The sequence below is a fragment of the Camarhynchus parvulus genome, chromosome 14 (assembly GCF_901933205.1).
Source record: "Camarhynchus parvulus chromosome 14, STF_HiC, whole genome shotgun sequence".
Lineage (NCBI taxonomy): Eukaryota > Metazoa > Chordata > Aves > Passeriformes > Thraupidae > Camarhynchus > Camarhynchus parvulus.
The window spans coordinates 3,550,520-3,680,000 of record NC_044584.1 but is presented as its reverse complement, the minus strand read 5'-3'; the positions used below and the strand labels follow the sequence as shown (position 1 = coordinate 3,680,000).

The window sequence follows — 129,481 nt, the reverse complement described above, 5'->3', positions numbered from 1 at the left end:
AGTGCCTCCACTACTGTCCTCCCCAGTAAAACAAAAGACAACCCAGCATGCATAACCAAGAACAGCCACTCACTTGTGAGAGAGCACAGAATCTCAAGATACTCATTCTTTCACAGCCCACATGGGCACTGCAGGTATGAGGGTCTTTATTTCACAGTTAGCACCGGCTAAAGCTATGAGTTACACGTTGTAGCATCCATAGGCAGCAAATCATAGTAGCAACATGGTACTCACTTTGCATTTAATGACAAGATGAAAGACTGCACAAAGTACACCAGGGCAACTCCAAAGGCTGGTAGTGAAAACAAGATACTAAACCTGGAAAAGACCAATTGGCCCAACTAGGGCTTAGGAAAAAAAATAATTATCACATTGATGCTGGATGAGGGGGGAAAGAATTCAAACAGCAGCAAGTAAGAGCATCCCCAAAGGGGAATCAGTAACATGGGGATGGGCAGAACAGACAGGGGAAGGATTCACTCAGGGTTAGTTATAAGCACAGCTGGACCAGATAAGAGAAACATATTTCACTACAGGGAGCCACATGCCCTACCTTTTAAGAGGTGTGTTAAGTTAGTCTGTTTTCCCCCCTTCCCAGCCACTTCACAGTCAAGGAGTTAATTACAGCACAATGCACAGATCTAGTTAGTGAGGGTGGTCCAAAGCACCTATCCCTTTTAACAGACCTGTGTAACTTATCAGGGGCTTGGGAAGTGTCAGCCACACAATGCACAAGAGGGACCGATGGAAGCTCCTGGCAACCACACAGCACTACTTGGTGCCCTGCTTAGACAGCAATCCCAGACAAGGCTACTAAAGCTGTGTCTCCGGATACACTGACCCAGCCCTGTGCAGGGCATATGGCAGTGAACCCCAGCACTCCTCAGGCTGACCTGGACTCAGCTGGCATGAGAGAACAGAGAGAGACACTCGAAGTACTGTAAAGGCTTAGACCATTCCACAGAGAATTAATATGGTTTGTAGTTCCAGTAACTGGAGAAAACGGAGATCTGGAAAGCAAGAACAAAAGCAGGTAAGTTCCTATACCCACTGGACCACAAAAAAAGGAGCATATAATGTGTGAGGGAGGTCTCTTGGCTTCACGGCATTACACACTTCAGCACCGCACTACTGAAGAGCAGGTTTGCTGCTGCTGTCACTCAAGGAGCACAAAGTTACTTGCTCAAGGTGACAGTTGCAGAGTTGGAACTGAGCATTGATCTACTGAAATCTAGGTTGCTTGTTTTGTCTCATCCACCTCATGACTGAGAACACAGAAGTGTCTGCTTGCTCCTTTCCACCTAGTCACCAGCTCAGCAGACATCTGCTACACCACTATACTTATCCTATGGCTGCTTGCTAGGCAGCGCCAGCCAGCTCCCTGGCTCCAGAACACTCACTCATCCCTTATTTTCAACAAGCTGAACAGAATAACATCACATCAGATCTGAGGTCCTCTCAAAACCCAGAGTTAAAAACAAAGCCCCCTTTTCAAGGCCATTACCTTATCCTTCAGCTGCTGGCAAAGCTGCAGTGAAACTGTGAAGAAGACAAGGGCATCATTTAACCATGGGACAACACATTCCACTTTATGGACATGGCTGACTTCATATCGCTGGCTGCCAAACTCACTGGAGAGGGGGGGAAAGAGCACAGCTTCACACACAACAGCATAGAACTCAACTGTCCCACATTACCATAGAAGAGATTATGATGATTTCTATCACATTTAAATCAGCGCCTGGCAAAGTTACAGAATGCAAACACTCAAGTCCACCTCTGACCAGATTTACAGTTAAGCAAAAGGGTGAAGTTAGGAACTTCCCTTCATTCCAGACAGGCACAGAGGCAGGGAATGCAGATGGCAATGCCAATAACCAAACACTCATTTTTGTTGTAAACTCTCATCTCTAGATAAACTCGTGGTACTGTCTAGATGGGCTGAATCCTGGAAATTCACATATTGTGGCCTTTAGGACCAAGTCATTCAAAAGACACAACAGAGCATTCACAGGTACAGCAAGTGACTCAGTTGAGGTTTTCCACTTCAGAGATGCTATAATAGAAACTGCATGTAGCTGTTCGGATTTCACCCTCAAGACACACCAACACCCATTATCAGGTACACTACCCCATGTACTTACAACATGGCCCCAGGGTTGTGCAAAACAGACCCTCCAGCAGGCTTGAAGTTCTAGAGAAGGAAAAGGTCATTAGGATTTTAATGTAGTAAACAAACCACTTAGAAGAAAGACAATTAAGGCTTACACTTTCAGTAGCCTGACATCAAGAAACACCCATTGCTCTATTAGCCTGGACCCTCCAACAATATGAAATCCCTTTTGTTAGAACCCCTTCTGCTCCTTCATGAAAGGAGTTCATTCCTTCATTGGCTGAGTTCAATGTAGCTACAAATGTTATCACTACAGAAATAAGATGAGAAGATCCAGAAGAAAAACAAAATATAGATTTTTAGGAAAATCTTCCTTATGGAAGGACTGCATTTCATAAAGCTGAAGAGTTTAAGGCTGTTTTTACAGGACATCAAGTTGACCGATGCAACAGGTGAAGCAGAAAGCTATCTATCAAAATTCCATTAGGAAACCCAAGATGCTACTCAGATGTAAACTGGATTAATATAACTATGCCACAAAATTATCAAACTATATTTGAAGTATTTGCTAAAAAATGGCTTACTCCAGAGCACTGGTATGTTCTTCTGGGCTAAGCAGCCATGCCCCGAACTAGATTTAGAGCCAGTGTTCTGTGTGCAGCAGACTTAAACACACTTAGTACCAGCTGAACTTATTTCTGCATTATCTTATGAATATAACATTGCACCAGGTAGCAGTGTGATCTCCTCCTCACAGTGGAACGTCAGGAGAGGAAACTAAACAAGGCTCATGAGATAGCAGGCATCACCTTGGTTGTGCTGGGCTGCATCATGTGGAGCTGGTAGACAGTGAGGCACAGCTTGTTCAGGTTAATATAGAAATTCACAAGGATGTCTGGAGGCAGCACAGGAGTGAACATTTTCTGGCAAGAAAATTAGTTTGTCAGTGAAAAGATCATAATTTCTAATGCTGGGAAATCATCCCCTTTTCCCAAGCCACACTACAATTATTCCATGACAAAAGAAAAACATTAGAAGAGAAAAAAAGACTGAGCAGCTGCAGACAATGACTGTTGCTCTCACTGCTCTTGATCAAATGATATATGCATGAGAGTGACAAGAAAGGATGGAGCAGTGTTCACAAGGGCAAATCATCCCTGGACAAGACTCTTGGGCAGAGAACAGAACTTACTCCCAAGAGAACCAGAGTCCTCATGCCCAAGTCATCTGCATTCCCACAGGAAGATAAAGAGCAGTCAAAACCAATCAGGATTTGCACTTGCTTCAGTTCTGCCTCAGGAGACACTTCAGAAACCCACTTCCACCAAGATGCAGCCCAGTATCCAAACTGTTGCAATGCTGCCAGACCTGTATAGAGATCTAGACCATCACATACTTACTGTGAGACCACTGGAGGCAATTTCTGGTAGTGTCAGAGTGGCAGGAGTGGTCAGTCGATTTCGGGCTCTGGAGAGCTGCAACATCACAGCATCCATAAGCTACAAGGTAATGTACAGAACCACTGCTGAGTGTGATTCCTGGATAGCTCTGGACAGAGTGCTGCAGAATCCTACAGCCTTCTGCAAGTGTTAAAACAACAACCACCACTACCCCCCATCCTTCCAGGAATTCAGGAACTTATTGGGAAGGGCTGGCTCCCACATAAATGCAGTTTAACTTTCACCACCATCAGACACTTATGAGACAGGTCAGGAGTGTTCAATACCAGCGACTGATGAAAGAACAGCTATTCATGACAAGAATACCAAGCCAACATGCGATCAATTACTGATGCTACAAAGGCATCAACAAACTCATCATCAGCTCTTCAGAAGAACAGGCATTAAGGAAAAAACGAGCTGTATTCTCGGTCTCCCCACTCCCACATCACAGGTCCAACTGCTGCATGGGCTCCCTCTGTTCATAACCAGCTATGAGCGAGGCAGTAAATGAAAAGAACCAGCTCATTGTGAGGCCAATCCTGCCAGAAACCACAGTTCAAAGGCTCTTCAGGCAGACTTCCTCTTCCAGAAAAAAAGGGGAAGCAACATGTTATAGACCTCATGACTGCTAAGATGAAAGCATTTTGTATAATGACTAATATCTCCCCTCACTTCCACTAGAGTTTTCTCTTTTTTGACATTGTGATGAATTCAAATGAGCAAGCCGAAATTCTGTTGCCTTCAGAGAGCATTTTCAAGCAGAAGGTTGGGCTTCACTGCCATGCAGCAGCTGCTCTGTATTAGACCCCAGAAAATACTACTGGCAAGAGAGAAGTCACTTTCAGATTTTCAGTAAATCACAAGTACTGTCATCTTCTGTTTACTGATGGCTGCCTCACTGCTGCTCTTGCCTGCAGCACTGATCAACAGAGAGTAAGTTACGTAACAACATCATCCACAGAAGATCAAGGAATATCCTCCTACATTATCACTGGTGTGTAATGGTGCACTGACTGCTCAGATTACTGTTCATCAGGATGTACAGTCCTGTTACTAAGGCTAAACTAGTACAGATTCATATAAAATATGAGGTCATGTGGAAACTTCTTGACATGGGTATGCATGGGTACAACTATTAAGTCTGTTTCCACTAAGAGACTCAGACAGTAATCTGCATTAATTGTGTTTAAAACAACAAATGGAGGGAAGAAAAATGCATGCTCCTACCCAAGCATCAGGAGCTTTCTCCTCACCTTGAGCACCTCCAAGCCTGTTTTGAACTGGTAGTTCGCATCTCTGTTCATAAGCAGGTAAATGGCTTGGTTCACATGGTTTCTGGCATCCTGGATCTGCAAAGGTACAAATACAGTCCTATGAATGACACACTCTGTAATAACATGTACTCGGAAGTAAAGGTTTCCCCAGTTATCTCACTGACCTTTAGAATGGTGTCTTCTCAAATGTAATGCCATGTCTAAATGTCAGATACTGTCTAACACAAACCTACCACTGGTTCCCAGAAGCATTACTGGGTTCTCTACTCATGGACTGGAGATACAGAACGGTCTGACAGCTACAACCTGGATTGTCAGTACAAATATTGCTCCTGTTCTGAAGTGACATCAGGCATTCTCATCCTGGGAGTGCTCTGACCATGACTGCTTGGTAGGAATTCTCACTGGTAATGGCATACAGCAGTCAGCTCCAGCACCATGAACAATGATTTCATCCTATCAGAGCTAAAACAAATGACACCAATGAACAACAAGCACTGATTTCTAATACAGTGTCTCTGTCAATACCCCAGAGTACTTCTAAAGTGAAATTGTTGGGATTGAGAGTCATCTCCAGCATCAAGAAGCTGTGCCATTGTGTGGGACCGGACCAGACTCAGGACACAGCTGGCTCAAGTTCCTCTCAAGCAAGAGGAACACAGTCACAAAAGCAAGGTTGACAGGTGTATTGTTGCTTTCATGAGAGCAAGGACAAACCAGAGGAAGACAATAGCCCTGGAAGAAGCTGACTGCATTCAATTTTAGGCAGCAGCATGAAAATGGAAAAACAAACCCAAGGAGTAAATCAGAGGGTGCAAATGGAACAGCTAAACAGAGAAGCTTGTACAAGAAGTGTCTGCTGGGAGACAGGCTACACAGCTTGGGGTATTTGTAGTTTGATATATTTACAATGCCCTCCAGCAGTCACAGCTCCCGCAGCTCTACATCCTTGTAGAAGCCTCCCTGGCATAGACCTGGCTCTGGTTCCTTCTAATGCACAGCTCAGGGAATACAGAACAGCCCTGCTCTTAGAAAGCTCTTGCACTGGAGTCCACAGACAGAAGAGTGAGAATGGTAAGTCCGCTGTTGGACTGCAGAGAGACTGCAGCTACTTGGGCATCTCCAAATATCATCATCTCCAGCCTTGACATCTCCTAGAGGCTTCTGAGCAAGCTAAACTGCTCCTGGCAGCACTACCCAACCAAGCAATGCCAACCCTGCTGTTATGATGCTCCACTCATATTCCCCCTTGACTTTGCTTTGTTTTCTAATCAACTTCCTCAAAATTTATGTGCCTGCACTTGTGTTCCTCAAAAATGTGCCTGCACTACAACTTCTTACTGATGACTTCACTTTGTACAGAGAAATAAAACTCCAACTACCAGTCAGTAAGGGAAGACACTCCTTTGAGATACTATTTTTTAATTCAGACAGGCGAAAGATCACCATATAACCACTTTAAATGCTTTTGCGCTCAGTCCTTTAGGCACTCACACTCCATATCTGAACAACATTAGAACACAAAATGCAAGTAAATAAAGGAAGTCGTTTTCCATAAAAGCTGATAGAAGTCTTCCAACCAGGCAGCAGTACAAAATAGCCACAAAAGAGGAGGCACTGCTGAGTGTTGTCACAAAAACTTTCTTGCTTTGCTGCAAGGCATAAACAAACACAGTCAAGTTTGGTATTAACATCCCAAGTACACAATTTTCTAGATTTCTACCAATTTGCTAGGTAGAGCTTTCACTGCTAAAGCAGATGTTGGGAACTGCACTCAATGCCAAATGCACTCATCACCCAGAAAAACCTGAGCTATGGCACAAGGAAATACATTGACTCCATCTTCCTCCAACCTACTCAGCTGTGACAAATTCAGGCAAACCATGTCTTCAGACACTAAGTCAGGTCCTGAAATCAGGTATGTCCCAGCAAAATTATGGGAAAGAGATTCTGGTTCTGGATAGCTGCATTATTTTAACTCCTTATCTGAGGGAACTCAGACATGCTAGTGAACACAGTAATTTGTTCTCAGTGTAAACAAATGCATCTGTAAGAGAATGAGAACACGCTACTCAAAGCCCCTGAAGCTGCTCTTTGCCGTTCTAGCTTGTGGTGACATGGGACAGCCCTGCACAGGCACCTCAGGCACTCCTTTACAGGATCATGACTGCTATGCAGACAGCCTTCAGATCAACTGGTGTGTTGGGAATGAGCCCACCCAGGCACCCCAACTCAATTTAACTGATTTAATTGCACCTGCTTCCTCCCTTAGCTTTTACCACTGTAGCTCATGTGGAATGGACATAACAATCTCTCTCAAAAGACTAAAGTTACTGCTCAGAGAGCACTGAGGCTGTGGATGGGTGGGCATCTAGAGCCAACAGGTACCTGCTGCAATTTCCACTGCTTGTCTTCCCGGAATGCAAAATGCAGGAGCTGATTGTTTCTGGGCATTTTCAGATTAACATCCTTAAAAAAAGAAACAAACACATGAGAGCAAGAAATGCCTGTATGCAAAAGATGGGGGCTGGCAGTCACATTCCCTTCTTCCAGACCATCCTAGCAAACTGCCTTCTGCAGTCCTGGCAGAGCCAGAACCTCAGTGCTTCCACAGGATGATATTAATACAAAGAATAGCTTGAAATGCACTGAGTGAATCAGGATCCTGGCAGGACACATGACCTCAGCCCAGAAGGTCCCCAGGGCAACTTGTTATTACACAACAAAGGTGGTGAAGGCAAGGAATCCCAATGGAAGCTGACTACAGCACCCACCACCACATGGTGGTGGTAGAAGGGGATATCAGATGCTGCATCTTGATAAATTTCAATGGTTGCTGAAACATCTAGGCCAATTAGGGAGAACTGACAAAGAGCACTGATCACTGGTAACACAAAACCAGGGTGACCTCCCTCCCTGAGGTGATCAAAGGTTGGTAAGGGTGACACCCACCCACTGCCATACAAAGCAAGAAGTGTTGCAGGTACTCACAGCTTGACACAGTGCATCTCCCTGCAGCGTCATCACACCTTTCACCTGGTCTGTGCTGGAATGAGAGGAAACATCTGGGCTACACATGTCACAAGAGGCACCTATCAATTGCCAGCCTAAAACCTCCCCTCCTCGCCCTGTGTAGCCAGCACAGCTCCTCCTGCCCAGGGTCTGAACACTGCTCCTGCCCAGTAGCTGAACACCACACACACTTTCAAGTCCCCAGTTCTTGGCCTGTGGTGAACTCCAGCCATATTCTTTATGGGCCACCTCACCCTAACTGCTGTGCCTAAAACATTACCTTCATTTCTGATCCCATTCTTATTCCATTTATCACCTGTCAACAATTTGGCTGCTGTTACAAACAGCTCCAGTAGGCACAAGCACAAGACAATAAATTAATTACTGACATTGAAGAGATAGATGATTCCTACAGGAGTTGAAAGCTACAACCCACACCCCATTCCAAGAAAAAAGACCCTAAATAAGTAAAACCCTACAACCTTAAAAAAATAAAAACCCCACACCCCAAACTCTTTGAAAGGTCCTGCAAGATGACTCACATGTATAACGGTCTGAGAAGACTGAAGCATCTAGTTGGGCCATACCTTACATTTTACTATATAAGAGACTCTTTTGACCAACACTACAAGATCCACCTTACAAATGACAACTAAATTAACTAAGATCTGAAGAAGACAATGTTCAAACTTAGTACAGAATTACTGCATGATTCCTTGCAATGATGTGACAGTCCTAATGACTAAAGTTAATTGCTTTGTGAAAAGCTTGTGAACTCCACCAATATTGAGACCACTGAGGATCAAAAAATGGATATCAGTTTCAGAAGAACTGCACACCAATAGTACCTTCTGCACAAGCCTCAGTTTGCTTTGTGTGAAGGAGATTTACTATTGCTATTTTACGGAGATTAGGAGAAAGGTTAAGATTTCTCCATAGTCAGGGTCAGAAACTGAGCCAAGAGCAGAATTCAGGTCTTGTAACTGCAACTCCCTGTGTCATAATCAGAAAAATGCCCTTTGGCAAACTGCCCACAGCACTGAGGCAACACACAGGCATGTGGTCAGGAATCAGTGACTACATTATAGGTGTCAGCACAAAATGGCACATGGCTGGCTCAGGCAGCCCTGGAGCACAGCTACAGACTGCTACCTTCACCTGCCATGAAAGCTAGTTTGTTTTCCTTAAGGCAAAATCTCCTATTAAAGAAAACCCAGGCCTTCTGCAAAGCCCTACACCACAGATCCTCCAGGATCTGCACCCTTTGCTGCAGAAGGAAGTGACCTGCTGACCATCACCACTTACCCTGATGTGCTTAGTACAAAGTTCTCTTGCTTGACAGCTCCTCCTGAGCCACTGGTGGGCAAGGCAAAGCGGTGGGAGGCCTCCTGCCCAAGAGAGGACACAGTGAATGCTGGAGCATCTGCCTGGGTCCAGCACACCACGAGCCAGGAACAAAGATAATGCGGACACCATCAAGTGGCTAAATATGTAGCCGTCACCTCTGCCAGCCTCCTGAAGTTGACCAAGCAGAGCACTTGGATTTCCTCGTACTGCAGGACTGGTGAAGCCCAGGAGGAGGCTCAGCGCATGCAACCCATAGCAAAAGGCATTTTCAAATCCCACACCCTGAAGCCGGGCAGTGCCAGCAGGATCCCCAAGTTGACCACAGAAGGAGCAGCACCTGACAGCTCAGCTCTGCATACCTTCAGGCACCATAGTGCTGCCCCTTATCACAGCTGGTCTTTACACATGAAGGAAGTGTAGAGAGAACACCAGCCCTCCCCAGCCCTTCATCTGGTTATACTGGCTGGTGACTACCTTTACACATTTCACCCTCAAAACTATAATAAATTCTTCAAAACAGGTACTATATATAAAGGTATTGCAGTCTATTGTCACCTGCCATTGACTCCAGTCCTGGGGTTTTGAGTCAGCACTATGGCACTCGCACCTGCTCTGGCACTTGCCCCTCACCTCCACATTTTCGGCCCAGCTCTTCCATCACTCCATGACCTCTAAAAGCCAGAGAGTGTTAAGGGGCTGGGTCTGTTGAACACTGATCCAGCAGACACACAGTGCATTCACTGTATACAGAAGTCCCTTTGGCCAATTTCCCACTGGCTGCTTGGAAAGAGTCAGCCCCGCAGCACACGCTCAGGCTGGAGAAAGGTGAGAAAAGGGCTGCACATCTGCTTTAGCTGAACACACCAGGCCTCTGAAAGGGGCAGGTACCAGCAGAGGAGTGGGCAGGTTGAGGAAAGGATGATTTTGAACAAGGAGAGTGCATGCCAGTAATTACTGCACAAGTAGCAGCTGTCACCTAAAGGCCATGTTGCTTGCTTCCACCAGCACACATAAGAGCTACAGCAGATTCAGATTCTCCATTCCAGAAAATATTTGTATCTCAGTCAAATGCCTGGCAGATAGGTCTGGCTGGCTCCATGTACCTTTTCGAAGCAGCTCTCAGCAGAGGATAAAGAACAGAGAAATCTTGGGGAAATCACATTTACTGTGAGTCCTCAAGAGCAGAGGGCAAGCAAGCACCAGGGAAAGAACTGGACATGCATAAATGACCTTTCTGTGCAGCCTCTACCAAGAACTTTTTCCTGCAGGGGAAACCTATCACCATTCCTTACACAGAAGGTCAAACAAAACTCAGACAAAATTAACCTCACCTTCAAAATATCCTGCAGCTGTCTCAAAACAGCATGGACCTCTTCTTGTAAAAGCCATTTAAATTCTTCTTCCTATGTAATGGAAAAGTAGCAGTGGAATCATTAGACATCAAACACTGCAAGCAAATCCCTCAGACATATGCCAAAATTATTTAACTTTTAAGTGTACGGCTGTTTCTGTGCTGTTTAAATAAAGGAGAACAAAAGTTTTCTTCCTGATCTGTTGAAACTCCTCAGTCTCCACATCTCCACCCCAGTCCAGTGAACTGTCCTCATTTTTGCCCTTTAAGAAAGCAATTTGGTACACAAATCAGTGTACCAAAAAACCTAGAATTGAATGCAACTTTCAGAGCAAAGTAAAAATACTACTGTGTCAAAAACTGGGGCATCTTTTTATGCTGTTGAGATGGACTCACCTGGCTGCCAGACACGTACCCAGCCTCCCTCACTGCCCCTTCCTCAGAAGGAAATAAGATAATAGGCCAAGGTAAAGCTAGAGAAATCCATTACCAACTCCTGGCACAGACAAAACAGACAAATTCGTTGCTAATTAAGTGGTAGGAAACAAAGATAAGAACTAAAATGAGCATCCCCACCCACATCCCCAGCATTTCCCCAAGCAACAGCAGTCTGAAACCAAAACAATTAGACTGAAAAGGGGGTAGGGGGGCGACACAGGCTAGGGACTCCCAATCATTGGGGCAAATTCAGTAATGAACAAGTTCGGATCTGATGACTCACTGCCTTGAGCCTCCATTGGCTGCTGCCACAGAGAAGCCTGTATAAAGCAGACCCTCAAAGCACATCTAGTGCTCCTGTTAAACCATGAGTCCCCATGCAGGTCATCAAAGAAGTGCGGAACAGAAGCAAGCATGGGGCAAAGAAAAGATTGCCACTTGACATCCTGTAAGAAAAGAGAAATTTTCCATGGGGAGAGTTCTGAGCAGGTTGCCCACAGAAAAACAGGCAAGCTATGGTCAACTCAGATTTTTAAGCTTGCAGTTTCTGTGCTAGATGGTTCCAGTTCACCATGAGGAACACAACCCCCCACTGATGTGTCATCACCTTACGCAAGAGTTAGCCCAACAACCAGTAGGACAAAATCAGGTTTGTTTCAGCAAACATTTATCCAAGGCAGGCACACACAACAAAGCCAGGCGGGATTCTCTGTTATCCTTCAAAGCAGTTTGAGTGCAGGACCACTGACTTTGACGCTTTAATCCTCTTTTGGGTTTCTGGGAATTATACTGTTCATAGAATATTCTTAACTGGAAGGGAGCCACAAGGATCACGAAGTCCATGTGTGGGCTCTACATAGGACAGCCCCAAGAATTCCACCATGTCCCTGAGAGTGTTGTCAAAACTCTCCCTGACATCTGTCAGTCAGGGTGCTATGACCACTGCGCCGCGGAGCCTCTTCCAGTGTCTGACCACCCTCTGGATGAAGAAACTTTTCCAAATATCCAGCCTAAACTTCCCCTGACAGAGCTCCATGCTGTTCCCTCAGATCCTGTCACTAATCACCAGAGAGAAGATGGATGTGTAACTCTCATTCTGTAATGTTTGGCGTCCTCCAGGTTCCCAAAGGAACAGTGATCCCATGGGTGCAGCAGATACTTTTAGTACCTCCAACACCCACCACTATCATGTAGGTGTTTCTACTCAAAATGCCCATTGGTATCTTTCTTCCCTTTAGTCACAGCAAGAAATCGCCTTTCCCCTGCCCATTAATTTTGGACTAAGTCAAGTTGGTGCACATCTGTGTGCTGCACAGCTGTGTTTTTGGGGAATGCTGGTCATACGCTTCTAAACCATATGACATTAGAAAAACCTGTTTTCCTATGTGGATTTCCATCCAGACCGACGTATCTCTGAACCCTATCTCCATACCGGAGATGTCATTCCTCCTCGGAGATCCTGTCCCGGCGAGGCCGCAGTGACGCCTGCTCTGCGCCGCCCTTCACTAGGGTGGTTCGGACACCCGCCATGAGAGGGGCGCTTCAGCGAGACACCAAGGTCAAAGGGCACATTCACGGTGTGCCGGGAGCAGGGCGACCCCGGCCTTGCCACCCCACCCAACCCCACCCGGCCCATCGGAGGAGCAGCGTCGGTGGCAGAGAAACCCGGGCGCCGCTGCTGGGAGAGGCGGGAGGAGGCCGCGGCCTCCGAGCCACACGGCGACGGCGCTCGGGCACCGGCCCGAAAGCCTGACCCGACAGCATACCGGAACTTCGGCAGCGCCTCCAGGTAAGGCAGCTGCACTAGAGCTAGGCCCGGGCAGCCCCTGCACAGCGCTCGGCCCAGACCCAGGCGCAAGGGACGGCCTTGCCGCCATCCCGCGGCTCCCCGCCCGAGCCCGGCCAGACAGAACGAATCTGCGGGGGTCTAGCAGCGCTGTCATGCGCAGGGAGAAGCCGCTTTCGCTCGCCCTGGCCCCGCCGAGCGCCCGCCCGACTCACCAGCACCGCCCGCTCCCCCTGACTCGCCATCGCCGCCGCCATCCCGACACCGCCGGCCCCGCCCCCAGCACCGCACGCGCCCGGCCCAGCAACGCTTGATTGGGCAGCGCCGCTCCCCTCCGCCGTCCGCGAGGGCGGGGCCACGTGCGCGACGACAGCAGGGCGGGACTTCGCCCGCACACCCCCTGGGCCTGTCCCCGCCGCCAGATAGGTCAGACCTGCCCGTTCCCAGCCCAGTGCACGTCGGCGACGATCAAAACGAGCTGCGTGTAAGAACACTCAAATGAGTGGAAGTTTCATCACTTCTTAAAATAAATACACTTATCCTGTCAGTGAGGTCTTTGTATAGAAGTCGGTGAGTTCCCTTTCACAACGGTTGTACTGCGAGCGAGATGAGAGGTGAGGGCATAGCATCTTCACCACACCAGCCCCTGGGGAGGGGTAGGAGATGGGAATGATCCTTCAGGGTAGGGAAAGCTTCCAACAGCCCCAGTTCCTGCTGCAAGCATAGCTCTCGACTTCCTATCTGTTGCTTTTAATGACAGTGCTCAAAAAGAGTGCTTCCTCGGGCACCTATAACTCACTGCACCTGAAGCCCACTATTAACTACACTTCATTTCATCCTCATGCCTCAGGGCAGGAACAGCTACTGCTGTCCAAGTGTCTGATATCCACAAGCAGTATTCAGAGCTTGTAAACATTTCAGTTAAGGATCATATCTTAGAATACCAAATTAACTGCTGAGTTACTGTTCACAGAATCATGGGATTGCTGGGGTTGACAGGATCCTTAACGCTCATCTCATTCCACCCTCCTGTGATGGACAAGAATCTTCCACTGGACTCAAAAAAACCCAAATGCCAGAAGGATGAATATCTCAGCCCAAAACTTTACAGAAGTTGTCATCAACACCGGAACATTAAAACCAAGGACCCTCCTCTCATCCCAGATGCATGTAGCCCTCTGCACACAGAGCATGGAATTTATCTAAACTTATCCTCTGTAATACCTCACTGACAGTTTCAAGCTTGAGCAATGACTGAAGTGTTCTCAGGATTACTCAGTTTTCAGATGACTTGGTTTTCAGCAGCTCTGAATTTCTAGTGTTCTGAGGAACACATACTTCCTTAATGCCCCAAGACAGCTCTGACAGGCTTTAGAAAATGCCACAAGAACATTCAGTTACCAAGAAAAGTTTTATTCTTTTTGCCAGTAGCTTTGTTAATTGCACAAAAAAAATCTTTGCCATTTAAACATTTTCACACATCCTATTCTGAATGACAAATGTTAATTAAAAACAAGGCAGGAAAATAAAAATTCACAACCTTAATGAACTATGTGATCTATCATTGAGGAAAAAGGAAACTGCTTTTCTTACAAGCTTTCACAAGTGTCACATATTCTCTTTAAAAAGGAGGGAGTTAAAAAAAACAAACTTCTAAAACAAATCTTCATAAAAAGAAACTTTACAGAATTGTCAACAATATTAGGACAACATTTAACTAGCCAGTTTTATTAGAGCATCTCTCAATCCATTGCTTCCCCCACTTCCCTCCCTCAAATCCCAGGCCTACGAACAGACTCAAATCCACATTCAGAGGCTACAGACATAAATACAAGAATCTGAGTGAGACTGACAGCAATCTCAGCTGGCATCTGGAACAGTCTGGATTCCCTCATTTCCATCCCTCCTTTTCAGAGCCACATCAGAGCTCTTTGGTCTCCTCCTGCTTCTCCTGGGCACACCTGTGACTGTACAGCTGTCCAGGCAGCACTGCAGCCACCCTACAGCCACCCACAATGGCTGAAAGCTGCAGTCAGACCCTTCCAGGATAAATTACAGTGTTCAACTAGTCCACATCTGCCACTCCCACAGAAATAACCATCTCAATTCTGGGAACTACAGTATTTCTAGAAACAAACTCTGCAGCAGTGAGCTGCCTTGGGACTGGCCCTTTGAATTCATTATGAAATACCTGTCACAGGACTTGAGAGCTCCTTGGCATTCTCTCTGTATCCAGAGGCAGCACAAACTAACAAAGATACTCCATTACCATTGCTCACACCATTCACGGTCACTCTGGCCCAAGACAGCAGGGACAGGGGTGGGGGGATGCCACTGAACTGGCTCTGCACATGGGACATTACCTCCTTCTTCCTCCCAAAAGATTTTCTCCTCCAGTCTCATTTCCTGCCTCCAAACCCACAACTTCCCTCAGATGCCCACAATGCACAATTCATATGAGAGATTTTTTTTACTGCAGTATGTTTAACAAAGGACTTCAGATGCTAACTGTGGAGTCCTGAGTGGAGAAGAACAGTGTGCCAAAGCAGGTCAATGGTTAGCTATGCTGGCAATTTTACATGCCTTTAGCGTGAATACCTACATACAGAACGGCAGTGGCATTGCCAAAGGAACACAGGTGTAGAACTACCATCGCCCACACACAGTGGCCAACAGGCAGTGAGGTTTGACAGCCCTGTTGCCAGGTGTTCACTACAGGATATAAGTAATGCAGAATACAGCATTAGCCCACAAGGAACAGTCATCACAGGAGGTAAAATACGCAAAGTAACATTTACAGCATAAGGCATTAGATGTTGTGATTCAATGAGTATGTGACAAAATAAGTATGTGACACTTTCTTTCTTTCTTAACAAGGTGTCTCTGAACCATACACACATGCTGCACAAAGCAGGACTGGTAAGAAATCCTAACCCAGGGAAAATTTCCTTACACAGCCATTAAGTTCCTAGGAAAAAAATACGGTGGCAGGGGCAGATGTCAGGAACACAACCTAATTTGAATCTGTCTTCTTTCCTTTCAGAATCCCAGCCCAAGGGAGGAAGGAGATTGTACCACTTGAGAAGTGATTTTGGCCAAAGTTTCTCACTGGCATTTTTCTAACACTCAAATTTAAAATGCAAGAACACTCCCAAAAGGCTAATACTGAGAACTGGAAAAAAAAAAACCCAAACAAACCAAAAACCAAGCCACACTCCGTGCATTTTTTGTGACAGGCATCCTCTGGACTCTGGGTTGCTCTGCTATCTACACTGAGACCATCTCTGATCTCTAGCCTTGGCATCTGCAGTTCATGTCACCCATCTCTAGACTAAAGCTCAGCAGCCGTCTTAGCCTCCCCAATCTCAGTTACTGGTCTTTCTAGAAGTTGGTATCTGGCCACAAGCAGAGTTCACAGATACAGGGAGAAGGCTCATGCTGTGCTATCTTGTACCCAAAGTAGTAACACTAAGAACATGTATGGAAAATCTGACATGTATAAAGATCACTAGGCAGTACACAAAAGTATCCCTGTGAGGTAGGTAACCATCACCCACCTTTATAGATGGGCAAACAGGCTGAGAGATGTGACAACCATGCAAAGGCCAGAGAGTGTGGAAAGGAGCTCAGGAATCTCAATCTCTTGGATCATTCTTCTCTCCCTTTTCAGACTCACCACTCTGCTTGTGACACTGCTGCAATCCAAGACACCTTTGTAATTATTGACTACAAGGGCTAAAAAAACCAAACAAGTAGTAACATAACATAAGCTAAGGCCAGGAACAAGTAAAATCTCTAGCCCAGTTTTATAGGCACTATGTTTGTCTTGCAGTTTTCTATGCAAAGGTGTTACTTTCCAATGATGTTTTGGATGAGCTATGATAAACCTTTCAGGAGCCTCATTGACATAAGCATTCTCCTATTTTCAGTACAGTTTGTGTTCCCTAAGCTGTAGTTGTCTGTACAAGGGGAAGACATGGATGCAATGTGTTATCTTTAACAGTACAGGAATTCCTCCATCAAGGTGGGGAAGTGGAAGTCTAAAAAGAAACTGAATCAAGACAGTGTTGCACTCAACTCCCCTTACCCTCTGGAACTGCCCTTCTCCTCCATGGGAGGTGCCTTGTTCTCTAACAGTGGCTAATTAGCAGGCATGCTCCTCACCTTACTTGGGACCAAGGACTCGAATGATATTCACAGGTAGATGGGATTTATGTCACCCTGTCCCCTTGATGCAGAGAGTCCAACACTTGCATTATTTCACAGCAAAGAAGAAAAGGGATTGTTAGAAACAGCATCTTGGACTAGCAAACAGAGAAAAATTAAAGCAGCCAAGCAGCAGATTTCTGGCAGAGTTGCCTCAGAGCTTCTGAACAATTGCCGCCGTTTCATCTCATGACTGTCAGTGCATGGCATGGATTTTTCTAATTAGACTGCAATCTGAGCCCCCTCCTCCCCCCTCCTGCCACAGTGGAAGGCTCACCACAGCAGGTCTCAAAGTTTGTGTATAAAAGGAAATGGAAAGACAGAGATGAACTGGTCCAGAGTTAAAACCCAGTATCATAATAATATTAATCAATCATCATCGTATGAACAGTAAGAAGGGTGCAGCCTAATGGATGTAGGCCCTGTACACTGCGGACATGTCGTTGTCAGATTGGTCCAATGCTTTTGCTCGTTTATAGACCTAAAGAGAAATCAGAAAAGGATCAGAGCCTGCTCTTGTGTGAAGCCTCTTCCCAGCAGAAAAACTCCTTTGCTGACCACTGCAACCAGAGAATCGCACAGGATGTCAAATATCCAAGTGCAGATCAGAAAATGCCAGGTCTTTGTGTTTCCTGATGTAACATTCTAAGGGTCTCTACAATCAAAACAAATCCAATGCCACCCTAGTCAAAAAATATTTCAATCACTGTTCCCTTGTCTTAGAGATGACATCATTCTTTGATCTGTGTCTCTGATTGACAAATGGCACTGTTGAACAAATGCTGAAGAACACATCTGAACACTGAACAACTCTTACCTCGTTGGCAGCAGCTGCCATGGGAGTTGGGTGGTTGACAGAATCGCCCAGTGCAATAGCTAATCTAAGATCCTTCTGGATGTACTTCAGGTAGAAATCAGGTTTAAAGTTTCCTTGCAAGATATCTGCGGAGAGGAACCCATGCAAAATTAAGCATGACAAAAGTAAGCCAAGCCCGTGCTGCAGGGGGCTGTAATTCAACACCAATCTCTCTTTCCATTGCTGATCACTACTTTTAGCTCTCCTGTTTTTGTACTCTCTATCTTCATCTGCCCACTGACAAAGTGAGCTCAGATTTCTAAGCAGCTTGTTACCCTGCTGCAATGAAATCCTGACTTAAGCCCTAAGCAGTCCTAACTCAGATTCTCAGAAGTCCCAGATAAGAAGGGGAAGGAATGGGAACTCAGCTCTTCATTTACAGAATGCTCAAAATAACCATTATCCCAGGTTGATGAAGATGAGATTGTTATGTTCTACCTTCTGCCACTATCTGAAAAGCTGTATTTTAAGCATTCATTTCCAGAATGCTTAAAATAACCACTATCCCAGGCTGATGAAGATGGGATTGTTATTTTCTACCTTCTGCCACTATCTGAAAAGCTGTATTTTAAGCATTCATTTCCAGAATGCTTAAGATAACCACTATCCCAGGCTGATGAAGATGGGATTGTTATTTTCTACCTTCTGCCACTATCTGAAAAGCTGCTAGATTGTAAAAATGACCTGCAAGAAAACAATGTAAGAGAACTTTACTTTGGCACTTCTGGTCCAGGAAGATGCTGGCAAGTTGTCCCTGATTGAGGATATCCAGAAGGGTCTGCTGGGACTGGCCAGTCACTTGAGCCAAAGTCAGTCCTTCTGCTATTGTTGCCATGAAGCTGCCTTGGACCATGTTCACAATCAGCATCATCTTGGCAGCATTGCCTACTTCACCTGGGAGCGAGACACACCATTGGGATTCCTCCAGAAGAGAAGTAGCAGCCCTGCCTCCCTAGCCCACACAGCAGTAACACTGTTAGATTTCTGTCATCAAGCACTTGGCATCTCTCCCTGGCCCTGAAAGACTTCAGAAAATATTTCCATTTTCCAAGCACTCAAAGGAATGGAGAAATAGTAGGAAAATATGATTTAAAACCAAAAGTATCACAGATCCTCCAAAATAAGCTGGCATTCAAAAAAGAAACCTTAGCCTGCAGGCTCTGAAACTGGCCAAGTTCCAGAGCAGCAAGCCAATTTCCCACACTGCCCACAGAGAAAAGGTGACATATACATCTCAGACTCCTTGCTGAAATTCCCAGTCCTTGCACTAAGAAACTGCTATCAGGCCCTCCACGTTTCAATTACCTAGGAAAAAAGAGGTCTTCCCCATGGCTTGGAAACAGCTGCTGCAGTCCTCGTATAAACCCCTGTCACCGGCGGCCAGGATCACAAGCATTCCATCATTAGAGAGCTGCTGGTTTCCTGAGACTGGTGCTTCCAGAAAGCGACCACCTCGGGACACTATCACCTGGGAGAAGAACATCTCTAGTTAGCTGTGCATGAACAGCAGCAGGAACAGAATTTAGGGTATACCTGCCGCTAAGGACAGAAATTTAAAGCAGAACAAATAGCTCCAACAGGAGAGGAAAGCACTATTGTGATGTATCCTGCAAAGTGTGATTAAGACCAAAAGGGTCCAGGCAAGACCCTCCAGCACCCATCACTACTGTGCATATTTTAAGCAGTTGAACTGACACGCTTTAGTCATGGCACCCTATACTGGCCAAGGGACCAATGTTGAAGGTGTATATGTCGCATAAGAATCCCAGAAGATTGATCATTGTATTTTCCCCTCTTTCCCATAGAGGAAAGGCCTTTGACAGATCTCTTCAGCCAGATGCTTACTAATATGGGTGATCTGCATTCTCCAAATTAATGTTACACACTAGCGCATCAACAACATGTCTACTTAAAACTTGACAAAACCAGTTCCCCTTCCTTGTAAAACCACACATGCTGCCTTAGGGCAGTGGGGAACAAGCAAGATGCCAAAAAAGAAATCACAGATACCACAGCAGAAGTAATCAGAACTCTTCTACAGAAATCCTATAATAATATTTCTATAGAATGAAATGTGAAGGCATTCATTTTCCCCAACCAGAGCACTTAAACTAGCCAGATTTTGCATTTCATCAGTCATTAATCCAGACAGGGTTTTACTCACCAGTTTGCTACCGAATACCAACCTGTCTACAAATATTTCTTAGGGGATCAAAATTTGAGTATCTGTTTGCAATGGTGTCAGGTAACAGCTCTGCCAAATCTACAACTTTGCTGGTATCACCAGGGAACATCTCATCCAACACTGTTTGCTGGTTAAGACTTGACAAAGAAGACTTGTCTTGTTTGCCTGGAACTTGAGACTCTCCCAAGGACCTCTAAAAGTTTTATTACCAAAAGAAACTGAAGAACTTCTGCTGAATGAACATCTGCTGCTGTTAAGAGGCTCAGTTCAGTGATTACCTGGGCCAGCTCTGTGACTGTATCTGCATCCACTGTGGACATATCCACATAACACTTCCCTGGGCGAATCCCCTGCAACACTCCACTTGGACCAAGCACCAGCTGTGGAGAACAGAAGAGCGGTAAAGCAATAGGGTGTCTGCAGAGAAACCCCACTTCTGCAGGAGTCCAGCTGAGCCTGGCACTACAGTGGCAGACCCCCAGAGGGTTATCAGAACCGGTCCTCAAAGACTTCATTTCTAAAATGCTTAATTTTTGTTAGGACATTTATTTTTACAAAGCTGCACTGCTCAGGATGTACAATGACCCAGGCTACTGTGGTTAGCAGGAATCAGAACCGGCATTCAGTGACTGCCATCTCATAGTCTAACCAGCGGGGGTAAAATAAGAGCTAATCCTTACATCCTTTGCTGCTTTTGGATCTGATACACAGGCAAACGTGATGTCACAGGTGGAGACTACTTCAGCAGGGGTTCTTCCCAGCCGTGCACCCTCCTGGATGAACAAATCACACTGCAAAAGGCACAAGTCCAAAGGTAAGACAAATTAAATACAAAGCAAATGGATTCTTTGCATTTTGCTGTAAAAATTCTACTGCTGGACACAACTCCAAAGGAGACAGGCATGTTAATTACACAACTTTGTCATCTTCTGTTGCTTTGTCTACACACACACATATGTGTGTGTGCAGGGCTCTTCTGCAGCTTTTCTGAACAGGTGAAGAACTTTGAAAGAAAGACACAAAGAAATAAAACTCTAAGGTGTAACAGTAAGAATGTTGTGGGTTTGACAAGAAATTATTAGGGGAAAAAAGGAAGATTTAGGGAAAAAATTGGTTAAAGGACATAGCAACATGTGTTACTGGATAGTAACAGGAATATGTACATCTGAGATGAGTGTGTTTTAGAGGGCTGCTGCTTCAAAATCTTAGCTCCTTCTTACCCTATCCCCTCATATCAGCCATGTTTTGCTCTTGAAAAAAATAAATCTTTTAGTCCCCTTTTAACCAAGTAACCACAGTGCCCTTCCTGCTTTGCTATTCCACAGCACCTTGTAACTACCACATCTCCCCCAGCTACCTATATTCCTCCTCCACTACAAAGAGTAACACTGTCTAGTATATAAGTCCAATGCAATATAAGCTCCATTTTCAGTTTGAATACTCCTATAAAGCCCTTCTCCATCCTGGTCTCATGACACAGCAGGTCTTTAACAGAACACTTGTTACCAAATGACCAGCACAACAGATGTAGACTAACCTGCAGCTGAGCAGTGCATCTTACCATACTCTCAATCTCCTGGGATAACTCCCTGCACCTGGCCTTTTTGGCACAATACATTGCATGGTAATTGACATCACCAGTATTTTCATGGCTATTCACAGATGCACAATACACTGACCATGGCTATTCACATCAGCAGTTATTTTCAAAGGCATGTTACATCTCATTCTTCAACACATATAAGGGTGTAATATACAAGAGTGTAATTTTTCTGACAACTCTCTCCTCTCACACAAAAAGGCCGTGGGGTGAGACTGCTGACATAAGAGTGACCACACTAGAACAGACCACAGCTGCACTTAGTCATGCCCACCAACAAGCACATAGGAAACAGGACAAAACAAGGTGGCAAGCATATCCTTGTATTTCTTTGGCATCCCCTCCCAGACACCATTGACAGATGATTCCATGAGATAGAGGGGGTAACTGAATGTTTAGCAGAGGCTTAAGCACATGCCTACCTTCTCAGCAGTCCGGTTCCAGACAGTGACAGTGTGACCCATCTTTAGCAAGTTGGAGACAATCCCACTTCCCATCAGACCAAGGCCGAGAAATCCTATCCTGAGAGTATAGATAAACAGTAATGCAAGAGAAAGCAATCAAGTGTTAGTTTCTCATGGTGCTGGAAATGATGAAGAGCAAACTGGAGCATCACCAGCACAAAAAAATACCCAAACAAACATGTTCTACTGCAACCACAGCTACAATGGACAAATACTGAGCTTTAAAAGCAAGCTGGAATTTATTCTGCTTACCAAGCATCCCTAACAATTTCCTGAAGAAAGTCTTCAGACTGTTTCAGAAGATCACCTAAATATTAAAGGTTTGGATGGTCTGGATTCTTTTTGTTTGTTTGGGGTGGATTGTGTGTGGCTTTTTGCTTACTAAAAATTGCTGTTTGTGTGCTTTCTGTTGACAGTCATTGCTTTACTGAAGTTAAAGGGAACATTTAGAAATGAGCAGGTGCTTCTCTAATTATTAATCTTCTGACTTTAAAACTAAGTCACACATACAATGTTTGCTTGAATAATTGAACGATACATTAGCATCCTAGTTTTGATAAAGTCTAGCTAAGACTACTGTGCTAAGCATCATGCCAGACCAAAGACCTAGTCCCTGTTCTACAGCTGCCATTTCAGACAAAGGAAGAAAGGAAGTATTAGGCCAGTACAGGTCACCATCAGTCCCAGAAAACAGCCTTCCCTTCCTCCCACAAGCTGGAAAGAATTTTGCTCCCTCCATTCAAAAAAGAGAGACTATGCCACCAAGTCCCTACAATCACCTGCAACAAAAATTCCTCTTGCAGATATTGCTGCAAGAACCATTTTACCCATCATGCAGTTTCCCATTAAAACCTAGAGTTTTCAAAGAGATTCTGAAGCATTCAGTTATATCCAAGGTAACATCACAACAAAAGCTACCTGGCAAATCCAGTAGTTAATTCTGCAGAAATAGCCACACTACAGCAGCACCTGTCCTCTCCCAGCTAGCCATGCTGCCTTTTCTCTTTCTGCCCTTAGGGCAGAGCAAATCACTACAGGCTCCTTACATGGCCCAAATAAGATCTACATATTTTCAAGTCTTGAAACCAGCAGAGGTATTCCTTCCTTCACAACCCACCTCTGAGATACACTTTCCTGAGAGACTGTTTTCCCTGAACAGCTTGTTATTTTTGTTCCCCTGCAGTACAAGTGAGAACTGGCATCCCATATGAACTGCCCCAACAGCAAACAGCAAGAGTGGCCTGAACTCAATTTGAACAGAGCAGAAATTACAGGAAGCTCAGGTTAGCCTTCTCTCACTCTATAAAAGAGAATGGGTGTGTTAGGAGAAACCAGAAAGCTCACATGCTACACAGCAAAGTTTTTGTCATGGGAGAACACATCTCCCTCTTTCTTTTGTCTTCTGCATACTCAGGAGAGCGATTAAATGACCCCAGTCAACTAATGGAGAGAGATCCCCTTTTATCTCCCTATCTCATGCAACACTTAGGAATACTGCTGCTAACATCCTGCAGTGGGACCTACTGAAAAAGGCAACTGCAGAAACACTCCGAATTGCAGATGTATCCAGGACAGAATTTACTCTGAATATTGTATTGCACAGCCCCCTTTGAATTTAGCTGCCTCTCTCCCACCTTGTCCCCCAAACAGTTTCACACAAGGAAAGAAGGAATGTGCAGTTAAAGGGAAATTTTAGGTTTATTCATTCTCAGTGACAGGCTGGAGAATGGCTGCATGTGTGAGCTGGGAAGGAAATGGCTGAAGTGTATTGGAGATCTTACTTTTTGTCTGTAGGTGTGATGCTGCCATTGACTGCTGTGCTGTCTGCTGCCTGGATGGAGGTGGATCCTGTCTCCTGAGGGAGTGGGGTGCGGGGACAAGGGCAGGAGGGTGGGGAAGAGAGAGGGGAAAAATAATAATAAAAACAATTTAATGCACAACTCTTGAAGAACTGCAACGCCTCATAACAATAAACATCCATCAAAATGAAGATTTGCTTTACCTCTTCACAAACCTTCAGCTTCTTTGTGATGGCTTGATAGCAGACAGCTGGCTGTATGGAGAAGACAAAGCATTCAGGGGAAGGACAGTGCTGAGTTACTCTGCCGAGCAAACAGACCATATCCTTATTCCACAGAAGCAGGCAGCTCACCCACCCACCACCATCTTCAAACCAGGAAAACTCTGGGGCTTCCCTCAAGCGGAAAAAATAAAACCTAAAATATATTGCAAGATATTAAGATCGTTCTTTCCCACCCTGCCCCAGCAATTCAGCCTGTCTTCTGACAAAGGCACTGCAAATTCCCTTCTGTAGTTCCTATAACAGGCTCCTCTGGAGGCACCAGAACCTAGGCCATCCCTACTCCTAACATTTAGCTCTCTGAAGCCTGCCATGAAGCCTCACATCTACACTCACTATGTCTCTGCAAGTTGTGGAACCAAAACCTTCTGGTTAATATGAGAAGGCATGTAGAAGGCTTTCTACAAATGCTAAGGCAAAGGCTGCTTCTCCCCATGCCGCTTACTGCGAGCTTGTACAGATAAAACTGTTAGCAGCTCTTAATCCTTCTGGCTCTGCCCAGATCCTCAGCGAGATATAAATCCTTTTATGCTTAATTTGATCTTTCCTTTTCCTCCTGATGTTCACTGCTGAATATAAAATCCTGCAAGACTTCTGACTCTCAGGAGATAAACAGGCTGTATTTTACACGGCGCTTTTCTGGTCTTGGAAGTTCTCTTGCAACATTCAGCGAACTGGCAAGCCTATCCAGACAGAGAAACTGACAGGACAACCATCAAAAACAATCATAACAGGATTTTTGAACACAAAAAAAGCTTTTCCTGTCCATCCTGTTCATTCTACACAATTTATTACATCACATCTGTCAAAAACAAGTGGTAGATAATCTTGAATTACTTAAAACTATTCACTGTACTTAATGCTAAATCGCTCTAAATCTTAAGGCTTGGAAGTACTTCAACTAATCTAACTGCAATCCCCTAAAGAAGAGAATTCTGGAGCTCTTTATGCATACTCCCTGTACTCTGTTCCAGCAAAGGGCAGGACTCCAAGCTACCCAGCAACATGATCCTGTCTGCCAAATCCTTACCTTCTCTGTCTGGCTCAGCAGGAAGTGATGAAAGTGTGGATCACTGTCCTTCACAGGCTACAAAGAGAGAAAATATAGCCTCAGAAATAAATCCAGAGAGTCACTGAGTTAGCACAGCACAATTCCCTTGCTCTCCTAAGCTGCATGAGAGCAACAGCATAAGGCGGAAAACATAAAATATATCAGCTGTCACAAGGAACCCGTTTCAATTAAGTAGTTTACATTTTGTTTCATTCTCAAAACCAAAGCCATTCAAACCAAATTCCTCATTTTTGGACATCTGTAGGAAAGAAGCATACAAGCAATATTAACATGGGAGGAAGAAAATTCATCTTCCACTTCTTCCTCTCCCAAGCAAATGAAAACACTTATTTTCCAGGTTCTAAGTAATTCCATAAGACAGCATTCTGGGAATTGACTGGAGATTGTCACATGCCAAGCAAACCCATCCTAACAGCAACAAGGACTGAAGGCCCAGATCCCTCATCTCACCAGTGAGCATCATACATACTAGCCTGGAATCACACTGCTCTTACTCTGCTTTACTGATCACTCATTCATTCAACAAAATCAAAAGGCTTTCAAAAGCTGCTTTGTGAAGGAAATCAAATGTAAGCACCCCATGCGATAGCATTCAGACAGGGAGAGACTATCCAGATCACCTCCACTCCTGGGAAGTCAGTCACAGAAATGCTTTTGAAACAAGAAGTGTAAACATTAGTACAGCAAGTTTAGTGTGAATCTGCAAGTAGTTCCACAGAGACAGAAATCTCATTTCCCAGCATACTTCTGAACTATCTGGGTTCAACTTTGTTATACTGCAGTATGTTCATACACAAGAAGGTAAGATCAGGCTGTCTTACAGCCAGACAAAAAGCTCTAGATTTGCTGCCACAAACTCAGAACTTAGACGTTGTAAAGCTTCTCACCTCACTCACACTCGGTGGCCATTTAAATCCAGCCACTGTTCCAGTCATCACTCTCTTCACTGTACTTGACTCTGGAATTGTGAGGTCCTGAAGAGACAGAAGAAGGATCAGAAAGAGCTTAAAACCTGGCTCAGGAGCGGGTCACAGCATGATGATCATTCGAACACACATAGAGAGCTCCGAAAGCACTACAAAAGCCTTCAATTTCACAGGCCTTTCCATGAGCATTCATATTCAAACACGGAGTATTAGCAATACAGGTGAGGTGAGAAAAGCATCAACTGCCAGTTAAAGATTTCAATCAGATTTATGGCTTCTGGAGAGTCCATTCTTCATACCTAAGAGGAATCACTGCATTTGTGCACTTATGCAATGAGCAGAAAACAAACATGCTTGATCATGTACTTTCCTCTGGTGGATGCAAAATGCTTAACAAATGAGTGAAGAACATCATTACAAGCAGAGGTCTGAAAACTTTTAATCCTACCCTGTCACCACAGAATAGCCTACCTGTTATCAGAACCTTCAAAGCATAAGATTGACAGCCACATCTGCTCAAGTTTGCAGAATCCATGAGACAAACTGGTATGTGGGCTGCCCCATCTGCTCCACAGGCCCCAGTCTGTAGTGTCATGATAGTACTTAACATACTGGGGCTTTTACTGTTGAGCAGATTAAACTTTATCTTTTATTTCCCCAAAACATATAGGTTAAAATAAGCGTCTATGCTATAGGTCATCGATATATGCTATAAACATCTAGGTTTTTATGCTACATGAAGAGAATGCACAGGACTTCTACATAATACGTGCTGTCTTCCTCTGACGTGAGGGTTCAGACATGGAGTCACATTACCTCCCCTCTGAAATTACTTCCTGAAAATACACAATATACCTTAGCATCCACACAGAAGCACAAGAGAAGAACACTGTTTGCAAAAACAGAGTAAGACTCCTGGAGGAGTAACCCAGAACGATGCAACTGTCCAAGGGTTAGCAGGACAATGCAGACATCAGTCTCCAGCCTTGTAGTGTCTAGGGAGAGTCCTGCAGACTTCAGCTGCTGAAGTGTGGATAAAACCTGCTTTGATACCTATGAAGTTCTGCTGCTCCTTCAAATATATTCATATAAGCTTAAACATAAGAGTATGTAAATGATCATGTAGGGCCATAGAGCCTTTCTAGACAGAGCACACCTCAGCAAAAACCGGATTCTTGATTTTTATGCATTCTTATTACTTGGAATGCCAGAATTTGGACTGGGACAGAGGAAAAAAACCACAAATCCTAGGATCATATTAATTCAGGACAACAACATAAATGTTTTCTACTCTAGGGCTAAGAACTTGAGGAATTTATGAGAACCAGGCAAGAAGACAAGATTTTAAAATTATTTCATAGGCTGAAAACCAGTATTAAGGCAGTACTGTTATATTTTCATAGCAATTATTTTATTTGTTACTTGCAAGAAGCTAAAAGGCTTACTTTCCTACCTTATCCTGCTTAATTTCCTGGTTTGTGGCCAGGAAGTCATCACACAGCTGGCCACCACTGTGTGGCAACTTTAAAACCAGTCTGCTTGTCATGTGCCAGTAAAATAATGTCAACTACCACAATTAGCTCACTCAAAGCACTCTGATGTCCTGAGGTAAATAACACAGTAAAACCTTAGAACCTATGCATGCAATGTGTCAGCACAAACAGAATTCTCCCAGCCATTAGTTTTGATTAATTTTGGAATTAATCTAGCTCAAAGACGCAGAATCATTTTGTAAGTGAAAAAAAGGTCTTGTGGCTTATTTAAACAGAAATATGTGGAGACACAACATGCTTATAGGAAGACACTTAGAAAAGTGAAAACTATGTTGCCAATGAAGCATTTTCCTGCATCAGCCAAGACAAGTTCTGTAATTGTTAGTTTTAATTCATAAATATGCATACATTTCTCCCCTCCTCCAAACTCCCTCAATAGAAGAAACTGATGGGATCTGTTACGCAGCCTAATTTCACAGACATTGGTGCTAAAAAAGAACCAATATTTTCTTTAACTGCTTAGGAATTGGACTTGATGATCCTTGTGTGTCCCTTCCAAATCAGGATATACTATGACTCTACTCTATGATGCCTTCACAGCTAATATATGAGATGACCAGCTTCATTTTGCTACATCAAGATAGAGTCTGCTGTTCAGCCAGTGAAGGCCAATCCATTCACAATTCCGGAGAGCAAGGACCACCATCTTGACTTGCATCCTGACTGAAAGAAAAGACTGTGAAGCACATCGTGATCTCCTTGAAGCACAGATGAGCAAGCACGTTGCCATACGGGGTTTCAGTTGAGGTCTCCCAGTTGTCTTCAGGTTTAGTCACTGATGAAGGATATGACTTGTAATAATCCACCAAAATAAATATCCATTTGGAATAGGAAGATCTAGACCACAACAGTGACTTCCATAATAAAAAGGCTGGAACTCTATATGAGGGTAGACAAAGTGCTGCCACAACATAGAGAAATATCAGGAAAGTAGTAGGAATAAAATATTAAGGCTCCTTCAGAATGGATGATGGGAACATATCCTAAAGCACAGAAGCTGAAATGAAGACAATTCTTCTGGTGGATTCCCCAAGGCCACGAACTTCTTCTTTAAGCCCTAGCCCTCAAAGATATCTCACTCTTTTTGAGTACTGAGGTTGAAGTTGAGCAACTACTTATCACCTGATCATACGAAGTAGATGAGATGGGAGAAGTCAGGAGCCAGATGAAGACCCACATCTCTTTGCTAATCCTTCCCACACAAACTGAACTCGAGGGATGACAAGACGAAAGAATGGAGTCTCCTGATACAGCTTTCAAAGCCCTCTCAAAGATACAAACAGAGCCACTCACAGCAACTAACTGCTAAAAATCACAAGAAGAATCAACAATATGCTTGCCAATTGGTATCAGGCAGCCAAATGGTCTAGATGTAGCAACACGGAAAAGCTTAAAAAAAAGGGATACTGAACTGATTCTTCCTGCTGGCCTGTTAGTCAAGGTGCCAGTCAGACCTCAAGTCCAGCTGCCAAGTCCACGGGCACTGGCGGACATGCACAACACAAACCTTCTCATCCTTGGGTGGACGCCCCCGTTTTCGGGGGCTCTGATCCTGGGCTCTTTTCAAGGGTGATTTTGATCCTCTCTCTGATGAGACAGAAGAAACCCTCTTTTTTCCTTCCCCCGTGCCCTTCTTCACCTTTCCTTCAGACAAAATGGCTTTGCGTTTCTCTTCACCAGCAGATTGCTTGCCTCTTTCTTCACTGGAATTACGCCGATTCTTCTCTTCAGTGGAGTTATGGGAAGACGCCTGAGAGATTATAGAATAGAAGATGGTAAGGAAAGAAGAGAAGAGATGGAATGATTTTCATGCAAAACCAAGGATGTGAAGGACCCCGTGCTGATTACTACCAAGTAAAACAACAGCACAGTAACTTGAAAACTACGTATCTGTTAGACCTTGGGAGTTGGTGAGTGAAGTTCCTGGTTAGTTCTCCTGCAAAAACACATCAGTTTAAGTAAGCATGTAACAGAACAGGCCACCTGAAGACTTGCCAGGACCGTGTGCACTTCCAATATACTAAAGACAAGATTAGTTGATACCAAATACTTAAGACACAAGTAGATCAATTAGCCCCTTCAGTTTCTCCATAATTTAATAATCAAATAATCACTTTTCCCCACCAAACAAGATTTAATGGGGAAGAATAGAGGATCAGAAATAAACCCCAAAAACCAAAGGAAGAAAAACCCAATCCTCCTCAACTTGTAAGAGGCAACTAACTCCTTTCACATAACAAGGCATCTAATCATCATTCATGCCAAAACCTGTTTTAATGCATACAGTGAAAAAGAACCCACTCACCTGGTCCTTGCCTTTGGTTTTTCTAAGAAACTCCTCTACAGCATCCACAGCTTGCTGGAAGCGCTTACCCTTGTTAATCTTTATCATTTCCTCTTTGTGAGGGTGATAAGGCTTCAGCTGCTCCACTTTGATCCAAGCACTTGAAACAAAAAAAGAAGCTAGTTATATTTTCCAAACCGCAGCCTTCTAAATCCTCCTGCTTTGAGAAACACACAGCTACACTTTCTCCCCCAGCTCTACTGATGACAACAGCCCAAACTCACTTCCTGTCTAGAAACTGAAGGGCTGCTATTACTGAATTCACTGAGAATTTTCTTCTGGCACTTTCGTTACTTCTTAAGTTTTATGTCCTCTCATCCTAGCACTGTCCCCCTCTAAGCATTATTCTCTACTGACAAAACAGCTTTTGGATGTGATCACAAGACGCATTTAAAACAATGGCAGCCCAATGACTGCACTCATTTCACCATGAGGAACACCCACAGACCCACACTTCCAGGTAAAGTAGGCAATATCACCAATCTACTCGAGAGCAAAGTTCACCTAACAATTCTCAGCTATCAATCCCTGGTTCAAATATATTGAGCAGACAGGTGTCTAAAACACTGTAGGAAAAAAACTCCAAAATTATGTATTCTCACTATAGAGATGAGACACAGATTTAATACAAAAGCAACAGCTCATTGCTGAACTGATTTCTGATGTACCCAGGTATTCTGCATGAAAACAACAATTTTGGTTTTGAGAAAAAATAACTATTTCCTTTGCCTCTGACTGGGGCAATCAGACTTTCTCTTGTCCCCTGGTACTTCTATGTTACATAGACTATCCACGAATATAGGTTTTAAATATTCCCCAGTGCAGTCTAGCTTCTGCAAGCAGATGAAGTGATTTAAAGGCTGCATTTTCAGACACTGTATAGTTAAACTGAACATGAAGATTGAAACAACAAAAAATAATTGTAATGTTTTGTTGAATATTGATTGTTTCTCCTCTCTTCACAAAATAAACTCTAAAACTAAAAAATATTAAGACCTTTCTCCTCACTGGCAATAGCAATTGTTTGTAAATTGCTTGTAATCAGGAATCAACTTTATTAAAGTAGAATGAAACATTTTGGGCCTCACTTGCAGAGACAAGACCTGCTAGAACCTACTGGAAAATGCCAGCATCCTTTCCAAAGAACCCAGTGCTCCGGCATGCAAAGCTGAATCCTTTCACTTTGTTTACGTTGTTTTTTTAAGAACTGACTTTATATAACAAGTCAAATCATTGCATTCAGACTAGAATCTGAGTCCAGCAGCTATTCAGGGAATCTCTCACAGCTGCCCAGGCATTACTGTGAAACACACCTTAAAGTTATCATACACTGTAAAGCCTGCCTATATGACAAACAGTGACAAACATCCCTGTGTACCACAGAGCACTAGCTCATGAGAAGCCTTTCATTACATGTATAAAGGAAACAAAATTTTGGACCACAATATCAAAAAACATGTTAAATGTTGTTGCAGGACTGAATTTCTAAATAAAAATAAGTTATTTTCCCTCAAGGCATTCTCTTAGGTTTCTGCACATCCTATCACTCCTCACTGCACAGGTTCATTAGTTTCCTTTCTCATTCCTTTTCCTTTGGAATGGAGAAAGCCCAAAGTACAAAGCTTTTTCTGGTTCCTAGCTTCAAAGGTGTATCTTGGCACTTGTGATACACCAGGACAAAGAACTAGAGATCTCAGAGACAAACTAATAAGTGAAAAACAATATTAAATGCTGCCTCAGTTAAAAATAAACTTAAAAACAAAAAAACAGAGAAAAAATTAAATTGGTCTTTTCCTGTCCAATTTTTTTTATGCATCACCTACTCAGACAACCTTCTATAAGAGATGAGTATCTTTTGACACCAATGTCCACAAACCAATTACATGCAGTGTTTCAAGCACTGAAATCAAAAGAACTTTTCACCAAACAAAATTATTCATGTTTATACACAAGATCTCAATACTCCCAAGGCCAATGAAGCCCAGTATTTAGATCAGCCTCAAGTATACAACACATAAAATTAATTACTGTTTCTCTCCTGATTCAGCAATGAATCAATGCATGAAAAGAACATTAGCGATGACACTGAAGATGTCATATTTAAGATGACATTGCATTCATACTGCTGCACAGTCACCCGGCAACTCTAAAGAATGGGCTACGTGGAAAGTGAAAACATGTAATAAAAATACCTATTAGCAATGGCTTTCTCTTTTCATTTCTCCACACTGTTCCTCATCGTCTCCAAAATACCACTCTTAGAAAACCACTGCTCATGTCAAATTCACATTATGAACATGAACAATAAGCAAAACTTAGAATAAGCAGAGACAAGTACGAAAGTGACCTGCAGTTACACAGAAACAGTGGCACAGATAGACGCAGAGACACCAGATTGAAATCCATGGCACAGGCATGGCAAAGGCAAGGAGATCTTCAAACCTTCACCATCCCAGCCATTCTCTTCCTGTCTACAGATACCAACTCTTATGATAGGCTGCAGAAATGAGGTGGAAGAATATCCACCAATCTTCGTTTTTTGCAAACCATATAGCTAGGGATGGAAAACAGTAGCACTGTATCTCCAAATTTCTGTTTACCACAGTCTGGGAAAAATTTTATCACTTTAGACTGTAGCACTTTAGATGCCCACACTCAAATGCTAACATAACCAGTTCGAAAAGTCAAAAGAAAATTTCTTAGTTATTTACAAGACCAGTGTGTGTGAGCATACAACAAATCAAGATGGATTTCCTTTGTTAAAAGGGAACATCCCAACCCTCATAAATTAAGTAACTCAACTAAACTCTGCAACTTAGTACATAAACTCCTAGGAAAAAAATACAAAAATGACTATATCATACTAGAATAAAAGAAGGTATATTTAGAAGAAATCCAGAAGCAGGGCAATACTGAAGGAAATTTAAGTATTAGGTTTTTCAAATTTGTGCAATAAAATACCTCCTCAGTACGAGACGGAAGAGTTTTGTCTGTAGTGATTTTCAGCTATGGTACTGTGCCTGCAGGGATGTTGAACAGCATTCCAGCTGGTTCTGCTACAGCCACACAGAGCTCTGCATGGGATAATCAGCCTCACTGAGAAGTACCAGGAACACAAGTTCACCCACTCCATCAGTTCAGCCCATCCATCCAGACCCTCAGACTACTAAGGTGTATTTCCAACAGTTGGCAAATTTAAAGCAAGTGTTTTCTCATGTCAGGACCTGAAAGAACATTTCAGAAAGACTACCTCCTGAATCTACTCTCTCCTTGAAAACCAGGGAAAACAGTGGCAAAAGAAAAAGGTAGGTGCTTTCATCCCAACAGGACATGGAGGATGAAAAGGTAATGAGCGCTGTGTTAAAATTACTGTGCCTGATGGAAACAGGCTGCAAATTATTACATTTATCTTCGATTGCAAGCTTCCTCTATTTTTTCCCTTAATATATAAAATCAGGAAGTGCCCCTTGACCCCACCATATTTAGTTTCACACAGATGCTACAAAAGGTTGTAAGGAAGAATGGGCTGTCACAGCTTCCTGTTAAGACTGTGATATACATGACTTGCAAGTCCATTTGGCTATCAGGGAATACCAAAGGGGGAAGAAAGGTGAATGGCTGTGTTTGTACACACATCTCTGAAGGCTGCAGGACCATCACTAGTATTTCTATAGAATCACAGTAGAAAGATACTTTCAAAGCAATTATATCTTAAGTTTTAACAAATATCATAATGAATTCCTAAGCAGGCTAAAAAATGTAAAACTATTTTTAACTGCATGACACACATCAAGAAAGACTTGCGGGCCAGCTAGTCTATTAGTTTTAACTACTAAAAGCAATAAATGCACATACATAGCAAAATAAAAGTTCTTACTTGACTACTGAAATATCTACAAAGATTTCCTACAACAAAACTGTAGCATGGAAATAAAAATAAACGGGGATTTTAAATACTATCTGAGAAGCACAGTTAGAAACACAGATAAGAGGTCTAAGTTCCACTTCTAAACTAAATCAAAATTGTTGTTTAGATTCCTGTAATGATGTTGTTATATGCTTGTCAGGTCTAGAGGCAGGAAACATCAACTGTTCTTGATTTTAGATACAGAATCCTTTTAATGTGACTTACTTTAAGAAGAGACACTCAGAAAAACGACTCCTAGGCAGACTAGAAAAACCACCTTATCAATTTGGAGAACAAGGTAATAAAGAGACATTACATGATTGTCTTAATTGCACACAATCACTTAGAACAGAACATGGGTATTACATCACTACTATGAACATCAGGTGGCTTTCACTGTGGGAAAGCATATATGTACTTCACAGTTTAAACATAAGCAAAATCTGCTTCCATGGGTAGAGAATTCTTACCTTCCAGAAAACCCATTCCTTCAAAAGTAACAGAAGAAACTAACACCACCAACACAGCACATGGAGTACAGTGCTCTGTAGAAAATTTATCAAAAGCCAGGATTTAGAGCACAGTCAGAATGCACTCATGTCTCACCTCTGTATGTTGGGCCAAAAGTACTCACAGCTTTCCAGTTAATCTATTTCCTTAGTCACTGCATCATTCCAAAGGCCCAGTACACGGTAATACTCAATTTGCAGAAAAAGGAAAACGCATTTCCCCTGTGCTGTAGCCTGAGCTAGCCATAATTTCACAAAAACCAAAACTTATACACTACACCAAAACCACTGCCAAACTCATCAGTATGCTTTTATTTACCCTTCTGCTTTGCTCATGTACATCAATTTTTACCTCTAAACATCTTTCTCCTTAAACTTTAGTATGACAAACCAAAGCCACATGAGTCAGTGGGGAACAATTTGCACGAAGCCTGGAACAGGAGCATTTCTGGCCACAGAAGGCACCTAAGAATCCTCAGAAGGAAGTAAGCCTAAAATAGGGTCTGACACTGCCTACCTCTTGACAAGCTGGCTGGCAAGAACCCTCAGAAGTTCATGGGAGGGACTGTACCCAGCAATCAGCATCGCCTTTGCCTTATATGCACTGGACAAGAGGTGAACAGCCGATGACCAGATCCTCTCCTGTTCAACCTCAAAGGGTAAGGCAGTAATACAAGAGCTGCAGCAATGGATCCATGGTACAGAAATGCCACCATACAGTGTGAACATGGCAGAAGAAGTGAGGTGCTAAAAAAGAAGCTATATGCACTAGACCATCAGTATTGGTAAGTGCACTCCTCATCTCCCCTTGAACAGTGACAGCTCTGCACTCTGCTGTTCCTCAGGCTGTTCATAAGGTGGTGACATTCTCTCAGTTACCTTCCAAGTCCTGTTTATACACATACCTGAAAAATGTATTTGCCAAACCCACTAGTTTACTTGTACAAAAGATTTCCTCTTCATCTTCACATTTGAAGTGAAATGATTTCTATTTTTCCTGATTATGCTCAAACACAATCAAACATACGAGAACTTTCTCAGGCAACACACTGGTTAGAACAGCACAGCTCCAACCAGTACATCCTTCTGACATTCCAAGTCAGGACAGAAGAAGCACACAAGCTTCTGTCTCTTGTCTCTATCAACATTATTTGAAAGAAAAGTGATAGTCTTTATTTCTATTCAATTTTCAGGTACAGTGTGCCAATCAAAGCAAGCAAATTTCTAATTCTTGATTATTTAGCATGACACAATTAAATTTCACAAGCTGGAGATGCGGGGAAGGGGCTACACTACAACAACCATACTATTTCACTGTGCCAGATGACCAAATTTGCCCTGGGCAGAGCTCTAGAATCTTGTAATAAATCCCAATTATTTTGCAGCAATCATGTTATTAATCTCAGCTACAGTATCCAAGATATTTGACCATTTGTCTTAATACCAAAAAAATCTGTACTTGAGTCAATGTGAAATACAAGAATTGAAAACAAATAATTAGGACAGAAATAATCCACTTCAACTCAGAATTTATTAGCTCAAATAATCATATTTAATAACACCACCAAAAAACGTTCTCTGGCCTCAAATCAACCTTCATCTACCTCAAATTACTAGAGATTCAAACATTCCCATTACTATGTGGCATTCACTACTCCTCCATCAAATTTAGACCTCATTTCTTAATGGAAAAATATTTTAGTATTATGCAAAAAAAATTTAGCAGTGAAAAATAGTTTCCTTAAGAGACATTCACCAAATGGCCCCAGTTCTTGTCATCTTTCTTCCTAAAAGTAATGGGGTTTTTAGTCTTCCACAGAGATTTCCAATTTTCTTCTTTATTCCATGACTTAATAGGAGAAAATAAAGAGGAAAACTGAAAAGTTATCAAAATAATTTTCAGTTTCATGAAATATCCAAGTTCTCAGGGGCCTTTTTCATTGGGTGTTTTTACCTAGTTTGTAATCATTTAAATGTAAGACAACTATAATTTTGTTCACATTTGAAATCATTAAATTCTGCTTTGCAAAAAGGAAGTCTAAAAGTTTTGGCTCTCTTATACTGTGAAGTCTTACAAAAGCACAGCAAGAATGTTTTCAATCAGCATGTAGGACAGTACATTCTTTCACAAATGACAATTATATAGTTAATTTTATTCCTCTGGCAGCAAAAACAAAAATACTCTGAGCTGTACCTTTCTCATTACATGCTAAAATCTGACACAGACATGTCACACCTCAAAGTGGTGAGCTATCATCACAGCAACTCAAATCCTAAAGCTAAGTTTTTATACACTTCATACACCTCAGTGAGCAGCTATAGCGTGCAATAATAGTTGAATTTCTTTTGTTGTGTGGTTCAAAGGGAATCCTTTACAATGTTACATTGCACTGTAACATTAGTAAATATTTCTTCCACAAAAGATCCACATTATGTGGTACAATATTTTCCCCAGATGAAAACAAGGAGGTACATACTGATCTTCTGTTCCAAAAAACTTCACGAAGAAGCACTTTTTTCCTCGAGGTTTCTTCAGATCTTTAGGCGGGTTAACAATCTAAAGGCAATTAGAAATCATAAATAAAAAGCACATAGTGACAATTTTGTGATTTTACCACCCAGTGTTCAGCTATTATAGATTTTTTAAAAATCTGATTAGGAGGATAACTTGCATAAATAAAAATTTGTTCCACTTAGGTAACCTCAAGAATTTAAACTTTGTCTTTACTCACAGAATAAACTGCTTATCAACTTTAAAATGTTAGTAAGGAGAAAAGCTATCATTCAGCTACAAGGTGACACCTGTAGAGGAGCCTGGTGTTAACTTGACCCAATGACCAAATGTTTATAGTTGTCAGCCACACTGACTATTCTTTTACCTGACTCATACTGTTACCTCAGCATGCTTAGCCCTCATACAACATATAAGATAAAAGAAAGGTCTTTCTGAGAAGTAGAATGAATAGAAATGACATATAAAATTCCTTTTTAAAAATCTTTCATCTGAAAATATCCCAACCAAACCAGAAGTAGGATCAAACTACCCTAGATAATTCTCAAAAATGACAGCTCTAAAACAGTATCTTGAGAAGCCAGACTCCTTATTTCCATTACTTAACACAGTACTGTTAGCCAACTTACTATGGAAGAAAAGAAACATGTCTTGCAGAAAGTGACAGGGATTAAACAACTAAATTTGGGAAACACAATCAGTTCCAGAGCTGGGTCTCTGTTGGCTTTTCATTCCACATGAACTACCAGCTCTTACTGACAGACTGAGATAACATATCAAATAAAGCCCTAAACCAGTTCACACTTTAGATTTGTGGGGTAGATGTGTAAAAGAACAAACAAGAAAACCAGTATTAATCTACAACTGAAATGCTTTCAAGCAAAGCTTTCCTTACACAGAAGGAAAACACAAAAAAAAAAACCACACCCAAACAAAAAAAAAACAAAAAAACTAAGAAAGCAACAATAAATACAAACAAACCTCACCTTCCCCGGCCATGGAGGGTAACGGCCAAGCTTCCCCCTAGAGAGAAAAAAAAAAGAAATTATTAGACACTAGAACTAGAGAAAAAACTAACTATCCCAATGCCTGCTTTTTCATATTATGTCACACTTTTCATAATAAGAGAGTTACAATTTGCAGTCAAAACCTTCTGTTCAAGGCAGGACACACGGCTGACATCTGCACCTAACTCAGGTCTCTGGACAGTCTGTTTGACCTTGCTGAACTGCCAGAACTGAAGAGAAGAGTAGCAGTAACACAGTCTGCAAGATACAAGAGTAATAGGCACTGCAGCGCCATAAGAGTGGAGATTTCTTCACATGGAACTGAAAAAACCACTGAGACAGGCAATGAGACCAAAGTTCAGGTTGAGAACTTCTATCTACCTGTCTAGAGCAGTTGGTGAGCAGAGCAGCCACCAACTCCCAGCACAGAAAGCTAAGGTTCTGATTCGTACAGAAAGGCATTAATAGCAGGATCCCCTCAACAGGTGTTCCGGTTATTATCACTTTCTTCAGGTGCTCACCACCACACTAACTGAAGATATGAAGACCCATAAAAGAAAGGCAGAAAAGCTTACTTTCTACACTTGCAAATGTTTCCATTATGAAAACTAGGCAATACTAGAAATAATCATAGAGGAGGAAGAGACATTAGTTTAGCCCTCAGCTCACCAGCTTTCCTGGTGAGCTTTACCCTTATTTCACCCTTGTCACTGACTTGCGCTGCAGTACTCACAAAACCCCATTAGTAAGTGTCTTGCAAGAGACGAGCAAAGAACCTGTGGGACCCAACAGCTCCTGACACAAAACTTCTCAGCAAGTGGCACTGTAGCCCGCTGAGATGGCAATGCTACACAGAGGATTCAGAAGCCAGGGGCAGGCAGCAACACTGCCAAGAGCTGTGACCATGACCGTGTCTCATATTCAATGCTCCCCTTACTGTACTGAGAAAAAAATTCAGCAAACCCTTTCTGCTGTTGCTGTCTGATTGTTAAAAGTTCCCTGCAACAGCTCTAGAGACACCATCTGGCTGTCACGTACAAAACTAAAGCAGGATAATCTGCATTCCAGCACTGAGAGCAACACTCCACAAATTCTCATCTGAAATAAATATGCTAAAAGTAACTAATCTTTACTTACTTTGCTATATAAATTAGACAACTTCTCAGCACTGTAAATTTTTCAGATGAGAGCAGCAGTTGTCACAGTCTGAAGCACAGCCTTCTTTTTATCTGGGTTATCAGTATAAATGCATGCATTTATTCACATGTTGGAAATCAGCTACTTCTCTGAGCTCTGGTAGGACAGCCTAGCCCATCCAGCACAGCGAAACCTATGCACTTAATCGGTGCTTACAGGGCGCGGTGGAATGCTCTCACTTCTCCCCACCGGGAAACACAAAATCACAGCTCTGACTATCTGAAGGTAAGATCGCAGTGACAAGGGGAAACGGCTTCTGGGGGTTTCCATAGGGACACCTCAACCTGCAACGAAACTGGACTGTTGTATTGCTTCATTAAAGCACTGCCAAGAAACGGTGCGTGGCTCTCCATAAACACTTTCTATCTCTAACCCTTCTTGCATCCCTCGGGAGGTGAGCCCGGGCTTACAAGGGAACCCCGCAGCGCTCGTCCTTCCGTCCCGCTTCCTTCATCCTTCCATCTGACACAGCTTCCGTCATGCGCCGCCCCCGCCAGCCTCCCCAGTGCCGGCCCGGTGCCCTGGCTCCGGGCTGCCTCCCGCCGCTCCTCCCACACTGCCCGAGGGACGGCAGCGGCGATACCCTCAACCCGGCAGCAGCCCCACCACTGCACTGCCCCGCCCTGCCAAGCCCCACCCTGCCCACAGCCGCTCTCCGAAGTCACCGCGGGCTGACAGCGCCCAGCCCGGCCCAGACCGACTCGGCTCCCGCTGCGTCGCTCCCAGGGCCGGCTACAGCCCCGCCTGCGTCTCCGCAGCCGCAGCCTGATTCCGCTAAAGGCGCCCGGTCCGCCATGCTCCGCGGCCGCCGCCCAGCCTGCGCCGCCACTCACCACACCAGATCTCCGAGCCTCAGACTCACGGTCGCCATCTTACCGACACGGACCGGCCGGGCCGCGCGGGGGCTGCCGGGAGCACGACCAGGGGGAGGGGCGCGGTGGCCGCGCCCATTGGGCGGGCTCATCACGTGCGCAGGCGTTCCGTCGCGTGTGCGGGAGGGCTGTCGGGGGCAGCCGCCCCTCCCCCCCCCGCGACGCCGGGACGGCGGCGGCTCACATGGGCGCGCGGGGCGGAGGCGGGGCAGAGCTCTGCTGCCCGTTCTGCCGGATGCTCCCGGGGCTGCTTCCCCGCTGTGGGTGTGGAGGGGCCGTTGTGCGGGAGCTCGGTGTGGAGCGCATCGTCGGAAGTGTCGGAAGCATCGCCGTGTGCCGAGCGCATCGTTGGAAGTGCAGGTGGCGGCCCGTGGGGCGGCGTCTCTTCGCTGGGCCGCTCTGGTGGTGGCTGCCGCCCCCGCCACCGGCGGGGCCCGTGCTTGCGCCGGGGCAGCGAAGGGCGCTGCAGCACCCCCCAATTGACAGCGGTTCCCTTGATAGAATTCCCCTAAAGAAGCAGAAACCGTTGCTGCCGCTGCTCGCTGCCCTCGGACTGTATATGTATACCCCGTTAGCCACGCCAGGAAGTGGCTGGTTTGGAACATGATTTGCGCTCGTTCGCCCGGGCAGCGGGAGACGCCGTATGTGGTCGGCTGTTGCGGAGCTGCATCGTTTACCTGATGACTTGCTGTGTGTGTGGTGGCGTCTTTAATTTCTGTCCGTCCAACAAAGCCAATTCCGTAATTTTTCAAGCATTCTTGTCACCTCTTCTGCTCTGTGGACTCACAGAAACTGATATGTAGGGGCCTTAAGCAGAAATGAGCTTGATCCTTGTGCTGCACAACCCTTGGGTACAAGCTCCCAACTCTGTACCTTGTAATAAATGGTTTAACTGCTCTGCTATTTCCCCCAAATCACTTTAGTACCGGGAGTCTCCTCTCGTTTTTAACAGCTGGATTGAGATCAAGTATTTTTTTCTAAGCTAGTGTTTCTCAACTTAATCAGGTAACTCCTACTTACTCCTATGCCCCTATCTTTTTTCAAGAGATGCACCATATTAGTCTTAAGAGCATTGTCAGCCTTTTTAATGTGTGGTTTACTTTTTTAGTGTGCAGCACACGTGAACACACCACTTTCTCCTCACACTTTGATCTTGGCTGCTGGAAAAACCCACTCAGTATCCTGAATGCCTTCAATATAGGACTTTGCAGCAGCGCTGGAATTGCTGTGCTTCCTTTAATTTAAGATACAGATTTCAATGAAAAAAAAAAGCCTTCTGTCAGATTTAATTTACCAGTATTTAGCCAAAATCCAAGGGCTGATCTATGCAGTTTTTACTTAAAGTCTACTCTTTAAAAGTGTAGCCTCACTGTGCTGGCATTCCATGACTGGAGCAGCTCAGAGGAATTTGTCTCATTCCAGTACGGAGTTCCATGACCCGGCTGCTGCTCGTGGCCCAGCCTCTGATTGAAGATCTGGGCCAGACTTGTTGCTTTAATCTTCCTGAAACCTGGTTCACTCAGGTTTTGAACGCTCCCTGACATAGCTGAATCTGTGCAGATTTTTCTAAACCAGACACTGTTCAGATGCATCTCAACAACCAAGCCCGGCTCCCCCGAGAGCCGCCTAGCACACAGTACCGTCAGGCCGCGCCTGGCCTGCTGGCCCCGGCAGGTCCGCACCACAGCGAGGGGCCGCGGCACGCCGTGCCCTCTGCGGGCAGCAGCCTGAGAGCACCCGCTGCGGGCGGCTGGGCCACGCGGAACGCTGCAGTTGACCCTGGCGACGGGCGGGGCGACTTCCGCGGAGCCCGGCGCGGCTTCCGGGAGAGGCGGGAGCAGCGAATCCAGGTGCGGCGCTCGGTTCTGCCCGCTCCGCGCCCTCGGCCGCCGCCATGGCCCGCAAGAAGCTGCACCGGCCTATCGCCGCCATGGCCAGGAAGATCCGCGAGTACCGGGCGCTGAAGGATCGGCCGCGGGACTCTCAGCGCTTCGCCGTGGACTACGAGACCATGCGGCGGCCGCTGACGCAGAAACGGCTGCCCGTGCGGGCCTGGGAGGACGTGCGGAACGAGAACCGACTGTTGGCGCTGCTCTGCCGCCTGCCGCGCTTCGGCGTGGGCCGCACCGTCACCCGCAAGTCCTGGCTGTGGGCGCACCGCGAGCCCTGCTACTGGGTCATCACCAAGGTGAAGGCGGACTACACGGCCGAGGTATCTGCCCTGTCCCGCCCGCCGCCCCGCCGCGCCCTGCGGAGCTCCCGCCCTCCACCCCGCTGCGACCCACCCTCAACAGGTTCCTCTTTTCTTTGCAGAACATGGACCATGGAAGAGCTTGGGGCTACCTGACCTTCAAAGGTAAAACCAGCTCGTTTTCCCACACATGGGGGCAGAGCTAGAGGGCACCGGGTGCGTGAGGGTGGCAGAGAAACCGCAGGCTCCCTGACTGGGAAATATTTTTTTCTGACATCTTCTTATGGGAAAAGAAGTTCCTTGCGTTTCAAAGGCTGGGAATCTAGCCCCTTCACAATGTCTTTCCAAGGAATGCTGTGGGAGAGCCAGTGCAGTATGACCTTGGGGAGCAGCAGCACTAAAGGCATATTAGATGAGCTGACACACTGTTCTGAGACTTTCAAAGCAAGACATAGTATGAGCATGAGGGTATTCCAATTTAAATTGTCTCTAAAAAGGAAAAAGTGCAATGGCAATGAAGTTGTGTTACTGGAATTTTAATTTAATGATTGGAGTTGTATGAGTGAATTTTCCTTTTTAGAGTTGCTTTATATTAAGTATATAATTTTCCCTTACTGGAATTACTGAAATAGTACTCATTCGAAGGTTTTAAGTTGTTGGCCACTTCTAACACTTAGTTTTCTAGGAAGCTTTCATCAGTGTAGGGAGAAATTACTCTTGTTCCTTAACCATGGAAATGGAACTTGAGAGAGACAAAGCAAAACTTTAAATTAAGAGAGGGAATCACTCACTCAGCTGGAACCTATTTCTATTTCAATTCTCAAGGACAGAAGTGAGATCCTATAGTATAGCAGGGAATAATTTGTCCAGCCTTTGAAAACTCTGTTGACTCTTGCCTTTTGTAGCATTTTTGGTGCCAAAGAGTCAACACTTGCTGTGTCTGGAGGCAGTTTTATGTGATGGTGTTACCCACTGGTGTTCATTGTCTTTTCCCAGGCAAAACTGAAGGGGAAGTGAGGGAGATTGACAAAGCAATGTACCATGACTGGCGTATAGTGCCCAAACACGAGGAGGAAGCCTTCAAGAAATTCATCCCAGTGCCTGAAGTGACTGTTCGGTTCCTGCCATACCCACCACTGCTCCGAGCCATGATCCTTGCACAGTGGCAGAAGGAGGGAAAACCAATCGTGGAAGAGCCAATTATTGATCTGGAGAAGGTCCTGGCCTCTCCCCAAGAGTGGGCAAAGAAAAAAGCTACTGGGACACCGGTATAGAGACTTCTTCAGTGTCCTAAGCATCCCACATGCTCTCACTACCTGTTAGAAGCTCAGTGCACAAAGGGTCTTACAGAGCCTCTCTGTGCTCATTGTCCTAGGATGTTTCCAGCTTTCTCCTCAGCCCTGTACAGTAACTCATCTGAAAGGGAAGATGCAGATATATTCAGACTCTTCTCCCATAACTTTGGTTATAGTGAGCAGAGAAGTCTTCTTGGTTCCCTGGATAGTCTCTAAATACACAGCTTCAGCTGCAACTTCAGCCAGCTGCAGTTCTTTGGAGCATAACATTTTTTATATAACTTGGGTCCTGCATGAATCACAGAAAAATGACTGTAAATATCACAGTATTTCACAGAGCTGTGAAAAAATGTATCTTCAAATGGAAATAAATGTTAATTCTGCAGCACAATTCTAAGAAAACCCATGAATTTTTTTCAATGCCAAGACATTGTAACAGCCAAATGGAGAGCCATTAGCTTAGGCACAGCATCTGGTTCTCTGCAGAATGATCTGTTACTAGCATATGACGGCAGTGAACAAGAAGTGAGGAACATGACTTCAATACTAAGGTAACCCAAAGCTATCCGTCTCTTACTCCCAAAGATGGCTGTCAAGAGATAGGGGAAATTATTTTCGTTCTGGTGATGCAAAGGAGGTGGGATTGGCTTTTACCATTTGAAGCCAATTGTAAATTACCCCTGTTCCAGGGCAGCATGTTGTGAACGTTAAAACTCCTGAGCACAGTTCATGATGTTTCATCTTCTCTTGCCGTGGCTGCAGATGCTGCTGCTGTGTCCAAGGCTGCTGGAGGCTCTGGTCTGGGTGTGGGTGGAGGGAGCACAAGAGCTGTTCAGCTCTATGTATCAATTCCCTGCAGAAGTAACTGTTTAGTTCCTGTGTCTGCAGATAATCAGGAGGTGGCGTTCCATTTACTGCAGCATCCTGAAATCACAAATAGCCTGAACAGATTTAGTGAGGGAGAGCACCTGGACTCTCAACTGGACTCTGCTCCACCCAGTGTGTGTGGCCTGGATGAAGCTGGGAACATGTGGCCCCAGCCAGCAGGAAATGGCTGCAGGAGCACACAGATTGACATTGGCTACCTGTATTTCCATAGGGTTCCTCACCAGAGGCTCCGCATCTCCTCACCATAGGTTCCTCACCAGAGGCTTCGCACCATGATTGAAGGGTTAAGATGCTATGGGATATGAAGAAAGGCTTTTCTTGTGAGTTAAAAGCTGGTCCTGTGACAAGGAACAGAACTGAGCCTGCCTTGCGGCAGAAGCACTGCAGCGCATGTGCCAAATCTAGTTCTCTGGCTTCAGAAGGAATGGGAGAATCCAGGAGAGGGAGAATCAGGAGTAATGTTAAAGGCACGGTTTGAGGCTGTGAGCCTTCCCATGGCAGTTGCTGTGGCTGGAAGGTAGTTTGTCTGATATCTATAGTCTCCACTGCTGGGCACTGAGCTGAGCTGTTGCCTTCCTGTCTGCACCGTGATTGAGGTACTACTGAACACAAACCAAGAACAAGGGAGATTAAAGGGAGGTGTAGTTGTGAATCAGATGGGATGAGTAGAACAGTCTAGTCCTCTGTTCTGCACAGCTGCGATCTAAATGTAGCACCAGCAGAGGAAGTGTCCCCCTGAGGAGGCATACACAATGACCACAGAGGGCAGACCCAAGTGCTGGTCACAGCAGCCCCAGAAAAGGCAAGAAATGACCCATGATCAAAGTATACCAGGGAGCCAAGCCAGCAGCAAAAGCAGATGGAGGTGGTAAGGCACAGACTCATGCAGCAGCTTGGGTGAGGTGGGATTTCTGAAGATGATGTAGGCAAAATCCAGTCCCTTGGGTCCAAGGAGTCGATCCAGGAGTGGCTGGAGACTGACACAGTTACATGTTGAAGACCTCAGGTTGTGCTTCAATGAGGCTCCTGGGCCATAGGAGGAAAGGGCCCCTGTAGAGGTGGGGGTCTAGGTGGCACTTACCACAACAGTTAGGACCTGCTGGTGAGCTCAGGGTCATGAAATGGGTGTCTTCTGACAGAGCCCTGGCCAGCCTGGGAGCCTTACCCTGATAGTGAAGGTCCCTTTTGGGAAGCTGCACAGCCTGTTTGCCATGTGTTGGATTCCACGCCCAGACCATAATGTGAATTCTGATGAGCCTCCCAAACTTGTACATTTCCTCACAGATTTTTTACCAGCGTGGGGGGATTGTTTGAAGGCTGTTGGCAGTGATCTGCTTACTTAGCCACCAGACATGACTGTACTTCACCCAGGGCCCTGCTCAAACTGCTGCTGGCTTTTTCAAAGGGTGCATCCCCAGGGATTTAGGATGGATCACAGCACACGTTTCCAAACCTCATTGCTGAGGTGCCTCCATTAACTGCAGAGGCATTGCCAGTTGTACTACACCCTGGCCTGTGGCACACCACAGTGCGTGTGTTGGTCACAGAGGTGACTTGCCTTAGGGCTCCCTGCTTGGGGCAGAAGATGCTCCTCTCCAGTCTTAAGGACATGGTTCATTGCCATGTCTAGCCATTGAATCATGCAATTCTACAAAACAACTATGAAGGTGTCCAAATGCTGCTGGGACTGAAAGGCTCCCTACAGTCGAATGATGCTGATATCACCAATGCCTATGGGACTGTGAAGTGCCACCTTGTACAGTGTAGAAAACTGACCTGATGTGTTATCCCTGGCAGTTCACCTGAAAGGGCCACCCTGACTAAAGTTCCAGCAAGCCAGCAGGTGAATGCTTCTCTGCTCCAGCTTCTATTTCTGAAGTTGTGCCACCTTGTATTTCCAATTTTTTTTTCTGCTGCTGGTATAAGCTACAGATTGCCCTGTGAGGCAGCAACATTTCATTTCCTGCCACTGAAATGCTCAGCAGGGAACACTTGAGCTACATTCCCACCCATACAAGTGTCCTTTTAAAGACTGAGCAGCAATCCCAATGCCTTCATAGGAACACAGCATGGTGCTCAAGGTGATGTTAACATGTTTATTACATACAGAACAGATACAGTTTGTTGTTGACAGCATAGGGGACAAAGCATGGGAACATATTCATACAGCAGGCTCTTTACAGAATGCCATCTTCATACCAAACAGCGGAGTTTACAGGCCTTAAGACACTTTTAAAAATCATTTTGTAACATACAAGATACTTTACATACATCACAGTGGAGATATGACAGAGAAGCATACTGAAGCCAGTTAGTTCTCACCTTGATGCCCAGCAGTGACCCAAGAACACAGGAGCTATCAGCAGAGGCTCGGTCTCCCCCCTACAGCTGCCCCTCTGGGCCATGTGCTTCTCTTGGAGGAGAACATGGCATTGAGCTGGAAAGGAATCTGATGGGAGATTCCCATGTGTTGTTAGGGCTCAGTGGGTGACAGGAGAGCAAGTGCTGTCCCTTCAACTTCTCATACCTGATACAGAACAGTCGGTGGTACAAATGTTGCAATTCTAACTTTCCTATAAAAGAACTGATAGAGTTAAGGAACTGTACCCTACCAGGGCTTCTTTTTCCCTTCAGCTAGCCCAAATTCTGAAATTTGCCTGGCCCTAACTGATGAACTATTACATGACAGTGGAATCTGTGCTCTATATGTTATATTGTTTACTTCAATGCACCCTGTGTTGGGAGGGATCCAAAGAGGTCTTCCTAGCAGAAAGCATAAGCAAAAGTGAATGAGAAGCCTGGCATGGTCAGCAGTGCCCCAGCAAAATGTCCCTGGTGAACAGTCCCCCAGCATGCAGGTGGTGTCTCCATGTATTCCTTAACCTTGTGCCAGTCACAGAGTCCAGTATGTGTATGCCTGGAAGATGCCCTCCGGCTGGATTCCTGCCTTGGGGAGGAGTGGTGTGATGGGTGCATGTCACCAGCACTGCTCACACATAGCATGGGCACCACTGTGGCTGGCTGAGACCTCTGTTCACCAGAGATGTCTCTTGCCTTCTTGCAGGGAAAATGTATGCCATGACCTTTCCTGAACTGTGGAAACAAAAATTGTTTAGGTGCTGCTGTGTCAGGAGAAATGCCACATGTTAGAGCATCGCCTGGGAATACGGCATCCCTGCAGCACACCGGGATCTGCAAGCCTGGTCCATGGCAGCGAGCACAGGACACAGCAGGGAGCTTTCTAGGAGATGGAGGCTTGCCCAGTTGTCCCCATACTGTCACAAGGACATCTCTGTGAACCCTGGAGTGCTGTATAGGTCAGGCAAAAAAACAAGACAACCACCAGGAGCTTCCAAATTCACCACTAACACATGCAACTTGCCCTACTCCTGCACACCCAGAAAAGAATGTTTCAAGGGACACAGAATTTGTCGTTTTGGGACAGTATAAGAAAGGGAGAACGCACCATTGCCTCTACACTTGGAACTTTCATATTCTGCATCTTGAGCTCAAAACCACTTTCCCTGGCCCCAATTTTTGCTGCTTCTTTTGTAAGCAGAATTCACATGCTTCTTTTGTAAGCAGGATTCAGCATTGCTTAGACAGAAAGAGCTATCACCACTTTTCTTGGGTGCTCTCAATTTTTTTCAGGAGTCAGAAATTTCCAGCTTTTCAAACTTCTTACTAGCATAGTTAGTGCTTGTGATATTAGGTAAAAGATGTCAGGAATCTAGCCTCAATTCTTTTTGTGTGTGACATCAGGTGAGACTGCACTTGTCCTAACCAACTGCCAAGTCTCTGTTTTCCAAGTCTCTGTGAAAAAAGATCTCCTTCCAGCAGGTCCTAAAAAGGAGACACAGCCTTGAGACGAGGCAATGCAAAGTGTTAATGCAGAACTCACAGTAGATCAACACCATGTGCCCTCACCTGTCTTTTAAAAGCCACCAAATGCAATGCAGAGATAACCACCACATGAACCTTTCAGAATGAACTCAGGAATTCTTTTCTGTATGGCTGTTTTGGAAGGGAGAGGCAAGAAAAGCCTTGCCTTTTCTTAAAAAAGCAACATTCTGGTACCCTTTTGCTACTACAGCTGTTTGGCCTTGACAATCAAACACCTATCTTCTATCTGAGCCCAGCAAACAATTCTCTTGGGACACATACAGGCAGGCACTCAGCACATGACTGCTGAGGCAACAGCAGCAGCAGAGGAAGGGACTTTCCCCCTGCAAAGACGGAAGATGTGATCCCCACAGTAAGAGTGCTGCTGCCTTCTCCAGCCCCACAGCCGAAGTGCTGCTGAAACTATGATGCTCTTTGGAGGCTTCCTTAGACCCTTCGTTGCTCTAAGTCCAGAGAATGTTATTCTGTGCTTAAGGGTGAATAAGGATAAGATGATGATACTGGTGAACTAGAAGGATTTCTGCTGAGGTGCTGCAGAAGTGATTCACCATCACTGCTTTGGCAGGGAATGCCTGGGGACACACTTCTTTCTCATGAAGGTGGGGATGAGGCAACCTGCCCAAGAACCTGAGCCACCCCCCTACAGCTGCGCCTCATGACACTGGGCAAAGGTTTTCCACAGTCCTGGCTCCAAGCTCCCTCCATGGTGTACTGCCATTTCTCTCCTTTTAGATGCCAGCTCCAGAGCAGAACAAGAACCTAACCACGCCAAAAGCATACGGGCCCGAGTTGAAAGCTGCGAGTTCAGAGGTTCAAGGGGGTCACAGTCCAAGGCAGGAACCGTTGCAGTTGTCCAGGGTCAGTTTCCAGCAGGAGTTATAATGCAGGCGTTTTGTATGTACATCGTGGCATTCAGGCGGGAGGAGGGACACTTACATTGTGGGAAAAGAGGAATTCTCACTCAGGGATGTATGATACCTGCCACACAATTATGTGGCTCCGTTCAGCCTTGGAAAGTACTGGCTTCACCTGGGTGGCATCTCCCACATTCTCTTCTGTCTCATCATCTTCCCCATCCCCTGAAGAGAGAACACTGAGAGTAAAAATGGCAGGAAAGAAAATGCTCTGGAATACTCTGAAGAGGCCAATACCCCTTTTAGAGTCCCAGCAGTCTGGTAACAGACACTGTGAACTGAGATCTTTCTCTGCGCCTGGAGAACATTTACAGCAACCCCATTCTTTTCTGAAGCTGGACTGCATGGATGGGACAAACTAGCTCCAGCAGCAACAAAAACCGCCCTTCCACCCTTCAGGGAAGCTGATTTTACACACAGAGCACCCTCAGCAGCAAGGGTAATCATAGTGGGGCAGCAGTGTTTGGACCCAGTGGCACAGATGCATTTGTTCTTTCCAAAGCCATTCATACTGATGCTATTTTATGATAGTTTTAATGTATTTGTAGCTTTGTAGATTGCTAATGCATGGCTGTAGCTCCCAGCACTTTTTCTATCATTTTCCCCTACATTTTAGAACAGTAAACTAACCTCCTAACATATTCCTGAAATACTATTTATATTTAGTCTTGCTTCTTTAGTCAACCAAGAACATCTTGCTTTTTACCATGCATGATAGACGTAATGAATGTGGGGCAAAGCTCTTGGACCAACTCCAGTGGGGCAGAACCTGGGGAAAATTACCTAACCAACTGCTCTTCTAATTGGACAATATATGTTAAATATGCTAATTTGTTTAACTTACAAAAGTGTAGAAGTCCTGTATCATGTGTGTATGTTGCACCTGGAGGCCTCCAGTTAAAGACCTGCTTTTATATTACTTCCTATATTAACATAATCTCAAAACTGTGTTGTTTTGTTCTCGATTTTGTATGCATCACTACAGCCGTGTGGCACTGCAGCCACAGGGCACAGGTTGACAGCCTTGTGCTGTGCAAGGAACATCCTTATTTGCCCTCACAGCCAGATGCAAGAGAAGCAGTGTAGGGCTTTTCTGCTTTGGTTCTCCACAACAGTGATGCCTCACTCCATGACCACAGCTATGCACCCACTACCTTTCCAGATGCCTCCCAGCAAGGGGACTTACCAATCCGGAAATCGATATACCCTTCTCCTCCACTCAGCACCAGGACATTCTTTAGCTTCTGGCCCTCTGTCTCAGTCGCTGCTGTGCTGGGGTTCTCTGAAGGGCTGTCCAACACACTCCCGTTCAGGGTCGCAAGGACATTGCCTAGGAGAAGACAGAGGTGCTGTCCGTGCCTCTGCTCAGCCCCCACACAGTTCACATGCACACAAACACATTGTGCAGACCAATTCTTTCTGCCAGTCAAATCTGGCAGTCACTCCAGTATAAATACAGATGTGTGAACCACAGGAAGTGTCAGCCATGGCCTGGACCCTAATCTGCTGCAGACCAGCTCCAGCCCCTGCTACAAAAGGGATGGAGGGATAAGCACCTGCTGAGGGAGAGTTGTGCTTACCTGGCACAGAGACGAAGAACTTGACAGCATCACGGTGGCCATGGAAGCACAGCTGTGCCTGAGCCATGGAGCAGTAGGGAATGAAGCTGCTGGCAGATTTGTCACTGTTGTCATCACCATACACATGGATGACCCCACCAGAGCGACTGCCCTCTCCAGAGGTTGGTGAAGTCTTGTTGGCTGGAGACAGAGCAAGAACACCATCAGTGATAGCTATGAGTCTCCTTTACAAAATGGACTCAATCAGAGAGAAAACTCATGAGCTGTGAAGAAAAACCTTTAAAGGTGCAGGTCTCTTTAAAGGTCTTTTATGAATGATGTGATGGAGGAGACCACAGCAGATTACACAGTCCCTCTCTTTGAGCCTGAGGCAAGCTAGATTGGTGTCACCAGCAGTGATCCTGTCCAGTGTCCAGAAATAACCCACTGTCCTAGGATCAACCTTGGTCTTTTGTAGCTGGCAGGGTACCCAAAGTGCCCACTGTCCCCAGAAGGCAGCTGGAGGAGAATTACTGCTCTAGATTAGTGGCATTGCTCAACTTCCAAGTCAAGTCCTTTGCTCATGTCCAGTAATGAGCACACATGCTGCTGAAAGCAGTCTCTGGGTCTGGTGAAGCCTCTCAGCCCACTCAAAGCCATCACAGAAGTGGATGTCCTTCTTCATTTCTTGATTTAACCATGACACCAGATTGTCAGCTAGCCCAGCAATGAACATCTTTCAGATGCTCACCATCCACAGCTTCCAAGGAGGGCTCAGGGCCCTGTATCCTTCATGACCAAGCTCCAAGAATGTGACAGTTTCCACTAACCAAGCAACAGAGACCAGTGCTGTCAGCTCAGGGTGGGAGATGCCTTCCTTCTGCATGCACCCACATCAGTGCAACAGGAACAATATTAAACTAGGCAGCTTTCACTTTTCTGTAAAAAAGTGAATTAATTCATTATCTGTACTTCTGTGAATTCATTCATTATCTGTAGTTCTGTGTTTTAACTTTGGGTCAATTTCAGTTACATGACTTGGACAAAAGAGACTTTTCCCTATCAGGCTCAAGCCAGGACAGTGGGAGAAGTACAAATACTTTGATGGAGGAATGAGAGTCTATGTTTGTACAGTATCTGGCTTTTTTCTGCAATTAATATCAGATGCTTTAAAAGGAGGAGACACATGTTGATAATGCATCTGGACAGATACATGCATGTCTTTGAGTGAGAAAAAAGCCCCTTTAATTTCTGAGCCTGGAAAGGCATGAATTTGAACTGAGATCCTGCCTTAACTGGCACAAACCTAAACAAGTCTTCATGCTTATTAAGTCCCCTTGGGTTCAATCTCTTGTTTGATAACTTACAGCTGACAGGTGCCAGAGCACCACCTGCCATTGGCCTGAAACTGATGGAAGAAGCATCCCTGGAAAAGAAAGGATGACCAAGGGAGACCTTGGAAGAATACTCCTGGTTCCTGCTTCTGACTGAATGAACCTTTCCTGTCCCCATCTCAAATTGGTCTACCACAGTAAGGGAACCACTGTTGAAGAATAATTATCCTTAACACAAAAAAACAGAAGGATCAACAATGAGATGGAAAACATTGTTTATAGCTGTGGGAAATGAGGATATTTACATGACTGTCTCTGGTTGCTTTTCTCTAATGCAGCTTAAAAAAGTGATGAGGAAAAATGGATGGAGAGAAGTTGAATGGCAGAATGGAAGGTGGGAGACTGACTACATAGGAGGATGGGTGCAAAAGGAATGACAGCTGTGGAGGGAGGCAATGGACTTACCCCGGAGCCCAAGGAGTTGGCCACGGTGGAGGACTACAGCTAGGCACAGGCAGGGAGAGGGAACACAGGAGGGGCATGGGAAGTGACAGGCAGGATGGGAGAGAAGAAAAAGGTGATTACTGGGAGATAATTTGAGGGCAACAAAAATAGTATAAAGCCTAGAGAAACCACTACAGAAGCTCCTATTAGTTGATACTAACTCTGTTCTTGCTCACTTTGCTCTTACCATGCAGGGACAGACGTGGTATCTGAGGTGGGAGAGGGACTGTGTCACAAGGATCCACTGCTACATTTTTAGTGAGATTTTCTTGCTTACCACATTTTTACAGGAACACACAAAGATAAAGCAATTGGTTTACAGCAGGGAAAAAGTTTAACTCAGAACAAGGACAGCAGCCTTAAGACAGAATGGGCTCCAAAAGGAACTCAGAAACAAGACCAAAATTGCAATGACCAAAATGCATGAACAGGACTGTGTCACTGCCCTCCTGGTGTTAACCCCAGACACATCCAACTTCATTGCCCTCAGAGGAGACCATCCCAAGTCTGACTTCCAGGAGGATTACAAGAGGTTTGCTCTTTTTACACAAGAGGTATTTGTTTCTCAACTTTCCTGTGAGCATTGGTGAGAAAACACACATTTGGCTGCTTTCTGTTGAGAGCAATTGCAATCAGTCTCAAATCCTACTTCCCCATGGTGATTTGGATAAGACCTTCAAAATAAGATGCTGACAGGCAGGTTCAGAACAGGACTAGTAAGAGCTTCAATTAAACTTCCAGCTCCAGAGATTCACCTATTAACTCTTACTTCTGGGTCCCCTCACCAGGCTGGATTTGGTGTAGGATACCTATTTCTACTTGATTGATAAAGCTGAGCCCTAATCTGAGTAAATGGAGCTTTTCTAAGCTCAGTTTTTGGAAAATACTGCTACGGAGACATTTAGATGACTAGGGCAAAGTGGAATTTCCAAGGAGATCTTCCTGGTGACTTCTCATCCCATGACCTCCTTTTGGTGACTTACTACAATTCCCAAAGCTTTGTTTGTCCTTTTTCACAGTAGCTACAGAATCAGTTCACATCACTCTGCTCTGTTAAGGTCCAGGGCTGCTCATACTCTGGGCTCTTCTCCCTGAAATGGCTATGATTAAAGGGTGTCAAATGTCAGGAAAGCATCAGCCTGCCTGAACCACCTGCCATGCTGCACAAGTAACACCTAAAATCTTCTTTTTTTTTAGGAGAGATGCAGGAGTACTTTGAATAAATGTCACTTACTCTCAGTCAGGGGAATGGAGATGACAACACCGTTCCCGGTGCCCACCCAAAGGCGGTTGCCAGCAATGAGTAAGGCTGTGATCCGCACAAAGGAGAAGCCCAGCTTTCCAGTGCCTAGGAAGCATGAATGAGAGTTGGGCAGTCAGTGGTGACTTTGGGCAAGGTCTGCTTTGGGCAAATTCTGCCTTGAGCTCAGTAAGCAACAGACCCTCACCTAGCATCTTGCTGACATAAGGTTCAATGTCGACATCCTGCAGATGTTGATGGCTGTGGGCATGGTAGAGCCTCAGCGTGGAGTCCAGGCGGATGGAAACCCACACGCCATCTCCAATCCATGCCAGCTGTCGCACCTGGCTCTCTCGACGAGGATGGGCATCAAAGGATTTCTAAAATACCAATGTGAGTTCAAAGAAGTTTTGCCATTATCTATACTCCACATATACACATACTCAATTTTCAACTGAGATCACTTGTTTGGGTTCCAAAGATCTTCGAGAAGCTGTGTTAATGCCAGCTGATCCCAGCAGTTCATTACTGTGTACAAAAAATTCTTTGCTTGAGCAGCTGTCTGGCAGGTTTGCAGAATTGATGGTCTTTTCAGACCACTTCAGGAGCAAGAACATTTAGAAGCCAAGAGCTTTCAATGTACTTGATAGAAAAGGAAAACACACAACTCCAGGATAAATTCCAAAGATCAAACTGCTTTGGCTCACTAATGTGAACTTCAGATCCAGCACTTCTTCTCTCCTCAATCAGAATTACTTCAAGCATTCTCAGATTTGTACCAAGACCACTGTACTGATTTTCACCCAAAAGGCTCTAAATATTGTTTTCTCTTAATGGGATCCCAGAGGCTTGCTAACTGTTCCTTTGTGCCATAATGCCTAAAGATGGAGAAGCCTTAGATTATATGTGAAGAGTCAGTGTAAAACAAACAACTATGTTTGGACAGTACATGGCCCCACAGACTCCCTAGTAAAGGCAAAGAAAATTGTCAGTTTATACTTTCTGATAGAATTATGCTCTGCAAAGGGAGGAAGGAACAAATAACCCCTGGCAGATTTGATCATAATATGACCCAGATTGACAATCTTGGTCAAGAGCTATTAAGAATAAATACAACACAAGTGTGTGCATGCATAGAAACGTATGTGCTCTCTTACCTCAATCTGCATTGTCTTCGGCTGGATAACATGGATTTTGTTCTTGTAGCCACACCAGACTCTATCATAGACCACAGCCATGCAACGGATGGAGTGGTGAGTGTGGCCAAGATCCATCAGGTGGTAATTACTGAGATCCCACTGACCATCTGAGTTAAAAAACAAGTGTGGAAAGATGCATCTCCTCCATGACATGTGAGCATACAACAGAATCCTCTACCTTTCTATATATATCTTGGTATACAGGCTTAGCTGATACTCAAATGCTCAGTTTGCTTATGTCTGTGACCTTCCTATGACTCCTGTTTCAGGCAAAGCCTTACACTTATGAAACGTAACAATACAGTTTAGTTTGATGTCCGACAGCACTCAAATCAGGCCAATTTAAACATCCTTTATTGCAATGAAGTGAACAGGCTTCCCCAACAAGTACAACAAAAGCAGTGAGAGAAGAGGGAAGACAGCTGAACAAAACTATGCAGAAACTTAAAAGGAAATGGGCCATACAGTCCTTGTGGTGGGGCTTCCTCACGTCACAGACCTTCAACATAATTCCCCCAATGTGTTAAATCCAGGAAAAGTAATCAGATCTCCCTTCTTCACTCTTATTTTTAATAACCCGGCAGATATTGTGTCCTTCACAGACAGGAAGCCTCTATGTCATGAAGCTTTATCTTATTTCTGATGGGAACAATTTTGATGTGTCAATGGTCAGGCTTGAGCTCATCACAAAGGCTGAATCAAAATTTGAATTGCACAAGCCCAGAAATCTCTATATTTCTGCTTGCTTAATGAACTGCTACTCAATGAATAACTAAGTTCTTTAGTCATAGTTAGCAAATCTCCATGTGCTGTCAGACGTGAACATAGCTAAGACTGTTCAAGCCATAGGGAAACAAAATCCACAGCAGTGAAGAGGACCAGAAATTGAATTTACTAAGTGTACCTCAAACAACTGCACAGCATATGTATTCCTGAAAGTGTCACATTTACTCCACATGTACAACACAGTACATACACATATTTTTGTTCAGAAAAGCTCAAGAAGTGGTGTTAGAGTACAGCTGAGATGGTTTAGGATATCAATGATGTGTTTAATAGCCATGTGTTTTAACTCGGTCTTTGTACCCCAGTAGCCAGCAACTTTCTCACCTTGGACGAGCGTTTAATCCACTGCTACACTTTCAGCCAAACTTTGTTTTCTCTATTACATTGATTCTTACCTTCTCCACGATGGAATATGGCTAGTGTTCCATCTGCCAGAGCAACCAGGACCCTCCCTTTCACATGCCTGAAATAACAGAATAGTAAATACATAAAAAATGCAGCAGAAATGAGGGACTCAAAAACTCTTCCTGCCATCCATACACACCATCTTTACATAGTCTCCAGAATTCCCAGTCAGTTTAGCATTGCAGGAACATCCTGCAAGAGGTCACACCTCTTACCTTCACTGCAGTAAGATCATCACATCTGTGAGTTTTCTGTTGAGGGAATTCTTCTCCTTCACAATACAAACACCACCAATTTCAACAAATTCCCCCTAATTTACCCCTCAGTGAAATTTTGCCTTTCTCCTCCCCACTTACTTCCTCTTGATATTGCCAGACATGTATTCACTGAATCAGGTCAGGACTACAACGGAGCAGAAAAAAGGACTGATATGAGGCTTTCCCATTACAAAAACCTTGGGAAACTTCTCTCACAAAACAAAGAAACACTTAGGAAAGCAAAGAAGAAGTTGGGGCTGCCACATCTCTTGGAAGTGTTCAAGGCTGGGAATGTGGATGGGGCTTGGAGCAACCTGGTCTAGTGGAAGGTATCCTTGCTCATGGCGGGGAGTTGAAACAAGAGGATCTTTAAGGTCTGTTCCAACCCAAACCATTCTCTGATTCTGTAAATCTACAACCAAGAGCTGATAATACCCTCTAAAGCATCACTCAGGCCCTAAACCTTCTCCTTCAGGTCCCTTGGAACCCACACTTACACCAGGCTCAGCACAGAGTCCTTCAGCTTTATTGAGTGCAGACACTTCTTCCAGTTGGACACAGCCGAGTGCACGTAAAGCCTGCGAAAGAGGACAAATTGGGGAGGGTTAGCAGCAGAGCCCCACACCTTCAGCCTGCTCAGGTTTGAGTCTTCCCTTCTGGTAGGAAAGGTGGAGGTGAGGTAAGAAAGTGATGTTAAATCCCTGAGACTATGGTGAGCTGAGCAATGAAATGAGGAATAGAAACCTTCTCCAGAAACAAACAATGAACAAAAGGTGTGTGGACTTGAAAAATAGAGCCCAGAGCAGGGACGTGACACATAGATCTGCCAGCCCAAGGGGAACACACCAGCCATTCTGAGCTCCTAGCCACATGGTGGGGGCGGCACTGGTGCAGGTCCCAGCATCCCTGGTTGACTCCTGATCTGGCAGTGTTGTGCTGGGCTCCATCTTCAGCTGCCCATTCTCCCTGAAGAGGCAAAAGAACGGTGTTAGAGATTTAGCAGCAGCAGTGCACAGAATGCCCACCTAGGCCCACAGCCTGGCACTCACAGACAGGTATGGGCCCTTGAAGGCACAAATCGCTTCCTTCTCTGGTAGTTTTCAACTGCAAATCTGCAATTTACAGTATTTCCTTTCTCCTCCCCTTACAAAACAACAAGTACTTCAAATCTACAGACCCCAACTGAGTTTAGCAAGACTATTACACAAACAATATTTTCTCTGTTCATTTTCAGCTTCAACAGAAGCAACACTGGCATTCAGGAACAATCTGCATCCAACACTTCCACCCTATTCTTAAGGCCATCACATCAGCATTGTTTGTCTTAAGAACTTTTTGAGTAGTGAATACACTTTCTTGGTTACTTTTACAGCACATCAAAGGTAGTCTGATGTGCTGTAAAAGTAACCAAGTAAATCAATCATAATTTCTACACACATTTGAGTAAGCTCTGTCAGTAAGAACATGAAGTGTACATGTACTTTGGGAGATCTGCCTTAACCACAGGTCTAAGTTCATAGTGAGAGGTCAAATATTTTCATTTTAACAGCTGACCCAGTCAGTTGCAGGCTGAGCCATGTCTGTTTTCATGACATTCTTTTCCTTCCCTGTTATCCCATCTATAAAATTGCTTGGGCACAAAACTGATAGAAGTCTGAACTTTATCAGAAGCTCAGGCTGCTTCTCTTATCACAAAGCTTATGAAAACAGATCAGTAATAGAACAGAACCATTATTCTGACCCCAGCTCACCTACCCGTTCTGCCTGAATGCCTGGGCTGGGATAGGGTCTGTGAACACATGCTCAGTGAGGGGCCCAGGCCGGGCCTGCGTCAGCTCTGCCTCACTGGCACTGCTTTCCGGTACCTCTGTAGCCTCTGTTGCCTCCTCAGTAGACTGAGACTGGTTGATCTTCCCATTGCAGACAGGAGCCACCTCACCTGGAGGACAATGAACAATGTGAAACCTGCTGAAGAATCAGTTGGTGAGTTAACTATACAGGTATCAGGCTGTCAATTCTTTGATTTATCTTTCCTTCCCAATCTCAATCAAGCCCTGAGCCTGTGCCACAGACACAGCAGCTCATCAGGTATCTTCTCCCTGGATGGGAAACAGACACTATTTTAAAGTGAAGCATAATCTATGACTAGCACAGCACAGCACTGGAAGGGCTCCAAGGCTGTCACTACAGTATGGAGTCAGCAAGGGCAGCAGTATGATTTGCATGTGAGCTTAATTGGCTTCCCAACACTCACGGAAGAAAGCAATCAGAACAGCAGCACCTGTAGCAGGGCAAACATCTCACATGCCCAAAATACTCTACTGTATGACTCCTGCAACCAGGCTGTAGCATGTGAATCAGAGAAGAAAGGAGGGCTCTAAGAAGAAATATACCAAAAGGGCCTTTGGTAGTCCTGTATCGTAGTAACAAAATTCTGGAGGCCTCTGAAGTGCTTAACTTGGAGACAAGAGGATGTGGCTGTAACACCATGAGCTCGTACAGGATAAGCTGTAATTGATATGTCACTAAATTTTACATCCCAAAACTTACTCTGTCCCTTGTCCAGAACAGGTGTGTCCCCACGCGAGGAACAGTTGCTTCGTGGCACATTGCAGCGGGTTGCACAACCCACCAGCGTGATCCCTGCCAAGACACCATCTGCTCCAGCTGACTCTTCGGGATTCACATCCCCCTCCAGGAAGATCTCGCCTGGGGGATAGTCACTCTCACTGGCCGCTGAAGGCAAAGAACAGGTTCTCATTAAATCAAGCAATCACTGCTAATTTAATGTACTCCTGAGGTCACCCTCATGATGGGAGATTCTGATCCTTCAGGGTTCACCACCCTGGGGAAGCACCACACCCATCCATCAGCAGCCTGATCCATGGCAGATCCCCTCATCCCTAATATCAGTATCCAACACAGGTACTGAGCCCTTCCATGCCCGACAAGGCTCACTCCTGCTTTCAGAAAACAGCCGATGTATACCAAAGCAAAGACTTACTGAACACTGAACAGGGAGAGATCTCCACAGAAAGGTCCTACAGGAAGGCAAGATCTGGGTTATGATTTTGGGAAACAATTACAGAACACAACACAGCCCAGGGGTTAGCTCCCAAGTGAGGACATCTATTACTCCTCAGTGGGGCAGGGACCCTGTCAGACCCCAGCCTGGGCTGCACTCACCGGGGATGCTGGAGATGCAGAGTACATGAGCGTTGCAGACAGTGAATTGGTCCACCACTGTGCCAGGCTGGTTGGCATCAATTATCACAACTTTACTGGTTGACAGCGTGCTAGTGAGGATCCAGACACGGCTGGATGTGGCATCCATCTCATGGAGCTCCTTCGCCTTTGGGAGAGCAGACACACATTGGCATGATCAGCACTTCTCTTGGATCAACCTGAGCTTAACAGTGCTTGGCAACACTTAGACATGGTGTAATTTATTTTAAATTATATATTCTATTCTACAGTAGAACTATAGAAGAAATTTTTCTTTTTTATATTGTTGTCTAATCAGTTATATTTTTATTTTTATTAATTTGATTCCATTAATGTTACTGCACTAGTATCCAGAGCACTGGCCAAAGAGCCTGTCTGACTCCTTAGGGCAAGAGCAATGGGGCCACTAATTTTTCTGTTGAGATGTCTGACAAATGTATCGCTGAAAATTCAGTCATCCAGAATGCTGTGAGTCTGGGATGCACACAACTGATCAGCTTAAGCAAGCTGGTCTTGGGAGAGTATAAGGCAGCAATATAAGACAGGTGTGGAGAAAAACCCTACAAACCAGACAGCATAAAATGCTGTATGATTATCTGCAAATTACAGCTTGGTTCTTTAAACAGGAAAAAAAAAGGAAAAAATCACTTCATGCTACCAAAAACCAGAATGGACTAAATCTCAAGAGGCCCAAATGGACTCACAGACCATGTTCTTTTAACAAAGCTTTCCCTGAATGTATTTATTAATTTACAATGATGAGGGCTATAAAATCTTCCTAGCAACCTCAGTCAAGCATTTCATTGCCCTTGTTATTAGGATTTTATTCAAAATTCCAAACGTTTCAAAAGCAAAAGTTGGAAAACTTTATACTGGGTGATTTGTCCCAGATCACACCTAAAGTTACAGAAGAGCCAGCACATCACAGCACAGTCCCACAAGTACAAGAACATTTTATGGCATAGTACAAAGATACTGAGAGAAGGGATATGGTAGGGATGAAATGAAAAAAAACATCAGAGGGAAAAAAATCCACTTTATTTTCTGACCTTTTTTTTCTCAGGAGATGTATGGTTACTTTTGTTGTTGTCACCTTCCACTTCCCTGTCACAGGTGAGAGGATCATGCCCAGGATCTAGTTTCTGCCCATTCCCAGGCTCCTGTTCCAAAGGTCTCCATCCTGAGAGATTTACTCCAGCTGCACACCACAGCTAAGAAACAGAAGCAGGAATCTGAACTAAGAATTCTGCAGGCTCCGTGGTGTCTTTGAATTTAGGCACCTTTGTGGAGAACTGTCAAATGTCAAACATCTAAAATATTTAGTTGGAAACACCAGATCTTTATGATTTCTACTAGAAGATATCCGGATTGATAAGAGGTAAGGCAGAGGATCTCTACCCAGCAACATCACTGCTTTTTAGTCACTGCAGCAATGCAAGCCAGGACATGACAGATGTTTAACGTGTTCAAACTGACAGAAGACAGGTTAAATGAGGTATTAGAAAGAGATTCTTTCCTGTGAGGGTGTGAGGGTGGTGAGGTTACCCAGAGAGAAGCCTGTGGCTGCCCCATCTCTGGAAGTGTGGAAAAACAGTCTGCTGGTTTAGCTCCCAAATAAGCAGTATTCTGAAATCAAATCCAGCTAACCTCCTATAAATAATTTCCAGGGAGCTTTTTAAGAGAATACCTGGAAGAGGACTACAGAAATACTAGATTTACCCAAAACCTTAAAGAAAAGATGCCGCACAGAACATTATCTAAAGATCACACCTAGAGTCTTCTAGAAACAACAGCATAAAAATTTTCTTACAATTTAACCATCAGGATGACTTCTAAAAATCATCTCTGAATGAAGTAATGACAAACTGACTATTTCAAAACAACCAGTTACAGCAGGTAAGTCTGCCAAAGATGACTGCTTATACCCAACTGCAATTCTACTCAAAACATTCAAGTATTAATAGATATGGCTTCACAAAAATCTACTCCAGATAACACTTGCCTGGTTCCAATGAATTCTGGTCAACAGTAAAATCTAAGGAGTGATGAAATGTGTTTTTACTTTCACTTGGTCATTTTCATGAATTTTTATATTAGTTTCCATTACACCTTGAGGAGTCTTAGCAAAAGCATTAGAAGCATAAAATGTTGCTGTTGTTGATGAATTGTCTCAAAATAAGCAAAAGATGTCAGGGAGCAGCAGGGAACCTAGCAACCAGAACCAGCTGAGAATTTTGTCTTAAAATACTTTTTCCTACATTCACTACAAACCACCATTCAAAAAAAGGAAGTGGAAGATAGAATTTGGAATATATAATGTCTAAATAACAGAGATTGTTGTAAAAATGGCAGGTTTAGTGACCCAAATCCCTTGCTTATTTCATGTCCCCTTTCTGGACTGCACGGTAAGCTGAAACAACATACCTTCATAGTTGGGTCCTTCTCTACTAGTGGGCGACAATATACAGGCACAGGGACATTTTTCATGCGAGTGTCTTCCTGACCACCATTAGGGCTCAGCTAGGGGGAGAGAAGACAAAAAAGACAGTATAAAGCTGCAAACACCGGGATACAGCAAGAGAGATGGAATCAGTGTGACAGAACCAACCAGAGGTGGCTGCTGCTGAGGCTTCCTATCACATCTTGTGTGAAACAAGAGTCCTTAAGGGGAGAGGAGCAGCACACCCAAGACACCATCTCACAATCATCAGTGCCCCAGTGATGGCTCACAGAGGCTACACATTGCCCTGCTGAAAGAGAAAGGATGCTCCCTGCAAAGACTCAGGACAACTAGCATTCCTTTCCATCATGACAGTTGGACTTGATCTTAAAAGTCTTTTCCAAACTTAATGCCTGTATGGCCTGAAACCTCCAAGCCATGCTGCCAGGCTCCTCCCTTTCAGGAGGTCTCTGACCAGTTAAATGTGTCACAAGCCAACAAATGAGGCTGGTGTTGTTTGATTTTGTGTTACTGATGGGAAGAAGTGGGCATAAACTGCATTTGGTTTTCATACTAAATGACTGTTAAGTTCTCAGAGTATAAATGAAATAACTAATGTTCCAGCCCAATTATAACAAAAGAAATTTAGTTTAAAAATACCTGGATTCTGGTTTAGGGCACTTTTGGTTTAGGGTACTTTTTGGTTTCAGTACTTTCATGCAGAGGAATCAAAGTCCCTCCATTGACTTTGGTGGAGATATACAGAACATCACTTTGGTCTGTGATGGCCTACAATTATCATACAAACAAAATATGCACATGGTACATCTAAATTAAATAGTTAATGACTAAGGTCCCTAGTTAATGACTAAAGTCACCTTCCAATCAGCCTGTCCAGAGCATGGTCCCTACCTGCTTGTACTTGGCTGGGAGGCTCCAGCCACAGGCCTGCAACCGCCCATCATCGTTCCGCACGTGCTCCCGAACCTGACGGTACTGCTCTCGCTTCTGCTCACGGCGTGCCGAGGACGTGCAGTCACTGAGGAGAGAAGCACAGCGTCATCCAGCTGATCATTAAAGAGAGAAACTGAGGGTGAAGGGAGTGTGGCCAGTATCAGGGAGGGCACACACAGCAAACCAGACCCAACTGTGAAAAGAGATGTAGGGAGTCAGAGACAGAAAAACTGTGTTGAGAAACAGACACAGGCAGTTCTGACCCATCACCTGAGCAATGTGGCAAGCCAAGTCATTGTCATCACCTCTTATGATGTTCCAAGAGCCCTTCAAAAACAGGTTTTAGAGAAGGATGGCACAGCATGACTGTGAGATGTCATAAGAGAAAAAGACGGAATAAGGGCAATGGGTATCTAAAAAGTTTAAATTTACCCTTCTACAAGATCCAGTGTGTTTTCAACAAATCCTTTTTATTGTAGAAGTTATCCTACTTTACCACCACATTCTCCAAAGTCCTTCCATAAAAACACACTCCATGTGGAACCAAACAACCAATGCAGAACACATTGTGAAGTCATGTAGAGCACTGAAGAGTTTTGTCCCTTCATCTCAGCAACACAAAGAATTTGGGTAAGACTGTAGTAGCGATACCCAGAGGCTCATTTTTAGCATGGTTTAAATTAAAACCAACTACTGGAACTTTAATGTGCTGTGGAGAGAACTTTTATCTTCATTTAAACCCCTTGTCAAAAGGGTTGTGCAGACATTTCATTCCTTTGTCTTGATGCTGCCATCACACTCCACCACAAAAACCCTCCTTCATTCCATCCCAGTCTGCAAATACAAGTGCAGAACTATTGTGGGGCCACCTGGAGCTCCCATGGTCCCTGCTGAGATGATCCATCATGGCCTGAAAAGCCATGGATACTGTATGTTTGGAAGGACAAGGTTTGCTGAACCCATCCATATAGTAACTGATGAGTGAAAGCTCAGGGAGATAAGCCACAGAGAACAAAGACATACTAACATCACACAGACTGTTTCCAAAGTGGAAAACAGCTTATTTCAAACACTGCTGTTCTTTGGGAGCGCTGCAGGGGAGCCTGGCTTGACACACAGCCCTGTAACTCACTCGTCAGGGAAGAACTCGAGGGTGCGGCTGCCGGAGGAGATCTGGCACATGGTGTGGCTGCGCCGCTGGCTGAACCCCGCCGTGGTGGGAGACTTGTAGTGGATATTCACAGAGGGGTAGGTCCTCTTTGCTGGGGGAGGACTGGAGGAAGAGCTGAACAGACGGCTGAAGCTAGCGACAGAAAAGGGCCAACAAGTAAGAGAAAAGGTTCCTGGGGAGACAAGCACCATAGATACACAGAAAGGGAAGCAAGAGGTTGGGATCAAAGGCTGCAAGCCTGTCACAAAAACTGCTCTACTTCAAACTCAGACCTACATTCTTGGTTTGATTGGCATAAGGTGTTTTTAGCTTCCAGAAATAGGTACCTTCTAAAAACAGCCCTTTATTACAACTGACTGTGAGTGTGTCCTCATAAACCAGGACAGAGTATGAAAGTTTCCATTCCAGGATACTCATTAACTTTTTCAGCTTGTGAAACAAAGTCAATGAGCATGGTCAGATTTGATTTTAACTCCACTAAGGACAAAGGAAGCCCTTGAAGGCAAAAGGGTTAAGTGAACAACCCTTTTGGGGATTGAAGGCAAAAGGGTTAAGCCAACTTCTATCTGACATTAATTTCAGAGTCTATTAAGTTGTCTGAAGTAGAAATGGCAACACTCCCTGTTTTCTTAATCTTGCATGAACCACCAAAGAACTTACAACTGCCAAATGGTGGATTTCTTCTTCTCCTGCACGGATGGGTGCTCACGGGAAGCTCTATGGACAAACACAGCAGAACCAAGTTAATTTCTGCATCTCTGCCAAGCATCAGGTCATTTCCATCAAGGAAGCCATGTTGAAAGTCAGAATTCATTCTAACATGTTTCAAAAGACACCAGGGAATGGGACATGCCCTGGTCTTCAATGCAAGCACATCCAACCACTTTAAGTAACAAGGCTCATGTGAAAGGCAAGTAAGTGTGTTTAACGTGATTATCAACTCCCTGTAAAACTGTCTGCCACAGACAGTGTGGGAACTACAGAACCTAGCACTGGAGTCACTTCAAGCCGTAGCCTTTATAACTCATCATTCAGAAGCAATACTCCTCCCTAGAGCTTCTCCCAGATTAATAAGCACACAAGAAACAAGCAAGACAAACAACTGTCCAGTGTCCCCAAATAAAGGTGGTAACACGAGATTTGCAGCCCAGGTTCAGGAACAGGAAAGAAAGAATTGGTATTAGAAGAAAAGCATCTACAGTCTGGAAAACTTCCAGTACTTCTCAACCCTGTGTTGGTAGGGGTTGCATTGACCACAAGGTAAAACATGAACAGGTTCTGTCCTAAACAGGAATGTTACCCAACACCCAGCCTCACCTGATCATCTCTGTCCACCTGACAGCCTCCTGAAGCTCCATCAGCCTCTCCTTGTACTGGTTGCGCTCCATCAGGACCCGGGCCATCTCCACACGGGTGAAGCGACGGCGCTGGGCAATGGGAATGTTGTCCTGCAGAGGGGAGGAGCACTGCTTCAGCCAACAAAAGATGGAATGGGATTGAGGTTAGTACCAGGCACGTCAGGGACAGACACATACTTGTTAGTTCTTCTCCTGCCCTGTTTGATTTCATCCCCATTTCCCACTCCCCATATGAGGAGATAATTCAGACAGTGAGCTCCAAACTATGGCCATTGGACCTCCATGGGCTCAGCAAACCCATGCAAACTAGAATGAGAATCACCACCAACTTGAACACATAACTCTCGCATACACAGACCTCAGTGTGGGACTATTGCCAGCAAGGTGCTTTGATAGTCTGCAAGGAATGGTAAGAATTGACAGTGGTCTGTTGGTCCAGAAATTTGGAAACCAAAGATTCAATACATAGCAAAGCCAGTCACAAGCAGCAGGGAGCACCACATAATGCCACCTGCCCTCTCAGGAGGACTGCAAGGAGGTTTTCTGTTAGTACAGATGGATAAAGGTAGGATACAGGAAACTAAGGAAACACCTTTTCCTCTTTGGTGACACAAATTGACCTTCCAATGAGGGCAGAGGCAGCTTTGGGTTGGGAACAAAATGAGTAAAAGTCTGTTTTGTCTCTTTTGAAAAGTGGAAAATGAGAACAACATGACTAAAAAAATATCTGCCCAAAATAAAGACTGCAAGGGTTTCGGGAACTCATTACTAGGAGGTGGCACATGGTTGTGCTAGACTGTGGCAATTCCCAAGCTCAGCCTGGCTGGTAAGTGCTGCTGAGAGCTGGAACAGCACAAATTAACCAAGCCCCTCTCTAGCCTCCCTGGACTTTGAATCAAATCTGTATGACTAGTCAAAACAAGAACTGTATAAACAAAAAGGAATTTGTCAATTATTTTTTAAATTATAAAAAGAACCAGACCTCCTGTCCGTTCAACTGAAAACAAATCCAACTCTCTTTAGCAGCTCATGAGCACACCTTGAAAATGTTCCCATCTACCTAAATTCTCAACAAACCAAGTTCACTCCAAATAAGTCAAGATATCTAGGCTAAAACTGAACCTGTCTGATACCTTGTGTAAGAAAGAAATAGTAACATGACATAAATAAATGTATTGAATTCCTTGTCCTAGCAGGGACATTTACAAGGAAAATCTTGTTACTGCTTGATTTGCCTTTTTTTTTCCAGCTACAGTTGGTCTTTGTTGAACAGCCTCTATCCCAGTCAAAACAGTTTCAAGAGCTGTCCTAGAAGAACAGCCCATGAGCCTTCTCTGCCTGTACGTTGTAACACGCAATACTGGCTTATTGAAAAGAATTAACAAGAAAAACACAGCACTAAGACATGGTGGTAGTCACTCCTGCAAAGCTGACTGTGTAAGCTGGATTTCAGTGCATGATGTCCTCACAGCTACATCTTCACTGCCTACATGGGGACAGGCTCTTCTGGAGAAGCCTGACAGTCATAACACCCTGAGAGAATACACACTGCACACTAGATTTTGATTCTAAATTAGGATGGTATTGAGCAGGGCAGTGCTCTAGCACTCAGCCACAGAAACTACATCCTGCACAGTCATACTGCCACCGGGTCAGCTGCTCCTCTGTGCCAGATTCTGGTTTGAAAGTTGTATGAAGGGATTTAATGTTCATCAGCCACAACCCATTCACCACCCTTGCCCTCATTGCTAACAAAGGTACATCAGTCTGCATCTCAGGACTCATACACATGAAGCAATACAGGTAAGTAAATCAACCCCCTTTCCCCGCAGGCATTTTAGTAATGTCATATACCAATTCTGTACAGAGATAGCTGCTTACATCCTCCACCTCCTCTTTGGGCTCTCGTCGGGCAACAATTGCTTCAGATTTCACTCTAGGAAACAGGAAGAAAGGGATCAAAACAGCAAGTGACTCCATGGCTGGCTCTGGGAATAGAACCAGCTATGGGAAGTCTGGCTGCATCCATCACCATGTGTACCAAGTGTACAAATTCTGAGATGCTTCTCTGGCATTTTCCCTCCCTCTTCCACCACATTACTCCGAAGAGCTTCATCGACCTCACCCCTTATTTTTCAAACATTTGTTGTGAGCACCAAAATACTGACCACTGGAAGAATTCAGCCAGTTTCTGTTTCTGAACCAGCATCTACATTCAAATATTTGATGAGAACTGAGCCATTTTCGATAGGGAAAATTCTGGCTTAAATGCTTCTGCTGGACTGCTTCTGGTTTCAGCAGATTCTCTGATTCTTTGTGATTCAATACAGTTAAAAAGCCCCTAACATGAAGAACAGTTTCCCAAAATGGTAAAGAACACCAAACCCTGATAAAAAATACTGAAAGTATTTGAGTGCTTTCAGTTTCTTTGAACTCCTACTTTATGAGGCACTACAAAAGGCATTTTAAAAATCTCCCTGCTTGCAAGACTACTTTCATTTCATACATTCTGGACAATAAAGAGACCAGTCTGTGTTATTCTTGGTGATTCTGAGCTCAGACTACAGAACCTTCTAGATTTCAGCTGGATAACAAACCCTGTCCTCTGCCCTGAGCACCTGCAGTCATGCACAGCCAACCACAATGGAACAGTTCTGCTCTGAGTTCCAGGAGGCAGTTTTGTGTGTATAGATGTGAAACCATCCCAGGCTTTGCTGGGCAGTTGGGCTTTAGTTTCTCTAGTTTGAAAGGAAGATATAAATATTCTAAATTCTGATACATACTCCTGTATCAGAATTTAGAATCTCTTCTGCCTCTTCTCAGTCTTAACATGAGCAATGAAACAATTACTGATATAGGCATTTAAATATTTCTTGTGCAACTCTGTATGAGCTCTTTCAGTAAATGAATGGGCATTTACTTCTCTCACAGCTAACCTGGCTGCTAGGAGGATCAAGTTCTTGGCAGTTTCCTTCAAAATTATTGGTCTTGAAACTCCCCTTATTTGGGTGGTTTTGGTTGTTGTTAATTGGTTGGCTTTTAATTGCAAATTTACACCGTAAATGCTCCACTCCAGGGAGCCTAGGTTTGGAGCTGCTCCTTCAGAATCCTAATCCTGCCTTCCTGTGCTCTCTAAAGTACCTTTGAATGACAATGCTAATCCCACGAATGAAACAGCCAGGGTAAAACAGAGGAGGTGGGTTTACCACTCTTCACTCCCAGTTCCTTGGGGCAGGGGGGTAATCACTCACCTCTTCAGCTCCTCCTCCAGCTCCTTGACTCTGGTTTCTATTTTGGCTTTGGCCTGCTTTGTTGCTTCCAGTTCTCCCTTCAGCACCTCCTGCTCACCAGACAGCTGGTCCACCTTGGCAATCAAATCATTCTTCACAACGTTCAAAGCATTTCTTAAAGGTGTGAAAGGGACAATAAGCAAAAATGCCCCAAACTAGCAGTTGTCCATAAAAGAGATCTTTAACTAAAGTCACAGATGCTATTAGGAAAGTTGAAACAAGTGTGTTTAACAATTCAGTCCAACTATGACTCAAAGGAAATTAAACTTTGGGAAGATGGAGCTCCAGAAGAACAGAGAAGTCACCATAATTGTTCAGGACAATTATGCATCCTGACTAACAAATCAACCTCTCCTTCGGATGACGACAGAACACTGAAGAAGGTATATGTAGAGCAACCTATCTTTTTTGGCAGAATGAAAGTCTGAAATACGCCCTTCAGAACTGCTGTCATCTGCAATTGAGGATAATTGCAGATGATGGCAATAGAAATACGCATTTCCAATCAGCTCCAAAACATCTTACATTTATAAAATCAGTAGCTTCCCATCACAGTAGGTTCTCAGCTCTCCCCTGGGAGTACTTGGCCTTCCTCTTCCCATCTCCTCAACTTTAATAGCTGGTTTGCCAGCTTTTCTCAAAAACCAGCTTCATTACATTGTCTGCTTCTCCTCCATCAACTATGAAATATTTAAGAACTCAACAATGATTTTTTTTTTCCTAATGACAAACCTTGCAAATAAAACCTTATTATCAGCAACATCCTCACAGAGGCTCAGACCAACACATGGATTCCCACTGAATTTAAAGCCTGAAACTTATCTCAGATGGCATCAGGCCCTACCAGCACGTGCCTAGAGGCTTTATCCAAGTGTCTGCAGAAAGGAAACAGCTAGGAAATAGCTTAGGAGAGCAATTCTTCTTCTACAAGTGAAGGAACAAGTATTCAGGACAACCAGTTAGATAAGCAAGTGAGAAAGGAGTTTTGGCCAAGACCTACTCCAAGGTGACATCTTGTTTATAACCAGGCAGGTAGGTCAGAGAATGCGACAGTTCCTTACTTGGTCTCCAGCAGCTGAGAGTTCTCCAACAGCAGATTGCCCACTTCTTTGCCCATTCCTGAAAAGAAAGGCCAGGTAGTTTTCACCTGCTCTCCTAGAAACATGCAGCTTTTGTGGCACTGCCTAACTTACGCCTTAGAAAAAGAAATCACTTTTGTTAGCCTTCCCTAGATTCCTGTGTCCTGTGTGTAAAGTGGAGTGTCTCTACCTGAATGACCAAACAGCACCAGCAAAGACACCCATGTGTCCTGTAGAGAATCCAAACTCAGATCTAGCTTCTCACCCCAGTCTACACAAACCTCTTTGGGAGGGACAGAGGGGAAAGCTTCACTAATACCAGTAAGGGAAGTCAAAGCAGGAACTCCTGATTCAGCCATGAGCTATTGCAAACAGTTTTTATCATTCCTCACACAGAACGAAGGTAGACTTTATGGGTTTTTCACAGAGGACAGCAGAACACTGTCCAAGTTGCTGTCCTGCACACTAGTGATTTTCTTCCTTTCTTAGTATAAGCCAAATTTTCTGTTTGCATGATTTGGGATCATGGTTGTGATGAGTTTCATGCACATGAAAGGCTTCCCCATTATCGACCATTTGCTAGAGCAATTTCAATAGGACTTCAGATTGTCCCTTGCTACACCTAGCTCTAACAGCTTTCTCACAGATGTTTAAAATGTGATGTCTTGGTTCCACCACTTCAGACCCATAGTCAACATTACAGCAGACACTCTGCACTTGCACTTGGGCATCCATGTACAGCTGCAGTCTGCAGACTGGTTTACAAGAACACTGACACATCTGGGGCTAAGAGTGAAGGTTGAATTCAGTATTTCATAAAACCAATGAAATTTAGGGACCAAAAGCACATCTGGATTGTTTCCCACTGCCGGGGACTTGCTGAGTCCCAGGGTCTCTGTCTTATAGTGAGGAACAGAGGCCACCTGAGAGCTGAAGGCAGAGAGGCCTCTCCCTGTTGCAGGACAGTGCTAAGGGGTGCAGCTCATATCTCACCACAGGTCCCAGAGCATGAAGAAGTCTCCCCACAATCAGTATTTGTCCTGCCCTCTGAACTCTCTCTTCTTTCATAGCAAAGACATCAACAGTCTTCATGATACGTCATTTGCTGATTAATTAGTATTTGCATAAAATAAAAACAACACAAACTTGAATTAAACAGAAGTTAGAGGAACATGGCAGGGCATGAAAAGTGAGAACACACCAAAACACTCCAACACACAGATCCTCTTCCCACAGTTAAATGGGATGAATTTATGATGACAAAAGCAAATTCCCAGCAAGAATGAGTAAGAAGCAGCATTTTCAAAAAACTTTTGAAAAATCAATGGCAGACAATTAATCACTTTGATGTTTCAGGCCAATGTGTGTCAGAGAATATTCCAACACACAACAGCGGGAAACACTAATATCAATGCAAACTACAGTGTGTTTTGGGTTGGTAAGGTGAAGGATCCATAGCCCTTTTTTTGTTGTGACATGCCGCATAGCAGTCAGAAGACTCAGAAGTCTTCAGTTCATTGAATTTTTTTCTTGCTTATTTTTAGTGATTTTACAAATAATCAATTAAATATTTAGCCTGTAAGCCATAACATTGGCACAAGAACATTAAAGGAACTGAAGAACATCAAGGGAAGAGCTCACCCGCACCTTTTTGGATTAAATATTTTTCCTTCATATTCTTGAGTCATCCCTCTCTGCAGTTGTTTTTGGGAGACAAAAATTCTGGGGAAGAGGGTGAGCTACCATGCCAGAACTAAAGGCCACACAGCATTCCATCAGTATCCTTCACCACAGCTTCTACTTTTGTGTGATGCAGTGACAGCCCAATGCCTTAACCATCTAGAGGTCAGAAAGGCTCCTCTGGCAATAAAGAACAAGAGGAAGCCTACAAGAGCCATGGAATGGCACCACAAGATCATCTTGCACAGGCCGTAATGGGACAGCTCCGCTCATGGGAAGAAAACTTTCAGTTTTCAACCCTTTGGGGCATGGAGCAAAGGGAGGTGAGGTCTGGGCAAAGCCCTGTCCAGCAGAGCATCTACACCATATTCATCTCACAGCCAGGCAAAGTGTGAAGCATCAAAGCGGATAATCAACTACAATGAAACAGACCAGAATCCCCAAACCACCTCTACAGAGCAGCTGCATCCTGCTTCTTGGAGAGGTGCCACCACCACAAAAAACCAAACCAAGGTGATGCAAGACATATGGATGAATGATGAGTGGATAAAAGGAATGCAGAAAAAAATGCACAAAAAAAAGAGAAGAGAAGAGAAGAGAAGAGAAGAGAAGAGAAGAGAAGAGAAGAGAAGAGAAGAGAAGAGAAGAGAAGAGAAGAGAAGAGAAGAGAAAGAGAAGAGAAGAGAAGAGAAGAGAAGAGAAGAGAAGAGAAGAGAAGAGAGAAGAGAAGAGAAGAGAAGAGAAGAGAAAAAAAAAAAAAAAAAAAAAAAAAAAAAAAAAAAAAAAAAGAAAAAAAAAAAAAAAAAAGAAAAGAAAAGAAAAGAAAAGAAAAGAAAAGAAAAGAAAAAGAAAAGAAAAAGAAAAGAAAAGAAAAGAAAAGAAAAGAAAAGAAAAGAAAGAAAAGAAAAAGAAAAGAAAAGAAAAGAAAAGAAAAGAAAAGAAAAGAAAAGAAAAGAAAAGAAAAGAAAAGAAAAGAAAAGAAAAGAAAAGAAAAGAGAAAAGGTAAAAAGGCCTTTGCCTTACCAAAGAAATCATCCCGTACTATGAGAGCCATCCCATACGAGAAAGGGAACAGAAAGAGATGGGGACAAAGGGGAAGAAAGGAAGAGAAAAACAGCAGCCATTAAGTACCAGTCTGTAAACAGCAAACAGAGCAACTCGTCAGCACATGTATAGTGTGTACACATGATGCTTGGTAGAAAGTTATCTTGTTCTGCTGCAGCCTGACCTAACAGGGACTTTACTTTAGAGTGTCACAGAACGGTTTGGGTTGAAAGAGACCTTTAAAATTCATCCATTTCCAGTCCCGTGACATGGGCAGGGACATCTCCCACTAGACCATGCTTCTCTAAGCCCCACCCAACCTGGCCTTGAACACGCCTAGGGATGAAGCAGTCCCAGTTTCTCTGGGCAACCTGTGCCAGGGCCTTACCACTCCAAGTGCAAAAAAAATTTTTCTTATATCCAATCTAAATCTTCCTTCTTTTGTTTAAACCATCACCCCTTGTCCTATCACAACAGATGTCAGGATAAGCTTGAGATGACCTCATCTGCTTCCTTCATCTTCATGATTTTCCCTGTATGATACATCCTTGAGTTTCCCATCGCCACAACAAAGGCAGGTCAATAGACATTGTGAAGAGGATGAAGAAAGGACAGTAGCAGGGGGAAAAACACAAAAGGGGGCTGAGTATCAAAGCCTTCGTCTGACCTAAAAAGGCCCAAATCCACCTCCACACTGCAACAAACTCCAACCCAACTTCAGTGGGAGGTTTTCTGAGGAATGTTCACACAAAATGTGGCTTACAGTAAAACTAGTTTGAATGAGAAGAAGGGATGATGCCATCCCTTTCTTGGTATCGTCACAGAGCCCACACTGAGCAGTGCCGGGCACAGGGACATGGCAGAGCTTGTTAGCACATGACACTATTGCAGCTGCCAGGTCACCACCTTTACTACAGGGCAAATTTTACCCAGTTTGCACTGTAATCAAGAGAGATTCCCTTGACTTCAACTGAAATTGCACCAGGGCCCAAGCATATTTTTCAAGCAGGTGCAAACCTGATGGCAGAGCATGGCCCTAGGGCAGTGAGCAGCCTCCCCCAGCAAAGGACAGAGCCATCACCCATCTCCTGAGACAGAAAGGCAAAGTTTCCACCAAAGACAGAGGCTTTGCCACTCTAACCCATCACAAAAGTGTCTTTAATGTCACTACAATACCCAAAGGGGGTTGTTTTGCACCAGGTAACCCCCCACAGCCACTGGCACATGAAGGACTCCTCACAGCACAGGCCATGGAGATTACAGTGGGATCCTCACTCAGTCTGTGCCCACTCGATCTCTGCTACAAGTACCCTTCTTGGCAGAAAAAAAGCCCTTTGAGCCCCAAGACCTTGAGTGACAGGCTAGTGCAACACTGTGGACCAAACCTGCCCACAGCCACAGAAGAGAAAGTGGGTTGAAAGGTGGCAGGAATGTGAGCAGAGCAGGGACCTCCTGCTGCAGGGACCCACCAGTGTGAGGCAACCAAGCAAAGTGAGGTGGGAGAAGTCTGCAAAGCCAACTGTGTTTGGACAAGAGCAGGGGAGTATCACACGTGTATACCACAATATCCGACCTCAAGCAGAAAAAAGAAACAAGGAGAACTGAGCAGGAGATACACACCTGAGAACTCCCCTATGCGCCATGTCCAGCGAAGCACAGAGAGACAAGGGAAAAAGGAAGTGAAAAAGGACCATCAGTGACTAAAACCAACAAAATCAAAATTTTGTCAAAAAAAATTAACAATGATTCAGCCATTTCAATGTCAAAAGGCACGAAATAGTAAGGACAGGACCTGCCATAGCTGTTGATGGCATGACTCTACATATAGGACAGAAAAAACCCCAAGGAAAGGTAACCCATGGTACAACTGCAGCCACCCACCTCAGCTATCCCCAGATTTCCAGATTTGGATCTGAGGCAATCAGATCTTCCTGGACTGGGTAAACCTTTATTATGTCTTTATTTAGTCAACTACCACTAAATGCAGAACAGCTCATTCCCACTACCTCTCACTTCCCCTCACCCTGCAATTTTAACAACTGTATCTTCTGACCATAACTGTGCTCTTCAGTGACACTTCAGCTTGCAAAAGACAACTGATTGCATTTAAAACCTTTTTTTTGTATAGTGTAGCACTGGGACTTAGTTTGATAATCTCATTTCAACTTCTGTACACAATACTGTATATAAACTAACCACTAATAACACTGCATTTCTGTCTTTACTACAGACCCTCTGCTCTTTAATTTCCAAAGCAAATATAGTTGGTTATCCTAAACCTGAATCACAGAACGGTTTGGGTTGGAATGATCATCCAGTTCCACCCCCTGCCATGGGCAGGGACACTTTCCACTATCCGATGTGCTCCAAGCCCCCTCTAACCTGGCCTTGGATACTTCCAGGGATGAGGCAGCCACAGCTTCTCTGGGCAATCAGCTCACCACTGTCACCACCCTCAGTAAAGGGCTTGTCCACTGAGCACACCCACACTGCTGTGATCGTTTGTGTCTGGAAACACCTGGGATAAGGAAGAGCAGGAAGGGGGATCTGGTAGAAGGGGAAGCTGAGAAAAGGGGAGATGGGAGAACAGGAACCTACCCAGGATCACTTGTGATTAACAAGTGTATATGCAGGAAAACTGCCAACTAGTGCTCCCAAGTCTGTAGGAGAAATAAGGGAATTTGGTTCTCAATGTTCATTAGTAAATAATTGTTCTCACTCCACATTTTCCTCCAGAATACTTCCTATATCCCATGTATGTAAAGCAGTATTAGAGGCCAGAGGAAACCCACATGTTTTGTGGGTTTTATTCAAAATAATAAAACATGAAGAGTGCCAATTATGTACCAGGAATAAATGGGATTTTCCATTACAGAATCAGACTTGACTGCCAGCCAGTGTTCAAGGGTAATTTCTATAAGTCCTGTTCTTAAGGTCATCTTTAATTAAATTTCTCTTTCTTTAAGGAACTGAGACAAAAAAAAAAGAGAATATTCTTTACATATTGACTGCCAAGTTTTGAGAGACTGGAGGAAGTAATAAGTCTTCACTTAAGTGAGCTTAGAGTCATTCATGAATTTGATTTACAGAAAGAAGCGAGCTCCAAACATGACCTAGAGGACTCTTTCAGCTTGTGTATTTTGTCCCTATACCATGTTCATAAAGCACCATTTCCTCTTTGTCTCTGCAGACTCAAAAGTACAGCACAAAGAGAGAACATTCTACTGAAGAAAAAAGGCAAAATTTTGGATTATGTTGACAGATTTTTGTCAGCCCTAAGATCTAGCCCTTTGCTTCTATCTTTACCAGACTTTCTTGTGTGCTTTCTATAGTGCAAAGACAAAAAAAAGTACCAGTCTCATTTGCTGTTGAGAGACACAACCCCTGAGATCTCTCTGTGCTTCCTCTCTCTTTACAACCAGCAATGTTTGTGTTCATTTTAAAAACATCTTTATGTACCAAAGTCAGTGGCCAGAACTCAGCAAAATGATTAATTAGATCAATGTTGATCACAAAACAAGGCATAGTCCATCTCCCATATTTGAAAAGGAACCAGTCATCCTATTTTGCTGGCCTGCCATTGGATCACCTGAAAGGGTTCTGCATCTCTGCTCAGGCAAGAAAATGGTCCCAGTACAGAAATGTCCTCCTTGTACGCCATGCTGCAGTCTTCAGAAACTACACTGTGATCTTCAGGGCCCATGCTTACATGGCCACTGTTCAACAAAGTCTTTGTACATTTTATTGCAAGACGTAACTCCAAGCAACAGACATCTCAGAAGTGAAGCACCTTTGACTTCATCTGAGACTGTAGTGAACAACCATGCAAGATTTGGGCAAAAAAAACTTTTGGCCCTTTGAAAAAAACAGTCTGCATTTCTTGCTGATCACTGGGTCAGGCTACAGGGTAATCCCAAGGGGAAGTGGATTTCCAGAAGGCAGGCTTCCAAAGTGGGAAGCACGTTGTCTGAAGCTGTTCATACACCGAGTAAGTAATTTTCCAGAATAGTAACTCTTCCAAGCCAATAATATCTGATACCCCAGTCATTTTGGGGGGGAGAAAGAAAGCAGCAATTGGCACAGTGATTAGCAGACAGAGTCGCAGAATCAACTGAACACTCCTTGATGAGGAAGGAGTGGACAGGATGACCAAGATAAAGCAGATATTCAACGGCAAGATTATCCATGGTTTTAGTGTTTTGATTCTGCTAGGAATACAGCTGCTGATAATGTATGAAGCTGGCTAACTAAAATTCATTCCACAGCTTTAACCATCACATGTAGTTCCTACTGTCAACCTTCCCTTTAAGCAAGAGCCCCAGCCCTTCTGCAAATGGCTACTAGCATCCAGGGGATTCTCAAACCTGGAAATCTTGCTTTTCCTTCAAAATTCTTAATTTTGTAAATATCTGCACAGACTGGCTCCCACTGCAGGCAGAGTAAGCCTGTGTGCTCATCCTGAGTCTTCTGCAGATTTTTTTTTTATTCTGGCAATCTTGAGTTGAAGATGAAACAATAAATGATTTTATGCTTTAGGCAATGGCATGAGGGCTCTCATACCTGCTGTATGATTTTTAAAAAAACCAACCCAAACCTACTCATATCAAAAAGCTATTGCGAGCATTCTCATGATGGTCTGATTCATGTTCTTAATTCCAGTCACACTATTGACTATAATAGTACTGTTTCAGATACTTGTCCTTCATCAAACAAGAAGTAATTTATTAACCCCTTTCCAGTTTTCAGTCCGCATCTTCAAGGTTAAGTTTTTGTCTAATAGGACAAAATCTATCTCCCCTGCAAAAACGTATGCTTTTTAAAGGTCCTGATACAAGACATATCAAAGCTGATACAAGTACCTTTGTAATTTGGGCAAAGGTGAGCTGCTGCAAGTCTGAATGACACATTTTAGCTCATTCTATTCTGGACACATACACAGAACTAAACTTACAAGATTATCCATAAGCAGATCTATATCAGTAATCACAGAAAGGAAATGTTCGCTTTCAGATCAGATCTCCTGCCACTAAGTACACATAACGCCTTGTTTCTGGAGTCCTCATGGGTCCTAAGGCTCCTTAAAGCAAGCAGTAACATGGAAAATGAGCTACACTGTTATAACCTCAGTCAGGTACCCTTGTCGTCTGAGTATTCAAAGACCACTTATACTGTCCTGATGCAGGAAAACAGCAATAATTAAAAACATGCTTAAATTCTGTCAAAAAACAAAATCTAGATACTCAGGAATCCAATAGAAAAAGTATAGAGACGGCTCAGAGTGCTCTCTGAGGCAAAGTTGCTTCTCTGACTGCTGCAGGGTCCCAGTCAAGAACACAGAACACAGCCTGCCTAGAGGTATTACAAACATCTTCAAAATCAGCTTAAAAAGTTAATTATTACATCTCTTAGGCTGACTGCAAAACAGTAAATACTGCATTACAGACCATAAGATTTCCACATAATTTAAACATCAAAAACTTAACCAAATGAGTTACTATCTTACAAATTTCAAACAACTTTTTCTCTCAGTATAAAATTACTGGGGGAGGAATTTTCAGCCAGAAGCAGAAGAAAAAAATTTTGTCTTCAAATTATTTGTGTAGAGAATCCTGTAGAAAAAATAACTTATGCACTAAAGACAACCCAAATAAAAGTTATCTAACAGCTGAGATTATTTTCTAAATTATCATGACTGTACTGCAGGTACATGCTTCTATCACATGTATCTCAATTTCCATGCATTCTTAAAAAAGAGAAACATCCAAGTTCTGAAAGAAAAAGAGAATTTAAATGTTTCTAGAAGCTTAATATGGAGTCATTGTACCAGAGAAAATAACAAGGTTTTACCTAGCAAATCTGCTCCTTCATCAACATCTCCAATGACCTCAGAGCCTGCTGTGGAAAGTTCATGGTACAGGGAGTCTGTGTTGATGCCAAATGCTTTGTTCACAATCCCCTGTGTTGGGCTGTTGTTGGAAGCAAAAAAACAGAAGGAATCTTGTTACTTGGCAACATTTAAGCTCAAATATTTATCTTTGAAATACTGAGCATCTCAGACTATTGCAATCAAAACCCATCTGTTCACCACTGAATGAATCAGGAAGCGAACTGAGTAAAGAAAATAGCATGTGTTATTCCCCATATCATAGACTTATGAAATTATTTGGGTTGAAAGGGACCTTAAAGACCTCCTTGTTTCAACCCCCTGCCATGGGCAGGGACACCTTCCACTATCCCAAGTTGCTCCAAGCCCCATCCAACCTGGCCTTGGACACTTCCAGCCAAAGCTGCTCTGGGCAACTGGTGTCAGGGCCTCCCCATCCTCATGGACAAGAATTTTTTCCCAATATCTCATCTAACCCTGCCCCTGGCAGTGGGAAACCATTCCCCATTGTCCTGTCCCTCCAGGCCCTTGTCCAAAGTCCAGCTCTCCTGGAGCCCCTTTAGGTCCTGGAAGGGGCTCTGAGGTCTCTCTGGAGCCTCCTCTTCTCCAGGCGGACTCCCCCCAGCTCTCCCATCCTGGCTCCAGAGCAGAGGGGCTCCAGTCCTTGAAGCATGTCCATGGCCTCCTCTAGACTTGCTCCAACAGCTTCATGTCCTTCTTATGCTGAGGACACATCTATCATCCACAACCTCAAAGCTCACCCAGATCATTTACTCTGAAGTCACACAAGTTAAGGACTATTCAGTATTTCACAGAAAAATTTCACATTGCAGAAAAGCTCAGCTTTGACCTGTCAGATTCTGCAAGGATTCCCATGCTCCGATCAATCTAGATAAAAACCTCAGACAGCAGTAAGACCAAATAAGAAATTCAATGCTGAAAACAGCAACAGCCTTTTTACTTGGCCAGTCAATAAGTGCAACCAGTTTTGTGGGAACTCTGCACATCACTTCAGATGTGAGGAGTCCCCCGAGACCACATCGAGAGCCGAAACCCCGTCAGGGGGCTCGGAGATCTTGGCATGATGCCCGGAACACTTGGTGGCTGGATTTCGATCCTGCAAATGAATTGCCAGTTTGGTATGAGGGCTGGAAGGTGTCACAGGTTTAAAGGGTGTTTTTATAAGGTGCACACAGGGTGAAAATATAAGTTTTAAAAATTTTTGTATAAAGGTAATGGGGACAAGATGGAGGGAACAAGGCGTGTCTCATCCTTCTTCCTTCTTCTTCTTGTTCTCCATCTTCTGCTGTGATGTTGGCACTCAGGGATTGGTTTGGGGAAGGGGTGCACTGTCCAACATGGACATGGGTGATAGGTATTGGAAGGTAAAGGTAAATATGATATACGTAATTTGTGGTATAAGAGACGGCGCAGCCTTGGGGGCGGTCAGAGAGCGTCGTGGCTGCCTTGCTGGTCAGACCTCTGTCTGCCAGGGAGAAAATTTTGTAGATAAGACTTAATAAACAACCTGAAGACCGAACAACAGAGAGTCCAGTCTCATTCTTCAGAGCCTGGGGTCGCTCCCTGGACCACCCAACTCACCTCGGGGGCAGAGAACAAGCAGCCGACCTCGAGAAGTTTGAAGGGTCCATTTTTCTTTTGGGTAAGACTATGTATTGAAAAGCATTTCTTCACATGTCCCCAAATGTATTTAATTAAAGGTAAATCAAAGTTAATAGTTTTTAGTCTTATCAGGTGACGGTACATTTCCACCTCTCAGTGTCTTTGATACCACCAAGAATCTTCTTGTATTTCTTGACAGCCTCATGGCTCAAAGCACCAAAGAGTTGTTACAGGATGTGCAGGTGAGGCAACTTCTGGAATTGTGGCTGTCTACTCTAAAAAATTGTCTTAATGTGGGTAATAAACACTTTGCAGTGCCTTGCCTTGTATGAGTAACATCAACCAGCATGAGCAGCAGCTGTGCAATTTCTCCAGCAATCTATCAGAAAGGTCAGCACCAACTGAGATGATTTCAAGTTTTATGGCTTATCACATAAACAATCCTAGTGATTATAAATGGAGTGTAGTAGCTGCTTCTGATATTGCAGCCACAGCACACTGCAAAGGAGAGGAAAAAAAAGTGGGTTTTTCAATTACAGAAAAATTCCAGCCAACCAGATATCTGAAAGCACTGAGGAAGTACAAATGGTGCTGTGATGGCACTGCAATTAATCAGTTCACACAATGCAACGGGCAGCACAAATGAAAGAGAAACCAGCACTCAGTCTGATCTGGAGACCTAAGTCAGACTGAATTTCCTGTTCAACATTCAGCTTTCAGAAGTATATGTATCATGAAAGCACTCTGCTTTCAGAGCAGCACACACACTGTCATCAGTCCAAGTCAGGCTGTGTCTCCTGTAGCTCTCAAGTCTCACTACCTGGAGTAGAGATTCCTGCCCGAAGAGCTCCGGTGCATCAATCCTGTCTGTTTCCTTCTTTCCCCTGGATTTGACCAATTTTTTATCTGATCTCATCAGTCACTTCTGTCTTCCCCACGCTGAGCAGTTTCAACTCCCTAGATTCCTCCTGACCCTAAAAATAGTCCAGGTATCCTACATGTCCCAAGGGGAGCTTAATTGTGTGTGCCTTCCCAGATGAGAAATGCAGGTGTTATTGCTGCTCACACCCTTCTCAACGGGGGTGCTCAACAGGGTGGGCAAATCCAGTCCAGACTGGGACCATTAGATAATCTTGCCTTCACTCTGCCAGGGTACTGTATTTTCTACCTATCTGTAAGATTTTGGGGAGGTTTTTTGCTGATACAGTGCCAAATTACCCACAGGACAAGGGTAAAAGGTAAACTTTAGTAAAAACAAATCAAGGTACCTATGCCTCACAACAATGTGGTGCCAAAATTAATAGCCTTTAGGAAGCCCCCTATTTAGAACAAAATGGTTGATGGGTAGGGATCAGAGCAGCAGAATAGTTTAGTAAAAGGCTGATGATTCTTCTGAAAACTGTGTTGAGGATTCGTAACCACTGCTCAGTGCACTGATAGGTCATAATTGTTCTGACCAGCCTCACCTAGGAACTGCACCTACCCACTGGTCCCAGGGTTCCCTTTGACCTCAGGTCTATGCCTTCAGTTCTTTGCTAAGATGCACCTGTCTTCAGTCCTGTCTCCTGCTGTTCATGGGTAGCACTGGGAGCGAATTCATACCCTTGCTTTGTCTGGGGCTGCTGACAGGGCTCACTACCAGAGATCTGAGCCTCCCTGCTCAGAGCCTGTGGGATTGGGATTGCTGAGGTTACCTCTGTTTGTCCTCCCTTTTTGGGGGCAGCCCTGCCTCCTCAAATACTTGACAAAATTAGAACTGAAAGAAACTTGAGGTTTTAAAATGGAATTCAGAACTGAGGTTTTATTGGACAAATGCACCTTTTCCCTATTCCTGACAGCTTAAGCCCATGTTCTCTTTTCTTGTCTTAAAACTTCTGCTGCTCCATCATCTCTCCAAACCCCCAGACCAGTAAGGTAAATGAGCCCAGTCCTGGCTCAGCTGTACACATCCTCCTGCAGATCACCAGCAGCATCTGCCTTTTGGAGAATCCAAAGCAGGTCAGGACCTCTGATATTAGGCAGAATATATGGACTGTCTCAAATAGCTGCATAGTGAGCTCACTATGAGCCAGAGCATCCATTCATCACTACTCATGAAGCCAAGTGACAGAGCACACAGGGTAAAGTCACAATCAGTACCTGCTACCCGTGCGTTCCAGGCGAGGATCCTGACACATATCCAGCTCTGGGGTGGAATCAATGATGTCCTGGACATCGGACCACTCATCGCTGCTGCCCATCCCTAGGTAAGACAGTACGGATCACATACAGCATCAGGACTTCCAGATAATGGTATTTCTTGAAGGGACTTTTACAGCTTTGAATATTGAGATTTGAAAATTTCATGGTGCCATGTTCAAAGTCTTAAAATCAGAACAGAAAGTGGTTGAAGGTGGTCTCTCAATTCCAGAGTAGGATCACCATAAGCATTCCCCTTCCCACCCCCATTCCAAAGCATCACTAAACTCATTGCCCTGAATACTCACTAAAATGGGATCAGCAGAAATATTTTATCCATTGAAGTAAATTCTAAAACTCCTTTTTTATCTGCCAATAAAAAACTTCTCCATCCCCAGACAGCATTAGCTGAGTTTGAAGGCAACACAGTGATTTTCTGTACAGCTTCATAGAAATTACTATTTTTAGGAACTGGCACTATTTAGTTTTAACAGAAATAGGTTTTCAATACAAATTTTCAAGTCTTCACTGGTTTAGATACCCATTACAGTGAAACTTGACTTCAAAACCGATAAATGAAATCTGGTTTGTGTGTAATCTACAACCTGAAGCCAATATTTAAAGAATAGGGAATTTCTTCCTCTTGTAAAGTCCTGTTTACTGAATACCAAACTCTTCAAAAGCCCAGACTTTAACCTATTCTGAACAAGCAACATGAACCCTGTGTCAAAGAATTTCTGAAAGATTAATGACCTAATTTGTGAATTACATTAGTCCCTCAATGAACTTAGATGTGACATTTTTGACCTTTCCAGACAACCTCAGTAGCCAAATATACAAAGTCCATGACAACTGAAGTGTTAATTTCTTTCAGGCTGGCATTGTGCCAGCTGGCAGCAAACCCAGGCTGGAAGACAAAGTGTGATGTGGATCTGTTGCCAAAGCAAGCATCCACACCCAGCGGGTCTAACATAAGCACAGCCTTCCTCAGCTTTATTTTACCAAGCTGGGAAGTTTTTCTGCAAATACCTCTGAGTAGCATTTTTGGTAGTTCAGCTCTAAGGCACATGCATCACTGACAGACATTTTAATTACAGATGCATAAAATACATGATTAAAATTCAAGTATGTGCATCACTTCTAAGCATGGAGAATTGATTTCTTGTTAGGGGTGAGAAATAGCTGAAAGGTTGAATATGCAGACCACATAAGGAAGCCATAACTACCTGCTTTGAGCAAATTCCACAATATCACACTTCCACCAAGAAAGTGGGGGGAAAAAAATGGTTCCACTTCACAATTGCACATATACAAAAAAGAGATTATTTTGACCCAAGAAAACTGTTGATAGTAAATGAGCTTGTAAAGCAGCAACTGTAAAAATCAGGGTATTTATAGGGCATTCAAACTATTGACATCCATGCTTAGCTTTCCTGATACAAGTGTTTCATGGTCTTGCCTTGGCCAGGATCACAGCCTGACCACAATCTAACAGCAGACTGTTCAGAACCCATATGCTTCCATGGACAACTATCCTAGTCTCTGACAGATGGACATCCGTGACCTTGAGGGCCCCCTCAGGAAAATACAGACTGGGACTCAGTCTCCTCTCCTCCCTCTGTTCTCCTTCAGTGCTACAGCAAAAGATGTTATATGTTGGTTTATGGTCTTACTTCATTAGGAACCAGCTTGTGAATGTTACCAGAGGAATTTCTGCTCCAGTAATAACTTAGTTATAACTTCTGCTTCCCAAGGAATAACTTGGATAAGAAGATTATCAGCTGGTTCAGATGCCAACCTCATAGATCTATGTTTACCCCTGTGCTCCTGCATATTAACCTTAATGACCTTTGATAAATCTTACAGTCCTTTTGTATTTTAAGTTCATGACCTGTAAAACAGATCACTTCTCATTTCTGATGGCCACTGTAAGTCTCACAATCCAGGGTAGACCTGCTCAGACACTACATGGGCACAGCTGAAGGGCTTTTATCATGTTATTAAATCATTTATTTATTTAACAGCCTGGTGCTAAAGCTTACAGAATGGCTTTCCTGACAAAAAAACATGAATTCAAATTACTAAAGTACTCTGGAAAATGGAGAGACAACAACTTCCACAGGTTTGGGAGTGTTCTTATATGAGAAAGAGGCTAAAAAAATCAGCTAATTTAGCTGAGAAAAACAGCTGGATACAATTATTTTAAGCAAATCAGAGTGTGGGATAAGAGCACAGAGGGAAAATAATTATTTAATCTCATGGACAAATCTGGCATTTGAACAACTGGATATAAAATACTTACGATAAATACAGACAGAAAACTAAATATAAGCTTTTAACTTTCATATTGATGAGATCCAAGAACAGCTTCCCAAAAGCTCAGCCTAAGACGTGACTTGAGTGCTCATGAAAGAGGTTCCAAGACATGAATGCATATCACTGCAGGGAACTGAACTCAGTAACCTGTTCCCATTTTGTGAATTTGTGAAATTACTCACATAACTGATGTTTTCAAACTGATGTTTTCAAAAATTTACTACACAGAAAACTGCTAACATCCAATAAACCCTGCCTCATTCACCTTTCCAAGTCAGGCTTCCTCAAATTCTATACTTACAGTGCAATCTCCCAGCCTCTCCCTGTAACAGAGAGACACAAGCACTGGTAAGTTGATTATGTTAGTGACCAAATACCTGAGCTCCAGCTGCCATACCTATGCTGACGTTCCTCATCTCCTGTGTGACCTGGACTTCCATGTTCCGGCTGTTACGCTTTTCTCGTGCCCTCTTATTGCTCTTGGTGGTGCCATTGGTGTACTCGCTGATGGGCTGGATGCTCTCATTCAGAGGGGTGACAGCAGCAGAGGGCACAGATGATGTGGGAGTGTTGGACTTGGTTCCCGTGGTGCTCGGTGTGGCAGCTGCTGAGGACTGCCCAGATTCAGACATTTCATCTTGGGGGCACTGTGGCAATTCCAGGGCAGCAGAACAGAAAGGGAAAAGCAGAGTTATACATTTCACTAAGTCCCATTTGCTGGTGTATGGCTGCCTTAAAGCATTATGAGCATGGTTCTTGCTCATTGTACCAGTTACATGTCCCATTGTTTGCCGGTGACACAGGGCACTACCACCACAGCGAAGCAGCGAGTTCTCGTGCTGAGCTCAACAAGCAAACCCCACCTGTAGAAAGGGTTGATAACCTTCTTCAATAAGGCTGATAACTCCTTCAATACTGAATACTGGTCTTCACAAATCACATTGGTATGTGATCTCAAGAAAGGTGGCCTTATCACAGGTGAAAAGCACCTGCAGCTCACACTGAGTACAGTGAAAGCTGAAGGGCTTTGGCACTTGCAGCAAACTAGGCCAGTGTTTCCCAAGGCTGGAAGGCAATATGGATATTGCTTGGGAAGGATCTGAAGTGGCCTCTTAGAAGTCTTGACTGATGTCATTACTGTAAGCCACCAATACACCTAAACAAGAAAAGAGCAAACTGGTTTTGCCACTTAACTGCAGAATCAGAGTGGACACTGATCTGGCTTGTCTGACACAGGAGACCTATGTCCCCAAACCACCTTATACATAGCTAGGCAGGCATCGGTCCAGCTTGAGAACACAGAATAAACAGGTGTGGTATCCCACTTCCAAATGGCAGGATGACAATATCCAAGAATTCAGAAAGGTGAGAAATGAACACAGGAGATGGATTCTCAGTATGGAATGTGCAAAATGGCTCTTGGTTCAAACAGACATTACAGCCCCACTTCTTGTACCATCACCTCTTGAGGAACAGGGAGTCTTCAAGGCTTTGTCAGGGTTTTACACTGTAAGCTGTGTTTGTAAATTAAAGCACACTGCTTCAGTCAGACAAGGAATGCCCTGACTAGCGCCATGACCTCTCTCAGACTCAAAGGAGATTTCCCCAGTCTTAAGGGCAGCCCACTCTAATTACTGCCTGCAGGGAGGTGACATAATTAATGCTGAGAGTTATATGTGACAGTGAGTTGCGATTGGGTGCAGTGGCATTCACCTGCACATCCAGACCCAGCTTTCACCTTTACCACTGGCCTCTCGCCTCCTGTGCAAGTACTAGAGAGATCCTGGTTCTGCTCAGAGGCTGCTCTGAGCCCTCAAACCTCGAAGCTGTGACAGGGTTTCACTTTTCTCATCTGGAAGTCTCATTCTCTTGTACTAATAACAGCTTCACAACATGACAAAAAAATCCAATAAGGGATGAGTGAGAAGACTGAAAAAAATGGTGACTTAACCCTTTGCAGCCTTAGTTTTGTTAAATCTGGAATTTTATTAAGATCTTCCTTTAATTAGACTGGCCTCTGTATGCTTATCTTAAAATGCTTTGCTGCACACTGCACTACAGAAGTCTAAAGGCTTACACTGCACCTGCACACTTATATTGGAAACTCAGGTTTTTTACAATGGCCCTACCATTAAATGCAATCCACATTTTGTGTATTTTCCGCATTGTTAGTCCAAACAGCACCCACATTCCCACATGAATATCCAAACCATCTCCCTTCAATTATGCTGGTTTCAGCATCAAGACTGAGATGAGAACTTTGTAGTTAGGCTGATACATGTGAAAACCACACTTCTCACTTCTACTTCAAATTCCTGATTTAGGAGCTACTTTCCCAGTATGTAAAGAAAAAAAAAGAGTCAAATAGGATTTTTGATAATAAATAGGCTCCAGTAAGCTTTGGACTACCTCAACTGAAGTTTGCCTTCTGTGCTTTCAGATGTACAAAGGGACAAAGATTATCAAGTGTGAAGTGCAACCATAAAACCTCTTTCCTCAAACAAAATTGCTGTTGGATGAAAGATTTCAGGGATGTTCTTGGACCCACTCTAAGTCTATGAGAATAAGCAAAGTTCAGAAGCATCTTAGCTGTATAAGAGACACCTAGGTGGGTCCACTCCACTTGTCATTCCTTGTTCTTATGAACCAGATGTCATTCAAAAGCCCTGGATCATCAGTGTCTATAGGGTAATATTTGTATCAGCAATATCCTGTAACTTCTTGTTTATTGATATAACCTGCCCCTTACCCTAAACACCTGAATAAGTAATTACCGCAGTCTTTCACTACTCTTTGGTTACAGATGTGAGTTTTGTACTTCCCTAGAAAACACACTTTATCAACCTTCCAACCTGCACTGGAGAAATTCCTCCCAAATGTATGTCCTAGCAACATGCTTCTCTTCACAGTCCAGAAGTGGGTATCTTCCTTCTATTGTCTGAGTGCTCTGTTAATGCTAAATATCGTGCTAAGAGTACAGCTCTTCTCTCCAGCACAGGAGGCATTCTCCAAAACCCACAGCTCACCCAAAGAATAATCTCCACAGCCACCACTTACCTACGGCCATACCTGTAAACCTCCTAAACATCAACTGTGTAGTAGTGACCTCCAAAATGCATTGTAAAGGCCCAACATTCATAGCAGTCATATGTCACCATGAGAAGCCACAATTGTATGGTTATAACACTGAAAGCATAGTACATAAAAACAAAAACGTTAAGGACTTTAAATATCCAAAACACTGTAAAAAATAAATGTAAAACTGAATGCAAAAACCAAATAATGACAACAACTAAAATAGAATATAGTAATAAAAAGTAAACAAGGACCCTTAAAATGTAAGTACAGCATGGCCTCATGAAGAAGGAAAACTAGTGAGAATAGTCAGGTACATACTGGGAAGGTGAGTCATGTGTGAGTGATGTCAGCAAAATATCAGACCTTTGAAGAAGAGGCAAGGGAGGCATGAGCCATGCCCTCAGAGAAGTCAATCAGGCAGACGATTTAAGAGACAGCATTTCAGTCACAGAGTGTGGAAGAAGCTTGTGGGATGAAAATCTCCGTTCCAAACTAGCAAGTCAGTCCATCACATCCTTTAATTATTCATTAATTTGCTCCATACTCAGGAAATTCTCCATAACAGACTACCCATCCAAGTCTTCCACAGCACAAGCTCCTTAGGTCCATTGTACCATCTAGCCTCCTTTATCCCAGCATTCCACTCTGAGTCTCCCTAACGAGCAACAACATGAATCCCAGCATGATACATTTTGGCACAGCACACACTGCTAGTTCTGCACAAAGCTTTCTTGGAACCAGATTTTTTTGACCTGATACCACCATCACCACCAAATAACTAAGAGATCCAGTCAGTAATCACAGAATGGTCTGGGCTGGAAAGGATCGTAAGCATCACCTAGTACCAACCCCTGTGTAGGGTGTCTTCCCTGACCAAAGCAGAACAACCTCTATTACCTGAACTTGGGACACCAAAGTTTCCCACTTCTCTGGGTTGCTGCTGCATTCTCCTGCAATGCAAATGCTGAGTTACTTCTTTTGCAAGTTCTCAGTGGGACCACTGAAAGAACTAGACCTTAGCAAGGCTGTGGAAGATGGACCTAACCACAGCGTCCATGCAGCTCTTCCCCAAAGACTAACCCCCACTGTCCAGCCTAATGACTGAAAGGTCTGTTCACACTAAAGTGAACTGCAGCACTGCCTGGAGAGCCTGAGGAATAATGGATTCCAGAGGTGGGCTGGGCTCCATACATTTTGGTTGTGCTGGCACAGCACTAGCATGAAGAAACACATTCATGCTCTGTCCTCATTTCCACCATCCGTTATTATGTTATTGTACTGTGGCACTGCTATTCTCTAATTCCAGGCAGAGCTTTCCAGAAATGACTGTAGGATCTGAATGACATTCTGCAAGTTGCTACATTTCCCAAAATTCTGTGCCTCTAACATTACAGTAAGGACTGGATTCCAACCTTCCATCCTAGGCAAAGATATTTTGGATTTCCAAATTCCACAATGGCAGAGAGCTGACAAAGTGCTGACATTTGCGCTACACTAGGCTTTGCTGCTTTACAGACATAGTGTTAAAAAATTACCTTGCTACTTTGTTTTCTGAGTAAATTGACAATTTGTCTATGCATCAAGAAGGCCACTGCTGTAGAGTCCCTCATGTGAAAGCCCATTCATGGAATCTGAAGACATGTAGAATGGATGGAACAAGCTGGGGATTTCTTTTCTATCTCCTCTTTGCCTTTATGGCATCAATGTAGTTTACAGGATCAGTGATTCAAAACTTCTCAAAAGGAGGCCAGTCCTTACATGTGACACATAAAATAGCTGATGTTCTATGAATTCCAAGCAAAGTGAAGGTAAATTTAATCAGACACTTTTGAGGTAGAGCAGAAGCTCTGTGAGATACCAGTGAACACACTAAGCCGTGCTCAGCAAAGAAACCAGTGACTCTCAGACCTGTCACCAGGCATTTGTGGAAAATCATTTAAAGAGAAGGATTTGGTGGGATCCTGAGCACAAAGACTTTGCAAAGTTCACATGTACAGCTCATGGGAAACGCATGGACCATGCATAGCCTAATCTGTCAGACCAATCTCTGAATAGCAGAGAAGAGACCCCTGAACGGCAGAGCAGAGCACAAGATGCATCAGGCAGCCCCATGAGCTGCTCCAGTGCAGGTGCAACGCTGTGAGGATTTTGGATGACCTGGCGCAGAAGGCAGAGCAGTAACGGTGACAGATGTACTGAAGGTAGATAATGCAAGTCTAGAGCAGTGACTAGGCATAAGAGGAACGTAAGACCTTTAAGCACAGTGCAAGAATTGGGCATTCAGACAGGATAAGGAGGAGCCTTTTTTAGTGAATACAAGAAGGCCAGGAGATCAGAAAAAAATGACAAACACTTAAGGGCAAGTGCAACCCAATGCCTGGCCCCACCTGAGTTGCAGAACCATTGCTCTTATCAAAGCGGAGAGAAGGGACAGGTTCTACCATGTCCTCTCCCAAATAAGCTATTAAGAAGTGAAGGATTTCTCTTCACTCAATCCCAACTGCCTCTACATACATCCCTCTCAACTTGGGGCCAGCCAAGTAAAGGAGATTAACCCTGAGACAAAGCAGCATGAGGAGCTGTGTCAAATCCTTCCTGCATCATATGCCAGATCTGAAGAAGAGTATCGTCCCACCTCTAGCAGCGCTACTATGGGAGCAAACACAAAGGGAGAGGCTGCAAAGGGTTACGGACACAGATTGTCTCTAACTTAACGAAAATGTGAGATGTTAGCAACAGTGAAGGAGTGGGAAACCCTTGCTCTGTGATGGTCTAGAAAACCTTGTAGCTGGAGTTGGACTGCAGCTGGCCGAGGTCACTCAGGTGCCAGTGGTCTAGTGTTGGGACGATCTTGGCCCCTATCTGTCCACGTACCATGCCATCAGCGAGGGGGAAGACATTCAAGGAGTTAGGACGTTCCTTCCTGCTAAAGAGACAAACAAGGAGAGAGAGGAAAGCGTGTTAGCTGTGTACAAGGTTCTGACAGAAAACAAACAGCACACTAGTGTATATGAAATACTAGTTACTAGAAACTGGACTGCAACTGTTACCCTCACATGGCAGCTGCCTGAACTCTGAACTCCCACACTTCCTTGGTGCTGGCTCTCAGTTCCACGGTGTTACAACTAGAGTAATACCTTCTCCTGGGGAAACTCTAAGATGGAGGGGGTCAGTGGCCATTAACAGGTACAAATGACTGCTCAATCACTATGACAAATTTGGAGGAACATGAAAGTGCAGTCAATTTAAGTCAGTGCTTCTGAGAAACAAAGGTACCGGAGGAAAATAAGCCATGGCAAACAACTCTCACAGCAAGAAAATAAAAGCTCCATAGCTACTAGAGATGTCACCACAGGGTGAGGAATAAGGCTTTTAAGTGTCATCTACATGAAACTTATGACATTCTACCCCAAATCTGGTGAGCTTCAACAACAGGAACCAGAGGGGTTGGATCACTTCCAATTTTAAGCAAGGAAGAGAGTATTTGTATTCATTGATCTCCCTTGATACCCATATTATAATGCACTCACAATTCAAAAACTAAACAAAGATATAAATAAATGCAACATGCATATTGCTAGGTGTCTCTAAGTGTGTTCTGTTCATCCTCTCCTTTCTGGCAGCTGCAGGGACTCACTAGCTGCAGGTCAGATTCTGAACAAAAAAGCTGGCACAGATTTTGAGACCAAGCTTCAGAGAAGATTTTGGGAGAAAATCTAGAGCAAGCAGAGAAGGTGGAAAGGCTGTGGCACCAGCTTGCCAAGCCCAGCAAATGGTTCAGGGTATGTCTAATTGACTCCAGCCCCTGCAGAGCTAACTAAAATGATTCTCTGTGTGATGTGCACCCATACTTGGACTCAATCCTATTTCACCTATTCCTGCACAGGGTTTCTGCTTAATCTTGGGAGTGTGACGAAACCTGCTCTTCTGTAGCACGCTGTTAGTAACAGTAGACCTCCACGTTCCTTTCTGTAATGATCATCAGCATTGGGTGTCATGCCCAGGCTGGGAAACAAGCGCAGCCACCTCACCTGTGACCACGGCAAACAACTGCTACAGGGCCTCTGGGACAGAGCAAACACACTAACACAGGGAGTGGCAGACCAGCCAACTCTTTTAGGAAGGACAGAGATGGAGTGTCCAGCAGAGGAGACAATGTTTGCTGAGAGAAACCACAGTGCCCAACCTTCTCACCCTAAGCACTGCCCAGCCACCACAGTATGCTGCATTGCTGCATCAGTGCCTACCTTATATAGGCAAAAAGGCCTCCTGTGGCCTGTCCTGGATAGGCAAGATGGGGCAGAAAGGTATTTCCAGCATGCCTACTTGGCATGCACTTTTCCTAGGAATCTGCACTAAAATCCTTTCCTGAAGATATTACACTCCTACATGGAAGTTTCATACACAAACTCTCTCAGAAAGGAGGCATGTAACTGGATTTTGGAGGAACGCAAATCACTGATAAAACATAATTAACCTTCTCACAGGTAACAAGCAATAGAACAAGAGGAAATGTCCTCAAGTTGTACCAGGGTAGATTCATGTTGGATACTGCAGAAAATTTCTTCACTGAAAGACTGGTTAACCATGGAAACCTGTTGCTCAGGGCAGTAATGGAGTCACAATCCCCAGAAACATTCAAAAGGCGTGTGGATGTGGCACTTTGTGATATGATTTAGTGGGTGTGAGGGCATCCAGTTGAAGGTCAGATTTGATCTTTTCCAACCATAATGATTCTATCATTCTCCACAGATTCAAACCCAGACTTCTATGTCATAGGAATTGTCAGTTTCCTTGTAACTTTTCCTTTCCACTACCAAAGGCATCTCGCTATTTGTGACTTAAATAACCGCTGAAGGTTTAGTGAAAACATTCTACTGCTGTTTGTCCCAGTTTATGACTGTAACTTGCCACTTACATCTGCTCCTACTAGGTCATGATGCCAAAGGACAATTACCTCTGCCTGTCTGCTGTAGATACTTCTCTTTATCCCACTGTTATCATTCCAAGGACCTGAAAGCTTCTAGCAGCTGGGTTTCAAGTTTCTAAAAAAGCTTACTAGGCAAATGTTTCCCTTCCTAGGAAATCTTCACCCAGGTGCTGACACAAGCACCACAGAAAGTAGAGTTAATTATGTGTGAGAGATCATAAAGGCATTCAACACTGGAAATCAGAACCACTTTATGCTACAATACCAGAAAATTCTTAGTTACACAGTTTAAGAAATAACCCAAGGATCCCTAAGAGTCTACTTCCAAAAAAAATCTCTCTTTTTATGCAGAAAACAAAAAACTTGGGCCATTTTTTGAGATACTTTAATCATTAGTTTTATATCTTTCCTTTTCTTCAGGACTGAATTATAGTTTTAAGAGAGTCTTGCTTTCACAGGTCTATGGAGCAGGAGAAAGTTTCCTATAACGTTCATTTATAGGACAGTCCTTGTCAAACCAGTGGTGCAGCCAGAATATCCTAGTGACTATGCTGGAACGACTTGACATAACTCACTGACAGCACTGAGACATAAAAGCTGCCCCCAAAGTATGCTGACAGACATTAAATTATACGTTTTCTTTTTTGTTGATATGTAAACACATACATACTTAACACACAAAGAAATACAGGAGCCACCAAATGGAGAGGAAATGTGTGAATTTCACAGTCCCTGTTAAAGAGGCACAGGGTCTCTACAGCATCAGAAGCTGTAGAATCTTCCGGAAAGAATTTTAGCACAGACTGTTAGGAAATTTCCTTGATGAGTTTCTTTGGAAATGCCTTCAAGCCTCTTCAAAACCACCCAGTAAAGGGGAAGGAAGTGCTAACTCTAATTTTGCAGTCCTGAAGTTAGCTACCAAATTTAAATGCAAATAAATTTAAAGTAACCTCATTTAGACTCATCCTGGTCTAAACTTTGAGTGCTGCAGTCTCTCTGACATACCCAAATCTTTCCAGGATCAGCCAGGGTGAGTCTTAACACTTGATAGTTCCACCTTGAGTTACAAGGTGAACAGCACACTCTCCAATAAAGGTTTGCAGTAGACAAAACCTGAATTAGGACGTTCTACAAGCAACACCCTAAAGTTTACAAAACATAACAAAACTACAGTTTGTTTGCCAGCATTTAAAGAGGAGAACTAGTCTCTTTGAAGGCTCTGTGCACAGCACTCCCTGCCCAATCATCAGCCAAAAGTGCCATTGGAAACTTACTGACACTGACATTTGTTCTACTTCCACTCAAAAATCAGGCATGGCTTGCTCTCTAGTGTAAAATAAGAGAGAATAAATTTCTTGGAACCTGAGGGAATTACATGAAACTGTGTCAGGGGAGTTTTAGGCTGAATTTCAGGAAAACGCTCTTCCCCCACATGGTGGTGGGCACTGAACAGGCTCCCCAGGGAATGGTCATGACGCCAAGGCTGCCAGAGCTCCAGAAGCATTTGGACAACGCTCTGAGGCACAGGATGGGATTGTTGGGGTGTCTGCGGAGGGGCAGGAGCTGGATTTGACAATCCTTATGGGCCCCTCCCAAATCAGGATATTCTACGATTCTACGGATCTATGATTCTATGACTTTTAAAACATTAGGGGATGTGAAGTGTAAACATCCCATCCCAGACATCTGATCCTGTTTTGGGAACAAACTCGTGTGTCTTCTGCATTTGCACGCACAAACTTCTCCCTGCTGTGTTATCCCAGCTCCATGGCTCCCTCTGCACCCCTGAATCAAGTCCAGCACAGGTGCCAGTGGACACAGAGAGCAAATATGCCAGTACAACACATTCCCAGCATCACACTGTCACCACTCCACAGCAACCTATAACACTTGGATTAATGAAGTTCAGATGCAGCAATAGGATTTACCTTTTCCTCCAGGACTGGCGATGACTGAAGTGACAAACATAACAGCCAAACAGCAGCAATTCCACAAAAAGCAAGACAAAAAGAACAACCATTAGAGAGCAAATGTCATGCAAACATGCAACCTAACACAGATACAAGGTACATGTGCACTGCAACCCCCATGGCACGTGGAAGTAGGTACTGTGGATCTGACAGCCCGGTCAGAGAACGAGAAAACTAAATAAGTTTTCCCAGAATTGGTCTGACAGACTTTAGGGAGTTGAAGATAAACAATGATAGCTTACTTTCATAAACAACCTGCAGGTGGTGTTTTCCTACTCTCTGTTTTCTTGGTTTTCTCAACAATTGCTTATAAGAAAGGCATCTTGTTAATTAGCCAATCAGATGAAATGTATTGATTAATTGATCAACCAGGTCTATCTGTATCAGATCAATGTATAAAAGATGATCTGAAGTAAAGAGGTGAGCTTTATGCAAACCAGCCTTCTGGAGAGTCTGTGTCGTTTTTTACTCAATTGCGACAGGTACAAACTCATTACACCTCTTGGATGGCCATTGATACACACCACACCCACAAAAGTTGCAGCACAAACTTCTCCCTAGCCCCATTTATTTTAAATAAATCCACCCAAATTTGTTTTGCAGGTCATGAGAAATTATGCCTATCCCCCCACCTAGTGCACTAAGATCCACAAACACTGGTGTTCCTCCCTCCAGCTGTGCAATTACATCGAAACACACTTAGCCCAGGTGCTGTGCAGAAGCACAACAAACACGCACACACCCAAAAACACAAACACACACACACACACACACACGTGCGCGCAAAGCTGAAAATTAAGGAAAAACTCCCATTTCCCACTGGTAGCTCCTAGACTTGGATCACAGTCCCATCATGGGCTTTTCACAGACATACAGTGTTACTCTCCAAGGACACTAGCAATGTGCCACACTTAAAGGATAAAAGACAAACTTCTCTGACATGAAAAGGTAAGTCTTGATGAAAATTTTGCCCTTCACCAACTGAGACTGGCAGTGTTGTAGATACTACCAGCAACACTTTTCAGTGGGCCACTCTTTCATGGAATGTTAACATAAAGCGATAATTAATATCAGCTTATTCAAGAGTAAGGGAAGTAAAAGCTTTTAAGCTTTTTAGAAAGGAAGAAATTAAAACCGATTTCTACTACACAGTCCAACTCAGGAGTTGGACTTCAATGATGCTTGTGGCTCTCTTTCAACTCAGGATATTCTATGATTCTATAACTCAAAGCTGGCAGGTGCACACAGGACTCACTCTTTAAAAGAGAGACGTCCTAAGTTTGCTTTTGCCTATGGTACTTTTAGATTTTACTGTAAGCACTTCCACAGATATATTCTTACTTCCAGAAGTGTAAGTTGGGAGAGAAACAAGCCTAACACACTTATCCCATTCCATCTCTAAGACTAGGATCAGATCATGTTCTGGGAACTCACTCTGGATTTCCAGACTGTGAGGGATAGAAAAGAAGGAAGAAAAACAGTCTGATAAGGGAAATTTTATGAACAGATGAGCACTTACAAGCTACTGGTTCTTTTTAGACCATGTCCTCTCAAGCTTTCGACGTCCCTTATCTGCCTAGGAAAGCTGACATCTAGCTTTTTTTTTTGTTTTTCTCAATTCATTCCTATATTTTAGACAATTTATTTCTAGTCAGAACCCAAACACTATAAGAAGGGAGGAAAATCCCTTTCTTGGACATAAGTAGGACTTTTGGCTGACTGACAGAAAGCTTTCTCTGAAAGAACAACGTGAAAAAATCCCGTAATGGCTAATGCATTTAATTGATACAGTTTTGCTGCCTATCCCACATACAAAGACATGCAAACACACAAACATTTTATTTGACACCATCTATTCTATGGATAAACTTTTACACACTACCTAAGAATATGAACATGTTTTCCAGAGGCCCCATCAATAGCAGCATGATAAAGCCACACCTTTGTAAAACAACATAGAAAGCTCCTCACCATCAAGTACCCACAACTCACCCAGAACTCATTAAAACAGAGCTTCAGCTACAATCCGTGTCCCCAGGGAAAGGTCCTGCTCTGTTTTCTCTCTCTAACGCGCACACTCAGTGTGTAAGTTCCCAGGTGACACGTGTCACATGGAAAGGTCATGGCCCTACCTTCTCCCAGGTACACTGCCCTCAGTTTGGTTATTTCCTCCAACTTGCTGCATCTTAGATCGCTCAATGTGTTCCACATAGGTCTGGATCATCTGTGAGGAGAAAAAAATCCATGAGGCAAAGAGATGAGAAGGAAAGGCTCATTTTCTGCTTTTGTTTAATTTTCTATGGTATCCACTTCCAGTCCCCTGGGTTTTTTTGCAGACTTCCTTGTGTTTACTGTTGCCTTCTAAGCTGATGATGTAAGTGAATGGTCTAATCTGATAGAAAACTTGTCAACAAATAGTGTTCGAAATCACTTCAGCTGAATCTCACAACCAAAGAGCCTTGAAAAAACAACATAGTCTGGAGGTTCATTGGCAATGGGAGATGAGGTAACAGGGCACTATGCACCGCATCACAGAACAGCTGAGATTGGAAGGAATGTCCTATGGTCCATTAGTCCACCCCCTGCTGAAACAGGGCCACACAGAATGGCCACACGACCGCATCCAGTTGGCTCATGAATATCTCCAAGGAGACTCCAACATGCCTCTGAACAACCTGTGCCAGAGCTAATTGCTCTTGCAGGAAAGTAGTTTTTACTACTTTGTTCAGAGTGAGTTTTCTGTGTCTTAGTTTGTGCCAGCTGTCTCCACTGGGTACTACTGAACACAGCCTGTCTCCATCCTGTTTACACCCTCCAGTCAGGTACTTCTGATGTTCCCAAAGTTCAAGCTCTACAATCCTAGTGATGACTAGAAGCTCTAGTCATCACTAGGATTGTAAAGCTGAGTTCTTTGACATGATATAGTCATGTAGATATAGACAAAGAGCTTATTTATTTAGAAAGATAATATCTTACCTCTGTGTGACGCTGATGCAGAGCATTATACTCCTTCTTCATTTCTGATTCACGTTCTTCCAGTCGAGAAACTGCCCAAGAGAAGATTCCCAACTATCAGCTAACATACGCCTGGCACTCAAAATAAACTATTTGAGAAACAAAGCCTATTTTTTTTAGAAATTAATTTACACCTACTGAATAAAACAAACAGAATTGTGGGATTTGGTCTTTGTTACACTCTTAGTTCATGGCTACCCGCATGTTCCCAGTACCAGTGATTTTGCACTATAAATGCAATAAAACTACAGAAGTTTTCAGCAGTAGCCTAGTGCCCTGTAAGCATCTTAGTTTGGCAACAATTTGTTGTCCTCTGGGACTGGCTCTTCTGGCTGCTTGAGGAGCAGGAGTACTGGATGAAACACCAACAAATTCTGAGGGGAACTTCAATGCCTGCACTTATTAAGGAAGTATTTGTAAAAACAAATACACAAACTAAGTAACTAACTAACTAATTAATGTGACGATTTTTATAAGAATGGAAGATTTTACAAGGAGAAACTGGAAACTAGGTTTCAAAGGCCCAAATCTTACACCTTGCATCTGGAGAGACTGACCACAAAAGAGAGGAAATGTAGCCTTTACTGAATTAGTGTGGATACATCCCACCCTTGGGAAAGCACAGAATTTTACATCAAAGTAAGTGACAACCAGATATTTTGGGCTTTGCACAAATTACACTAAACCAAAAAAAAGTATGAAGATTATTTTTAAAGTAGTACTGTATGTGTGTGGAAGGCATGTGTATAATGGTGTCTGGTGCACAGCTTTGCTTACTCTGGTCTGCATAGTTTTTGGTCTTCAGCTCCAGCTGTCGAGTCTGAAATTCAAGGTGTTCCACTTGGATTTGTAGTTCTTTCTTCTCCTGTTCCAGTGCATCTTCAAACTCTATGAACTTCTGCATAGGGAAGAAGTGGGGAAGGAGGCACAGATGAGGATTACATGCAAAATGGGCTTGCCCTACCATGACCCTTCCTCTCCTCAAAAAATAGAAATTTGAGAGAATATAAAGTGAGGGAATATAAATTACAAAATCAGAAATAAGAATTTTTAAGTACTGTAGGTAGCACAACAGCACTTTATCAAGGTGAAGGATCTATTTTATATTAGAAACTTATTGTTATCTTTAATGCATCATAATAAACATAGAAACTATGGTCCAACATGAGTTCTGTAAACCAGCACAACTTTATCATCTTCAGCAATGTTGGTCTTCTTTGTGCCAGGCTGAATTTTGATTCCTGTTAATTTGATGTCACAGAAGAAAAATTGAAGAAAAATTTTATTTACAATCATGTATTTAAAAATAGCTATGTCAGAAACCTTCAGACTAACTCTTTTAATGATGCAAATGTAGAGAGCTCCATCCAAAATTCCTGTGGGGGGACAAGTCTTGCAGAAACATGCAAATCTTTTGGAAAACTAAGCTCCAACTCTGTTGCTGTTCACTCCCATTATCACCAACACAGAGGCAGCTGCACGCAGCAGTGTGACTCCTGCACAGGACACTGGACCAAAAGAAAGGTTTTAGAGATACATTCATTTCACAACAAAAACACAACAGGAAAATACCTGATTTCAGGGTGTTCTTTCTGTAAACTGTCACTTCTTGCCTGCAAGCTTTAGTCACTCCCTGCTGTGGACATCAGCACACAAGAGCAGAGTAAATCATGTGGAACATCCTGTTCAGCTCCACTGTGGGATATTACACAACTCCTAGTACGAACTGGAGCCACAGGGGCTCCATATAATGAAATGTCATAGAGTATCGTATAATACCATTAAATCATATAATATATAATAAAGTATCATATCATATAATAAAGTATAATATATCGTATCATATAATAAAGTATCATGAAATATTTAAACTAAGCAGGATCCCTGGGAAGTCAATGCAACTCCACATCTCTGCAGGACCAGCCTGTTTCTTGTGTGATACACGGTTATCAGAGGTCTTCTGCAGAATACACTAATGCAATAATGACCCATAGCCCACACATCTAGGTTTAGAAACAGCTGCTTCTAGTACCATCCCAGACACAAATGGGTGGGAAAGTCTCTAAGGCTCAGAGAATACATGCCTCTCTCCAGCAAACCAAGCCTGAATGTTACCACCAGGCTCACAGGGCCACAGTACTGCAAACCTATCCCCCAGACGCAGTACACATCCTGGCCTGGTTTATAAACCCAAAAATTAAAGTCTCATTACATTACTCCTGAATAGTTCCACCCAACAAAGCCAAAAGTACAGCATTATTTGCACCACCCAGTCCAGTAACTAGAACACCTAGCTGAGCTGCATGAGCATAGTTGGGAGCAGCCCTGGATCTGGAGCTGCTGAGGATGACAGTGAGAAGGAAATTAAACTATGCAGGCTTTAATTCACCCTTAAAAATGTTTAAGGCCAAGAGGAGCCCACAGGAATTAAGGGGAGCCTGCGAAGAGCTCACAAGGCTTTGCTCCTGACCCTGCCTCTCTCTCTCTCCGTCTGTTTGCCAAACCTTCCTGAGGTCCAGGCCCATTAGATTCACCAGCACATGCACACTGGCTGGAGAAACCTCCTCTGTCTAAAAGCATGGATAATGGGGAGGAAAATCTCTCTCCTTCTGCCCTCTGCATGGGGGAAGTGTTCTCTCACAAACTCAGAGGCATTAGAATTTCAATTTAACAAATTAAAGCTTTTTTTTTTTACTTCAAAAGAGACAGATACTGGTAAGAATCTTTTTTTGGCAAAGACTCTCAGGGAAACTAACACATTTAAATGCTCAGTAAGATTATTTTGTTAAATTCTGCACATGAACCAGTCTGCACTGCTGCACTCTCAGAGTAAACCTCTGCCCATTCCCTACTGCTTTTACTGGAATTATTAGCAGAGACACCGGAACCATCATTATAAACTGGATCCTCTCTGCAAATGACTGAAAGCCATGTTATTTATGATTCTTGCAAACTTTTAAAACTGCTCAGTAAATTCCTGGGAGCAGTGACTCAGTTTGCATTCCTACATATCTGTATTTATAGAAACAATCAAACACACTTTAGTCATTTCTTGCTTCCCTGCACTCTGTGTTCTGCAGTGCCTTTAACCTCTAACTGGGTTTTTAACTTTACTCCTCTTCTTGTTCAAATTTACTGTAATAAGGGCTTGGGGGTTTTTCCCACTGATGGCTGTTTTGCACAGAATTTTCTAGAAACAGCAGCAATGCCAACACCTTTCTTCTGTTATAAAGAAGTCATCTCAGAGGCTAAACATTTACTTATTAATTATATTTTAAGATTGTTCAAGGGTTTAGATTTTTAAATGTGTTTCTTCCTGAGATATCAAACACTGAAATCCCTTAGTCACTCACCCAGCAACCTTTTATAGATTCTGAGAACTTTATAAAACAACCTGCTTTGTAAATTTGTGGATTTATTTTTGAATGCTTTTTCAGAACAACAATATAATTTCAGAATTAATAAAAGAGGAAAAGAAGTCCTAACAGACACTGACAACGAGCAACAGAGCTGAGAAGCAGCAGTTTCACTTGCTCCATCTAGAGGCTGATGGAAATTATTCCAAGAGAGTGTTTTCCTGGCATAATCTCTATCTCATAGGATTTTGCTGGAAGCACTCTGTGCTAAAGCTTTACTGATGAACCCTTTTAATTACAGCCAAGGACTAAATCCCCATCACATCGCAGTGGCTCAGCTTTCATCACTTTCCTGCTCCCATTTCTCCACCCAGGAACATGCAACACCCCCTGCCTCCCTGCTCTTAACTTTAACTCTTCTACAAATATGGCTCAGTCTTTTTCCTCATACCTGTCTATTTTGCAACCTAAAAGTAATCAAAGAAACACAAAACTAGAAATCAATTAAGCACCTGGAAAAGAGACATGAAGACAACTATATTAAAAATTAATATTGCCCTAAGTTTTTGTAGGGCAGAACAGCATTTTTCATAAATGCATGGCAGGATGGCCTATCCTGGTGCTGAGGAGATCAAATGATGGCATTTGTGTGCAGGGGCCCAAGGGCTTGATCCAATTCCTGGCTGTGCAGCACCTTGTACCTGCTCTGACATCAGAATTCATTTCACCTAAGTTTCTCCATGCTCATCACAAGGTCTGACAGCAGGAAAAGTCCCAAATCCAGAGTGAAGTGAGCAGCTAACACAGCAGAACAAGGAAAAGATTCCTTGTAGCAATGTATCTGAACAACTTAGACCTCAGTGTGCACCAGCCATATCATCTGTAACTGTTCTTATCAGAATTTTCTCAAAGCACTATGGAATTCATCAAGGTTACTAAGACATAAACTGTGCTAAAATAAGAATGAAGAAGCTAAGAAACTGCATACCAGGATGGCAAGAACTAGATAACAGAGGACTGTTGAACACCTGCATGGTAACCAATCACGGACGCTGAGAAATGGAGGCAGAGAACGAGGGAACAAGACAAAGGCACCAATCAAGAAGTGCGATCTTAGTAGTTTGTAGAATCTATAAAAGTGTGTGTAATGTAGACAATAAACAGCTTCTGCTTGATCATATCGGTCAGTTGTTCAGGAGTCCTGGTTTACCCACAATAATTCCTGCCAGGGTTTTGCCGAAGGAAGATATTCCTAATGTCCAGATGTCACTGCTGCTCATTCTTCATGGCACCAGTGAGCTCTTACCAGGGTATTCAGGCAGGCTTTATTTTTCCCCAGTAAGCCACAACAGACCTTCCATACAGCATCCAGGGAAACATCTCACTAGCCACTAGAAACAGCAGAGATTTAACTAACTTTAGCCAGAGATGTGAGCACACCCACAAGTACAACTAAGCTGCACCAGAAGTTCGGAGAAAACAGGCACTTGACATTCATATGAGTTACTCTTGTGAACAAGAGCCTCCAGAGACAACCAGCAGAGGCAGCACTTCATCTCCAGCAGGATGCCGGACCACAGCCCTCAAGTTGCGGCTCACAGCCCAAGGCATGTGGCTGCAGGTGGCCCAGATAAGCAGCCAGACTGGCTCCAGCATCTCTCCTGCCCAAACTCAATCTACCAAGTGTATCTCCAGCACACAAGAAATCCCCAGTGCTCTCTACACCACTCTGTCTTCCCATGGTGCTGAAAATTTGCAACAAGGCAGCAGAAACAGAGAACACAAACTGCATAAAGGATTTTAATTTTTTTTAAACTTTTTTGATTAACCAGGCTCCCAGAGGAAGTCATACTGCATGTACATGTTACTGAGTGAATAAAACTCAGTAAACAAATATCCATTGGCATTTCACTTTTTCCATTTCTTTCAGAGAGACTATACAATCCTGGCCCTGTTGAAGCTGTGGGAATTTCTCAGTAACTTGAAGAGGATCCAGTACATTACCCCAGCTCTTTAAACCTTGTAAAAACAACCAGGCAGAAGAAACACTAATTTGTAAGTCTCCTTCCCATCAGAACAGTTTCTGTCTGTAATATTTACAAAAAGCATCAAACCCAGTTATAACAGAAAAAGAATCTTTATTATTTACTCTCCTGCTTTTTGTGTTTTTTATCTCAGTCTATGCCCGGCCAATCCTCCCTAAATGCTGCACAGATGTTTGATGCCCAAAGATGAAATTCCAAAGTTCTGTGGATGCTAACTCATGCTAACCAGCAAACCTTCCTAAGAGCAGGGAATATTCAGAGGAATCAAATCCACAATTCTGGCCTCAGAACAGTACAATCCCAATGACTTTTGAAAGCAGACACTACAAATACTGCTCTTTCATTATAAACGTTTAATAGAAGGATAGAATCACACAACTGCTTTGGTTTGTAAGACCATCTTGTCCCAGCACCCTGCCATGGGCAGGGACACCTTCCACTAGCCCAGGTTGCCCCAAGCCTCATCCAAACCTATCCTTGAACACTTCCAGGGATGGGTCAACCACAGCTTCTCTGGGCAACCTGTGCCAGGGCCTCCCCACCCTCACAGGGAACAATTTCTTCCCAACAGCCAATCTAACCCTGCTCTCTGTCAGTTTGAATCCAAGTAGGGAACCAAAAAACTCCAAAGAAACAACCAAACAGAATAGCCTCATAGACTTTTAAAATACATCTTAAAATAACCCAATACACTCTTTGCAAAGCACTCTACCACAACTCCAATGCCCAAGCTACTGAGTTTTAACACTACATCGCAAATTTGATGACTCCGTTCTTCCACTTTAGTGCTGTCAAGAGGCAAGAGAAAAATCTGGTGGTGGTGCAGCATACCAGGTTGAGCCTGCTACTGCAGCTGCCCTTGATTTCAAAGGTTTCTCATTCCCATGGCCAAGTGCCATCACTGCTTTTCCCTGATGCCTTCACTGCACAGAGCTCAGCTCACACCCTCACCTCAAGAATTCACAGCTTCTAACTCCAGCTTTATGGAGATGCAATAAAGACCTTCAGAAAAGATAAATAAAAAGGACACAAGAATTCCACTGATGGTAAAGAAATTAAGTACTTTTTTTTTGGTCTCTCATCACGACAAAGAACTAGGTGCACTGGAAGCAGAAACAGCCCCCAGCCCCAGGAGTTCTCACCATCATTAATATTTTATTACTTTTTCTCTTTTTTTTCCAGAGCCTCTATACCTAATTTCAAATATTAATTTCTGAATATGAATAATTAAACAGTTAATCACCTCAGTCATCTAAGAGTACTGGAATGTGGAACTGAGGAACTGATATCTGATATATATTTATATATTTATATATATATATATATAAATGTCACATGGATTTTTTTTCTGCCAGGGTCTATCCCCAGATTTTAAACAGGATCACTGATCTGTAATAAGCCAGGATTATGGCAAACAACAATGGCTCACACACTACTCTTTAGAGGGAAAATAACTAGCACAAAATCATCCCAAGGCCAAACAATGACTATGCCTCTGAAGAGCAGTGGTACATTGTGAATTGCTTGGCTTCTGCTTTCTTGTCTCTTGCAAAGGAAGAAAATTACTAAAAATAGTAACATATCATCAGAAATCATCACATCACATCAGTGAGAAACCAAACAGAGACAGAGATGCACAGAAATGCAGGAATCTCATTATGTGGCCTTAATTTGTGGTGGCTGACAGTGTGTTCAGTGGGGGCCCAGCAAAGGGAGTGCTGGGGTTCAGTCCAGACCTGAGTGAGGGTGCAGGGCTGGCTGTGGGTGAAAGCTGTGGTGGGAGAAAACCCCTCACTTGAGGCAGCTATGGTTTCCTTTTAGCGTGGGAAGCAGGGTGAGGGAGGGTATTCTTCCCCTGACTTCACTCAGGTGAGACCCCATCTGCAGTGCTGCCTCCAGTTCAGGGGTCTTCACCAGAAGGATGTAGAGCTGCTGGAGCGAGTCCAGAGGAGGCCACAGACACGCCCAGATGGCTTCCCACTGCCAGAGGGCAGGGTTAAATGGGATATTAGGAAGAAATTGTTCCCTGTGAGGGTGGGGAGGCCCTGGCACAGGTTGCCCAGAGAAGCTGTGGTTGACCCATCCCTGGAAGTGTCCAAGGCCAGGCTGGGTGGGACTCGAAGCAACCTGGGCTAGTGGCAGGGAGTAGGACAAGATGGGTTTAAAGGTGTCTTCCAATCCAAACCATTCAGTGATTCTACATTCAGCTTTTTATCCCTATAGGCATTTATTTAGCAAAGATGAAGTAGAAGATTAAGAAATTTAGTTGTCTACACCAACATTAACTTGACTTCATTGCATGAGAACATTCCCAGAAGAAAGGCAGTACAGACATATTTAGTGTTTCTCTTGGGAAAAGAAAGAGTTTAAAAATATTTAAAGCTACTGTCCCTTGCTGGTCTCAAGAGCTGAAATGGACCCTCAGAAAACAGAAAATTGGTCATTAGTCGTCCACCCCATGATAAAAACATTCTTGCATTTCCATCATGCTGTACCTAACATGAATTTTAGAAATGTTTTGGCTCCTTGAAAGCAGCGTCATCTACAGGTAAAAAAGAGCTCTCTGCATCTCACCTGATTATCACTCATCTTGCTCCTCAGTGCCTTGATGTGACAGACCCATGGTCTGGTATTAATAAGCCTCGGTATGGCCTTTATTAATATTGGGAGCCTTATCCCCAGAGGAACAAGGAGCCCAAATAGCCAGGCTTAGCTCAGGCCATGGCCGCAAGGCTGCCTGCTAGCAAGCGAGGGTAGTTATCAGCTCTTATAGTGATTTTCAGCTCAGGATTTCAGCTCGTTTGCTAGGCAGTGGTCAGCCCGGGCTGAGGCTCCAGCAGACGAGAGAAAGGAGAAGGAGAGATGCTCAGAGGTTCTGCAGAGGTGGCTTTATTGAAGGGATGTGAAGGGTACCAAGACAGCTCTTCTTCTGAGGAGTGGGCTAAAATATGCCCTTTTTATAGGATTTAGAAGGATTCAATTTGGACCAATGGTAAGGGTTCAAGTCCTAGCCTATAGGGTTACAGGGATATGCTCTAGGGCGGGGGGTCAAGGAGGTCAGGAAGTAAAATTTGCTGTCTCATTCTCTCATTCAGTTCTCCATGGAGCTTTGCTCATGTCTGTAGGGACTGCTACAACTCCGCTTTATGTTTTTAGAAAAAAGTGTTCGCGATATTTCTTTTAAAACAGTGAACAAGGCATGAGAACATAGCTAATACAACAACAACTACAAGGAGAATCAACAACATTCCCTTAACCAAAGATGCAGCCCATCCTGTTAATCCCCACTGCCCGAAAAGTTCATTGACCCAGTCAGGGATTCTTTCTACTTTCAAGTCCTTCACAAGATCTTTCAGTTTCTGGATGTTCGCATGGATGGATTCTGAGCGTGAAGAGACGTTGAAGCAGCACATTCCTTCGAAGTCTTCACAGCCGTGTCCGTGGGCAAGCAGCAGAAAGTCAATTGCTGCTCGCTTTTGGAGCGAAGCATGTCTTGTGGTTTCTTCTTCCTTTAAGAGATCACTCAGGGCTGCAGAGGTAGCATTAGCTTGTTTACTGAGCCAGCACCCAAGGTGATTGATTTCACCAAGAGCTTTAGCTGCAGCTACCCAGGGTAAGAACAGGGAGACAGCGATCCTTTTTGGTTTGTTCCAATTATACAATCTAGGATCACAATTTTCATCAAATTCAGTGCGGGACCTTTTTTGGCATTTTGATTTGCTTTCTTTTTTCCAATTATGTAACAGAGTGATGTTCGGAGTAAGGGTAGAAACTTTTCCAAGTGTACAGGGACCTCCCTGGAGTCGGGAGGGGATCCCTGCCCATACTCTGTCACCACAGATGAGAAACGTTCCCTTGGGTAATACTTTGGGAAGGAGAGTGGACATAGAAATCACCTCAGCCGTGTAATCGCACCAATTGTGAGAGTTATAGGCTTTGTTAATTGGTGATATTTCTCTCCGATTTGTGTGTTTGTTCATGTCAATTTCTGGCCAATGGCTTCTTTGAGGTCTAAAGTAAAATATGACACAATATGCGGCCTTGGAGGACCCCAACAGATCTAATTCTTGGGGTTCCTCTAGAGCATTGGGCAGAATTTTTGTCCACTCGTCCCAAGTATCAACCACACTGGGACTCCTACCTGTGGTGCGGAGAAGTTCTGTGTTATAGACAGGCCAGATATCTGCTACAAAAGGAAGTCCTACCAGACATGTGGAAAGTGGGTTATCAATGTTTCCCATGGACAAGCACACGTTGTCCTGTTTTAATGTTTTTGCTAAGGTTACCCAAACATTATGACTGGGCTGTGGACTAATCCAGCCGAAGGCACGCGGTGCGGTGAGGAACATCCAGGCGGCAGTGAGGACAGCACCAACGGAGATATTTGATATTTTTCATCTTTGGGCAGGAATAGGGCTTCTGATAGGGAATATAAGCAAAATTTGTTATCTTTATGACGACAGGGTTTTCTCCTATGTTCTTTTCTCTGTTCCCCCCCTCCCCCCCTTTTCTTTTAATTTTTAAGCTACACAAAGGGAGGAGGAGTGGGTAGAATGTTAGGGGTTTTAAATGTTAGGGAGAGGGAATAATAGGTTTTTTAAGATACAAAAAGAGGGGTGTAACAACACATAATTCAAAGAACACTATTGTGTTAAGGCTATCTAAGGCTTGTTGCCGCAGCATATTATTTCGCTTTCAGTTTTGTCTGCTGTCTTGTAATGGGGCGGTCTGTTCTAGGGTTTGTTGGTGGTCGCGACGTCTTCTCCTCCAGGCAGAGCTGGTTTGGTTTTGAGGTGGTCTTGTGTTTGCCTCAGGAGGGTTCTTGTTCCCATTCGCAGGAGTAGTGTTAGTAGTGCCTAGGTATGGTTTAACGTTTTTTCCTGGGTACCACCTTGGACTGGATGGTAGTAGCACGCACGCATATCCTCTACCCCAAGCGACCAACTGATGAGGCCCAGAAATTTGGTGTGTTTCAGGATCCTTCACGAGCACTGGTGGTTTCTCCGTCAGCTTTGCTTGGGTGGTATTTGCAAAGTGGTGAAGTATTGGTGGATCAGGCTCTGATGCTGTACAGTTCAGGAAGTTGATGACATAGAGAGCCTTGCAAAGTCTTTCCACTGGAGATGTGATTTTTGTGTCTCTGTTCTGTTGATCGAGGACTCTCTTGAGGGTTTGATGTGTCCTTTCCACGATGGACTGTCCTGTGGGGTTTACAGGTATGCCTGTCTTGTGTCCTATGCCCCATTCATTGAAGAAGTCCTTTAACTTGCGGGAGATATAGGCTGGTCCATTATCTGTTTTAATCTCCTTTGGTACTCCCAGGGAGGCAAAAGAGAGGAGAAAGTGTTTCATTGTGCGCAATGCATTTTCTCCTGCATGTGATAATGCAAATATTGCTCCTGAAAACGTGTCAACCGATACATGTAGGTATTTTGACTTTCCAAAAGGTGCACAGTGAGTTACATCTGTTTGCCACAGCTGACAGCGATTCAGACCTCGGGGATTAACTCCCGTCCCCATAGATGGTATCTGATAGTTTTGACAGTTTGGACAAGCAGCAACAATAGCCTTTACCTGATCCTTTGGGAGTTTGAACATTCTCATAAGGGCAGGCACATTTTGATGAAAAAACGCGTGTGACAACTTTGCCTGAGCAAAGATGTTAGGAACATTAGCAGTTTCTGCTGCCATTGCTAATGCATCTGCTTTTCTGTTGCCTTCTGCAACGAAACCTGGGAGGTCTATGTGTGACCTCACATGCATTATATGGTAAGGTTGCTTTCTCTGGGACATCAGGTGTATTAATTTTGAAAGCAGTCGGTACAACTTTGGATTAGAAACCTCTTTGAGAAGAGCATGTTCTGCTCTCATAGCTATATCAGCAACATAAGCTGAATCTGTGACCAGACTGAAGGGTTCATTTTTAAATTTTTCAAAAGCCCTGACCATAGCTGATAGCTCTGTAATCTGTGGTGATCCTCCCACGATTTCTATATCAGATTCCCAATTTTGTGTTTGGGGGTCTCTCCATGTAATTACCGACTTGTGGGAAGACCCTGGGCCATCTGTAAAGAGAGTTAGAGCATTGAGAGGTTTTCTACTTTGGATTCATTTTGGAATCAAGTGTAAGGTTACACTAGGGTTAAAAAGTTTGTGTTGTGGAATCTCAACTGAAGTTTGGCCCGTATAGCTATCTAGGGCAAATTGGAGACTCTCATTGGTCTGCATCAAGTCCTCAAAGTCTTTAAAAGTTATTGGCAAGTATATGCATTCAAAGCCACAGCCTGAAAGAGAGCGGAGACGAGTTCTGGCCTTTTTTATTAGATGTGCTATGATCTCCTGGTAGGTGGTAAGTGTCTTTGTGGGCTGGTTGCTTGTAAAAACCCATTCCAGTATCAGCAAAGGGTCTCGAGGCTGGGGGTCCCATTGGAAAATCAGTCCATGGAATCGAGTTGCTTTTCCCAGCATGATGAACTTGAAAGGTAGGCTGGGCTCGAAGCGACGGGCTTTATGAGAAGACAGGGCTTCCTGGACTTTGGTGATGGCACCTCTGGCTTCTTCCATGAGAGTGCAGGGAGAGTGCAGGTTTTTTGGCCCACTAAGAAGATTGAACAGGGGAGCCAGGTCCTCTGTTGTGAGTCCTAGCAGTGGACGTACCCAATTGATGGATCCACAGAGGCTGTGTAAGTCCCTTAGGGTTTTTGGGTCGTCGTTTATGGTGAGCTGCTGGGGTACGATGGTCCTTTCCCAGATCTGGACTCTGAGGTAGGTCCATGGGCTGGTGTACTGTATTTTATCCTCACGGATTTCCATACCTGCCTTTTCTATGGATTCAATAGTCTTTTTAACAATTTTGTCCAAGTAAGCTTTGTCTGAAGCACACACCAGAATGTCATCCATGTAATAGCATACGGTAGCATCTGGAAATGATTTCCGAATGGAAGACGGGATGTGAGCCACGTACCACTGACAAATGCTGGGTGAGCATTTTAGTCCTTGAGGCAAATAGCACCAATGGTATCTTTTGAGCGGAGCCTCCTTGTTGAGAGAGGGAATGGAGAAGGCAAACCGTGGAGCATCCTCCGGGTGCAGAGGTATGCTGAAGAAACAGTCCTTAATGTCTATGATAGCAAGTATCCAGTTTCTAGGCAGCATCGATGGGGAGGGCAGGCCTGGCTGGAGGGGGCCCATGTCCTCGATGGCCGCGTTGATTCTGCAAAGGTCATGGAGGAGCCTCCACCTGTTCATTCCAGGCTTTGGTAGGACGAAGACTGGAGAGTTCCAAGGGCTGTCAGACTCTACTATGTGGCCTTTTGCGAGCTATTCTTCCACGAGTTTGTTTAAAGCGCACAGTTTGGTTTCAGAGAGGAGCCACTGCTCGATCCAGATTGGCTTGTGGCTTTTCCAGGTGAGTTGGGGTGTTTCTGGTAGCGCGCTTTGCTCAGTGGCCCCGATTAGAAATCCTGAGTGGGAATAGGTAGGGAAGCTCCCCACTGAGATAGAATGTCTCTGCCCCAAAGGGTGATGGGAGCCCTTACCACGAATGGGCAGATGTATGCCATCTTGCCTTCAGGCCTTTCCACCATGACGCTGTTCTTACTTCTCATGGATACTGTAGTTCCACCAATCCCGGAAATCATGCCTGCAGCAGGTTGTAGATCCCAGTGTGCTGGCAATTCTGAGTGAGTGATGATGGTCACGTAAGCACTGGTGTCCAACATCCCTGGTAGGTGGGTTTCCTCTCCTTTGCAGGTAAGGCCGCAGTCAATAGAAGGCTTGCTTGGTCCTACGACTTGTGCCCACATTGCTGTAGGGTTGAGCGGAATCTGTTCCCTGAGATCCTTTGGGAGTAGAAAGGCTTGTGCTATTGGGGTTCCCTTTGAAAGAAAGAATGGTAAGCCCATGCAATATACCTGGACAAGAATCTCTTGTCCTGGCTGCACTGTCAGCACTTCTGGAACAATGAAGATTTCATTTGGGCTATTAAGAGAATCACCCATAATTAAAATGTCCGAAGGACCACTTTTTGGCCCATATTTGCCTGTGGGAACATGATGAACATTCTCACTATTAAAGTCAATGGACAAAGCAGTTACCAGTTGCCTGCGGGTGCCGATTGGGGTCGTCCCGTGTGTTGGATCATCTTGCTGTGGTCCGGGACGTCCTGGGACGGTACATTGTTGGGTCTGGGTGGCCTTTGATTTGATGTCTGCACCCTGGGCCTGGCCGGGCTCGGAAAGGCGTTTAAAGGCTTCTGGTTGCTGATTCTGGGTGTTGCAGTGGAATCTAGGTGGTGACCTTTCTGGGCAGTCCTTTATATAATGCCCTGATTCCCCACAGTGATAGCATTTGGCTTGGTCTTTGGAGGTTATGACTGCATATGCCCCAGAAACTACTTCAGCTATACCCTTAGCAACTGCCTCGGCCACTGTATTTTCAGTGGACATATGGCGTGTACAGCATTCCAGCATTTGCTCTATGGTTGGGTTGCTATTCACTGGTAGAGACCTCAAAATGGCTTTTCATTTTTCATTTGAGTTACTCAAGGCAAGCTTACATAACAGTTCCTTCCTTGCCTCTGTGCTCTCTATCTGTTTCTCCAAAGTGTCCTTTAGTCTGTCCACAAATTTGATAAAACTTTCATCTATCCCTTGTTTAACCATAGAAAAATGCATCGTTGGTAACGATTCATCATGCATGACAAGTAAGGAGGTTTTTGCTGCAATTGCTATGTCTTGCAATACCTCTTTATTCAAGGTTTCCAACTGTTCTGCTGGTTTTCGTAAATCTCCTTCGCCTGCCAACTGTTAAACCGTATAATTTGTCTTATTAGCATCTGCAGCATATGCATCTGATTATTATTTCAAATGTTTTTTCCAATCCATGTCCCATAACATATATTCTGCTGGTGACAGGAGGCAGTTTGAAATATTTTTTATATCGTGGGGAAGCCACGTACAGAGAACATGGCTTCCAGGAAATTTCTAAAAATATGCGACCCTCTACCATGATCTTTGGCTATATTTCTCAATTGTATTAGTTCCTTATTTGAAACAGGCTTCCAGGTTTTTATAGCCGATTCGCCACCATTTCTGCCCTGTTTGTATTCTACAGGAAAAACATTAATTCTGTGTGCCATCTCCCATTCCCCAGACTTTGTTGCTTCCATTTTAATGATAGCCCATGGATCAGTATACATTGCATCAGAATCAGAATAACTGCAGGTGCTTTGTTCCTCTGAGGAGGACTGTGGCGGGCGAGCTATTCTCATCTTGGGCTTTTTTCAGCGTTTGGAAGCAGTTTTCAAGGCAAAGCTCCATGGAGAATTGAATGAGAGAGTGAGACAGCAAATTTTACTCCTGACCTCCTTGACCCCCCGCCCTAGAGCATATCCCTGTAACCCTATAGGCTAGGACTTGAACCCTTACCATTGGTCCAAATTGAATCCTTCTAAATCCTATAAAAGGGACATATTTTACCGCACTCTTCACTGTACACGCCATATGTCCACTGAAAATACAGTGGCCGAGGCAGTTGCTAAGGGTATAGCTGAAGTAGTTTCTTGAGCTTTGCTCATGTCTGTAGGGACCGCTACAGTCTGGGGATGCTCCAAGCTATGCCACCCTTTCTCCTGGACAGCACTTGCCTTCAGCAGACCCTGTTCCAAGTGATCACAGTCATAGTACCTGTAGAGCGAACACCTGATCCTGACGTCATGAGAAAGCACACCATTGGTAGGAGTAAATTCTGATAACAGACTGTATCTTCTCCATCTACCAAGGGTTACAGCAAACAGTAGACCCTGTCTGCACTGTAAGTGTTACAGGACACAGCCCAAAACGCCAAACTCTCACCCTCCCACACTGCACTGACAGAGGCCACGAGCTGAACAGAGCTGCAGTTCTGTCATGAAGAACCAACAATCTAAACCTGCAACTACAGCACACTTGTTAAAATTCACAACTGGTTTACCAACTCAAATTTCATAGTTGTTCAAAATCTTACCCTGTACTTGTCACAAAACTCAGCAAATTCAAGCTGTGTTCTCTGATGTCCCTTGCTCTGCTCTGTGTGGTCTCCAGTGTCCCCTGTTCTGCTTCCTGTGGTTTCCTCATTTTGAGTGCATTTGTGCCATCACAGCTGTGGCAAGTGTGAAAACTCTTACGTTTTCATTGCAGAGCTTGGCCTGAAGTTCAAACCATATTCCCAGCATAGCATACATTACGTATCAGCCCTGGAGGAATTTTATATTAGAAATGCATTATTACAATAACCTTTTTATACTGAGTAATTAAGATGTATATAACCCTGAATCACATGAAGACACACATACAAGCATTTCATATGGAAAAATACAGCCTTCCTCAGGTAACGTCTCTGCTGACAAATAAAGCTGACTGTAAACATGGCCAATTATTAGCAAAATGGCCAAGACATCATAAAAGAGAACAGAATATAATGTCATTTTAACTGTATTTTTAACCTAGCTTTTAGAATTTATTAGCCCAGAAGGACACACAGTACATAGCTTCAATAGGCTACAGAGCTACAAATATATGTGTAAAGAACATTGAGAATATATAAAAGCAAAAAAGGCAAAAAATTTGGCATCAGTGGAAAGATGCTCTGAGCTATGCCCTGTGTTGGAATCTTTGCTATCCTCAAAGACAAATGCACTCCTGAAAGACCATTCCAATCTCCATGGAAGCATAGTGAAATAACATTACCTTTATATCTGCAGAGCTTGGAGATAAAAGATTTCTGTTCCTGATACTAAACTTCAAGAAGTCAAAATGACATCTTTTATCTAGGAGATATTTAATAACCATAGATGGGACTTTGAGTGTCTTCCGTGAAATAAATATCTTCTTTTTGTTGATGTATGCAAATATTACCATTTCCCATATTCCTGCTCAAAGGGACCTGAGCCTTTTTCCAACGGAGAATTACTTTTCCTTTATGATGCTCTCCATGAAGTAGGCCTGGTCTTCCAACACAGCCAGAAGATACAGAGGGACCCTCCCACATCTTGGACCCGGCTCCAGGCTCTGCCTCAGATAGTGTTCATGCATCCAGCTTCTCTCATCTCTGGGTGGGACTAATGACAAGGTTAATTGGGACAGAAGATGCATGAGAAGAAAGGGGTGTACACAGAAGAGATGGGCTTCGGGCAGAGCAGCTGGCCTTGAGAACAGCCTTGACCTTATTTCCACCGGGATGGCCAACAAGAAAGAAGGTATGACTATGAAGTGCTGAAGATGACACTAGACCAGGAGGTGTCACCAGCACTAAAGAGAACAAACTATTGGAGAGAAAAACTGAATTATTCTGGAGACCAGAGCAACACAGGGCTGAACAGCACTTGAGTGCATAGGCATGCACATCAGAACCACCAGTTGTGTTGTGAGGAGAAGGGTGCAGAGGAAGGAGCTGATGATGGAACCATCAGGTAATTCGCCTCACAGTGACATGCTGTGGGCCAGGTGTAACTGCAGCCAAGAAGGGCAGAGAGGAGATGGACATGCTTCCATCTCAGCCACTCCATGTCATATAGGCCACATCAGACTTGCTAATGAAGGTGAAAGCCCTCACATAAACCTTATTACTAACACTTTGAGAAAGGCCATGGGACACTCACAGAGAGCATTCACACGCTGTAAGGCACGGGTAAGTTTTCCCTGGAAAATCACGTTATTCCTTCTGCCTTTCAGAGAGGATCAGCCCAAGCATCAGATGTGGCTACAGGTCACTCAAGGAAAATATGAGGGAATCTATAAAACAAGACTAGGCTGGCCAGGTGACACACGCCACAGGCCAGCAAATCTGCATTCTTTGGCAAGGGAACAGAGTTTGGCTCCAGGACCCTGAAGAGACCAGATAGGACAGGACCAGTTTCTCTTAAAAAATAAAGAAATAAATACTTGATAGGGCAAAAACTCACTAATAGTAAAAGACAATGATAGCACAATAACAAACCAGGAAAACCAGGCCATGAATTAAAACCCAAAAAAAGAATTCCACGGCAATTTTGAGGAAGGGAGGAATAGAGGCAGGAGGTTTAATCAAGCTTGATATATATTTATGAAACTGATTATGTGACTCAAGTTCCTGCAATACTCAGCGACTGGACATGCTGACTCAGGAAGTCCCATCCAGTGCTGCTGCCCTGAGTTCTTAAGGGAGAGTGGGTGTTTTTGAGAATGCTGGTGGCAAAACAGCTATGCAACTGGGGCAAAAATTACTATGCAGTAGAAGTCCTCAGGGCTCAAGTCTGAAGTAATTCAACTTAAACCAAGACAGTGTCCAGTGATGTGGCTATACCTACTACAGCTACACACATTTTAATGCTAATATTACCTTAATGTGTGTGTATAAACACATAGTATATACTATTAACACACTGAGTGGCTGTCAGACATCCACCACCTTGTAACATGCACAACCTCCTGCTTCACACACTGCTTCTTCACACAGCAGACTGCTCTATGAAAGCTGGGCACTTGGACAGAGGCATTCCCAGTAAAATTCCCTGGTAAGTACTAGTTTAGATGAGTTTCCTTATTTCAAGAGCATAGATGTGAATCTTCTTCCAAATCAGAGAGTTCATCATACCACAAGTATAGCAAGTTTAAAGCATTCAACAACCACTGCACAGACTTTGGCCTGCCTGTTTTTAATTTCTTCCAAAATATTTTTTCTTCATGTATGACATTGCATTATTGAAGCCACAGTTGCCTCCTGCATAGCTTAGCATATGCCTCCACTCAGGGAGATAAAAGACACTGGTGCACTGGTTTTAAATGCTGAGCAGAGAGAGAGCATGGATAACAATAGACAGTGAAACAAATATTAATGGAATTAACAATATAAAAAGGAAAAAAAAATTACACAAGCTGGTAGTGTTAACTTGTCTTCCTTTGTGAGGGAAAAGATCTATTTGTAGGTATTTTTGTTATCTGGAATTATGGTGCAAATTATGTGGTGATTTTGACTGAACTTAAGATCACCACAAAAAGCACTCAGCTGAAGGGATGACAAGGCACACAGCCAGGGAGGCAGGACAAAGGTGGGGCTACTGAAGTGTGGGCAGTGGTTCAAATAAACGGAACTTAGAAAGATGCTGCAGTTGCATTTAGCACTGATACAAAAGTGGCTGTGATAAAAAACTCTATTAAACCACAGAACTATCCCAAGAGGTGTTACATCCTTAATTTACAACGATGTTTGTAACAAAGTGAGCACAAGATCAAAGACCATGTGCAAGTGAGAAGCAGAGCAGCCATGGGCACTTCAGCTGAAGAGGAGCAGGCTGGTGGGAGGGCAGGGCCCCAGAATGGGGAAGCAACCTACCTCTGAAGCCAGAGTCAGAGGAAGGGAAGGGAAGAGGGAGGGAAGGAGGGAGGGAGGGAGGGAGGGAGGGAGGAAAGAAGGAAGGAAAGGAAGTGGTGGAAGGAAGGAAGTGGTGGAAGGAAGGAAGTGGCGGAAGGAAGTGGCGGAAGGAAGTGGCGGAAGTGGCGGAAGGAAGGAAGTGGCGGAAGGAAGGAAGGAAGGAAGGAAGGGCGGAAGGAAGTGGCGGAAGGAAGTGGCGGAAGGAAGGAAGTGGCGGAAGGAAGGAAGTGGCGGAAGGAAGTGGCGGAAGGAAGGAAGGAAGTGGCGGAAGGAAGGAAGGAAGTGGCGGAAGGAAGGAAGTGGCGGAAGGAAGTGGCAGAAGGAAGGAAGGAAGTGGCGGAAGGAAGGAAGGAAGGAAGTGGCGGAAGGAAGGAAGGAAGGAAGTGGCGGAAGGAAGGAAGTGGCGGAAGGAAGGAAGGAAGTGGCGGAAGGAAGTGGCGGAAGGAAGTGGCGGAAGGAAGGAAGTGGCGGAAGGAAGGAAGTGGCGGAAGGAAGGAAGTGGCGGAAGGAAGTGAAGGAAGGAAGGAAGGAGGAAGGAAGGAAGGAAGTGGCGGAAGGAAGGAAGTGGCGGAAGGAAGGAAGGAAGGAGGGAAGGAAGGAAGTGGCGGAAGGAAGGAAGTGGCGGAAGGAAGGAAGGAAGTGGAAGGAAGGAAGTGGCGAAGGAAGGAAGGAGGCGCGGAAGGAAGTGGCGGAAGGAAGTGGCGGAAGGAAGTGGCGGAAGGAAGGAAGGAAGGAAGGAAGGAAGGAAGGAAGGAAGGAAGGAAGGAAGGAAGGAAGGAAGGAAGGAAGGAAGGAAGGAAGGAAGGAAGGAAGGAAGGAAGGAAGGAAGGAAGGAAGGAAGGAAGGAAGGAAGGAAGGAAGGAAGGAAGGAAGGAAGGAAGGAAGGAAGGAAGGAAGGAAGGAAGGAAGGAAGGAAGGAAGGAAGGAAGGAAGGAAGGAAGGAAGGAAGGAAGGAAGGAAGGAAGGAAGGAAGGAAGGAGCAGCCCATGGAGATGGTGGAGTCACTGTCCCTGAAGGTGTTCAAGAAATGACAGGACATGGCATTCAGTGCTCTGGTCTGGTTGACAAGGTAGTAATGGGTCAAATGTTGGACTTGATGATCTTGAAGGTCTTTTCTAACCTAAATGATTTTGTGATGTCCTTGCCGAGACACTGTTCTCCCCTCCAAAGTAGAATTCTCCAGTTTTGCTAGTAAATAGAGATTACTGATTTAGCTCAATCAAGACATGTACTTGGGCTCTCTTCCAAAGCTACCATTGACTGCTGAAAGAAAATGATAAAATACACTGAAATGACACCTCTCTTCATTGTGGAGAAGGGAAGGTACTTCTCTATACCCACATTCTTCAAGATGTATGGTAAGTCATACTGTACACTTCTCCCATATGTGCTGTTCATAAATGTATTGCCAGTGAGGTCTTTCAGTCCTTTTAGAAGCACAGAATCCCAAACCCAAAAAGGGCAAAAAGGTAATGTGCTTTGGGCCATATGCCTTGAAAATACCCAACCATTAACAGATCAGTAAATTTTCCTGTTTTCAATTAGTATTTACAATTATTATGTACAATTATGTTTTGGGAGAAACCTGGCACACGTCCAATGGGAATACCTTTCCACAAAACCTTGCAGGTGAATGGGCAGGCAACTCTCTGTTGATGCTTCCTGTCCTGAGGGGGCAGCAGGTCTGCTCTGGAACTGAGTAGCAACTCGCCTTCATACCACCAAGTGGGATGGCCATGATCCAGGCAGAAGAGGAAATATAAATAAGACCCTGAAACTGCTTTTATGAGACTCAGCTGAGCATCATGTCCTGCTTTGAGCAAGTCCCTTTCAAGCAGGGCACTGGGACAGAAGACAGACACTAGCAGGTGTTCATGAACAGAAGAGGCCGTGTCACAATCCAACTCAGGAGCAAAAGGTTTGGTGCTTCCCACTGAATCCTGCACTAAAGCCACCTGTCCTGCCAGGCAAGATACAGCTTCTCTCATCTGGGACAGCCCTTGCTTCCTCCTCAATGGCATGAAAGGATCTAGCCTGCTACAGCTTGTCAGAGGCACTAAGACAATCAGCGATGATGGGGATATGTGGGCCATCTCCATCCTCACCAGAGGACAAGAGAAAGAATGAAGGTGGCCAAGATGCCTTTGCTAGATGGAAGACTGTATCACTTTCAGATAAATGAAGACTGACTGGGGCTTTTCTTGAAAATTCAGTTATTGCAATCCCTCTTCCAGACTTGATAGGATAAGGGGGCATGGCTTTAAACTAAAGGAGGTTAGATATTACAAATAAATTATTCCCTGCGAGGGTGGGGAGGCCCTGGCACAGGTTGCCCAGAGAAGCTGTGGCTGCCCCATCCCTGGAAGTGTCCAAGGCCAGGGTTTGGATGGGGCTTGGATCAACCTGGTCTAGGGGGAGGTCTCCCTGCCCATAGCAGGGGGTGAAACGAGATGAGTTTGAAGGTCCATTCCAACACAAACCATCTGTGATTCTATGATTTAAATCCATCTGCAATGCTAGTAAAGCCAAATCCTCCCAGACTTCTTGGCTTTTCTCTTACAGTTGCTTGCTGAAACTCCAGCAGTAACTTCTACCTACATATACCTGGGGAAATCCCAAAAGTATCACTGACAAATCAATCTGCAGAGTCGTGAACAGAAAGGGACCAGGCAGCAGTTGCTCCATTGCACCAGAGGGAAAAAAGTTTCTCATAAAAGCTCACTTGGGGATCACAATTTGACTTATGCAGTTAACCCTGTTGAGGAGAAACCTAGCCATTGCCTCTGATCATCATTATCAACTGATATTCAGATTACCCTGAACTGCTTTTTAAATAAAACACAGCTCACAGTGCTTGCTCACTATTTTACTTTCAAGGCAATTTTTAGTAACATGCTGATATTTATGAATATTAGTAATTGCCATGAGCTTGAGTGAGGATTTTTATGAAGGATCTGTGTATGGATACAGATTTGTTCACTCCAAGATTAGCGAGAATAACGGTTACCAGATGGCAAGGACTGATTGGCATTACATGTGGAAAGCCTAATTTCTCATAGAGAAGTGATTTAGAAATACGCATCATATGGCCAGTCTCTATTGCAAAACAGAATCACAAACTGTCTGTTACATTCCTTTAAATTAACAGAACTTCTAAACAGAAGAGTCTCTAAATGCATTTCATCCCATCAGTGTAGAATTCATACAATTTGTTGGAAAAAATTGTAATAACTAATCATGTGTTTATAGCAAGTGGCTTTCCAACAGCTGATGTCCTGTAACGTCACCTCTAATAAGGCAGAAACATGTACAGTTTTCACCAAAAAAATTTATTCTGCACACAAACTTTTGATGGGGAGAAGATCAAAAGAGGCAAGGGAAGGACAAGCTGCTTCTGCATCTCTTGGAGCATAAACCCAAAGCATTTGTACTTCAGCTCTCAGTCTGCAATGGGTATCCTCCATCAGACCAGCTGGGGAGAAGCCAGCAGCAGGACACACCTCACTCCACAGCTCAAAGCCAGCACTGGCTGATCAGCCAAGGTCTCCAGAACAGCGCAGCACATTCCACATCCTTCAGGATGCCTCCCTGCTGCCAACCCAGGTTCCACCTGTGCTGTCACCCCACTCCACAGCCAATCATGCCTGTATCGCCCTTCTCCTGTAGAGCCATGCACAAAGGATGAGACAAAGAGACTCAGACTGCCACAACACTACCATGATACCAGGAAGGGGAAGAGAGTGGTCCCTGCCCTGGTGTCCTGTGGGCAGGAGCGAGGGAGGCAGCACCTGGTCCAGAATGGCAAGCAACACTCCTGTTGCTGGCAGAGGCAAGTTTCTATACTCACGTTGAGCAGAGAAAAGGCATCAACAAGTTCTGCCTCAACAAATGCCCCCCAGTCCACCTTCAGGGGAAGAAAGGAATTATTTCCTTACAGTTATATGTATTAACATCAATCCTAGTCCTGCATCAGAAGACACATGATGGGATGGTAAATTTTTAGCTTACAGTACTATTCAGTTATATTGCTACAGTTTTTGTAAGGCAAGGCACGCTCAGCAGCCCAACATTGCCAACCTTTCATATGGGGCATGTGCTGATGGTAGGCCAATGCAGTGAGCCGTTGTCAATTTTAGGAGCTCTCCAAACAAAGACATAGAGTCTAATTTTAGAAATGAGACATTTATTCTGTGCAGGTTGCAAGGTGTAGGTTCCCACAAATCAAGCACACTCTGGGGTAAAAAGTTACATCTTTTATACAGTAAAATTTACATAACAAGCCTCTCTAATACACATCCATGTCTACCTAACACATATTTATTTGTATGACAATCTTAAATAATGCTTGAAACACAAAGTTATTTTTCTTTATTAAGCAACTTCTATTGCAGAAGTCGTCAAACAACAGGTTTACAAAGGTGAGAAAATTCAGCGTGGGGAGAGATAATTCAGCGTGAAGATATCCTGAGGAGGCTGTAAGAATGGCCAGTGAGTTTCCTTTACCAGTTCAGAGAGAACATTAGAATCTTCATCTAAAATAGCTAACCTACTTAGATATAAATTTCAAACTCAGGTATCTCCAGAAACAATTTTATGTTGTTGGTTACTTTAGTTTTACTATCTTCAGTTGCTGAGTTTTAATCATAATCTACAATATTGTGTAATTGTATTGTCAATTGATCATTTGACCATGATCAATTCTGAGTCGTGGTCAAATGAAATCACTGAAAAAAAGGCATGAGAGAAAATTGCGACACAATGGTTAACACCCCCAAAATGTGAGCTTTACCTCATCCAGAAGACACAATGGGATCACCACAAATTCTTACACTTGTGTTGCTTTCTACTTCTGAGCAACTAAATGGACGTATTTTGGAAAAAAGTAACATAAATATAGAAGTGAACACCTGCCTGCTCAGCAGAAAATTATCTTTACAAGTATCACAGTAGTTCTGATGAAAATAAAGAATCTGGTTTCTCCAGGACCAACAGCATTTGTAAATCAAGACAACTGCAGAAAAGAATTCAAGGTAAATTGGAATAACCCTCTAATAACCACAAAGATTCTCATACTCGTTCCATGGGTGAAATCTGACACTACCTGCAGGCTCCAGGAATGGACCAAGAGGGCCTAAAGGATATGGAGACAGATCTGGTACCAAGTGAACCTGCACTTCATGCTTGTCAGTTATTTTCACCAGCCTATAGTGCAAAGGATCCACGTAAAAGCATCTGGTCTCCCATATTCCACAAAGCTTTCCTCTTTTGATGGTATGAGGACACCATCAGGCTGCAGAAATTCCCATTAATCAGCTATTTGTAAGATCTGTTTTCAGGGTGGGGAAACAAAACACCTTTCCAAGGTGCAAGTGATTCCACAGAGAAAGCAGATATAAGACAGGACAAAAGAAAGGACTTATAGTGAACACCAGGGGCTGGAGCCCACAACTACGACTTTTGTCATCCTTCCTCCCCACCTCCCTAAAGCGAAGGAGGGTATGAGGTGGGACGATGTTTAAGGCATCCCTTAACAAAGGGGGGAATTTTTACAAGCTCTTGTGCTGTTTGAGATGCAGACAGAAGCCAGCAAGCTCACCATATTGCCACCCAGTCGGAAAGCTCTTCAGGTACATGTGGCAGCCACAGTGCCCCTCACAAAGGACCAGCTCTTCCAAAATACTGCCACTGATCTTCAAACAAGAGACCAGAGCCCTCTTATTACATAAAAATTACTTATTGATAATTGAATGTGCTTATAAGGTAGATAACAATGCAAACAGCAAGGTATAATGAGGAGTGATGGCCACAGAGACATGACAGCAGGAGATGGGGATACTGCTTCTTGTGGGAAAGGATGAAAACACCCAGATGCCTTTCAAGTAAAAGTCCTACACTTGGCAATGCCAGCAAAGGGCTTTCACAGTTAACATCCTGCCCCTGGGAAACACAGTCACCTGTTGGGGCTACTGAGCTTGGCAGAAAACTGGGGTTGCTCTTGGACACCAGGTTAAACATGAGCCAGTGATGTGACCTTGAGGCAAAGAGTGTCCTGGGCTATAGCCAGCAGGTCAAGAGTACTGTGCCCAGGAATGGACTCTCCAGCAAAAGGGAGACAGGGACAGACTGAAGAGAGCCCTGTGAAGGACCCCAAGGATAAAAGGATTGGAGTACCTGGAAAGAGCAGGCTTGGGGGAGTGGGGGGGTGGAGGGGGAATGTATGTAAATACCTAATGTGGAAGTGCAGAGATGAAGGAGCCAGTCTCTCTCCAGTGGTGCCCAGTGACAGAACAAGAAGAAACGGGCACAAACTGGAACACAGGAGGTTCCCTTTAAACATCAGAAAACCAGTTTTCCCTATGAGCACTGGCACAGGTTGGTCTTGTAGTCTCCCATCATCTTGGAGATACTCAAACACTGCTTGGACACACTCATGGGCAGCCTGCTCTGGGTGACTCTGCTTGAGCAATGGGTTAGAGCAAATGAGCTCAAAGGCTCCTTCCAACCTCAGCCAGTCTGTGATTCTGTCAAAAGACCCATGGAGAAGCCCACAAGACAACAATGCTGAAGACGACCCATTGGGAATGTCACAGGAGGCAGGACACGCTGCTTCAAGGTCTTACTGTGCTGCTGAACCCCATGTTGCACCCCAGGCAGCTCGAGGCAGCACCGCCCATCTCCCGGCCAAGTCCAACATCAACACAAGTCCATGAGAACTGCAGCCCAGCAGGCTCTGCCACATATTTACATGCAGACTCCTTTCTCCAAGAGTCCAGCAGAGGCCCATGACACTCACATGGCAACAGCACCTGCCCTCCAACACCTGCAGCCTGGAAACACACCGACCACCCCAGCAGCCAGTGTATGGGAACAGCCACTGGTATGAAACAGGTTTTCCCAGCGACCTTCCAATGGAAGTTGCTCCCAGGTGCTGGGCTGCCACAGCACAGAACAAAGCTACAAAAAGCCTTCAGGAGGGGTCAGACCTCCTGATCAGCAACAAGTCATCTTCAATGATCACCATTTTAAACATTCTAATGAGCATGAACTTATGCTGCAAATCAAACAACACTCTTACTTTGCTACAAAGGCACTTTGTGTTCTGTGAACAGCCACCACCATTCCCTTGGGATGTAAATTTCCCTAGAAGCAGTTTTCATGCAACAAGAGGTCTGAAGGCACCTCCCACATGGCAGAGGCCCATCTGGCTTTCCTAACTCCAAGAAGCCATGCTAACATACCCCAAACATCCCTGCAAAGCTTTTATGTGCATACACACATGCACATTCATCTTGGCATCAGTGCCCAGTGTGATGAACAATCACTGCAGAAATCAGCATTTAGGGCACACAGTGATGCTTGTCTTCAAGAGAGAAAGAATAGAGAAGATTAGGAAAGCAGCTGGCATACATCAAAATGTCTCATTAAGAGTGGACCCAAATAAGGCCTACTTTCCCTGAGGATTTCTGCAGGTGTCCCTAGCCCTTTCCTCATCCCAACTCTACACCTACACACTCCCTGAGCAGATCCCAGAAAGGAAAGGAACAGTGTGTGCATGCTGGACCCACCTGCCTCAGACCCACCTGCCAACTGTCCTGCTGCCGCCAATCACTTGCACACTGGCAACTCTGTCTGTCCCTTCAACACGCAGGACCTTCAATTAACCTTTCACTATTCACCAAAAAGACACCCCAAAAAATTTAAGTAACCTTTTTATTTAACAAATACGTCTGAAAGCAGCCACTAGTTTCCTAAGTTATTTGGGGCAGCTCCTAAGACAGCAATCACCAATAGCTTTATTTCCTTAAGACAGCAAGCTAAACCAAATACTTAGCCAGTAAGAATAAGTAATGTCCTATGCACCAGTGCAAATACCGGGACCAAAAAGGTGGTTAAGGGACTGGAGCATCTTGCACAGGAGATGGAGCCGAGAGGGCTGGGCTGCTCAAGAAGGCTCTGGGAGATCTGACCAGGGTGCTCAAGTACCTACTGGGAGGAAGAAAGGATGAGGGGGCCAGACTCTGCTCTGGACAGGAGGCAATGGGCACAAGGGAAACCACACAGAATTCCATCTGAACACAAGGACGTGCATTTTTCCTGTGAGGGGTCAGACACTGGGACAGGTGGCCCAGAGAGGCTACAGAGTCTCCATCCATGGAGATGTTCAAACTCTAAGCAGGTCCTGGACAACCTGCTCCAGCTGCCCCTGACTGAGCAGGGGTGTGGGACTCAATCTCAGGAAATCAAAGACACACTAGAGGAGTCTGTGATTCCACAGATCACCACACCGCACAAGCAATAATGACCCTATGTTCACAAATATGTATTCTATGTTCATATGAACCAGATGGAAGAAAACAAAACCACCAAAAATCTGTTGAAATCCTGTATCTTCAGTAGCTGGGAGGTCACGGAAAATCGCAAAATTCTGTACTAGGCTCCGTAACAACAGCAACTGACAGCACTGCCTCATGCCAAGAAACTTCTATTCTAAATCCACTTGCCTGGATGTTTCTGCTGCCCTATTTTAGGACAAAAACATGGAGTCTCTACAACCTAAGCATTTAGAAAGTAAAGCATTAATTTGCTTTTAGCAAAGATTGATTTAAAAGACAATATAGAGAATTATCTAAAGACAGTAATTTTGAAAAGGAAATATTCCTTATGGCCTTAATGAAAAGGAAGTTGTTTCTCTGCCCGTGGCAGAGGTGTGGGACCTAGATGATCTTTAAGGTCCCTTCCAACTCAAACTATTTCATGTTTCTATGATTCTATGATTAACCCTAATTTAACAAACTATACCGGTACAGTCTGTTCGTGCACAACTGCTGCATAAAGATGATCACCAAGGTGTGATGGCTCGGCACAGTGATAATCAGCCAATACAATGCACATTTTAATGCCAGAACAATGCACACCTGTGGTTTCAGTTACTTTGAATTTAATAAATTAATATAAAGTAACTAAAACTCAGGGTCCTTTGACAGGATATTGCAAAAGAACAGATCCGTTTTTCACCTCCAACCTCTCAGTGTTGATTTAATTGTAGTAATTGGCACTCATACACAGAGAGGAATCAAGACTGAAGTCAAATCCTTTTTCCAGGGGAGGATCTTCCCAGCTAGAAGAGAAGAAAGACTTGAGGCACAGCCCAGGAAACTGATGCTGTTGGGAGAGGCAGGATGGACAGTCCCTGGTCTCTATGGCACTGTTTCAGAGCAGCAATGCACGTTCTGGGAAGAAAATAGTTTTCTGGTTTTTGATTGTGTACAATTACCTGGTAGCCAGCAGAATTCCTTGTCATATACAGACTTTCACTCCCATACCATGCAATTTACTGCAGAGTAAGCAGTGCATGGGAAACGGGCACAGATAAATAATGTACTCTGTTATATACTGAGGGAAACAGCAGCTGTATATTCCATGCATGGCCTTGTAATAAGGGGCTTGTAGAGGCACAATGCTCACTTATTGTCATAAGAAACACATTATCTATTCCTTTTTGATAACAAGTCTTCTTGCAGACACTTCTCCCACTTACTGTGTGTAAGGATGACAGAGTATCTTCTTCATCATCATCATCACTGGCACTTTTTAAATCTCGCTTTCGAAAAATATCATTGGCAAATGGTATTCTGCCACGGTTCTGAAATTTCCTTGCAGGGAATGTAACTGCCATCAGTACATTTGCTTCCAGAAAACACATCCTGTATCTAGTAAGCCCAGAAGAGAAATCCACCCCAGTCCAAAGATGCAAGATGATTCCAACTGGACTGGTTCAACCCCCATTGGCAGTCTCATTTTTTTCCCATAAATAGTGCACTTTAAAAATTATTTCTCAGAAGCTGCAAAATGCTGTCTCTACACAACATAAATAAACATCATGTACTCAGAATAATTTTTTGATCCCTACAAGCATTCAAAAGAACTTTAGGATCATTTATTAGTCCATTAATACATAATTAGAACTTGGGACTAAAACTTTTAACTGACTGGCTCTTGCTTTCAGTATCAGTAACGGACCACAAGTGTCCTCCCCACTGAGCTACCAAGCTTCTTGCCCATGATTATTAAGCAACACGAACATGTCTATGAAAATCTCATATCTGCTTTACACCATTCTCCAGTTCAACAACTATTTCATTACTACCATTTATTTCATTACTACAATTTCTTTTATTTTATTGATTACCCCATATCAAATCAGAACTTGACTCCGAGGAAAGCAACTGAATCTTAAATCTGCTCTTCCTTAGTCCTAAAGACAGAAAAACCCCACTTTTTAAGAAGTTTAAAGGAGATGATGTGGTGGGGATGATGTGGTGAGGATGGACTGTTTTCAGCACCAAAGCTCTATTCCAGCTCACAGATTGTCACTCCAAGAGGCTGAACAGCAAACCCTACCGCTCCCAACCTTCAAGGCTGAAAGGATGCTCTGTATTTCAGCAGGGACAGGCGCAGATGCAGCAAGATGACAGAGTGAAGATCACCTCCCCTCTGTCTTGTCTACATCCGAGCCCCTGTAACCGGAGCATTCTTCTTCCTCTCCATCAGGGGGGTCGGATTTCTCCTGAGCCACCTCCAAACAACCCCACGAGCTGGGCAACCGTGCCCCCGCTCTCCCGAGAGCGCATCCACGCTCCAGGAAACGGCAGGTGCTGACTTGGGAACAATTTTATTAAAACTCAAGGCATAATTTTGATACAAATAAGTTTCAAAAACAAGACGTTATACTCTAAAGGCAATTCCTTGCTCCAACGAAACAGCTTACAGCTGACATTGAGAATGCTGGATGACTGCACAAATTACCCATTTTAAAAACTATTTTTTACACCACAAATTATGCTGACCCCTCCGGATGCTGTTGGCATTGCAAAGTGAATTCCTAATTCCTCAGGAATTCCACAGGATTGCAGCTATTGTGGTTCGGTTTCTTTCCCTCCCGCTATCACGGGGCAGCTCAGCCGCAGTGGCCCAGGCCCTGCGGTGCGGCAGAGGAGCCGGGCCGGGCCGGGCCTGTCGGGGCCGGAGGAGTCCCGGGGACAGGGGCCCCGCGTCCCCGCGGGAGGGGATGCGCCTCGCCTCACCCGGGCCCGCCCCCGCACTCCGCTTCTAGAAGGTACCGGCGGTCGCTGCCCCGGGGCGGCCGCCCCCCACACCGCCTCCCCTCGAACCGGGCCCACCGCGGGGGCGCGGGCAGCAGGCACCCGCCAGCGGTCGTGATCGGGGCGATGGAGCGAAGGTCTGTGAGAGGTGGCCGAGGCCGCATCCGTGAGCCGCCCCCGCCACCCACTCGGCCCTCCCGCTCCCCTGCACTGGGGCCCCCGCCCGGCCGTGGCCAAAATAGTCGCGGGGCGGCGGCACTCACCTCCTCGGCCTGCTTGCGCAGCGCCTTCTCCCTCTCGTACTGCGTGAGCAGCTGCTCGTTGTCCTCCCGCAGCAGCTCCAGCTCCACCTCGTGCTCCTGGTTGTCGGTGAGCACCGAGTCCAGGTTCTCCAGCACCGTCACCACCAGCGGCATCAGCTCCTTCACCACCTCCTCGTCGTAGCAGTGGATCAGTCGCTCGAACTCGCGGTAGATGCTGTTGGCGAGGCCCGAGACCCGCTCCGACATCACCGACCCCGAGCAGTAATCATCGCCCGGGTACCCCCCCACGCCGCCGTCGTCTAGCTGGATCTCCAGCATCCTGCCGGCTGACAGCTCTCCACCCCGCTCCGCTCGCCTCTGCTTCAGGCCCCGCTGACGACGCCGCCGCCACCGGGCGCTGCCCCGCCCCGCCCCGCACGCGGCGTCACGGTCCGCGGGCACCGGTGGGGGCGGAGCGCGGCGGCACCGCCCAGAGCTGCTCGATCGGTGGTGCGGGTTACCCGTGCTGAGAGCGGGCCCGGCGACGCAGTGCTTCTGGCACCGGAGACAGGAGCGGCAGCGGTGACGGCGAGCCGCCCGCGCAGCACACCGCGCCGGAAGCGAGCCCGCTCGCGGCCGGTCCCGGGCCCCGCGGCAGACAAAGGCAGCGCATGCCCGGGTCGCGCCGCATCTCGGACACGCACTGGCTCTGGGAGGCGCGTTACAGACCCGTCACAGCCGCTGTAGTTGTACTTCCAAGATCAGGCAGCCGTAGTTACTACAGAGAAAGCAGACAAGGACCTGTTCAGTCAGGGATGAACTGAAAGCCAGAAGGCCAAATTGGCCATCTTAAGTCTTCAAAGAAAATTCAGCACAATCCCGAATTTAATCAGTAGATTTCCCAAAGCAACAGCAGTACACACCACATTACGGGCAGAAGCTCCAGTAAATTACGGGCGGCAGCCTCTAGCACCCTCAGCAGGTGTCACAAAAGTCAGAGTCTGCCACATCCTGGGCTCAGCTGAGTTTGGGCTGTAAGTTGGAAGACAGCAGGAATCATTCTTTTCTGTACTAAGAACAGCCTGGCAGCAGAGAGAAACAAGGAGTCGATTTGAGAAAAGGCTCCCCACACCTTCATTTGGCTTAGAGCTCTGAAGAAGAGTGTAATTCCAAGGTCGTGACTAGCAATCACCCTGAAAGCTTTATCACGGTAGATGCTGTTGCACAAAGGGAAAGAACTTTAACCCTACCCAGAAAGCCTAATTGCAATGGGAATATCACATCTCAGTGGTAATTAAGAATTTTAAGTTTTATGACTGTGTTATTCTATGTTACATTATCATAGCTGATTACATACTGATAGATTCAGAGCATAGCAGCTTTTAGACAGCTACTTTTATAGCAAAAACCTATTTGTCTCTTAAAAAAAGTGAATTGAAAGGGAAGGAATGGAAGGGAACAGAATGGAAAGGAATAGAATAATACTGAATTAAATAAGTGTAGCTCACTTGGAAAGGTCCTACAATAATTGAGGCTGAAGTGTAATTAGTTATGGGATGGATCACCAGTAGATTGTGAGACAGC

At 44.2% G+C, this 129,481-nt stretch overlaps 4 protein-coding genes across 22 annotated transcripts; 1 reads left to right on the top strand and 3 right to left on the bottom strand.

The window, feature by feature from the left end:
• Positions 1-87: 87 nt before the first annotated feature.
• Positions 88-13,136, bottom strand: ROGDI (rogdi atypical leucine zipper). Its single transcript, XM_030958380.1, has 11 exons — positions 12,979-13,136; positions 10,520-10,591; positions 9,147-9,229; positions 7,821-7,875; positions 7,218-7,298; positions 4,809-4,904; positions 3,514-3,612; positions 2,923-3,036; positions 2,145-2,194; positions 1,505-1,631; positions 88-1,010 (listed from the first exon to the last, which is right to left on the bottom strand). The coding sequence occupies exons 1-11, from the start codon at positions 13,018-13,020 to the stop codon at positions 969-971; spliced, it is 861 nt and encodes a 286-aa protein (XP_030814240.1). The 5' UTR covers positions 13,021-13,136; the 3' UTR covers positions 88-968.
• A 1,019-nt stretch (positions 13,137-14,155) lies between these two features.
• GLYR1 (glyoxylate reductase 1 homolog) lies at positions 14,156-40,102 on the bottom strand. 5 transcript variants are annotated; one of them, XM_030957959.1, is made up of 16 exons: positions 40,015-40,102; positions 37,964-38,000; positions 36,943-37,022; positions 30,011-30,149; positions 29,213-29,455; positions 26,114-26,200; positions 25,185-25,241; positions 24,077-24,127; positions 23,856-23,929; positions 22,033-22,132; positions 20,691-20,801; positions 20,289-20,390; positions 19,131-19,293; positions 18,540-18,719; positions 17,787-17,911; positions 14,156-17,450 (listed from the first exon to the last, which is right to left on the bottom strand). In XM_030957959.1, the coding sequence occupies exons 1-16, from the start codon at positions 40,050-40,052 to the stop codon at positions 17,376-17,378; spliced, it is 1,662 nt and encodes a 553-aa protein (XP_030813819.1). In that variant the 5' UTR covers positions 40,053-40,102; the 3' UTR covers positions 14,156-17,375. The 5 variants fall into 5 exon arrangements, with proteins under 5 accessions (XP_030813819.1, XP_030813823.1, XP_030813820.1 ...); XM_030957960.1 differs by having other exon boundaries at positions 17,048-17,450; positions 20,289-20,387; XM_030957961.1 differs by having other exon boundaries at positions 17,048-17,450; positions 29,345-29,455.
• Positions 40,103-41,359: 1,257 nt separating this feature from the next.
• Positions 41,360-43,924, top strand: MRPS34 (mitochondrial ribosomal protein S34). The gene is given in 4 exon segments (XM_030958043.1): positions 41,360-41,919; positions 41,922-42,265; positions 42,367-42,409; positions 43,241-43,924. Coding segments are annotated over 4 exon segments (945 nt in total). The 5' UTR covers positions 41,360-41,639; the 3' UTR covers positions 43,519-43,924.
• Positions 43,925-46,509: 2,585 nt separating this feature from the next.
• MAPK8IP3 (mitogen-activated protein kinase 8 interacting protein 3) lies at positions 46,510-128,542 on the bottom strand. 15 transcript variants are annotated; one of them, XM_030958506.1, is made up of 32 exons: positions 127,919-128,542; positions 98,541-98,661; positions 97,725-97,795; positions 96,881-96,972; positions 94,707-94,730; positions 90,723-90,774; positions 85,168-85,417; positions 82,416-82,518; positions 78,617-78,735; positions 74,390-74,401; positions 70,028-70,085; positions 68,928-69,080; positions 67,531-67,612; positions 65,636-65,787; positions 64,979-65,035; positions 64,280-64,450; positions 63,106-63,232; positions 62,178-62,273; positions 60,803-60,964; positions 59,715-59,880; positions 59,079-59,264; positions 58,284-58,467; positions 57,375-57,494; positions 57,026-57,106; positions 56,262-56,329; positions 55,039-55,187; positions 54,090-54,261; positions 53,876-53,989; positions 52,603-52,641; positions 50,825-51,004; positions 50,431-50,574; positions 46,510-49,409 (listed from the first exon to the last, which is right to left on the bottom strand). In XM_030958506.1, the coding sequence occupies exons 1-32, from the start codon at positions 128,234-128,236 to the stop codon at positions 49,288-49,290; spliced, it is 3,945 nt and encodes a 1,314-aa protein (XP_030814366.1). In that variant the 5' UTR covers positions 128,237-128,542; the 3' UTR covers positions 46,510-49,287. The 15 variants fall into 15 exon arrangements, with proteins under 15 accessions (XP_030814366.1, XP_030814380.1, XP_030814375.1 ...); XM_030958520.1 differs by having other exon boundaries at positions 65,636-65,766; positions 90,630-90,771; XM_030958509.1 differs by having other exon boundaries at positions 49,288-49,409; positions 62,178-62,270.
• Between the last annotated feature and the right edge of the window lie 939 nt (positions 128,543-129,481).

Coding starts and splice junctions, on each gene's coding strand:
- ROGDI (XM_030958380.1), bottom strand. CDS start 13,020: ATGGCGGCGGCGATGGCGAGTCAGGGGGAGCGGGCGGTGCTG. Junction 4,905..7,217: donor AGCAGTGGAAATTGCAGCAG/GTACCTGTTGGC, acceptor GTACCTTTGCAG/ATCCAGGATGCCAGAAACCA. Junction 3,037..3,513: donor TTGCCTCCAGTGGTCTCACA/GTAAGTATGTGA, acceptor TTTTCTTGCCAG/AAAATGTTCACTCCTGTGCT.
- GLYR1 (XM_030957959.1), bottom strand. CDS start 40,052: ATGGCGACCGTGAGTCTGAGGCTCGGAGATCTGGTGTG. Junction 30,150..36,942: donor TTTTTTGGAACAGAAGATCA/GTATGTACCTCC, acceptor TTTTGTTTCAAG/TGCTTGGATCAAAGTGGAGC. Junction 22,133..23,855: donor ATCACACCTACAGACAAAAA/GTAAGATCTCCA, acceptor CTATACTCTCAG/GATAGGATTTCTCGGCCTTG.
- MAPK8IP3 (XM_030958520.1), bottom strand. CDS start 128,236: ATGCTGGAGATCCAGCTAGACGACGGCGGCGTGGGGGGGTACCCGGGC. Junction 50,575..50,824: donor GTTCTTCGTCTCTGTGCCAG/GTAAGCACAACT, acceptor GTCTTCTCCTAG/GCAATGTCCTTGCGACCCTG. Junction 49,410..50,430: donor GTATATCGATTTCCGGATTG/GTAAGTCCCCTT, acceptor TTCTCTCTTCAG/GGGATGGGGAAGATGATGAG.